This window comes from Emydura macquarii, unplaced genomic scaffold (genome assembly GCF_026122565.2).
Source record: "Emydura macquarii macquarii isolate MOO-44397 ecotype Brisbane River unplaced genomic scaffold, CSIRO-AGI_Emac_v2 contig_968, whole genome shotgun sequence".
Lineage (NCBI taxonomy): Eukaryota > Metazoa > Chordata > Testudines > Chelidae > Emydura > Emydura macquarii.
In genome coordinates, this window is record NW_027131105.1 from 5,631,721 (window position 1) to 5,753,798 (window position 122,078).

Here is a 122,078-nt window from a genome sequence, read left to right on the forward strand (position 1 = left end):
AATGTCCCGACAATTCAGCAAAGCAACCCAATCCCTGAGTAGTTCAAAAAGAACCTTGGATATACAGTGGCAGATGATGGTCCAGACAGTGGCCCGTGAAACCAGAATTACTCCAATGGAGCGCTGCAGGGGATAATCGAGATCACAATCTGGCCCAAGCTGGACTCATTACACAGCAGTAGAAAAAGCAGAATCTGGACCCGATTCAGATGGGATCTGGGGATTTCTGGGAGCAGCAACACCCCCACCATGATCTTTAGTTGGAGGTACTGCGATAACACCACCCATGGCCAACAGCATGTGTTTTTCAGGTGATGCAACTCCAAGGCCCCAGGAAAGTTAGGGTGCAATTGCACCTGCTCCCTTTAGTGCTTTTCACCACCTGCAGCATTATCCCACTGGGCTATCCAGAGGCAAAGAACAAATGCAAGCAAGGAGGCACTATTCTCTCTTGTGAAAGCATGCATGTGTGAGGGGAATCTTCACTTCTTTTAACACAGGCTCCATTAGCCAACTGCAGCTTCCTCTCACTAAAGGGGTGCCGCAGAGACACTAAGTGGTGTGTCCCGGGAAAAAGGATGTTTGTTTGGGTGATGCCTGGGGCCAGGGAAATCGGATGGAGATATTTTGGTACCAACATTTCAGAATACAGGATGGACAAATTCCCATAGCACAGAGCACAGCCTCAGTGAGAGGAACGTGCTGCTGACGGTGGCGGCAGCAGCATCATGGCATCTCTGACTAAATGTGCAAGAGGGTCTGGTTTGTGGCATCAGTCCAGGCCCCTTAAGAACTGGAGCTCCCCTGGCTGGAGCTGATGGAAAGGTGGAGGCTGCGGGTCTGATCAGAGATCTGCAACAAGAGAAATGAGAGTTAAAAGGTGGAGGGAGGGCTGGCAAAAGCAAGGAGCGGGCAACAGCAGGGCAGCCTGGGATAATTACCATGTGGTTACAGTAGCACCTAGAGGCGCCAACCAAAATCAAAGCCCCAGCCAGCATCCACATTTTTAGGGTTAGTATTACTGTTTGCTTCAAAGGTGAATGGTGACCAGCTACTCAACACAAGGGGGAAGTAACACAAGCCAAAATAGGGAGAGAACATGTTAAAGAATATTTAGCTAAGTTAGATGTATTCAAGTATGCAGGGCCTGACAAAATTCACCCTCAGATATGCTTATAAAACTTGTGGAAGACTGGGAGGGGTTGCTAGCGCTTTGGAGGTCAGGGTTAGAATTCAAAATAACCTGGATAAATTGGAGAACTGGGCTGAAATCAGTAAGATGAACTTCAGTAAAGGTAAGTGCAAAGTACTATGCTTAGGAAGAAAAAAATCAAATGCACAAATACCAAATGGGGAAAAACTGGATAGCCGGGTGGTACTGTGGGAAAGGATCTGGGTGATCTAGTGGATCACAACTTGAATATAATTCCACAATGTGATGCAGTTATGAAAAAGGCTAATATTCTGGGTTTATCGACAGCAGTCTCATATGTAAGACACAGGAGCTTATTGTCTCACTCTACATGGCTCTACAAAGGCCTCAGCTGGAGCGCTGTGTCCAGTTCTGGGTGCCACGCTTTACGAAAGACGTAAACAAATTGGAGCGAGTTCAGAGGAGAGCAACAAACATGATAAACGGTTTAGAACACCTGACCGATGAAGAAAGGTTAAAAACGTAAGCACGTTTAGTCTTGAGAAAAGACGACTGGGGTGGAATCTGATCTGCTAAGGGCTGTTATAAAGAGACCGTGATCAATTGTTCTCCACAGAACGTGGAATATGTCCACGGAAGGTAGGAGTAGGAGTGATCGGCTTAATCTGCAGCAAGGGAGAGTTAGGTTAGATATTAGGAAAACTTTCCTAACTGTAAGGGTGGGTATGCTCTGGAATCGCTCTGATTGGGGGTTTTTAAGAACGGGTTGGACAAAGACCTGTCAGGGATGGTCTGGGCTTATTTGGTCCTGCCTCCGTGCAGGGGGGTGGACTAGATGACCTCTCGAGGTCCTTTCCACCTTGACATTTTTATGATTATGGTAGCGTCGAGAGGCCCGCGATGGAGATTGTGGCGTGCACTGTATCAGTAACATTACCATACTCAGCTGAGATGGGGGCTCCATGCAACATACACGTTATTAATAGTATCACCTGGAGGCCCCAATTCAAATCGGGATCCCATTAGGGTGTGGGCGTTATGAACAGTACGAGAGAAGCACCTAGAGGCCCGCCCTGAGATCAGGGCCCCGTCGTGCTGTGCGTTGCTCAGTCTGAGGTGACAAAGGGTCAGAGGAGAACTGAGGCTCCGAGCAAGGAAGGGACTTGCCCAGACAGCAGGTCAGCAGCAGAACCAGGAATACAACCCAGCGGTCCTGACTCCCAGCCCAGTGCTCTAACCACTAAACCAGCTTGAAGCATTAGGGTACACCCCCTTGAGCTCTCAGTAGGGTGACACTGAGGGTATTGGTCAGTTCTGGCTGCTTGGGGTCTCTTACCTCCGTCAGCATGTCAGGGCCTGTGAACAGGCCCTGTGGGGAGGTGAAGGAGTCATCAGAGATGGAGCTGCCCGATTTACGCTTCACTGCAAGGGGACAGAGAGTCATGGTCAAACCTTCCCAGCTACTGCACAGGGAATCTGGGACCACCACCAGCCTGGGTCCTAAATCCTAAGCACAGCCAGGGATAGATCCCAGGAGCCCGACTCCCAGCTGCCTACCCTGCTCTAACCACTAGACCCCATTTCCCACCCAGAGCTGGGAATAGGACCCAGGAGTCCTGGTTCCCCATGCCTCCCACTCCAGCCCCTAGGAATCCTTGTCCTGTTCTAAAAGGCTCAGAGTCCCATTGCAGTTCTGGGTCCTGTATGTGGCCTGAGGGGATTCAGGATGTGTGGAGAGGCAGCAACACCCAATGGTTAGAGCAAAGAAGCACAGATTGTCTTACAGGAGTGACTATCCCCTGAGGGAGTAATTCCACTCTGGACTCAAGAGGTGTTTGCCTCCCTGATTCATTCCCCCTCCAATTGTGGGATCCCTTTACCAGATGCAGAGTCCCCCAGGGCGGTGTCGCTGCCCGAGGATGAGGGGCGCCGGATCTCGGTGAAGCTGCGCCGACGCAGCTTGGCCTGTGACTCCCGTCTCTTCTCCTCCTGGGCCTGCGAGAGACAGTCAGCGTAGAGCTCAACGGCACATAAAGGGCCGAGAGGGAGGGAGCCCGGCTCCGCATGGGGACATCAGCTAGGAGAGCACAAGGAGGGGGGAACCGGTCGCCCCTTCCCCCACACACCCACCCCCTCCCTGTTTATTTATAGATGATCCCTTTAAAGGGCGACACCGTCAAGCCAAGGGCCGTTTGTTACTATAAGGTTACTGTAGGGTCACCCCTGCAAAGGCTAGTTTGTTATTGTAGGGTTGCTCCAGCTCACCCAGACTGGTTTGTTATTGTAGGGTCTCTTGCGACCACGAGGCCTAGATGTGGCTAAACGACACGTCGGCAGAAGATCCCGCCCGCTCTGCAAACCTAGGGCTGGTTGTAGCTTCACCTCCAACCTGGGCGTGGGCAGCAATCTCACTGGCCGTGTCACCACCCCCTCGGGACTCACCGTGGGCAGGTCCTGCAGCCGATGCTGCCCATCGCCCGGCCCCACGTGCACCAGGTGGTTGAAGTTGGTTGGGCCGGAAATGAGCTTCGACCTCACGCTGGGGTCTCGCATCATCTCCCTGCAGGGGGGACAGAGAGGAGCAGGGAATAGCTGGAGAGTGCCCTGACCGTGGGCTCTGCGCCACCAGCAGGGCACAGCCAGACACACGGGGGGGTCCCGCTTGGACAGACAGACATGGGAGGATGTGCTTACATACAGATGTGGACACACAAAAGGACACAAATACAAAAAGGGACACCCATGCACACTTGCAAATGCACGTCCCCCTCTGTGTGTGCATGGGTGTCCCTTTTTTGTACTTGTGTCCTTTTGTGTATATACACACACAAATGCACTCGGCTACACAGGGACACACAGAGGACATGCAGATGTATTCCTTCCCCCTCCCGCCCGCGCGCGCGCGCACAGACAGACACGGAAACACCCAGATTCAGGGAGATCCAGCAGCATAAGCCGCGCTGGAGCCAGGTTTTGCAGGGGGCATTTGGTCGGTGGTGGGGAGCTGGAGAGCGAGGTCAGGCCATGGGGGCTCCAGTCCCATGAGGCTGGGCCCAGCTCCCCATCCTGATCTTGTGTCTCGGCACACGGGGTCACAGCCCCACCTGGGTTTGGCCCAGCCGCCTCTTCAGCGTGGCAGAGGGGCAGCTGGGCCAAATGTGAGCGCATGGTGTTGTGACACGGCACGGCCCTGTGCTCCGATCGCAGGAGCCGGGCATAGCCTCGCTGGACAGGAGCCGGCACCACGGGGTGAGTGTGGGGCAGGGCTCGCTCTTCAGCCGTGTGAAAATTCACGTCGGACTCCTCCGTTTGTCAGCCGCGTAACGCGCTCGGAAAGGCACCACCCAAACACCGGAGGGCTGCCGGGGGGAGCGGGGCAGCCCCTTCCTCCATTAGCTCTGCCACTGGACTTAAGGTGTTGGCCACGGATGCAGAAGACCAAGGTTCAATTCCTGGCTCTGCCACACTATGTGATCGTGCACAAGTCGCTTTCCCCTTTCGGTGCCTCCGTTTCCCCCTCTGTAACATCGCCAGCTTGTCTGCTCAGACAGAGAGCTCTTCAGGGCAGCAACCGTCTGCATCCATGTCCGTGTAAGCGCCCGGCAGGATGGGACCCCCTAACCTGAGCTCTCGGCCTTGGTCTAGGTCTTTAGCAACACGTACACCACGATGGGACCCCCACCGGGGCCGGAGGCTCTAGGCACTACCGTAATCATTCTAACGCCACGCACACCACTCGGGGACCCCCTCTAGGCTGTGGCCTACAGGCTCTACTGCGATACATACAGTACGCCCATGAATACAAATAGCATGTGCAGCACGCTAATTAGGCTGGAATGACAAGCCTCTGTCAACCTCCAGGCATCCGGGTGAGGCCAGGAGGGTAGTTCAGGCCACACACTCGTCCCCCCAGCCCTGGCCTCACCTCCTCTGCTGCTGTCGCTCCTCTGCTGATATACGGAAGGAGAATTTCCGCTTGTTCTTGGTCCTCACCAGCTGTCGCCGGCTGTTGTCTGTGGTCTTGGGAACATTGAACTCGTCCTGGTCTGGAGCAGAGGAGCAAAACGAGAGAGTGCCAAGATGACTCTACTTGCAGTTACACCATTCAGCCACTAGGTGTCTGTCTCCTGGGCCAGTGGCATGGGGCACTGGAGCAGGAGTCAGGCCTCCTGGGTTCTATTCCTGACCCTGCCATTGACCTGGGGCTAGCCCCTCCTGCTCTCTGCACCTCTGTTTCCCCGCCCAGCTGTGTCCATTCAGACCATGAGCCCTTTGGGGCAAGGACGGTCTCTCCCCGTGCAGCGCTCTGCACAACAAGGGGCCCCTGATCTCAGTTGGTGCCACGTAGAACACAAGAACGGCCACACTGGGTCGGACCAATGGTCCATCTAGCTTAGCATCCCGTCTTCCCACAGTGGCCAATGCCAGGCGCTTCAGAGGGAATGAACAGAACAGGGCAATCATCAAGTGATCCATCCTGTCGGCCATTCCCAGCCTCTGGCAAACAGAGGCTAGGGATTCTTCAGAGCCTGGTTTTGCATCCTGGCTACACTAGTTACTAATGAGGCCCCAATCTCAGCTGGCACTGCTAGACGCTACCACAAAGCTACTAATAATAGAAAGCAAATAATGGGGCCCTGGTTCCTCTAGGTGCTACTGTAATACTTTTAATCATGTGCCCACCATATTGGGATCCTAATGGAGCAGCCATAATACTGCTACGATAATGTCACTAATATTTGCTGTTTGGACTTCTAGACGGCAGTAAGATTCTTATCCCAGATGCACTGCCGGAACCAGAACCGAGCCGTGAGCCCACATAGCCTGGTATCCACCTGAGACAGCAGCCAGTGCCTGTAGCTAGTACAATGGTAGCCATCCAGAGTAACTCCATGGACTTCAATGGCTCTAGTCCACATTGAGGTCAGTGTAAAAGAGAGCAGAAGCCGCTCTGGGGTGTTGTCCAGCTGAGCCCCCCCCCACCCCAGCATTTTGACTGCACAACCTGCAGGAGGGAGCAGGGCGGGGCTGGGTGGTTACCTGCAGATTTGTTCCTGAGATAGGTGAGGCGCACCTTCTCACTGCCGTAAGTGCAGAGGGAGCCCTCGGAGTTCAGGGACCGCACCTGAGTAAGAGAGCGAGAGTCATTTGGAGAGAACCGCTGTTCCCAGGGAGCTATTTGTCAGGCCCCTGGGAGGCAGGTCATTGCCAGCCCCCTAAGCTGAGGCCCAGGGAGATTACGGGAAGGGCCCAATTTCAAACAGCGAAGTGGTGGCAGAGCCAAAAAGAGAACCCAGGAGTCCAGGATCCCAGCATGACCTTTCCCAATTGTTGGACCCCACTGGAAATATAATCTAGGAGTCCTGACTCCCAGCCCCATTACAATAAATCGGAATGAACAAAGAAAAGTTCTGCTGCGCTTCATTGGTTGAGCCGTCCCACATTCACCCCTGCCGTGGCTAAACCCTGGGGTGCGGGGCTCGGTTTCTCCTAAATGCCTCGCCTTCTTCAGAGGGATGGTCTGTATCCATTCGGCCTTCCGCACATCAAACACATCCAGGGCATTCTCGCTGAACACGCTCAGGTAGGGGGCGCTGTAGCCTAGGACAGCAGAGAAACCACAGGCACGTTAAACCCGCATGCAAATCCCAGCCAGTGCCGCTGTCGGTTCCCGTGGGTGCCACTAGAGGGCACCAGAGCTCACATAGGCAGTGCTAGATTCGCCTGACCAGATGGCTACGAAAGAATTACGTGTGAAAATAGAGCCAATGTTTTATCCTTCCCTCTCTCACAATGTACGAGGGTCTGGGGACAGCGGGAGAGACAGCCAAGCCAGCCCATTTGAAACTGAGATGGTGTGGTAACCAGTGGGACTCCTTGCCACATGAGGATACCCAGCCAAAAGTGCTTTAAGTAGGTAGATGTCTGTGTGGATGAGCGTGGTGGGCAGGGATCTAGCTGAAGAGCTGCGACGCTTATAGGTGGCATACATCCCCACAGTCCAGGGCATCAGCCAAGTGCTAAGGGGATGCAGGAGACTGGTCTGTGGTGCCCACAGTGGCGTTTCTGGCAGCTTCTTTCGAAGCATCTGGTGCTGGCCAACATCAGAGATGGGATGCTGGGCTAGATGGGCCCACGGATCTGAGCTGGGGCAGCAAGTTCTAGTGACGGGGTGTTTGCTGCTCCCTGCTGGAGAGAATGGAGCTCTTTCAGCCCCCATCTGCCCCTGCCTTCCCCCAACCTCCCGTGACCCGCACAGGCTCCAGGGTGGCGCCACTCACAGCAGCTCAGGGGGGTCGCCGGCCACATCAGCTCCTGTTGCCGTGTCCTCCGGCCTTGCCCGTCCACGTAGAGCCCCAGCCCGCTGAAGCACAGGATCAGCTCGCTCAGGCTGACCTCCACGGCCCGCAGGGCTTCCATCTGGGCCACGGCTGCTCCGCGGGGATCCTCGAGGTGGGGCAGGTGGACAGGCGCCCCCTCGTTCAGCAGGTGATAGAGGGAGAAGCCCGAGGGGTAGCCGACACAGAGCCGGTCTCCCATGATGTCCAAGCACTGCACGTAGCCCTGGGCCTGGATCTCCTTGATGCGCCGGGAGGGGGGCCGAGAAGGGGTGAGCTGGTAGCACAGCACCTGGCGCTTGGAGGCCACACACAGCACGGAGGTGGTGCCCCGGCAGATCAGCCCCGACACCATGGCCTGGCAGTTCTTGGTCTCGGCAATCTTGGTCCCCGGGGACTCCGGCGTTTCCAGCTCGGCCCAGGAGAAGAGGCGCACGCTGTGGTTCCTGCCGCACAGGACAGAGAGCACCTGGGCCTGTGGGGAGACCAGGAGGAGCTGGACCCGCCGGCAGTCGCCCAGCTGGAACACCTCTGCCAAGCGAGACAGACCAGAGATGAGAGTCAGAGATGTACAGTCACAGGTGGGCTGCATTGCCAGAGCGCTACGGAGGCTGCACTGGAGTGGTGGGAAGGGAGATACTTATCTCAGCTACTCACCGGTGTAAATTTGGAGTGACCCCTGATTAAATCCAGAATAGCTCAAGGAGTCACACTGGTTTGTAACCGAGATCAGACTCTGGCTCGGCGGACTTCTGCGGAGTTACAAACAGGTGTAAACCTGGAGTGACCCTGATTAACTCCACGAGCAACTCTGCCTTTACCGTGATTTGTAACCTAGATCAGAATCTGGCTCGGTGGACTTTTGTTGAGTTACAAACTGGTGTAAACTTGGAGTGACTCCATAAGCGACTCTAGATTTACACCAGTTCATAAAAGAGACCAGATCTTTGCTTGGTGGAGTTATTATATTGGGATTATGCGCAATGTCACGGTGTGACCCAATGCTCCAAAATTAAATCAGCGAATAACTGACTTCTGTGCAGTTAATCTTGATTTGTGCCAGCATTTAAGGGAGACCAGCATCTGGTTTAACCAACTAAAATGGATTACTCCAGATTTACTCCAGCGTGTAACTGAAATCAGAATATATACCAGTGACTTCAGTGCAGCTTCTCCAGATTTACACCAGGTTTGTAACCAAGACTGGAACCTGGCTCAATAACTTGACTGCAGCTACTTCAGACAACGTGTAACCTGTGATCAGAATGCAGTTCTGAGTCCGGTGAAGTCAGTGGAGTCACTCCGGATTTATACCAATGATTTCAGTGAAGCCACTCCTGATTTAGACCAATGTGTACCAGAGACCAGAATCTGTTATCTCAAAATGAGCTACTCCAGATTTAAACCATATATAATTGAAATCAGAATATGGTCCCTAAACCCAATTCATTTAGTGGAGTTACTCCAGATTCACACCAGGTTTAACGGAATCTGACTCACACCCAAAATGCACCCTTGTTCATTACAGATTATTTATATATCAGAATGATTTAGTGGACTTACTCCAGTTTGTAACCAACATCAAAATGTGCTCCTAAATCCTCTGACCTCAATGCAGCTACACCAGATTTACTAGCTGTTTATATATCAGATATTATCACTAAAATCCAAAGTCTGCCTCAAGGATTTCTCTGGGGCTGCTCCAGATTTACACCTGGGTGTAACTGAGATCAGAATATGACCCAGAGCCTTAACTAGTGCCAGGTTTGGCAAGCCAGCTCTTCCCTGTGCTGGCCCACGGACCAGCCCAGTTGTAAGCGTGTGTCAATCCCCCCCCTGGCCATATGCCTGTGAACTCATCCCATTACAGCTCTTACCGTTGGTGTGCAGGTGAATCACAAACAACCCCTCTTCGGTTCCCAGCGCGATCCGCTCCCGGTCTGCAAACAGGCCAGGGGCAAGGGTCAGAGTGAGGCAGCCAGGACATGGGAAAGCCTAGGCTGCACAGGCCAGCTGGCTCCTCCCTATGGGCCCTGGCTGCTCTCAGACATTGCTCCAATCACGACACCCCCTGGGAAGCCGGGGAATTTTATTATTCTTCATTTTACAAAAGGGGGAAACTGAGGCACCGACAGGCGCAGGGACTTGTCCAAAGTTATAGAAGTCAGTGAAAGAGCAGGAAATAGAATCCAGGAGTCCTGACTCCTAACCCCCTTCCCCGCTGCTCCAACCTACTAGATCCCACTGCCCCTCCCAGAGCTGGGAGAGAACCCAGGAGTCCTGGCTCCCAACCCCTCCCCCAGCCCGGCAGACTCCACAGCCCTTGCCTCCGGTGCCAGCTCACCAATGACGGCAGCGGAGAGGGCCTGTGGTATGAGCGGCAGGCCGTTGTCATAGGCCTCCTTGAGGATGTAGACGGAGCGGTCGTGGTGCTGGTTCTCCTGTAGGATCCGGTGCAGCTCCATCAGCACCTGCACCCACTGCTTCATCTCCGCCTCACTGTCAGCGAGCAGCAGCAGGGAGCTGGTGGTGGGGGGCACGGCCAGCTGGGAGGAGGTGACCTGAGGAGAGGGAAGGGCAGCTTAGCGTTGTTCAAAAAGATGCAGATGTTTGGGGCTGGATTCCGGGGTCAACTGCAGTGGGGTCAGGGCCTGATTTGGGTCTCAGCTCCCCTGGGGTCAATACAGAGCCACCTGCTGACTGCAGGGGCATCAGAGCTGGATTTTGATGTCAGTCACTCCTGGTGTAAATGCAGTGGAGCTGGCCGAGCTCCTAGGCCCAGTGGGCTGACCGAGGCGCACTAGCTCGCTGTGAGAAGGGTCCAATGCACAAGATGGACCAAGATGGAACTTGCCAAACTTAGTCACTTGACACAGGCTGGAGTGACACAATTCCAGCTCTGGCCCCGAGACACACACACGATTGTACGTCTGGCATCCGCTACCCACCCGGAATATGCAAGGCACGTCCTTGGTGCTGGCGTGGATGACGTCCGAGGCCAGAACCGCCGTCACCGAGAACTGTTCATCCCTTTAAAGAGAAGACGAGAAGTGTCAGCACCAAGCAGTACAGCATCCTCACCACAGAGCCAGCTGCTCTGCCCCCACAAGGCCTGGGAAAGGAGAGGCATGGAGATTTGCTTGCTAGAGTCACAGATTTTAAGGCTAGAAGGGAGCATTAGATCATCTAGTCTGACCGCCTGTGCAGCACAAGCCAGAGAATATCACCCAGTTACCCCGCTATTGAGCCCCGTCACTTGTGGATCTCTTCCAGGAAGGCAGCCAGTCTGGATCAGAAGACATTCGGAGGTGGAGAATCCACCACTTTCCTTGGGAGTTTGTTCTAATGGTTAAGCACCCACACCGTGGGGGGAAAACGTGGCTTTTTTCTAATTCGTCTGGCTATAACTTTCTGCCATTGGTTCTTGTTCTGCCTTTCTTGGTCAGATTAAAGTAACTGGTAGCAGTAGAAGGCTTTTATCCTCAATGGAGATGAGGCACATGCTTTGCCATTGGGTTCTGCTGCTATTTGCTGAAAGTGGAATAATATTGGGGAAAGGAACATGCTCTGTTGGTTATAAAAAAATCTTCAAAAAAAATTTAGTTTAAAAAAATCAAAACGTTTTGATTTTGACTTCTTGTTTTTAGACATTAATTTTTAAACAACTAGTGGTTTCAAAACTAAAGGTTGAAATGTTACGTTCCAAAAATGTCAAAATAGAATGTTCCGACCTTACGGACGTATCATTCCCCCACCCCCACTAACGAGATTGTGTCGACTTCCACACGTCCCCCTGGGAAGTGGCAGCATTTTCCGTTGGACAAACATTCCACTGGAAAATTTTCAACCTGATCCAATTTTTAACCCAGATAAATGACATCGTTTTCACTTGTATTCTTAATGAAAACATTAGGCATGACAAATTAGGTTATCTTGAATTATAATGCGACATAGGAGTGTCATATGAGAGGCTATGTCTAACACGGCACACCACTGGTGGCGGCATATAGGGTATGTATAGCTACACGCCGCAGGGAAAAGCAGGCAGCGTTCACACTGCAGGACACAGCTGTCCGTGTCGGTGAAAGGCTCTGGCAGGGGGGAGCTGCTGGAGCCTTTCCCCACTGCCGGAGCCTTTCCCCGCTGCCTGAGTGTTTCCCTGCAGTGGGGAAGGGCTCCAGGAGTGGGGAGGCAGCAGGACACTACAGTGCTAAAAATAGCAGTGGAGGTGTGGGAGGCACGGCTTGGGTGACTAGACGGCCGTGGAGGGTATATACCCGAGTAGCACCCACAGGGTCCAGCTACGTCTTTACTCACCGAAGCAGGACCTCACCGTCCACACCGCTATTTATACCTGTGCTGGGGGTGCATCGTGCACATACATGCTGCTGTAAGGAGCGTGCAATGTAGACGTGCCTTAAGTGTGCCAGGGCACCATCCTCAAGCACTTCCCCTTGTGGCCTGGCAGGCATGCAGCCCTCAGCTCCCTCACGGTGCTTGCAGTCCCTCACTCAGACGCAGCTACCGAGAACAAGATACGATAACCTCCTCATTCGCCCCTCAAGCCCAGCCCTCCTCCTGCCCCTGGGCCGAACGCTGACTAGCCTCCTATCCCATCTTCGGCAGCCACCAGTTCTCCTCCTGGAGCAGGGTTACAATTCAGGCCAGCTGCAGCCTTCAGTCAGCTTCTCCCCAGCTGGCCCCTTTGTACTCAGCCCTGTTGGCTTGGAGAGATTAGCAGGCAAGCGTCCTCCAACTGCTACATCAGAGCGTAGTCTCAGCTTTCGCTTCAACCTGAACTGATCTGACCCTCCCAAGATGAGCCATTCAACCGGCATACACGTGTGTCAAGTGGCACTGGAACGGGTAAAGCCCTGCCGCTAAGGGGCTGACAGCTAAACGAGCCTGCTGCTCTTCTCATGTATAGGACAATGCTTCTCAAGAATTGCCGGTTTATTTGCAACATGGAAATCTTGACTCGGAGCAGGGAGGCTCTGTTACCTCTGTAGCTGGCACTGGTGCAACCACTGCTGGAATACCCTGCCCAGGTCAGGGGCCCACAACTCAAGCAGGATGTTGATAAACTCAAGAGGGGTCAGAAAAGAGCCATGAGGAGGATTAAAGGGTTGGAAAACCTGCCTTATAGTGAGAGGCTCCAGGAGCTCAAGCTGGTTAGTTTACCAAAGAGAAGGTTGAGGGATGCCTTGATCCCGGTCTATAGGTCCCTACACAGGGAACAGAAATCCGGTAACAGAGGGCTCTTCAGTCTAGCAGAGAAAGGTCTAACAAGATCCAGTGGCTGGAAGTTGAAGCTAGACAAATTCAGACTAGAAAGAAGGTGCACATTTTTCACCGGGAGAGGAATTCACTATTGAAACACTTCACCTATGGGTGTGATGGATTCTCCATCCCTGGCCATTTTAAAATGGAGATGGGATGTTTTTCTACCAGATTTCCTCTAGTTCAAACAGGAATTAGTTGAGGGATGTCCGACGGCCTGAGTTATACTGGAGGTCAGACCAGGGGATCACAATGGTCCCTTCTGGCCTTATTGTCTATGAATATGGTTTAATTAATCTGATACTTCTGTTGATTTTGTATCAACCCACTCGATCCGTTCATGTGTGTTATTTTATTTCGTTGTTTTTGCTTCGTTACTCGGTTTCGTTAATAAAGCTCATACAACTGGAAACCCGGAGGGACCGGAAGTTTCTTGCCCGGATATCAGAATCACAACCTACAACAGCAGGCTCTGGGGAGGAAAACAGACAACGCAACAACCCACTTAACAGTGATCTGTATCCGGACAGGTGGCAAACCCAGTGGGGCACTAGGGGCGTTTTGCTGCAGGAAGGGTGGTTGAGCAAGGGGGCTCGGTCCTGTGGTCTGATGTGGGGGAGCAGAGGCTGAGGGGAGCCCAGGGTGGCTGGGCCCGTGGGTCTGATCTGCGATGATAGAGAGGAAGGATACAAGGCTAGGTGGGCCCAGTGGTCCGACCAATATGGCGCTCCTTGGGTCCCCTTTCCCTGCGTTTCGCAGGGGACCGGTCGTGCCCCTCCCTACCTCATATCCACGACCTGCATGACGTTGACGCCGCACTGGGAGCCCCGGCCTTCTAGTACGTCATACAGGAAGAGTTTGAAGTCGCTGACGATGACGAATGCCCTCTGCCAGCCCTTCTTCACCCCTGCTGGCTTCGGCACCTGCAGGGCAGGAGGAGACAGACATTAGCAGGAGTTACAACCCTGCTGGTCACAGGAAGATTTGGCCTACCACTGCCCTCCCGCCTCCATCCCGGGAGCAAATAGCACCCATCAGGGCTTGACTCTGCCTCAGCTCCCACAGTGCAGGCGAGTTACCCAAGGTCACACAGCGAGTCAGTGGCCCAGCTGGGGATAAAACTCAGGAGTCCCAACTCCCAGCCCTCTTGGTCTAACCCACTAGCCCCCACTCTCCTCCCAGAGCTGGAGATCGGACCCAGGAGTCCTGACTTCTGTGCTCCTGCTTTAACCACATTCGCAACAGCCAAGAAGATCATGGGAAAGGTGCTCCTGGAATTTCCTCTGTCATGTTACGGCACATCAGACAAAAGCCCGGCTGACACTGGGCACCTGCTGAGGGTGGGGGGACTTACCGACAGATACCCCTCAAATGCTGTGCCCGTCCCAGTCACCGGGTTGACCCCCATGGTTTTCCGCAGCTGTTCAGGAGGTGTGGGGCAGATGGCAGTGCCCCCAGCGCAGGACACATGGCAGGCGTAGTTACAAGCTACAAGGAGAAGCCAGGATGTGGGGCATGAGTGAGTGGAGGGGATTGGACTCTGAAAGGCACCTGACACAGGGGGAGGGGCCGGAGACCTAGGTACCAGCCCCAGGGCCCAACAGCCAGCCCTGCCTGATAGGAGACCCAGGTGCCAGTGCCCTGCCCGGTAGACGACCTGGGTACCAGCCCCATGGCCCAGCCCTCAGTGCCCAGCCTGGCTGGCAACCCGGGTTCTAGCTCCAGGGCTTAGTCCCAGTCAGGAATTCGCCTTAGGGAAGCAGTTGCAACGGGGCCCTACCCCAATCCCCCGCAAGGGGCAGAGCCCGCCCCCGGCCCGCACTCACCCTCGCAGGCGTAGCCCTGGCGCAGCAGCCCTACCATCAGCGCGGTGCAGCGCATGCATTTGGTGGGCACAGTGAAGCTCCGCATCTTGAAGCTGTGAGATTTGGGCTGGAAACGGGGGGGGAGAGACAACAAAAAGGGGTTTCCATCTGTTGTGGGGGAGGGATTTCCGGAAGCCAGTGACACTGGGTTTGTCGGGCGTTTGTCTGATGTGTGTACGCACACACCACACCACATACACAGACATACACAATGCACTACACACACACACACAAAGGTAGATACCACACACTAACCACCCACATTCATAGAAAACATCTATACACAGCACATCCATACCCACACTCAGAGCACAGACGCCCACACCACACCCCCATGCTCACAGCAGACGTATGCACACCTAGATACATCCATGCTCACAGCATAGATATATATACACACACATCATACGTGTATACAAGAAGAATACATCATACATACATCAGACGCACACACCACATCACCATGCTCACAGCATACAACTCACAGACATACACATTCTTGCTCACAACATACCAATGCAGAGAACACACCATATGTGCACAGCACACCTGTAAGACATACATACCACACACCCAAGACATACTAAATACACACATTCACCATAACACATGCAGAAAAAAATGCAATATCAGTGAAAAGACGGGGATTTACATGACATGTACACACATGCACATCCCTGCCATGCAACAGGCATTCACACAAAGCAAATGCAACACAATGTGATGTGTGCAGAAAAAAAAACGCACATGACAACTGAATATATAGAGGGTTCATCTGACATGGGCAAGCGTATGCACACTCACCCACAACACAACACATGAAAAAACACACCCACACAATCCACGGCATAAATACATGCCTATAGGAACACAGATTCACAGCACACACGCACTTGCACAAAGCCACTAGGAGAGGGCAAGCGAGGGTTTCTCTGATATCCACATGCACAGACACAAGGGTGCCTAGATACGTGTACAGCAAGTATCTCACACACACCATCACAGACGCCTACCCAAAGCAACGTTCTCCCCGAGCCACTTTGCGCTCATCAGGCTGACGTGGTTAAGGCACGTCAGTTTCCAAAGCCAATGGTACACACCAGAGCAACGCGGCTAACACCACATCCAAACACACGGGGCTCCCCTGACCTGATGGATCAGGTACCCCATTGGAGCTGGGTGGACCAGAGGCAGCCCGTCTGTGTGAGATCGAGCAAGACTGAAACCCACAACTTTCGGGCCTGCACCGAGCCACTCAGCCCCCCGCCACACCAGCCAAACACTGAGAAAGTATCTGGCTAAGTGTGGAAACAAAGACGATTCTGAGCTTACGGAGAAGCACAAACAACCATGTCATGACCACAAACGTGCCTCCGAAACATGGAGAAAACTTGCACACACCAAACCTCCCATGAACAGATAGCAAAAACACACATGCACACAGAACCAACACACTGAAATGCCACCTACACAACGCTGAGTTCTGGCTCCCAGCCACACACACACACACCCCGCCCCCACCAGAGCGGGGGACAGAACACAGTAGCCCTACCTCCAGACATCCTTCCCCCTGCTGTAACACGCACCACTAAAACACCCCCACATACAAACACTCCACGGCCCCCCACAACACACAAACTCCGGGTTACCTTGAGTGCGCCTGGGCCGCTTCCTTCTGCAGCAACAGCCACCACTGCTGGGGGTTTGGACGGAACCAGCTGTGACGATGCAAGGAATTGGGCAGCGAGGGGAGAGAGAGAGAGGGCAGAGTCAGCGCCAAGAGCTGGGAGGGAAAACATCTCAAAAGGAGCCACGAGTAAGTGACTGGGAAGAGCTGGGAACAGAACCCAGGCATCCTGCCTCCGAACCCCATCCTGCTCTAACCTCTAGACCCCCCACTCCCTGCCCACAGCTGGGGACAGACTGCCCAGGGCTGGTCTGTGCCGTGGGGAGCCATCAGCTACCCCCTCCATCAGTGCCCCTCATCGGGGCATCACACAGCAAAGCTGCTTGCATTTACTACTCACATTGGCTTTGAGGCTTCTCCTCCCTTCCGGGCGCAGCTGGGCCTCCTCGGTCAATCTCCGATTCTCCTGCGTGTCTGGGCAGCTCCCGAAACTGATCGCATCCTTCTGCCAAGGAGAAAGCACCGTGCAAACTCAACCAGGCATCTGCGGCATGTCAGGCAATGCAGCAGGGGGAGCTCTCCCCTCTGAGTCACTGCTGGCCCCAGGGGGCAGCAGACTGGAGGGAATGGGGTAGCAGCTCAGTAGTGGTTTCTGATCCCTCGCTGTCAGCGCTGACCCCAGAGCAGCACTAGGGGGCGCTGTGCCCTCACAGGCAGTGCTGACCCCAGAGTCACCCCAGTGCTGACCCCTAGAGGGCACCATATGCATCAAGGGGCTGTTAATCCCCCCGATGGGTGGGACCATCAGTGCACGCAGCTAAAGCACAAAGTCCCCTGTGTCAGTGTCTTGAGAGACCTGAGCCAGGAATAGAACCCAGGAGTCCTGACTTCCAGCCCCTAATCAACAAACACCATTCCCTGCCCAGAACTGGGGATAGACTCCCTAGACTCCCTGAGCCGGATTAGAACCCAGGGTCCCTGCCTCCCAGCCAGCCCTGCTCCAGCCCCAGCCTGATGGACGTACCTCTGCACTCCAGATCGACAGGAAGGGAATCAGTGGCCCCTGGTTTTTTGTGCCTAGAAGAAAGAGAAAGATTCACACACAGCATTGTAACATCTCAGCAGCCACCCGCCGCTGGCCAGGGGAGGACCCCAGCTCCTCCCTCCCAAAAGTCCAGACCCTTCCTATCTGTGTTAAAGGAGAATCCCACATTAGCTGCTAGAAGTACAGGTGATTTGACACATGGTGGAGAAGTTCCCATTGCATCCAGGCGAGGGAAGTGGTGTATGCACGCACACACACAAACACACACAGTAGCCACACTGTGCAGGTCACACAGAACGTGACGTGCTGGTTAGGGCTGGGAACCGGGAGTTTCTGCTTCTAAGTCTGTCCCACCAACACTGAATTATTGCAATAGCATCTGTGGGCCCTAAATGAGACTGGGTTGGGAAGGGGAATCCTCCATGCAGCCCCCCGCCAGTTATCGCAGACACAGAGAGACAGTCCCTGCTGCACAGAGCTGGACAGACAACGGCCGGCTTCTCTCCACTTTACAACTGGGGAAGCTGAGGCCAGAGAGACTCAGCGACTTGCCCAAGGTCTCCCAGGGAGAGCCGTGGCTGAGCGGGGCTGTGCGGCCTATTGAGGCGGGCGCAGGACACCTGGGTTCTATTCCTGGCTCTGCCAGTGACCTTAGACAAGTCCCCTCTCCTCTCTGTCCCTCTGATGACCCCCTCACTCCTTGTTTAGGCCTGGAGCTCTTGGGGGCAAGGACTGTCTCTTACCATGGTCCGTTCTGTGCCCGGCACCACCAAGCCCCTGATCTTGGTCAGGGAGGCCCATGGAACACCTGTCACAATGGGGGGGGGCCTCCTGCCTCATTCAAGGGTGGGCCCGAGAAGCACCAAGAAGGATGGACAGGGACTCCCCCGATCTCAGTCGGGGAGGCCATGGCATCCCTGGCATGGAGGGGAGGGCTCCCTGACCTCATCTGAGGGGGCTGTGTAGCACCCGGCAGGACGGCAGGGCTCCCCTTGATCTCACCTGGGGCTTCTAGGCGCTCCCCTAATATCAACAACAACATGAATTCTCTCAGATCCCCTGAGTCCCAGGCAGAGCTGGAACCACAGCGCCGCGTCCTCACCCCTGGCTGTTCCACGGGTGCTCAGTGAGGCCGGAAATTCAGCCCCGGGGGCCTTACCTTCCAAAGACCTGACCTTCAGCTCCTCCCTCAGCTTCTCCATCTCCAGCTGCAGGGCCTGGTTCTGCATCTCGGCCTCTTGCAATTTCCTTGTAAACATATCCCAACAACAAGGGAGACCCGTGTCTTTACTGCTCCAAAGGTGCCCCAGGTCCTGAGCCAGCCAGTCCGACGCTGGGCCCATGCAGCTGAGGGCAAAGGCGCCAGCCCCTCCCCAGACGGATTTTACCCTGACGAACATTTCATGGGGCGAGAATTGTCTAGCCATGGTGGCAGGGGATTCTGGACTCCTCCATGCTGTGGGAGGGAGTGGAGTCTGGTGGCACCCTGCAGCAAGCAGGAGGGGCCTGGGAGCCAGGACTCCTGGATTCTAATCCCCTTTCAGCCCAAGACTTGGGGCTCCCACCCCTTCCCCGGCTAACAAGAATCCGCTTCCTGCCCGCCTCACCGCTCGGTGGCCAGGTGCGCAGCCTTCATCTCAGTCAGCTCCTCTTGGACGCCCTGCTTGGCCCGGATCTCGGCTTCCAGCGCTGACTGCAGCTCCAGCTTGGCTGAGGCCTCCATCTTCTGCAGGCGCCTGGCCTTCCAGTGATTGTCCTTCAGATGCAGAGAGAGGGAGCACTGAGCCAGGAGCAGCACGGATCCCTGCTGCAGGGAAACCCCAGGGCTGGCTGGATCAGAGGGAGTGGGACCCATGGCTTTTTCCCCTAGGGGGCACCAGCTCCAATCCCAGCCTGAGGGCAGGGCACTGGCTGACTGAGAGGGGTGGGGAATGGGATAAGGGGCTTTTCCCCTCCCAGGGGCGCTGGCTCCGTTCCAGTCCCACCAGACACATGCAACCCCACTGAGCTGGTACCGGGGTCCTGGCGCCTGAGGTCGGTGTGCTGATGTGCTTCAGGGATTCCAGCTCCTCGGTCATGCGGGTGGCCAGAGCCTGGAGATACCCCCTAGACTCCTTTTCGTCACTGACCCTGGGGGTGGAAGAGACAGAGTCAGGAGAAAGCCCTGCCAGGAGCCAGCTAGATCAACCCACGTGGGATGAGGACAGCGGCATCCGTCCCTACAATCTATTCCCCAGCCCAGCATGTTCACATCAACCATGTGTGAGGGGGGTGAGTGATCTGGGGCAAGTTTAACAGCCAGCAGCACTGCTGGAAATAGAACCCAGGAGTCCTGGCTCCCAGCCCACCCTGCTCTAACCACTAAACTCCACTCCATTCCCAGAGCTAGGGAGAGAACCCAGGAGTCCTGGCTCCCAGCCTATACCATTGCTCCCTGCTACGACGGGCTGCTATTTCATTCTAAGACTGGGATAAGCCCATTTGCGCTCTCACACCACTACACAGTGAGCCCCAGGACCATCTGGCTCAGCACGAGAGGTTCATACCACTGCAAGATGTCAGAGATCTGGGCCTCCCAGTTAGTGACTGTTTCTCTCCGGTCCTCCAGTGAGCGCAGCTCCTGCTCCAGCTGCCTGTTGGCTGTATTTAGTCTCTCCACCAGGCCTAGGAGCTGTGAGCAGAAGAGGAAGACAATGATGCAGGGATCTTGGGAGGGAGGAAGAGCTGGGTGAAGAATGGGCTTTAATTCCCTCGCGGTTCCAAAATCTCAGGAAAAAAAGTGTATCAAGTCAATCCAAAAACAAGTTTTCTTTTGGAATTTTCGATTAATCAAAAAGTCCAAGTTTTGTTTCAGGTCAAGTGAAATGTGTCATTTTCGAGCCCCCTCCCTTAATATTTATTTTAAAATAAAATTAAAGCTAATTTCATAATGAGAGTTAATTTCATACCCAAAAATCAATAGGTATCAATTTTTGGCAGTTTTTGTTTGTTCTATTTCGACCGAAACAATTTGCTGAAATTGACCCAAATTTGCAAAATGTTTCAATCTGCCTGTATCCGCATTTTTCACTGAAAAAAAACTTTGGATGGAAAAGTTTCAGCCAGCTCTACCTCCACCCTCCCCTCAAATCCCTCCTCTTCTTTTAATTTAGGGGGCCACTAGCTCTCTGTTTGTGTGGCAGGCCTGTCCATATGTAGATCGCTTGTTAGCTGAGTGTCACGCGAGTGCTCTGTTCACCTATAAAAAACTTGGTTAATGCAGAATTAAGGCCGACCAGGGGGACCTCGTGCTGTTCCAGAATGTCAAATTTAGCAAAACACAACCCCCTGAAAACCAGGAAATCTAGAAGGAAAGTACATGCATCTTCCTAATTATCTGTACTCAGATGCCATCTCCTCAAACACCAGTGCCCCCCCACCCCTTCTTGCCGTGACGGCGGCGGATTGTATCTACGTGCCTGCAGATCTTTCTCAAACTTCTCCCCAGAGCAGGTTTTAAATGCACGTTGCCTAGGTGCAGTTCAGGTTCAGTGCTCACAGAATGTCCCCTTGAGCCATCCAGGTCATGTGAATAGTGACGGACTAGAAAACCCCCTTGGCGACTCTTTCTGCCCACGTCCATTGCGGTGAGTTCAGCATGCGGCACGTGCCTATCCAGAGAGCTTACTTTGTTTTCGAACAACATTTTCAGCTTTGCTTCCCCCAAAAGGCAGTGAGTGCCAGGGATGAGCTGGGATGAATGGCAAGTGATTGACACCATTTGGGGCATGATCAGACCCACAGCTTAAGCCCCAGATCAGAGCAAACAAAGTTGGTAGAAATGTCGGCCTTAAGAAATGCTGGGGGTTGGAGGGCTGTATTGCGGGAACCTCTTCTTCAAAGGACCCCAAATTTGGATCACTAGCCCTACCCTGTGCCCCCCTGAGACAAACCAAATTTCAGTGCAATCCAATTAATCCTGTGGGTTTTACAGCACCTAACAAAGTTGACTCAAACAGAGAGGGCTTCTCAACCGTAACATGGGAGCTGGTGGTGGGCTGTGTAACACATGGGAGAGATCTGTGTACAGCTACGTAGCCAGCTAAAGAGCATCACGAGAGTGTGCTATGCATGGGAGAGGTCTGTGCACGTACAACAGTTATTTAAATTGCCAGTAGAGGATGCACCATTGTTCCTGGTTTTCCAATTCAAGCTGTGGCGCACCCTTGCAAACAGCTGATGTGCAGCTCCGAGCACAGGGCAGAGTTTGCTCTGCTGGCCAATGAGGTGAGACAGACTGGCCCTGAGGTACTGGCTAGGCTCTGTGCCTCCTCCGCATACTGCAGGGACTCCAGTGACACTGTGCTCTGCCTCTGGGGGGCTAAGATCCAATAGCCCCATCCCAGCCTGCATTTCCTGCTCCAGGACCCCTCCCGCTGCTGACTGCAGTGCCCTCCCCTCAGGAGACACCCCCTGTGGCAGCAGGCGGTACTGCACCCTGCAGGGGGACAGCCCCTCCAGCCACCCACTAGCACTTCAGCTATGCAGTCCAGCAGCAGTAGGGTTGCCAGGGGCTGAGCCCCATTAACTCTGGAAGATCCAAATCAACCCCAGCTGGAGAAATGGGGAGATTCAAGTTCCTCTTACCCTCTCCTGTTCCTGGGCGAATTTACTGTTCTCTTCCTTTAGCAAACTCCTCTCCCGTTCGTTCTGGTCCTTCATCTCTTTGTGTTCCCATAAACTAGATCCCAGGGGTCAGAAAAGAACATTATAGAGCCATGACTAGCAGGAATAGTAACATCAGTCCCTAGCTCCTACACAACGCTTTCCACCTGAAGATCTCAAAGTGCGTCACAGAGCTGGTCAGGATCATTCTCCCCGTTTTACAGCTAGGGAAACTGAGGCACAGAGCGGGGCAGTGACTTGCTCAAGGTCACCCAACAGACCAGTGGCAGAGAAGAGACTACAACCCAGTCCGGGGCTGTAACCGCTGGGCCACACAGCAGCAACTGCTGTAGCGAGTGCTGCAAATCCGGCTCGTTAAAATGGTCTGAAGGATATTTTCCCCCCACCTCCTCCCTTGTTAAAGGTGGCCATTTTTCTGGGTTAAAAAATGTGGATTTGGGGGGAAATTTTTTCTTCATAATTGGAAACAAAAAAAGTAACCATTTTACTCTTTCCTCTCCTTTTTGCCACTGAATGGAAATGAATAAATGGTTATTCCCCCTCCTCCCTCCTTCTGACACTAACTATGGAAAACATCCCATATTTTCAAAAAGCAATAGAGCAGGGAAAAGGGAAATAATGCCCAGGATACAAAAATAAAACATCACTGGAAAAAACGGGGTGTCCAGTTCTGTGGGAAAAATGGAGAAATGAAATGAAAGAGGGGGAGAGAGGAAGGAGAAAAAAGGAAACAGAAAAATTAAGAAAAACTCCAAACATTTTCTTGTGGGAAAAATGTCCCCAAGAAAAAAAATAAGAAATTTTCTCACAGGAAAAATCCACCTTCCTCCTCCCCAGAAAAAAAAAATAATTCCCTTCCCTGCCCGCAACCAAGGGAAATTTGTCCAGTGGGAATGCTGAGCCCGGGAGAAGGCTCCGGGTTCGAATCACCTCTCCCCACTCACCTCTCCTTCCTGGCTTTCTCCAGTTTTCCCTGCAGCTGGGCAATCTCACCCTGCAGCATCCCCTGCTGGCTCTCCCTCACCTGCAGTGCCCCACGCAAGCTCCTCAGCTCCCCCTTGTGCTGCGGGTCCCCTCGTCGGAGGTTGGGCTCCTTGGTGTGGTTGGGGCCCGCAATGGGGTCCAGAGAGGCAGTGCAATGCTTCGCCTGCAGGGGGCAGGAGAGTTCAGCCAGAGGCACCCAGTTGCCTATTACCATGGGGAGGAGGCACTCATGCAAACCATGCACTCATGCAAACTCACTAACCATGCAAAAAAGAGTGCTGATGCCTACGCTTGCAAGGGGCCCTTGTGCACTCACCAGCCGCCCCCCCCCCCCGAACCCCACTGACCAGGCAAGGGGCTCTCATGCACTAACCAACCTCCCCCTCCCCCTGTGGCCCTCGCTGAGCGGGGGAGGGGAACACTCTGGGGACAGCGCTCACTGACTGCTCTCTCACCACGCCCTGCTGCCTACGTGTGCAAGGGGCACTAGTGCATTATTCCCCACGTACCCAGCCCCCTTCCTACTCACCTTCAGCCCCTGTAGTTCCTCCCTCATCTTCCTCGCCTGCTGCTCACTTCTCTCCTTCAGTTTCCGTTGTTTGGACACCTCACTGGAGAGACCCTCGATGCGAGACTCCAGCTGGGGGGGGGGCAACCCATCAGCCTCCAGCACCCCCCACAGCCCCAGCTCTGGGAGAACAGTGGGCCTGAGGCGAGAACACTGCGGGGGATGCAGGCCCTTCCCCTGTAGTCAGCACTGGCTCGGCTCCAGCCCCAGGGAAGGAGGAACTGGCTCAGGGGGTGGGGAACAAGACATGAAACCTTTCCTCCGCCCTCCCCCCCGCAGGGTCCCCTCGCTCTAACCCGGCTCCAGGGTGTGGGGGGCCTGGCTGAGGAGTATGATATGGATCTCTGCCTCTCCAGGGGACATAGGCCTCAACCCACTGTCAGGTCATCCCCCTCTGATGCCACCCACGGTAAGATGGGTTTGCAGGGTCTCAGCCAAGTCTGCCCACCCTCAGGGCCCAGGGAGTGTATTCCTGTAGGTGGGGGTCACCCCCGGACAAGGAGGGGAGAACAAACTCTCCCTGCTGGGGCCCCCCAGGCCCATACACAGGAGGCCAGCCCAAAGGCCCCCAGGGACCCTCTTCTCCACCTAGCACATCCCCTATCTCTTCTCAGCCAGTTTGGGATCACCCCGTGGGGACACCAGCCCCTGCCCAGCCTAAAGCAATTAATAAGGGGGCCACATTCTGCCCCCCACAAGCAGCACAGAGGAGCTAGGGTTACTGGGGGACATTCAGCAGCAAAGTCCTTCTGACGGGAAGGATTATTTTTTATTTTCCAGATGCAACCCAACCAGGCCCAGGACGCAGCCCTTTCCAGGCCAGGCCGCTGGGCAGTCCCAGCAGCCTCTGCAGTAGAGGGCCTTGCCCTGCCTGCTCTGAAAAGCCCAACCTTAACGAGGCTCAACTGCCACCGATTGCCAGCTAATTAACCCCTGCCCAGTCCCCCAGCTGCCAGTCAGTGCTGTGCCAGTGGCCAGCAGGGGTCACTGTGCCTTCAGCACAACAGGCACGTGGCTCAGCATCAGGCCAGCAGGGGGTGTCTGGGGGATGCTGCATGATGCCCAGGTGCAGGGAGCCACCTGGGAGAGGCCCCCTCTCAGCAATGCAGAGCGGCAGTGCAACCACCGAGGGGCATGCAGCGGGAGGGGTCATGGCCAGCATGATGCACGGCTGCAAGAGTCTCACTCGGGACCACCCCATGCTTGGTGCAGCCAGGAAGGGGCGGGCGGTGCCCGGTTACCTCCTTGCGCCCACTTTCCACCCGTGCCAGCTCCTTGCGCAGGCCATCCACCCGCCGGGCAGCTGCCTCCGTCTCCTCCTGCCGTTCCCGCAGCTGGCGCACATGCCGGAGTAGCTGGGCCCGCAGGTCCCCGCACTTGGCCTCAGCACAGCGCAGTTCCTCTGCCGTCTGCTTCTGCCGGGCCAGGACCTCCTGCAGCTCCTGGCCCTGGGCCTTCAGCTGCTCCTGGGCCTGCGACAGCTCCTGGGGGAGTGTTAAAGTCAGGGTTAAAGACAACTGCTGTGCTCCACTCCAGAGGAGTGCTCCACTCAGTGCTGGGCGAGGGATCCCAGTTATTCTGTGCAGGAGGAAGGGGCAGAGGCGGGACTCTCAGGGGTATCTCACCTTACAGGCCCCATCCCTCTCCTGTCTCAGCGATTTCAGTTGCTTTTCCAGGATTTTCACCTGCCCAGACGCCTCCCCCTGCAGCCGCTGCTTTAATGTGTCTTCTGCTTCCGCCTGGTTCTCTGAGCATGAGAGACCAGGAAATCTACTAAGATTCTTTACTCTGATGAGACCCCTGGACCCACCCAGCCTTGCATCCTCTCCCACTACCCTGCGACCCCAGATCAGTCCCATCCAGCCAGGCCTCCCATCACACCAGACCCAGGGGCCCATCCAGCCCAGTCTCCTCTCTCACCGCCCTGGATCAGATCCCAGAGCAAACCAATGGCCCAGCTGATCCACGGCCACTATCCCGCAGGCTTCTGTACCTGTCAACTTCCTACACAATGTCTCTATTTCTCTCTTCAGGCTCCCAATTTCCAAGTCCTTGGCGGGGGCTTTGGAAACTGTGTGTGTGGAGGAGGAGGAGGGGAGCTGGAGGGGGGAGGGGCGGGATCCAGGCAGCAAAATGCCAGGCAGAACCAAAACAAGGCAACACCCAGAACTGGGCGAAAGGGACTGAGGCCTCAACCCTCCTCCCAGAGCATCCCTCGTAAACCGCTGCTTGGTTCTATGCCCGGCTCTGGGAGGGGAAAGGGGCGTAGTGGGTTAGGGCAGGGCAAGGTGGGAGTCCAGACCCCTGGGTTCTGGCCTCAGATCTGGGAGTGGAGTGCGGTGCAGTGGTTAACGCATGGGGCTGGGAGGCAGGACTCCTGAATCCTGTCCCCAGCTCGGGTGTGGTCTGAGGTCTAGTGGGTTAGAGCAGGGGGCTGGCAAGCAGGACTCCAGCCTGGTTCTCGTCTCAGACTCATTGTCATTTCCCCTGTCGGATGGGTGGGGACGATGCCCCCGGAAGTAGATACACCCATGAACGTGTATGCGGGGACCATGGGGATAAGGGTGCAAGGGGGGGCAGCTAAGCTACTAGACAGGGCAGCTCTTTGGGATTTAACCCTCCAAGTGCCACCTCCCTCACCTCGAAGTTTCCAGGCCAGCTCCATCTTCTCCCGCTCCAGGATCCGGATCCTCTTCTCCAGCTGGGCCATGGCACGGGATGCGGAGGGTGATGTGGGCTTCGGCCCGGGGAGGGGGCTGCGGCACACGGCGGGGGAGGGGGAAGTGAGCATCCAGCTTGGTCAGTTTAGCTCAGGATGTGGCTCTCTGTCGCCCCCTGGTGACTGCACCAAGTAGCAGAGGCCTTGATAGCCACAGACGGGGTTGGTCCTTCAGCCTGACCCCTAGAGTCTCGTGTCTCCGGATCTCGAGGTGAGGAGTTCAATCCTGGCCAGGGTTCACACGTGGCCCATGAGGGATACCAGGTGGGGTGGGCTCAGTGTGGTGGGAGGGGGAGGGATGCTGGCCTGGATGGCCCAATCGGCCGTGGCAGGGAGGGGGGCATGCTGGGGCGGATGGGCCCTTTGGCAATGCCTCTGTTAAAGTGCCATGGGTGGCCAGAAGCAGGTCACCCGTGGACAACAGCCAGCCTGCACTGGGGTGATAACGGCGTCGGCTGCGCTGCCCCAGGGGGAACAGCTCTGGAGGCGATGGGATGTCCCTGCCAGGGGCTTGTACTCACCAGCCGGAGGTGAAGGAGAACCCCACAAAGGGAAGATGGTGGCCGGTGAATGCGCTGTGAGAAACAGGGGGCAGTGTCTCCTGGGAGAGCAGAGAGGCGACGAGACAAATCACAGAGCGATCATGGCAGCCGCTTATTCCTCAGCCTGGGCGGTTACACCCCACTCCTGGGGTGGGATGCAGGGGCTATTTATACAGAGCCTGGGGAACCTGCCTTCAATGAACCTGTGCGGCCAGGACCTCAGTTCTATGTCCCGTAGGAAAATATGCCCCACCAGCAGCACAGCGCCCCCTAGTGCTGCACTGGGGCCAGTGCTGACTGCGAGGGGAGCGCGCCCCCTACTGAGCCCCCCACCTCCCTCCATGCAGTGCAGCGCCCCCTAGTGCCACACTCACCAACTCCTTGAGTGTGTCGTCATCCACGTCGAAGTTGGAGGTGTCTGCAGGGCTGTTGACCTCGGGCACATAGGGGGGCGAGCTAGCTCGGATGTTGTCCCAGTCGATGCCCTCAAAGAAGGGGTGCCGCTTGAAGTCCTCAATGCCGTTCTGGCCCAGTCGCAGCTCCTGGTGGCACAGTAGGCCCCGGATCAGGTCCTTGGCTTGCTCTGACACATCTGTGATATCCGTGGGGAACTGAAGGTGGTCCTGGGGGGGCACAAGTCAGAGGGGCTCAGAGCAGCAGGTCTGATGGGGGGATTCAGGCTGGTGCTCCTTGCTGGCTTCCTAGCTCGATTCCCCTTTGTCCATCGCAGTCTCTGCACCCCTGGTCAGAGCTATTAGCTCACAAGCCAAATTATTCCAATGTATGCAAATTATCCCAATACATGGCTTATTTATTTAAATGGATGCACAAATCAGTCTCCTGTACGTCTAATTTATTCAAATACATGCAGATGAATTCATATTTATTCCCATCTACCCACCCAGTCATCACCATACACACCCTTTCATCCCCATGTACCCAACCTTTCCCCATCCCATTCATGCAAACATCCTTCTTTCCTCCACTCCATCTATTCACCCACCCACATCCACCCATCCATTCATCCCTTCCTTCAGCCACCCCTTCCCGTCTGCTCATCCCCTGCCATACACCATCCATTCACCTCTCCAGCCATGTTAAGCTATCTATCCCAATCATTCCCAATCCCATACACCCAGCCCCATCCATCCACCTATCTGCCCATATTCATCTACTCATCCATCCATCCACCTGCCTACCTACCCACCCGTATCCATCTATCCATCCCTGACCCCATCCAGCCATCCCCATCCAGCCACCAACTCACCCATATTCATCCATCCACCCACACACACACCCATATTCTTCATCCATCCATCCATCCATCTACCTTCCTACCTATCTACCCTTATTCATCTATCCATCACCATGCCCCATTCATCCGCCCACACCACCTACCCATATTCATCTGTCCATCCATCTATTCACACATATCTATCCACACACCCATTCCCCACCCCCTCCACGCCAACTCTTCTCCCTCTCAGAATCTCCCAATCTCCCTTTTCCAGCACAGCTTGCACCGTAATCCCGTTTCCAAGGCCTCCTCGGCAAACTTGAAGAAGCCTGGCTGGGGGGTGCCCTGCCCTGCCAGGCTCACCTCATGGTTCATGATCTTGCCATAGGTCTCCACCAGGGACTCGGCATAGAAGGGCGTCTCCCCGAAGAGCAGCTCATACATGCAGACGCCCAGGGACCACCAGTCACACTCGGGGCCATACTTCCCTTTCCCATCCTCCATGGCCTGCAGGATCTCAGGGGAGATGTAGTCAGGGGTCCCCACTGCCACCGAGGACTCCACCTGGCCAGAAGCAGAGAGACAAGGTGCCTATCTCCATGTGCAGCAATGGCAGCCCCCATCCCATGGATCCTCATCCTGGAGCAGACAGGAGAATTCTGTTCAATCCATCGCCATTTCCCCAAGGGAAGGGCCAGGAGCCCCACAGCTCAGGAACTGTTACCCTAGACTGGCCGGAGCCCTGGGCAATAGACTGGAGGGGATGATCCCACCCCACAAGGGGGGAATACGCTATAGGGGATGATCCCACCCCACAAGGGGGGAATACGCTATAGGGGATGATCCCACCCCACAAGGGGGGAATACGCTATAGGGGATGATCCCACCCCAGGGAAATAGGCTATAGGGGATGATCCAGGCCTGGGTTTGTGGCAGCTTGTGCCTCTCACCGTCCCGTCTGGTCGCAGTCGAAGACAGGAGCCAAAGTCGGCCAGGCGGATGTGCCCATTCATGTCAATCAGGATGTTATCTGGCTTGATATCCCTGTGGGGAGAGAGGGGAGAAGACAGAGAGGGACCAGCCACTGATAAAGTATATCGGGCTATATGAGTAAAGCCGGGGGGAGCTGGGAGCCAGGACCCCTGGGTTCTACCCCCGCGGTAGGAGGGGAGTGGGGTTCAGTGGGTTAGAGCGGGGGGCGGGAAGCCGTACCTGTGCACGTACTGCAGCTGGTGGATGGAGTGAATGGCCAGCACCATCTCGGCCAGATAGAAGCAGGCCATGTCCTCGGGCAGCCGGTCCTCAAACTTGCTCAGCAAAGTCAGCAGGTCCCCACCCACATAGTAATCCATCACCAGGTACTGCAGACAGGGGGCAGCATTAGTTGGGAAGGGGGGAGGAGGGGTCAAATAACTCACCACAGCTGCAAGCGATGCCCCTCCGGCACCCGTAGCTGCTCGCACCAGTAATGCCAGCCACCCACACAGCACCCTCCGCTGGCAATGCCCAGCTAGCTGCATAGCATCCCCCATTGGCAATGCCCAGACAACCCCACACACCCCCTGTTGGCAACACCCAACACCTGCTGCTTCTCCATCCCAGCCAGCCATACAGCGCCACCTGCTGGCAGCCATCTGCATACAACAGGCCCTGGCAAAAAGATCCTCTGCATGCAGCCGGGGCAGGATTTAAACCAGGCAGGCAGGTTGTGCAGCCGCTTCCTCTGGGGAAGGGTTTCCTAGCCCCTGGAGGGAAGGCGATGATGCTCAAGGGACTGAGGGTCCCCTTGCAATGCAGAGGCACCCCCAACCTCCCAGGGAGAATCTTACCAGGTACTGCTCATCCTGGAAGGCGTAGTGCAGGGCAGTGATCCACTGGCTGTCCCCTTTCACCAGAACGTCCCTCTCCTCCCGGAAGCAGGCTGTCTGCAAGGGGATCACAGGGAGATGGGAAGCTCCGGGGGTGTGCCCCAGAGCAGGCAGCTTGCGGGGCTCTGTCATAGCAAAGCCACCGCAGAAGGTGCTGCAGCATTGGGGCCATGGGCCCATCCAGCCCAACATCCCCTGACTCCCTGCTATTCTGGATCAGATCCATGGGCCCATCCAGCCTAGTGTCCCCCCCACCCCTGGCCATTCTGAATCAGACCCATGGGGCCCATCCAGTCTGAAAATGGGACACCTGCCATTGTTCGCTGTCACTAGGGAATCTGTGCAATGGGAGTGGGGGTGAGCATGGGAAATGAGTGTGGGAGGAGTCTGGGGGAGGGGCAGGGGTAGGGGTAGGTACCTCCGCTCTCTTCAGCATCTCCCATTTGTGCAGTATCTTCATGGCGTAAACCTTCTCGCTGTTCCGCAGCTTCACCACTGCCACCTGGCAGCCAGAGAATGGGATCAAAGAGGGGACCTCCACAAGCCTAGCTGTGGGGGCAGCAGGGAAGGACCATGGCTGCATGGAGCCCCATTCTTGCCCCCTGTGGGAATAGCCTGCTATAGCCCCCAACATGGGTCCCACAGCTCCAGCCCCACCTAGAGACAGCAGGTGGTACTGCACCCTACAGGCATCCAAACTGCTCCAGCCCCACCTAGAGACAGCAGGCGGTACTGCACCTGGCACTATGACCAAAGCTGAGGACCACTAGCCTCGCATGAGTCCAAGCTGGGCTGGCTGGCAGCACTCACCTCACCAAAGGCCCCTCGCCCAATGACCTTCAGAATCTCAAAGTCCTCCCGGCGCAGGCACATCTCCTTCACCTTGGTGACAAATGGGGTGGCTGGACAGGGAGACACAGAGAGAGACCTCAGTTTGGGCAGTGACTGCTGCCCCAGTGCTACCCAGGGGCTCGGCAAATGAGGGCATCTGACTGGAGACACGGGGGGGTGGGGGTTAGTGACTTGGACCCAGGAATGGGAGCCAGGACGCCTGGGTTCTATCCCGGACTCTGGGAGGAGAGTGGGGTCTACTGGGCGAGAATGGGGTGTGTGTGTGTGTCTGAGATTCAGGACTCCTGGCTGAATCAACAGTTTGAAAGAGGAAAGCTGGCATTGTGGTTAAGGCACTAAACTCATTTTAATTCCTGACTCCACCGTTGACACCCCATGTCAAGCCAATGAATTGCTCTGCAGCTGTGCTTCAGCTGGTGTAAATGGTGGTAACTTCACTGATCAGTGGAGTTCTGCCCATCTCCATCAGCTGGAGATATGGCTGTCTGGGACTCGGCTCCTGTATCTGTAAAATGGGGAGTGCAATCCTACCTTTGTCTAGTTAGACTGTGAGCTCTTTGGGCAAGACCTCTCTCTCTCTCGTGTGTCTTTGCAGCTCCCGGCACAACGGGGACCCTGATCTCAGCCAGGAACCGTGCAGCGCTCGGCAAGATGGGAGCCTCAATCTAGGTCGGGGTCTGCGCAGCACCCAGTACAACAGAGCCCAGATCTCTCTTAAAACCTCTGGGCCCTACCAAAACGCAGAGGTACCTGGTTGATTATTTACAGGGAATTAGAGCCCAGCTCCCCTAGCTCAGAGCAGTGGCCCACTCCTTAGCCCCTAGAGGGGGCCGAGAGCCTCACTCTATTGGGGTTACAGCAAGAGGAGTAACAGTCAAAGGCTGCAGAGAGGATGAGTGTGACAGGCTTGTTACTAGCTGTATTATGGTAGGGTGCAGAAGCCCCGAGTAACGCCGGGCGCTGCACAGACCTATGGTGCGGGACAGTCCCTGCCCCAAAGCTCTTACAGCTGAGACAGACCCTGGGTGGCTGCAGAAACAAAGGCCCTGCGAGGGGAAGGCCAACAGCAACCCAGAGCAGCGAGTCTCAGAGCCTCCCCCACCCAGGCTTCAGAGCCCCGAACTCTGAGACTCCCTGCCACAGGTTTCAGCTTGCTGCGCAGATGTACGCTGGGAGTCCTGACTCGCATCCCCCCAGCTCTAACCCACTACACCCCACTCCCTTCCCAGAGCCGGGAATGGAACCCAGGAGTTCTAGCACACCCCTGCTCTAACCCAGTAGACTTCCCCCCTCCCAGAACCAGGAATAGAACCCAGGAGTCCTGACTCCCTGTCCAGGGCCCTACCCACTAGACGCCACTACTTACCTCGCCTTGGCCTTGTTGGATTATTCCGGTACAAACAAATCAAACTAATCCCCCTGGAGGAGGCATTACATGGACCCTGCTAACTGGCTGCTCTCAGGTGTTTTGAAGCCAGATTATTCCTTCCATGGAGCAGGGGGATTTCGCAAGGGGATCCAGTCACGGGCAATGGGGAAGGCGCCCAGATCACCTGGACGGGGACTGTATCAAAGCTGCAAAAGGCTTGCTGGGCTTGGGACTCCTGCGCCAGCTGATGAGCCTGCCACCCATGCCTAGCGACTGCACGGAGCAGGCAAAGAAATTAACCAGCAATTAGCCTCTGTTGCCCATTGCAAGTAGCCCAACCAGAGCCTCCCCAAACATGCTGGTCTGGTACTGCTCCTGCATGGCCCAGGAGGAGGTCTGCAGATGGGCTGGGCTGGCTGCCGGGCAGGGCTGTATAAATCACCTCTGCGACGGCCAGCTGGGACAACCCGAGCAAGCCCGGCGTGCAAAGAGGCCAGCGCTGGGGGGGCACAACAGGCTGCGTTGCGGTGTTACCATCGCTGCCTACTGAGCTGGCTGGCTGGCAGTGGGGAGCACCACGACCCCCAGCCCCACGTTCCTCTTGCCCAAAGAACACAGGAGCCTTCAGTCATGAGACCCCCCTCCCCTCCCAGAGCTGGGAATAGAACCCAAAAGTCCTGACTCCCCGTGCCCCCCCGCTCTAACCACTAGACCCCACACCCCTTCCAGAGCCAGGGACAGAACCCGGCGGTCCGGCCTCCTTGCCCGCTTACAGCAGTGAGCCCAACAAAACAGCAAGTTACGATGTTGCTACTTTTCCAGCTCATCTCCAATTAGGCACTCGTGGTTGCTACGCACCAACTTGTTCACCTGCCTCAGGTGCCCCTTCCCCCCGCCTCCCTGCTGCACCCCAAGGCGTGACCCAGGCATGCCCCGTCATGACCTGCCCCCCTCGGCCTGGGACAGGGACTCGGGTAGCTCTCCTGATGTGGCAAGAGCGTGTCTGACTCTGAGATCATTTCAACCCCCCCAGCTCTCAACGGAGACTGCGGGTGAGGAAAGGAGCCAGTGCCAGTTTCAGGAGGATACCACTGGTTTCACGAGGAATGCAGCTGAGACCTGCCAAACTCGTTTCAGGCGTGGGACACCTAACAGTGGCCAGATGGGAAATCTCGGGGTGTGCACAGACCTTTTGCGGGCAATTCTACAATAACAAACCAAAGCTCGTGAGCCTTGCTCTGGGAGGAGAGTGGGGTCTTGTGATTGGATCAGGGGAGCAGGGATCCCTCCAGGATGCCAGGGTTCTCTCCCATCTGTGGGAGGGGAGTGGGGTCTAGTGGGTTAGAGCAGGCAGGCTGGGAGTCAGGACTCCTGTCCCCAGCTACTGCAGGATCCTGTGAAGGAGTCTTGGGTCTTCACAATTTTCTTTCCCACCTGTGCACAGGGGTGGTAACAGCTTCTAGTTCAAGCAGCGTGGAGGGCGTGGCCTGGCCTGGCCGTGCCTGGAAGAACCTGCATCACTGCATTCCTTCCCCAGAAAGCCTGGCCCGCAGGGACAGTGCCAGTGCTGGGTCTGGAACCACACGCGGAGGCTACTGGGCTGGCACTGGCAGATTTGCCTCCCGCAGCCCTGGCACGGGATCCTGTCCAGCCACCAGGACCCCAGCTAAGCAGTGACAGACCTCACCAGCTGGATGGGCCCCTGGGTTGGACTGGGGTTAGAAAGAGGGTGGGAGGATACCGGCTGGAGGGGGACTGGGGGCACACACAGAGCTGCTGGGGGGGAGGGGAAATAGGGGACCCTCATAATGGAAGGAGTGAGGAGTGGGGGACACAGAGCCCCTGGTGAAAGGGGTGTGGGGTTGCAGGGAGTCCCTGAACTAGAGGGGGCTGGGAGGGTGGCTGCAGGGGATGGAGGGAGGCCAGGAGTTCGGCCTACCCAAGCGGCGACCCGTGTGCCCCTAGCGATAATACACACCCCCCCTTGTGGAGCTTCTGGTTGGGCTTCGAGGCGCGCGCGTCACACCAATATCTAACAGCAATAACGCTCCTGGCATGACGAGGTCACTCATCGCTTCGCAGGAAGCCCAGGAGACAGCTCAGATCCTCCTGCTGCCAGAATCCTGTGTCCTGCGGCTAATGGACAATCGCCGTTAGCTACTAGCAGTACAGGGCTGATGACACACAGCTGAGCAGGCCTAATGCCATCCAGTAGAGGGCAGCAGTGTCTCAGCTAGACGGGCCAGCCTGCTGCAAGGTTTTGCTTCCTCCACCCCAGCCCTCCCTGCTCCTGCCATTGGACACCCTCCTGCCCTTACAGCTGGCAACTGAACCCAGGAGTCCTGACCCACATCCACTCCCAGGCCCCAGCTCTCACAGCTCGACCCCACTCCAGAGCTTCATCGCCAGGTCTGTGAGGGAAGTGGGATTGGGGGGTTAGAGCAGTGGGGAGCAGGGCCCGGGAGCCAGGACTCCTGGGTTCTGTCCACAGCTCTATGAGGGCAGTAGGATCTGGTGGGTTAGAGCAATGGGGGAGCTGGAAGTCGGGTCACCCGGGCTCTACTCCCTCATGTGGTGGAGGAGTATCCAGCACTGGGAGGAGTCCAGCTCCCCAGCAGGGCGATAGGAGAAACGGCCGGTGCCTGGGCACGTTGGGGCAGGTGCCAGCTGAGTCACAGAGGAACAGGCTCCTGCAGCGTAAAGAGAAAACAACCAGCCTCTCTGCTTCCGCCACACACACAGGGACGCTGCCTGGGCCCTTGCAGAGTAGCCTTGGGGGCTGCTGGGAGACTAAGGGGGGTTAGGAGCAGGAGGTGCTGGGAATAGGAGGGACCAGAGACACAGAAGTAGGCGGTTGGGAGGGCAGAGGGGTGGCAGGCGCAGCATTCAGAGGCATGGGGGCAATGGGGAGGGAGCAGAATTAGCATCATAGGTTTCATGGGCAAAAGAGACGATTGTGACCATCTAGTCCGAGCTCCTGGCTAACACAGACCAGCCTCGCATTTGTTCCAGTCTGAACCAGAGCAGATCTGTCAGAAAACATCCCATTGGGAGCTGCAAATTGCCAGTGCTGGAGGATCCATCCCCAGCCTAGGGCAGGGGTCCCGCTAATTAGTTCCTCTCACTGTTACAAATCTGCACGTTACTTCCAGTCGAATTTATCTCGCTTCAACGTCCAGCCACTGGATCTCAACAGACGTTTGTCTGCAGAATTGCACAGCCCGCTATGATCAGATTTTTGTTCCCCTTCTGTTTTTGTTCCTGTGATCTAGTCACCCCTTCGCCTTCTCTTTGATAAGCATCTCTTCCAATCTTTGAATCACGCCCGTGGCTCTCCTCTGACCCTCTTTGATTTACCCACATCCTGCCCCGCTTATAGGCCCCAGAACCGGACACTGTGTTCCAGCAGCAGAGCCAAATACAGAGGCAATAGAACCTCTCCCACGCTACTCCAGACTCCCCTGTTTATACATCCCAGGGTTGTGTTAGTGTCGCACTGAGAACTCATCTTCAGCTGATTCTCCACTGTGACCCCCAAGACTTTTTCAGAGAGGCTGGTGGGGGCAGCATGAGGCAGGGCCCAGTAGCACTGGAAGGGGTGAGGGCTGATGGTAGCGGGAAAGCACCAGGATGGGCAGCGCTAGAGCAGAATAAACCCTGCCTCTGACTCCTCCAGTCACTGGGATGTCTCCTCCTCTCTTCTGTCCATCAAGCCAGCAGCTCCAGCTCTAATCCACAGGCCAAGATCAGGGTTTGGTGTTTATAGACATAGGTTGGAGTGGCAGCAATCAGCACCCCAGGGCAGAGCATGGTGTGGTCTGAGCACAGGACTGGGAGCCAGGGCTCCCGGGTTCTATTCCTGGCTCAGAGATGGTGGGTTAGAAGCGGGGAGAACGGGAGCCAGGACTCCTGGGCTCCATGCCCAGCTCTGCGGCCAATGCTCCTTGTGGCTTATGGCAAGTCCCTTCCTCTCTGAGCCGCGTGTGAGTCATCAGCTGAGGGCTTGTGATGCAATTATAAATGAGACCAATACACTCCACGATGTTTGCGGTTACAGAGCAGGGGAAGCCATAGCCCATTATGGAGCGTGCATGCGTTTGTGTTGTTGGAAGAAACACAAGCACAAGCACGACACAACGACACGGGACGACACACAGAGGCGGCAGAGGCAGAAATAAGAGGCACAAGGGGGCAATGGGAGGGGACAGCATTAGATTCATAGACCCTAAGGCCAGAAGGGACGACTGTAATCATCTAGTCTGACCTCCTGCGTAGCACTAGCCCCAGAACTTCCCTGAAAGAATTCCTATTCAAACTAGAGCAGATCTGTTAGAAATATATCCAATCTGGACTTTAAAATGGTGAGTGACGGCAAATCCATCACAGCTCGTGGGCTGTAGTTCCAATGGTTAGTTACTCTCACAGTTACAAATGTGCACTTTATTTCCTGCCTGAATTTGTCTAGCCTCAACTTCCAGCCACTAGATCTTGCTAGACCTTTGTCTGCTAGATTGATGAGCTCTCTATTGTCTGATTTCTGTTCCCCGGGTAGGTTCTTATAGACTGTGATCAAGTCCCCCTTCAATCTTCTCTTTGGTAAGATGAACAGATTGAGCTCCTCATAGCTCTCGCTATAAGGCAGCTTTTCTAACCCTTTAATCATTCTCCTCGCTCTTCTCTGACTCCTCTCCCATTTCTCCATATCCTTCGGGAACTGCAGATGCTGGAAGGGGAAGCAGGATGGCAGCAGCGGCTGCACCTATGCTGCACACAGAGGTAACGTAACCTCTCTCCACTCCTACTTGAGATGCCTCTGCCTGTGCCGGTATCTTTACCAACCCAAGCATGACGTTGGGTGTAAACCTGCGGTGTATGCAGAAGGTTTGTCGGTATCAAATAAAACATGAATTAAAACCGATATAAGTCTACCAATGTCACCCCTGCTGTGGGCACTCTTATTCCACTATGCGTGACCGTCTACGGTTTAGTTGCTGTCTCTTGGGAAAGGATTTAAGCTAACCCCAAAAAAGCCATTCTGATACCCACAGGAGGCCTGGGCTCCACCCAGATTATGTTCTGGTTCATATAATTATGTCTGCTAGGGTGTGATGCGTTTAGTCAGTATCATTGTGCTGGTACAAGCCTCGGCAGTCATGGCTGCCAGGATTGCGATGCTTTCTCGATGTGGTTTGAAAATCAGCTGACAGCTCTTTGAAAACTATGCAGGCTCGTGATAACCAGATGCATTATGGGATAGCCAGAAAGGCATCATGGGAGATCCAAAGAGCCACCCTGTGAAAACTCCCAGTATGCAGAGAGCCCATCTGGGGAACGTTGCAGCCTGGGATACGTGGGTGCTTATTTACGTACAAGTATAGCTTTGTGATGAGAAAAGATTTACTCGTGGCCTTATCTGATCCCATCACAGTTATATCTGAGCCCCTCATCATCTTTGATGCCTTTATCCTTGCAGCATCCCTGTGTGTAGCACAATGCTGTTAGCCCTATTGTACAGATGGGGAAACTAAGGCACAGAGAGACTAAGGGACTCACCTTAAGTCATGTAGAAAGTGTGTGGCAGGGCAGGCAATTGAACCTGGGTCTTTTAAGTCCCAGGCTAGCATCCTAACCCCAGGTCCATCCTTCTCCATGGGGATTATGCTGGTGTAACTATAGCTGTATAACTGATAAAACTTTCCCTAAGCAAAGTCCCTGCAACTTTCCCCTTTAGAGAAGTCCCACATCTCCTTCACAGCTGAGTTATTGCTGCAGCCACAAGCCTCCTGATCAGTCCTCCTCCTCCAGTCAGGCCGGGAGGTGCCTCTCACTCCCAGCTTGAGACTGCTTTGGTGTCAGTGCCCAGCTGTGGATTTGGGCAGCAGGGGCTGAGAAGATGATAGGACGCTTGGGCGTGGGGCGCCGCTGAGGCACGCCCAGCCCCCTGGCGCCGTGCAGCATGTTACAGAGTGGCTCTCTGAGGGCAGGAGGGGCGGGAAGCTGTTGGCCTGCTGGCACACACACAGCCAACCACAGCCCTGCCTGGGCCTGGGGAACATTGCTAAACGGCAGGTTGGCAGCTGCAGCCCAGGACAGCTGGATGCTTACACAGCTGAGTTAGGATGCAGGACAGGTGCGGTCGCTTAGGGCCCTAGTCTGCGATCAGGGTTTGATTCCCATCTTTACCCCTGACTCCCTGCGTGACCTGAGAGAAGTCACTTCCCATCTGCAAAAAAGGTTGAATAGTCCATCCTTTATCTGTTCAGCCTGCAAGCAATTCAGAGCAAGGACTGTCTCTCCCGGTGGGGCTGTGCAGCGCCCAGCCCACTGGGACCCCCATCTCAGCCGGGGTCTGTGCACTACTCAACCAAAGGGGGAAACTGAGGCAGAAAGAGGCAAAGGGACTTGCCCCAGGTCACAGAGGGCATCAATGGCGGAGTGGGGAACCGAAGCCAGCTTTCTTGCATTTCAGGTCAGAGTGCTTAGGCACTAGGCCACTCTTCCTCTCCCTAATCATTTTCTTGCCCCCACCCCGTGGGGGCTGTGCTCCCTTCTGCTTTTCTCTCTGCAGTGCTGAGGTCCAGATCCTCCTCCCTGGGAGGTAGCTGCCGCAATAGCTCAGAGAACCTGGGCCAGAGACACTTTTTGCATCACTGCTGTTATACAAAAATAAGTTGCATTAGTTTCACAACCAGCTGGCTTTCCCCTCCAATTCCCTTGTGCACTAGAGGACAAATGTTACTAACACACACTCCTCCAGTGGAGAATCAGAGCCCCGTACAGCCCAGCAGTATATCCATTAGAAGAAGGGAAATAATCAGTGTAAACTGAGAGATGGGGCAGGGAAATCTTACATGCCCAACGTCTGTCTGTGAACCTCTCAAAAGTGATTGTTGGTTGCAGCATCTGTGTGTTGTAGCTGAAGATGCAGAATAGAGAGAACGGTGAATAAAACAAGGAATCCTGACTATGACTCTGCCTCCTGTAGCCACTAGACACCACCCAGAGCTGGGACTAGAATTCAAGGGTCCTGCCTCCTCGCACACCCTGCTCTAACCTCTAAACAGCACTTCCTCTCTCTTCACCACCCACACTGTGTTCCTTAGGCCCTGTCTACTCAGGAAAGCTTTACCAGTAACAGTTTATCAGTGCAGTCATATCAGTATAATCCCCAGGGGGACACACTTATTCCAGAACAAGAGTGACATTTCAGGGTTTAGCTTAGACCCTGTCCCAAGTGACATTCACTAACCTGAAAAAAGTCCCTCTTATACTAGAACAAGAGCATCTAGCTTCACACAGTTCAAGTCTAGAAGGGGTCATAAAATCATCCAATCCCAGACTAGGGATTTTCACCCACTTGTTCCCCCTGCATTGAGCCCAATAACTCGTGTCTGGCTAAAGCATCTTCCAGCAAGGCAACCAGACTGGATTCAGAGACATCAAGAGACACACTCCACCACTGCCCTCAGGAGTTTGTTCGAATGGCTAATCATCTTCATTGCTGCCTTATTTCCCAATTACAACATGTCTGGCTGTAACTTCCAGCCATTGGGTCTGGTTCTGCCTTTCTGGTACTTTTTCCCCCGTGAAGATGCTTTACACTGTGTTCAAGTTACCTCTTGATTTTCTTTCTGATAAACTAAACAGGGGGAGCACCTTCAGGCTTGTGTCGGCAGCCGTTTTCTCCAGCCCTTGGATTATTTTTGTGGCTCTCCTCTGCACTCTCTCTGATTTTTCCAACATCTTTTTTAACCGGACAACCCACTTGAGGCTAAACTGGTGTAACTGCATGGGTGAAAATTCACACCTTCACTTACACCCTTTTGGGTGTCAACAAAGCTGTAGCTGGAGACCTGGAACAATTCTCACTTCCTTTAACAGTGATTCAGTGATTGAAAAACTCTCCACCAAGTAGTCAACAAAGCCCCAGCATCATGGTGCTGGAATGTCTGGCTGGACCGGCCAATTCATTCCTGGGTTATCATTATTACTGGGAGGTAGAGAGCTCACGTCTATTCTTCCCCGTGAGTCACAAGATTGAGGCGGCAAGTGGGGGAGTGGGGTTTCCTGCATGATCAGCATTACACTAGCTCGTTGCAAACCCAACCAAGATTGGGTCCCCCGCTCCCATCATGCCAGGCACTGTAGATCCCACCCCCCGACTGAAATTAGGGTCCTGCCATCATGCCAGGCACTGCCCAGACATCCACCCTCTGATCAGGGGCCTCTCAGTCATGCCACATGGAACCATTCCTGCTCCAAAGAATTTACACTCTCCCTAGACAAAAGGATTCTTCTCCATGTTTTACTGAGGGGGAAACAGATGCTGAGAGAAGGATTGAGTAACCCAAGTCACTTAAGAAGCCTGTGACAGAGCAGAGAACTGTACACAGCTCTCCTGAGTCCCAGGTCTGTGTGTCAACCCCAAGACCACCCTTCTTCCTGCTGCTGTGCTTAAACCGCTGTCCCAGCAATGACAATAGAAGCCAGGAGTCCTAGCTGCCAGTCCCCTCTTCTGACCACTCTACCCCAACTCCCCAGGTGCCTAATAGCATGCTTTAGCCACAAATGGCCGCCACCTCCCAAAGCTGGGAATAAAACCCAGGTCAGGAGTCCTGACTCCCTCCCCTAAAGAGCAGGCCCCGCTCGCTGCTCCAACTGCGGGTGGAAAGAACCTAGAATCACCAACGCCCCAGCCGGTGTTTAACCACAACTCCATTTCCCTTCTCCGCACTTGCTCTTCAAGCCACAACACCGTTCAGAACAGCCCAGCGCGTCCTAGGGCAGTGACCAGCTACAGTTGCCATGTTGCCAGTGGTTAATTTCGAGACTTTCCCAGAGCCCTGACTCACCAGAGCGCCCCACTGACCAAGCCCCAAGCCAACATGTTACACAGTGACTCAGAGTTGCCCTGCTCTGTAGTTGATCATTAACAACCTCATTCAATAGACATTTAGCAGCTCAAGGCTTGATGCTGGCATCCAAATGTGCACGCGCAGCAGCCCTGCGAGACGGGGCGTTAATGCAATGAAGTGCACAGAGAAGGATTCCAGATCACAGATATACATCCCCACTTACATCCCCTTTACCCGCCCTCGCCTCTGTGATGGTGACAGTGAAGTACACAAGTGCACGCTTTCACACCCGCCGTATGTATCCATACAGTCACACACACAAGGCATGCTCTCACACCAGCTACACACACACACACACACACACACACACACACACACCCCAGCTAGCCACATGTGTGCTTTCACACTAGCTATTCTCTCTCTCTCTCTCACACACACACACACCCACCCACCCACAACTACTTCAATAGTGAACTTTGGACCCTAAGGAAAACAAAAAAATAGCCATCCCCCCATCTGGGATACACACCATGATGCAAAGGCCTCTCTGCAGTGGAAGGCCGGCCCAGAGGTTAGGACACTAATCTGGGCCTTGGAAGAGCAGGAGTCAAGTCCTACTCTGCTACAGACTCCCTGGGTGACCGAGGGCAAGTCCCTTCTCCCCCTTGTGGCCAAGGTTCCCCTCCCAGCCTGTATTCAGAGTGTGAGCTCTGCAGGGCAGGGATTGTCTCACTGTGTATCTGGGCAGTGCCTGGCCCAATGGGGGTCCCGCAGTGCTACTGTAATACTACTACTAACATGCACCTCATAACAGGCTCCCAGTTCTGGTCTTTTATGTGCTATCGTAATAATACGTCTAGTAAATTGGTCCCTTTTATTAACCTCGCTAAATGGGCCATAAATATAAGTGACAAACAGATGTTCTCAGCACATCACAGGCATGAGCAGTGTGTTATAAACACCTCAGCACAAGGGATTAGCCAGAGCGATAAGCAACTGTAACAATCAATCAGCCATTCATTAAAACAGCTAGTGACTTATTAACCCTCTAAACGCCAGTTTTGAAACAGAACTTCACTGCAAAGTGTTGACAAGGGGCCTCCGATTCCTTTTTCACTGCAAATCCAGGCTTGCTCCAACACATTCAGTGCCAGGCTGAGGCAAACCAGACACTGATGTGGCTGGCGCCGGACGGAGGATGGTTAGAAATTGGTGGCGTCCCTTTTTAACAGCTCAGGGTTTGCAAGAAGCCTCAGTTTTTTCCCAGTCAATCAATCGCTCGACAGCCAGAGCCAGAGCCAGAGCCCTCACAAATCAACAGGCATTGCTGGAGCCGAAAATGACCTGCCAAGATTCCAGCCAGGTTACCCTGGCAACAGGAACAACACACACACACACACACACACCACTCATCTCAGGTAGTTACTCACGGATAACAAATGGTATAAGGAGATATTTGTACTGCAGCAGTGCCCAAGTGTCTGCTTTGAGATTGGCTTCCCACCAGGCCAGGTGCTGCACAGATAAACCTCCCACCCGAGATCTGGGGGACCCTACCTGTGCCATGTGTTGCACAGATACCCCCCCCCCACGCACCAAGGTTTGGGGAATCCCTCTCCATCCAGCTGTGCTGCACAGACACAATGGGAGACAGTCCTCACAGTCCAAGGAGAAGGGGTGAATGATCCTTCCCTACTTTATAGGCAAGGCAAACTGAGGCCCAGATTAAGTGACGTGGCTGAGGGTTCGCTCAGTGGCAGAGCCAGCCCCTGAAGCCAGGTGTCCTAAAGAGCAGCGCTTTAACCACAAAGCCATCATTTCACCCAACCTTGCACTGCAATAGGTCACGCACGGCCTGGCTTTGGGATGGAGCACGGGTTGTTCTCGTCCAGGATAAGGTGTTAAAACAAAACTAGCCTTAAAGAGGATGTGGGGAAACAAGTGGGGGGGGGGCGGGGGAATCGGGTTGGCCTCTTCCATGCTGCTGCTTCCTTGCTGGGGGACCTTGGATGGGTCCTTTCTCCTCTCAGTGCTCTCATTTCTCCTCCCACCTTTTTCCCCTCACGAGGTCATGCGCTCCTCCAGGCAGAGACCGTGTCTCACTCTCAGTCAGGGGATTTCAGGCTGAGGCTGTGCTCCACAGGCCGGGCGCCCTGCTCGAATTCAGGCCCCCTAGGCACCAGCACAGCACTGCTCATAACGCAGATGCCATAAACGAGGAGGGTGCAGCACCTGGCATGATAACAGGGGCCCCAGTCTGAGCTGGGGCACCAAGGCAGTACCATACTACTACTGAAAATGCACACCAGGGAAGGGGCCCCACGCTCCTTGGGGCCCTCTGAGCATTACCATAGTACTATTAATAATATGCACGTCATAAGGGAGCCTTGATCTTGGTCTGCATCTCTTGGCTCTGCCTTACTACTACTACTCATGCACCTGCCATAATAGAGCCCCCAGCTCAATCAGGGTCAGTGCAGTGCCTGGCTCACCAGCCCCGCCCCACCCTTTCCAGGTCACATAAGGCTGCCCAGTCCTTGCTGTCATATCAACAAAGGCCCAATAAAAAGGAGGTTTCAAAAGCTATTTTTAAACAGCCCATCATCTGTGATTTACAGATCATGAATTGAAATAAATTAAGTTTGCTTTCAAGTGAGTCACACCAGAATCTGCTGGGGGCCCAAGGAGAACATGCCCTGCCCCAGAAATGATTTTGTAAAAGTTAATCAAACTAAAAGGGAATTTTCTTGCCAAGTACCAAGCATGGTTTTCTGAAGTTTGGATCCTACAGCAATATCTCCAGCAAGATCAAGTGCTTTACCTAACACAGCCAGCGCCTAAACCTGAAAAACAAGTCCAGTGCAGTTGGGGAGCATGAGTAATCCTATTTCCACGGCCTTGCAAGAAGGAGCCAGCAGAGTTAAGAGTTACATCATAGATGTTTTCTAAAAGGGCTGCTACAGCTGAGAGTTTCAGACAGGAGTGGCAGTGGGCATGCAGCGAGATGCTGCCTTGGATGACTGTGGAAAGAACTGGGATTCTCAGGTTCTTTTCTGATGTATTACTACGGTAGAAAAAACAGCATCTTGTTCTCCACTGGGTGATGCTACGGTCTGCAGGAGATCTTAAGAAGTCTGTCACCTCAGGAGCCAAGGAAGCAATACCTAGATTATTACATGCATCGCAATAGTACCATGGAGCTGCAGTCACGGACCTGACTCTCATTGTGTCTAGCACTGTCCCAAGACAGAACCAGAGATGATCCCTGCCTCAAAGAGTGCACAGATTTTTTTAGATCTATTTAAAACTGTTCTTCCAAATGTAAATTAAACCCCCAGCAACCTGTTTAAGATTGAAACACACACATCCACCCACGAAAAGCTACTATGGCCAGTTGAGTTTCTGCATTAGGAGAGACAACAGTGATTTCCCCGCTTTTTACATCAAGGCGAAAACTCTTGTTTAACTTCGACATCACGTGTACTACTGGAATAGCAGATGTTCTATTAGCACCCAAGCATCTCAATTGCTAGTCCATTGCCCTAGCCCCCAGCTTACAGGGCATTTCTTCTCTTTAAGCCCTTGCCTGCATACAGGAGTTGCATCACTTTAATTCTCTGGCTGTAGTTAAAGCAGCACAATGCACCAGCCGTGGTTGGAATGTTACTGTTATCAACGTACTTGTACTAATTCTGCTATTCCCATATAGGAAGGGGGCTAGATCAGTCCAAGACACGGGGCACCTGCAGAGCTAAGAAGGGTATTTTTCTCCAGTGCACAATTGGCCAGATGGAGCTTGAATTTTTTACCTTCCTCGGCTACATCAAAGCTCAGTCACAGGTGGAGACAGGACGTGAGTGCTGTAAGGTGGCTCAGAGAATTCTCTGGCTTTGGTGCCTAGCTGGTGGACCTTCCTCCCAGGCTCAGGTTCTAGCTGATGGCCGGATTTCAGGTTGTAAAGGAATTTTCCCCCTACATCAGATTGGTAGGGACCGTGGGGGGGAGGATTTCACCTTCCTCTGCAGCTTAGGGTGTGGGGCACCTGCTGGGATCATCTGGCATGATGACTATACACCTCGATTTTATTGGGACAGTCCCAATATTAAGGACTTTGTTAGTTAGGCAACTATTACCCTCCCCTGCAAAAAAGTGGTCTGAGTTTTCATACTTGCTATCCGGTCACTGATTCATCCAGGCACCTCTCCCCTCGTCAATTCCCTGCCCTAATAGGGACCTCAGCACAGGAGAGACCAGCAGTGTGTGTCTAGGGCTCGCAAGAACTCAGAGGAAAATATTTCAGTCCTCAGGAGACTAACATCATTGAGCTAAGTACAGAGGTAGCTGGGTGAAATTTAAGGGCTCATCTCTGCTGCAGGCCAAGATGACCTCAGCTTCCCTTGTGGCCCTGAAGTCTATGAAACAGCATCCAGGCTTGGGGTGGTGGTGGAAAGAGCAGGGTGGCTGGAACAATTTGTACAGTAGGGGCGCTGAGAGCCATTGAACCAAACTCTAAACCCTCTACATGACGGAAACCACTTCAAGGCAAGAGGTGTGGCAGCCCCCCCCCTCCCACCACCACTCAGTATGAGCATTTCTCACATATACCACCCCCCTGCCCCCCCAACCCACAGTACAAAAGCTGTGCGGAGGCCAGGCATGAGCAATAAGATTGTACAACTAAGATTTCTTTAGCTGATTTAACCCTCCCGTCCTGCATGTGTTTAAAAAAAATGCGTGAAGCAGACGCATCATCCCCTTGCTTCCTCAATGACACTGCCCATGGCTTTCGGGGATCAGGCCATCACTCCACCGTGGCTTGGTAGTAGGATTCTCGGGAGGGCAAACAGGCCCCACTTCAACCCTGCCCCAGGGGTTACAGAGCCAGCAGCTGGAAGTGGAATTAAAAGTCACACTAGAAATGCAGAAGCAAATTCTGGTTGTTTGACGCCCAGGGAGGGGGTGGATTCCCCCCTCATTTGCAGAGCTTTTAAATCAAGACTCCATCTCCCCCCCCTCCAAAATAGATCTGGGCTCCTGCCCAGCTTGTTGGCTCAACGCAGGAAGCACCATGTGAAAAGCTGCAGCCACGGAGATGCAGGAGGGCCAATGAGATAATCATAACAGCCCCTTTCTGGGTTTAGGATGAATTAATTGTGAACTCTGGTTTGAGTGTAAGCTCTTTGGGGCAGGAAGTGCTTCTCAGGAGGAAGCTGTACAGAACCTAGCACAACGGGGACATACCACTATTCACAGACAGGGGGTCTGGGCAGCATCTAGCACAACAGGGACAGGCCCTTGCTCTTAGTCAGCTAGACCAAGCATCTCCCCAGATCTCAGCACAGCGGGCTGGGCAGCCACTGGCACACCGCCACTGTCTGGCCTTAGCTGGTACTGGCCTACCAGCTGTTCTTCAGTGTATCAAGTGAGGCTGCTCTAGCTCAGTGGTTCTCAACCCATGGCCTAATCAGCACACAGCTATGGCCCATGTGACATCCTTAGGGCCCTCTGGGTAATATATAGGGTGTGTGGATGCAGCCCACATAACAGAGCTGCATCTGTGGCCCACTGGTGTGGCTCAAAGCCTGGGTTGTGGGCTGATGAAAAAGGGAAGGTTGAGGGGTGACTTGGGCCCAGTCTACAAGTACCTACATGAGGAATCAAGTTTGAAACGTGGCTCTTCAATCTAGCAGACAAAGGTCTAACATGATCCTAAGGCTGGACGCCAAAGCTAGACAAATTCAGGTGCACATTTTAACAGAAAGAATCAGTAAGCGAGGGCTGTGGTGGATTCACCATCATGGGCAATTTTAAAATCAAGATGAGATGCATTTCTAACAGATTTGCTTTACTTCGACCAGAAGTTACTTCAGGGCTGTGGGGTGCAGGAGATCAGACTTGATTATCACAATGATCCCTTCTGGCCTTAAAAAAAACCAAATCAGAAATTAGGCTTTTATTTTGGAATTACATTTTGGGCCAAAAAGTCAATAGCTTGATTATCTCCCTGCTTTGCATTTCCTCCAAGTGCCAAGTTTTAAATGTCTGTTAAAAACAAAGGACCTGGAGCTATCTACTGTTAGTTGCAGCAACAATGCTGCTCATCTGTGGATCTCAAAGCACTTTACAAAGAGTATCACTAGCCCCATTTTACAGAGGTTGAAACAGCAGCAGAGAATGGGGCAATGACTCACCCAAGGGCACCCAGCAGGCTGGGGCAGAGTTGGCACTAGAACCCAAGTCTTTGAGTCCCAGTCCAGTGCTCTATCCACTAGGCCACACTGCCTCTGAAAGCATAAAGAGGTTGCAGCTCTATTTGGCGAAGCACCACACAAACAGAAGATGGCACCTTCCCCAAAGAACTTAGTCCATATACAAACCATCACAATATTGAAATTTTTTGTTTGAGTGCTGAATACCTAGAAACCCCATTGAAGCCAATGGGATCTGAAGGAATTCCAGGATATTTGCATGTTGACAACACTAAGTGTTAAACATGATAGTCAGCCCCCCACAATCATGAGATTATTTTGTTTAAATCCCATGCTTCTTTAAAATAATGAATGTTGGGGTTCTTTTGTAATTTGCCTCCTGTGGGTTTTGACCAGGGAGGCATATTTGCCAGCTCACCCTCTCTGAAAGGATTAGAAACTTGATCCTCCCAAAATCTGCAAAAATTAAGGCTGAGGTATGCACATGACTCCAGGAGCTGGGGCTTTAAGGAAAACACTAAATATCACCAAACTCATAATAGAGTTGTCACTGCTATAATTCACACACTGAGTATAGCAGTGCCTAGCCCCTCTGACCAAGTTCCAAGACCCTGCATAGCGCCTGGCACTGGGCAGACATGCAGCAAGAGACAGTCCCTGCCCCAAAGAGCTCAGTTTAAATAGACAGAAGGTGGAATGGGAAACAGACACTGGGAGGGGAAGGAACTTGTCCATGGTCACACAGCAGGCCAGTGCAAAATTGGGAATAGAACCCGTGTCTTGCCCCTGGCCACATTCCTTATCAGGGTTCCCCTCTTGGGAGTGAGTGTAGGAAAGAGTAATTTTCTCTGCCCCAGGAAACCCTGGATGAAATTCTACACCCTGCGTTATCCAGGGGGCCAGATTCCATAAGAGCTGTCACTGCTGCTGCCTCCTCCCCATCTCGTATGTTTTGATCAGCAGTGAGATAGTTAACAAGGCTGACCTCTGAAGTAGCACTGCCAGCCAATAGAGCTAAAAGACAGTATGGAGAGCTATCATTTCAGGCTCTCTGCCAGCTCCGGCAGCCATCACAGCACCAGACCATATTTTCAAGGTTCTCCCTGCAATCGCAACTAGAGGATCAAGATGACGCCATAGACGATAACCAGGAGATCTGTCCACCCCCTCCGCAGCTAGGCCCAGTACTCCCCCATACAGGTGTAACGTCTTCTTTAGGACACGCCGCTCCCCCGACCTTCATAAATCCATTAAAATCCCCACCAAGCCTTGTCCTAGTGAAAGCTAGCTGGAAATTCTCCAACCAAAGAGAATTTCGTCAAAAAATGCCCAGTGGTGAACTTGGAGCCTTTCGCAAACACACTCTGGGTTCAACTATGTTTGTCAAATCACAGGCAGGTTTTTTGCCAGGTGCCCTGCCAGATCACTTCACAGGCTGCCGGGGAACCAGGCTCCGAGGCAGCCCCACCATGGGGATACCTGGGCTTCCAGGCATCCTACAACAGGGAAAGGAGCCTGAGGACCCCAACTCTAACTGGGACTCAGCTCTCGGCACCACCCTTGCTCTAGCCAGGGCCCTCAGGCCCCCTACTGCTAAGCCAGTCCTGAGACAGCTGGCTCCCCAGGCAGCCCAAGGACCCAACTGACTTGGCAATTTGGGAGTCCTGGAGTCCCCAGGGCCATGGCAGAGAGACCCAGGGGTGACAAGCTCTGGGGTGCTCAGCAGCTGCTAACATGATTAAGGTCAGTTTCACAGTCCTCATTCATTGGAGAGCAGAGTGAAATTGACAAGACTCCTGTCAGGTTGCACTGGGCACCTGCTGGGACAGGCATTACACATTTTGGAAATTGTTGTGGGATTTCTAAAATTAACCTTTGCAGCAAGTCTGGTTTGCAGGACATGCCAAAGTGTCCCGCAAACCCAAAATCTCAAATTTCAGTCAGCTCCAGTCTTAGGGCAAAGGTATTGCAAACAGGTAGAGACACCATCACAGCAAGACATTAGGGCCTTATCTTATCTCTCTCACTTTCACACAGTGGGAGGGGGCACAGAATCATGCCTTCTCATTTTGTATCTCCCCCACATTTTTGCTTCTGAAGGACGGACCCAAAACAAAAACAAAACCACACGGAAGCAAGATCATTCACCCCCCCAATCTTCATGCCTACAGCATAAGTCACTCCCAGCGTGGAGAATACACGTAAGCAGTGGGAGTGGATGCAAACTCACACAGCACAGAGATTCCTGTTTTCCTGCAAACCAGCTATCAGGGAGTGGAAGGAGAGAACACAGCACTTTACAATTAGCTAATTAAGGTCATCAGCCACTGAATTATCAGCCCCAGTTTTACAGGGGAGGGGTAAATGTGGGGGTTAGTATTGGGAACATACCTATTGTCAGATTGGATCAGACCAGAGGGCTGTCAAATTTAGAGCATCATAATTTGGGGGGCAGAAAGAGTTGTTGTTCTGTGTTTGTACTGCACCTGGCACAATGAAACCCTTGTCTGAGACTGGGAGTCATAGGCATTATTGCAATACAAACAAAGTTCCCATCCCCCAACAGCAGCCAGCATCTAATGCTTCAGGGGAAGACGCACCAACGCTGCAGTGAGCAGATGTCAGATAATCTACTCCCAATGAAGGTCTCCTCCTGATCGCAAATAATTAAAAAAACAGTTTAAACCCTGAGGTTTAATATCCCTGCCAAAGTTCATTAACATTAGTTATTACTGGTTATTCTTGTTATCCATATAACCAATCCAATCCCTTTTTGAAGCTTGCTAAATTCTTGACCTCAGTGACTTCCTGTGATAGCAAGTTCCATAGTTTAAAAGAAAAACCATATCCTGTGATCAGTTGGGTGTTTCATAAAATCATGGAAATGTCAGGCTGGAAGGGACCTCGAGAAGACATCAAGTCCAGCCCCCACACTGAGGCAGGACTGAGTAAACCTCGACCATCACTGACAGGTGTTCGTCCAACCTTTTCTTAACCTCCAGGGACGGGGATTCCATAACCTCCCTTGGAAACCTGTTCCAGAGCTTACCTACCCTTGGAGTCAGAAACATTTTTCTAATATTTGACCTAAAGTCTCCATTGCAGCAGTTTAAGCCCATTATTTCTTGTCCTACACCCCTAGTGGTCGTGGAGAGCAATTGATCAAATATGTTCAGGGCTGTTTTAAAGATGGTGAAGATTTATGAGGTCCCCCAGTCAGGTCTTTTCTCAAGACTAAACATGCCCAATTTTTTAACCTTTCCTGACAGGTCAGATTTTCTGAAGACTTTTGCCATTTTTGTTGCTCTCCTCTGGAGGCTGTCCAGGCTGTCCACGTCTTTCCTAAAGCGTGGCACCCAGAACTGGACACGGTACTCCAACTGAGGCCTCCCCACTGCCAAGCAGAGCAGGACAATTACCTCCCAGGTCTAACATGCGAGACTCCTGTTAATACACCCCAGAATGATATTTGCCTTTTTCACAACTGCACCGCACTGTTGGCTTATATTCAATTTGTGATCCACTAGGACCCCACATTCTTTTCAGCAGTACTGTCTAGCCATTTGTTTCCCATTTTACAGGTAGGCATTTGATTTTTCCTCCTTAAAGAGAAGTGCTTTGCAGGACTCTTTATTGCTAACTTGAATTTCATTGTGGCTCCTTGTTCTTATGTTACAAGACCAGGAGATTCCTGATCTCCCCCGTTTATTATTTTATGGGCCTATCAGCTCAAGGAGGCTTGGTCTGTGGTGCTAGAGCATCCATCCTGCATTGGATCGAGCATGTAGTTACAATGCACCCACTCTACTAACACTTACAGGCTGCAGCCAATCTGGGTGCTAGATCCACAGCTGGTGCGAATGAACGCAGCCTTGTAGACTTCAGAGATTGGCAGCAGAGACAGGACATGGAAAGAGCCCCCCCCTCCCACCACAGCGCTACCGCAGCTCACAGGAGGTATACAAGAACAGCCCTCAGAACCCAGCTGCTACATCTGGCAGCGTCCCTTCCTTGTCCTATTTTCCTCTGTGTTTAGACCAAGCTCTTCGGGGCAGGGACCTTTCTTTGCAGACATAACCGCCTCAGATTGCTGCTTCGTTATTTTGGGGCTTCCCAACTTGGACATGCCTTAAACGGACATCTTACAATAGGCCCCTCTAAAGGAGGTCTCCATTTGTGCACCCAGAAACCCTTCCACACTTTTGAAAATTTGAGCCCTTCCATAATGTGTGCTGTATCTGGAGCATGAAAGGGACCAGACTACTGGGAGCAGAATGGGGGCCAAACAGGAAATTTACAAGCTTTTTCTTTTCTTTTTAAAAACCCAACAAAACCCATCCAGGCTCATAGGCATGGGTTTCCTTATGGGAGAGATCCTAGAGCAAAGGGGTACATGAGGACATGGCTGGACAGACAGAAGGCAGGTATTCTGTATTTTTAAATAGAGGCAGCAAGGTGGATTTCTGAGCACGTAGAAGAGCTGGCTGTTAAACAGTGAGAGCATCTCAGCTTGAAGGACAGTGGCGCTACTGATGTGCCATAACAAGGCTATTCATAGACTCAGGCCAGAAGGGACCCTTAGACCATCTAGTCTGACCTCCTGTATCATACAGGCCAGAGAATTTCACAGCAGTTTCTACTGAGCCCAATCACTTGGGTTTTTCTTAGCCGCCTGCTCTAGGAATGATTTGGGGGAAGTTCTCTGGCCCGTGCTATGCAGGGGGTCAGACTAGATGATCACAGTGATCCCTTCTGGTCAGGGAATCTATGAACCCATCTTGGACTAAAGCATCTTCCAGAAAAGCAGCCAGGCTGGAGTTGGTGACATCAAGAGATGGAGAATCCACCACTTCCTTTCAGAGTTTGTTCCCTGGGAAACACTGGAGCCTTAAAGCTGGAAACATTCAAGTTGGAAATAATCTGCAGGTGTTGGTTCTTGTTCTGCCATTTTCCACTAGATTAAAGAGCCCTTTAGTACCTGCTGTTTCCTCTCTGCAAAGATACTTGTACACTGACCAAGCCACCTCTCAATCCATCACTCTCCTCAAAGCAGTGCCGCACATCTGGCATGGATGGGCGTAGGGGTCTGGTTCCAGAGACCTGAGTTCACTCCTCAGCTCTGCCATTGACTCCTTGTTTCGCCATGGGCAAGGTACTACATCTTCTGACTCAGTTGCCCCCGTTTGTACGTGGTTCGCTAGCCCATAGGGGTTTTGAAGATAAAACAGCCACACAGAGGCTCCAATACTACAGTGAAAAGAGCCCTGTGAGGCCTTGTTCACACAGGGAAATTGAGCAGAATTGCTAGCCCAGAGTTAAGAGTGAACTATCCCACAGTAACTGCCGTGCTTTACATTCACACCTTTCCTTACTCCTGAATAACTTCCTTGGAGAAATCTAGCAGTGATCCAGACTCAACCCAAGCAGTTGGCAAACTCATGTCATGCAGGCCACCCCAAGTCCCAGCCTAGTCCCTAGTGGGATGTTTCATCCCCCCCAATAAATAAAAAACAGCATCTTCATGATCAGCGCAGACAGAGGGAGTGGAGTATTGCAGGGAGCAGTGTGTGGATTAGTGCTACACGCTCACACCTCTCTATTCCCTCCTCTGTGTGAACAGGCATGGGGGCATCCAGTGATAAGCACCTGCAGCCCCAGTGCCCAGTAAGGGGGCAGTCAAGCACAGTCACCACTGCCTTGCCCCCACCCACCACAGGGGTCCCAAGGGACACCTATCACACAAGGTAGGGGGCACCCCTAGCCCTCACACATGGTGGGGGGCAAGACCTCTCCCCTTCCCAACCTCCCACTGCATCTTGGGGGGCAGCCCACTGCAATGGAGGGTGGGGCAGAAAGCTGGCTGGCAGCAGATCCTGCAATTCACCCCAAGGCCTGCTCCCCCATTATGCAGGGTTGGGGCCCTTTCCCGCATTGCACCCTGGGGGCAACCCTTCTCCCTACAGCCCTCCCCCAATTGCACAGGGCCGGGGGTCTTACCGGACAGGCTTCTCTCCCTCATTGCAAGGAGAGGTGAGCAGGCAGCCCCCCCCTTTCCTATTTCACGGGGCTCTGGGGGCAGGACTCCCCTTCCTTCCCCCCACTGCACGGAGCTCTGGGGGCAGGAGCTGCCGGCACAGGACCCGGGGGGCAGGACACTCACCCCACTCCAGGAACTGCTGCACGCTGCGCTCCCGCCGCAGGGGGGCGCCGCTGCACTCCCGGTACAGGCACAGCAGCACGTCCAGCAGCGCCTCCAGGCCGGGTCCCTGCAGCAGCTCCCGCAGCCCGGCCAGGCGCCGCTCCACCGGGCTGCACATGCTGCCCCACTCCGGCTGCTCCAGCCTCGCTGCCTGCCTGCCCTTCTCCACTCCCCGCAGCCCGGGCCCCGGCCCCGCCCCTCCCGGCCGGCCCCCAATGGGGAGGGAGCTACTGCCACCTGGGCCAGGTGGAGAAGGGGCGGGGCCAGCTGCGCCAGATGTGCCGTGACAGACCCACACCCCCGCCCAGAACGAAAGGAGAAGGGGGGAGAGAGAACCAGAGGAGGAATGGAGAGAGGGGCCTATATGGACCGGGACGGACAGGAGCCCGTGGGGGACAGAGGGAGGAAGGGTGTGTATGGGGTGGAATGGACAGATGGATGGCAGGACAGCTGGACAGAGGGGTGGAGTGAGGAGGGATGGAGGACAGCCAAGGGACAGAGGGAGCAAGGAAGGGACAGAGGGAGGGGGGCGTGTATGGTGATGGAGGGAGAGCCACAGCCGCAAGCAAGGAGAGCCTCCGGGGAGGATGGATCAAGGGAAGGGGATGGACAGACAGACAGAAGCCAGGGCAGGAAGAACGAACAGACTGAGATTAGAGTTTAAAAATGGAGAGCTGTTTGGCACATGCTTGTTCTTTCCACTCCACTCCGCCACCGAGGGCCCAGGCCCCTCTGTCAGGGCCATAGTGAGATAGGCCCCCACCCCCCCTGGGAACCCAAATGAGACCAGGCAAACTCATCTCACACAGGGTCAGAAGGCACCGAAAGAGATTGTTTGACTGACCAATCTGGAGCTGGGGGGCGAAGCAGAAGGTCTCAGACCCACTCCTCAGCTCCCCATCCCGGGAGGGAACAGGCAGCTGTTAGATATTCAAGCCAATGCAGCCCTCATTAGCCATATCAGGGCAGTAACTAGAGCCCTGCCCGAGGTGCCTTATTACACAGGGTGGGTTACTGCCCACATTACAGTAGTGCCTACAGGCTCCAGCTGGACCCTCATGTCCTACTATGGCTGTGCATTATTAGTATCAGGGGAGCAGCTAAGGAATTCTGCTCAGAGGGTCTAGCCTGCCCACCATTGCCTAGAGCCACCCTGAGACCGTAGCCCAGAGCGTCCCGTGCTGCCTAGACAGAGGGCAAACACCAAGTGGGGGCGGGGGGGAGAAGGTCTCACTGGAGCTCACACAGGGCATCTGTAGCAGAGCCAGGAATAGAACCAGGTGTCCTGAGTCTCCATGCACTACCCAGCCCCTAGGCCATGCTGTCTCCCTTTTCTGTTGTGAAAGTGCCTAGAGGTCCCAAAGAAGACTGGGCCCTCCGTGTGCCAAGTGCTGCATGGCTAGCTCTCCCCACCCGACTGGGCTCCCCCATTGCACCAAGCACTGCCTAGGCCCAACAGCAGTGAGATACTTACACTTTAACCAGTTGCTATTGCACTGGGGCCTACATGAAGCAACACTACCCCCTGCTGGGTGACTGAATTAAAGGCAGGTTATTGGGCTAAGACTATGCTAACCCAAGGAGGCTCAGGCTTCTCTCCAAGTTCAACCTGCCCTAAGGATTTCCACTCTGCATGAAATTCCACCATTACAAAGCTTCTCCCACCCCCACCCTGAGGTGGGCAAAAAGCTGAAGTTAAGGTTTCTCCCCAAAACCAAAGCATTGATTCAGGACCATCAACATGTGTCCTTTCACCTGACCTGAAACTTTCTGCCTATAAGAGGAACACAACACACCTGCTATCCAGCCTCTTGTAATTTTCAGTAGTATCTACTTCAAATATTAAACTCTAAACCCAACCAATTAGAATGAGAAAATGTCACTGACTGTTTTGGAGTCTCTCTCTCTCTCTCTCCTGCCAGTTCTTGAAATTGACCTTCCCAAAGTGTTGCAATTTTGATTCAACAGCACTTGCATGGAAGGCTTGAGAAGGGGTGAACTGGCTGCTGCCCTCATAGATGGCAAAGGGGGCAGGGGGAAGAGATCTGCTTACCCCTCTCTAGGCCTGTCCCCACCCCATAGCCAGACTCCCCATGGATGCAGTACATGGAGGTCCTTTTGTTTTTAATGGAAAGGCCCAGTCCTGGATTCTTTGGTTGAAAAACCTACACCCAGTCAGACTGGGCCTCAACCCTGCCAAGTACGGCACCTCACATGCCTCCAGTTGTTCAGCAACACCCAGCATCAGGCTCTAAAGCCGTAACTGGCTGGAGACAAGTGACAGCTGCATTTTAGCAGCAGGGGACACAGAGACTGTTCCATCTGAACTCCAGCACCCAGCTGAAGACTGGCAGTCCCTGAGCTAGTGGCCAAGGATGGTAGGACTCGGATCCTGCTGTTCTCAAAGGAGCAAACTTTGAAGAGGAGTCTCTGCTCTCTTAAATGCTGGCTATACATGGTTTCTGGCACAGCCCTGCAGTTCCCATTCCGCCCAGCAGAGGGCAGCAGCACCTCCTTTCCTGTACTCCACCCAGCAGAATCCAATCTCATTACATGGACCCACCCATGTTTGTTCCCACATTCCACACAGCAAAGGGCAGCTGTATCAACCCTTCTCCCCCCCACCAGCTGTGCACCCAGAGATCAGCAGTGTCACAGCTAAAGGCAACCACAACCTCACCCCCTCTCCCGTAGTATTGCAGCCAGCACAGGGTAGCACATTCCTCTGAGCAGGGGGTAGCAGTACCCCTGCAGGCAGAAGCTTATCTTCCCCCCTCCCCAGGCATTGCACACAGAATCACACCCCAGTTAGGTAGGAGTTTGGATGATACTTCCCCTCTGACAGAGGCACCCTTTGCTCCCCCTCCAGGAAAAGCCACTCCTAGATTACAGCTTCACGGCACTGCCCCCAGCACAGCACCCTCCACCCCTGTAACCTGGCACCTGCTAGAATGGGGAATTGGTAGCAACAGAAGCCAGGGGTTACACAGGGAACACTCTAGGACTGGCACAGGGAAGCCCACTGATTAGGACAGAGTGGGTCTTATAGGAAAATCCTGTCCCACCAACTGGGAGGGGAGGGACCCTGTGGGACAGGAAAGGTATACGGTTGTGCACAACCATACGACAGGATTAAGCTATGCAGCAGGAGCGTGAAGATGTCCTGGCACAGGCCCTGAAGGTCAGGAGCATCAGCAGCTTCTTCCTACAGCCAGACTCAACAGCTAGTGTTTGGCTGCAAACAGACACTGCCCAAAGTCTCACTGTCCCTCCACAAACAGCCCAGCCTCCCGTGCCCCTACCTGCAGTTGAGAGCATCAGAACATCTTGTTCTTGTCAGATCACATTTCCCCACACTTCAATTCCTCCCTCAGCTCTATGCTGCCTCCTCTTACCCACCTCAGTGGAATCTTCACCCCCAGGCAGCTGGACACACGGTACAACAGCTGCATTCGGGAGCAGTTACCCGTACGTAAAGGGTGATACGCGTTTCCCCACAGGGTACATTGCACTACAGAAAGGTTAACCTTGCGGTTAAAGGCCCTGGTCCAGCATGCCAGAGACCCTGGTTCAAAATCCCAGCTCTCCATCTGTGAAGTGGGTGAGGAGAACAATTATACTTGGTTTGTATTTAGATTGCAAGCAGCATCTCAGCAGCTAGGGCACCAGACACCTGGGTTTATTCCCAGCTCTGCCATCGACCTTTGCCGAATCCCTTTTCCCCTCCCAACCTTTGATAGTAACACTCATTGGAAAACTAAGCCAAGCATAAGTGGAGGCCATTTCTCTTTAGAGGAAGGAACATCCCCCCCCCAACAGGAACAGTATAAAGTTAGGGCCACCTCACACATAGGGATGCAGAGTCAAGTTTGGCCTAATGTTTCAGGGCTACATTGAAGAGAGATTCCCCAGCTCAGGAGATACTCCAGCAGGAGCCCCATGACAGTAGGAGCTCTTACCAGCAGAGGTCTGTCTCCTTGTTAAGCTGTGGCACATTCCCTTTAACAAGGCTCAAGCCACCTCCCCTGGCTTTCCCAGGACAGGACGCAGACTCAGGAGCTGCAGAACTGGTCAATAAACTTTAATGTTTCAAAAAGGTTTGACAGACTTTAACAGAGTGCACTTCCCTCTTCTGAGGCACAGGCCTGGGGTGGCCACCCCCCGAGACAACTGCTTCATTGTACAGGAGGAAAACAATTCATGTACATAGTTAACAGACACTGGAGCACGGCCCTTAAGGCTGACACTCCCTCAGCACAGGAGTCCACAGGGAAAAGCCCAGAAGGCAGATTGGACCCTCACAGCTGACAGCGGGGAACATTCTAGACAGCTTCCTGAAGTATCAGAGCTTTGCTTCTTCACTCTCACATGGACTGTCAGAAATTCTAGACAGACACCCCTGCCGCAACCCGATACCAAAAAAGGGCTTTTGAGTCTCCATCAGTGTGTGGCAGCCACACAGGAACCAAGCTAACATGGAGCAAAGCCAGGCTGGTAAGCAGCTGAGAGGGGACCCTGAGCAAGGCATTTTTGGCTGCTTGCCTTTGAAAGCAGCAGGAAACCCACCTGTCCATGTTGCCTCCACTCCAAACAGGGACAAGAATAAGGCACGTCTCTTACAGAGAGGCCTCTACTTTAACCATCCCCCCACCCCCATGTCAGCCTGGCAGGCGGATGCTGTGACAAGCCCTTTATGCCTTCCCTCACTGCTCTGCTGCCATTGCTTCATAGGAAACTGCCTCTTGATGGTTTGGCAACAGCCTAAATCGGGTGCCCAATTCCAGCAGGATTCAGCAGACCTAACTGTAGGGTGCCCCTGGTCTAGGTCCTCAATCAATTTTGGTACAGAGATGGCAATTGCAACTGCTTGCAGTTTTAAGTTGTTTGAGGGCTGCTGGTAGGGCCCTGAAATTGGACAGAGGCCAATAACCTCACACAACTTAAGGAACTGCAGGCAGTTTGTGCAGCAGTGAATCAGGAATGGGGCCACCCTCTCCACACAAGTTCTGCGCTAGCAGTTCCAGATCTAGGCCTGGAAGTTGACACAGACAGGCTGAGTTTAGACTGTCAGACTGGAGCATGCTGCCAGAGTAACCCTCTAACTCACCTAGAGTTTAATTCTAAGGCTTCTCAGGACAAGTGCGTTTCTAAACAAGAGTTGAGGTGAACATGTGAGCATCTGGTGCAGTGCAACATGCCAGTTATAGGCTCAGATTAGGCCATACCTTGCACCTCACCACTTTAACCATGGCAATGCCAGAGGTAAATGCTACAGCAGAATGCTTTGCACTGGAGCAGCTGATGTGACTAGGCTTGGGACAAGTGAGGAATCAGACATGGGGCATTTTACGGAAGAGGCAATCTCTGGGCTAGATGCATCTTCCTGTTGTAGAAATTCAGGCTTCCCAGCACTGAGAGATGTGGATTGTGAAGTTTACAAGAACCCAGGCCAGTGAAGTGGGTGTCTAGAAGGAAGTGACAGCTCTGAGGGGGGGTTCAAAGCAAGTGTGAAGATTAGCTATGTTCAGGAGTGAAAAGGCACAAAAAGCAGCACCACAGTTCCCCCAACCAAAGAGGTATGTCCATGTTCCTTTAAGAACCCCATCTCCAATTTTAACTAGTCTAAGGCTTGGGTAGGTAAAGCCAAAAGTAATTAACACAGAAATATTCACAAGTGAGTGAGTATGGGGAGATGGGGCCATGGGGAATGAGCCAACATTGCCTTAAAACAGACCACCTGGGTCATTAGCATAAAAACTGCTCTGGAGAGGGAAAGTCAGCTGAGGATCAGACTGATGCATTTAGACCCTGTTCCTAAGGGGGAAAAAAAATCAGATCAGCTGCTCCACCACAAGTTACACAAGCAGATTCCATTGTGAATGGCACTCCCAGGCAGGGCATGGAATTGATGTTTGCAGCTCAGCCATGCTACCCTTGCCACAAGAGGGAGCCATTCAATACCTTAGGAAGACAAACCAGTTGCACCTATAGCTCCTGGAGCAGCACCTCAAATGCTACAGTGAAGGGAAACAAAAATGCGGCCTTGAACATATTAAAAATATTCTTGTGCACAATACTGACATGTCTGAGGGTTCATTCAGCTCTTATCACACTCAGCTGGGGGCATTTGGAAGGAAGGTCTCAGTTCAGTGCCCTGCGAAGCAAAATTCTAATGGTCCACTGGCTCTTGGGGGCTGGGGCTCTTTAGCAGAGTCAGAGGTTGAAATCCATGTGTCTGGCTGCCCCTCTCCCCACCCCCATTCTGAGGGAGCTGGGGAGTCACTCAAGTCTGCGTTTGGAGGGGGGCACTAGATGGGGGGGCAGCTCCGCAGGCAGCTCATGCCCTTCTAGCTTCACCTTGATCAAATGGTTGGCCAGGGCAAACTCCTCATCATCCAAGAGTCCATCTTTGTCCACATCAGCCAGTTTCCAGATCTTGCCCAGGACAGTGTTGGGCAGCTTGGATTTCACCATCTCCTTCTTGGCACTGGCGCCTGTGATCTTACCATTGACAGGCGAGAGAGTGTAGAAGATCTCGTCATAGCTGGGCTTGTCCTTGCCCACCACCCACTCAATGTCGTCAATGCCCTCGCCAGCCCCCTCCCCGTAGCCATGGCCAAATGGCCCATTCATCGTGCCCTCAAAGGCTCCACCCTTCACCGCCTGGGTGGGTATCTGGGACTCTTCCTGCCGCACCATCACCATAAGCCGGGCGATGTCATTGGCCAGCATGTCATCCACTGCGTCCAGCAGCTTGGTCTTCAAGGGCTGGAACTTGCTGAAGTCTTGGCTCAGCAGGAGCTCCTGGGAAAGATGCAGAGATCAGCATTCAGAGTGGCATCTGGACTCAGCACCAGGCTGCTCCCCTACCCTACCCGTTGCCCAGCAGCCCCCCAACTCACCTCCCAGTGCCTACATGTCCCTGCCCAGCTAGCCCCCAATCCCATCCATCTTTGCACCAGGTTGACCCTCCCCCATCCAAAATCCCCCATGCCCAGGTGTCACCAAGTAAGGTCATCCCCAACCCATCCCCACCACCCACCTGAGCTGCACCCACTCAATCCATCTGCCCCCTCCTCCCACCTCCCGGATACAACTCTCATCCCAGTTCTTTGGCTTTATAAATTAGTGCTTCACACACCACTTCATCCCAGAGGTTGCTCCAGACAGGGGGACAACTGCCGAGTGGCACACTGTATTATGGGGAATGGGAAGTCAGGGCATCTGGGGAAAAGAAACCTTATTCTTAAGCAAGAAGCCAGGGACTCTCCACATCTATGGAAGGCTGGCAGCTTTCCATGTGTCTCCCTCAGACCAGCCCATGGTGTAACCTGCATGGAGGCCCTTTTGCCTTCCTCAGGGAGAGGGGTTTAAATCAATCCAGGGGATTAGCCTATAGTTCCAGGAAGTATTTTAGAAGCCTGGGGGCCCAACTCCCAGCACCTCTCTCTCTCTAACACACCAGACCTCTTTTCCCAGCACTGGGACAGAATCCAGGAGTTTTGACTCCCAGCACTCCCTGCTCTTACAAGAATACACTTCCTTTCAGCTTAGCCCTGCTCTCAGGATCCCCAGTCCTGGAGGGCAAGAGCACCTCCCCTCCAGGCTACCATAGAAGTCCAGCCCCTGGCTTCTCTCAGTGCCATGCTGGAGTTAACAGTGGAGTGAGGGGAACCTCTCATCTGGCCTCAAACATGAAGTCTTGGCCCCACTCAGAGGTGGAATGACAAGATCACCCATGCATCAGGAGGGTCAGATAAAACAAATTAGTACCCCCCTTCCCCCACAATCATCCCTAGTGCAGGGCACTAATGGGGTTCGTCCCTTGCCAGAGGCTAGCCAAATAAGGCCAGCAGCAAGCAGGAGTCTCTGGGGCATGCAAGAAGTTTGCCCAGCATCAGGGTGGCAGTGAATGCACCTAGGTGTCTGACCACAGCTCCTATTAGGATGCCTCAAGCCCCTGTGGAAGTTACACTCCATCCTCCCAGGCACAGCTTCACACCTGCATCTTGCCCAGTTTGGGGAAGTCACCAGGTGAGATCTGATGCTCCCGCTCAATCTTCAGGTAGATCTCACCCAAGTTGTTCACCAACTCCTTCTTCTTGCTTTCCTTCCCAAAGACATTGGGCATCTCTTTCTTCAGAGAGCTGATGATGTAGGCATGGACCTAGGGACAAGGAGAGAGTGAGCAAGGATACCTGGTTGACAGCATAATGCTCCCAATCCACCCATCCCCAGTCTAATACACTAAACCCCCAACCCCAGAATCCTTGCTCCCAGCCCCACCAGTGCTGTAACCCACCTGACCACACTCCCCTCAGTGCCAGGGATAGAACCCAGGAGTTCCAGCTCCCAGTCGGATACACAACAGCCCTGGGTCAGTCTCAAGAGTAGTTCCATACAGGGGGCAAGTAGCTTTATCTTCATTTTAGAAAGGGGTGGGGAAGGGTTGCAGAGAAGGGCAGGGCAGGAGTTAGGAACAGAACCCAGGTCTTTGAATCCTCTATCCACCAGGGACCACTGCCTCAGGTCCCAGCCTGGGGGGAAGCTGTGTTAGATTGCTGGTGCCTCTCACTCCTGACCTGCAGGTTTTGCTTCCCAGTCTCTTGGCTCACCATTTCCCATGAAAGTCCTTAGTCTCTACGTAGATATCAGCATTGTGAGCATCTCAATGGATTTTAGCCTCACTACTGAAGTACAGAAGGATTCTCCCCATTTTACAGGTGGGGTACTGGGCAAGTCTCCAACCCCTGGGCCTCAACATCTGAGCCCCACTTGAATCCAGGTGAGCCCTACTAATTCATTCCCTGTGGAACACCTGGAACTAGCCTATGGATCAAGTTTGAGACCATTTAAGTGACTTTGGTTCCTTAAACCCCATTGACTTTTAATGAAACTTCAGTTCTTGAGGCACTCTTGATAGTTTTACCCTAAGACTTTAATCTGAATGGGTAATAATGGGCTATGGAGCAGTCATCCACCCAAAGCCATCAGAAATTAAGGCCAAAAGACCCTTGATCATCTAGCACAGCCTCCTGCATAGAAGGCCAGAGGAAAGGACAGTTTAATCGTTAGAGCACTAGCCTTGGACTTGAGGCCTGTGCGAGTCTGGCCTGCCATTGACTCACTAGGTGACCTTGGGCAAGTCACTTTACTACTGTGACTCAGTTTTCCCATCTGTAAAACAGGGATAAGTCACTGGCTCACAGGGATGCTGTAGGTATATTTAGGATGGTACAGCACTCAAATACTTAGGAGTGAGAATTTCACCTAGCAATTCCCACATGCAGCCCATAATTTGTTTGAGGCTATAGACCCCACTTAATGGAGAATCCACTACATCCCTCGGTCAGTTATTGCAATGGATAGTCACCCCACTGGGAAACACTTGCACTTCCCCTGGTACAATTTGTCTCTCTTCATCTCGTTCTGCCTTTTGCTAGACTGAAGAGCCACCTACTATCAGAAATCTCTTCCCCACGTAGGGCCTTATAGACAGTAATCATGACACCTCTTAGCCCAGGTCTACTGACTTCTGCTAGTGTAGCTATGCCAGCAGATCACACCTGTTGACACAGCTATGCTGATGTGCCATCTGACTGACAGTTATGCCAGAGCCCTTGGCATAGGTGCAGCTTATACCAACCAGCACAGCAGACCAGTGGTCTTTTGCTCAGAAGGGCTGGAATGAGCCATACCAACAAGAGTGCAGTTCTGCCAGTATAGCTGCCTGCACACTAAATGCCTTGCTAGTGCCATAGACTGGTATTCCTGTAGTGCTGAGTGCAGGACCTGCTTTAATCTTTGAAGAGTCCTGCTAAGCCAGCAAGACTGGGGGGTACATTTCCTGGATTCGTTGCAGATCTGTTCAAACTCATCTCCAACTTTAGAGCAGCAGTGATTTCCAATACCTCTTCCATCTGCAAGGCATGTGGGGGCTATGAGGACCTTGGAAGGGTTGGGATGCTTATCAGGCGACATTGGATTCTTGCCCTTTGTGGGCACAGCTCAGCATTTAATAGCAAGAGAGTCACATGCACATGCACGGTGGTGGCTTTTATGCCTGCAGTAGTTATGTGGCAGGACAAGGACAGAACTTCCCACCACCCACTTCTTGGGAGTGCAGAATACTATCCTGCCTGGGGCGGTCTACCTTCATGCCAGTGCTATTTGGATCAGGATTCAGTCAATATATTTTTTCTAACTTTGGGGGGGAAGAGATCATCTTGCAACTTGTGACACTCAAGACAGACAGCCCCCATCTCAAACTGCTTTCAAGTCAAGTTGATTAAGCTAGGCAGTCTTCTCCCTTCCCACAAGCTCAGTGGCAAAGCCAAGCATTTAACCCAAGTCTTCTGGTTCCCAGTTCAGTACCTTAACGACTAGCCCACACCACCTCCCAAAGCAAGACAACTGTGTATTGTTCCGACTGCTAGCATACAGAGACTTGCTTTGAGAGGTGCAGGGTGGGATGACAGGGTTAGATACTTGTGTAAAGCTTATTCCCAACTGGTTACGTCTACTGACAGTACTAAGCAAAATGGCAACTCAGTGAAATGTATGAGTCAGTCAGAGAATAGGTATGTGCTGGGTGTCTGGCCTGGCCACTCAACTAACTCTACAGGGAGAGTTATTACAATCTAGTATTCAAGAAAGATTCATTCAAACTGGTCCTGATACAAAGAAGAGCTCTCAGGCCGACCAGGAGAGTGGAGAGCCGATCTCATGATAGGAGACTGAAAGAACTGGGCTTATTTAGCCTTTGAAAAACAAAAGGCTAAGAAGGAATCTGATTGCTCTCTATAAACAGAGGTAAACCCCAGGGAAGGAAGAGTGCTATGGAAGCTCAAGGACAATGTTGGCACAAGAACAAAACAGATAACCGACCAGGAATCCCCCGAGACTGAAAATAAGAAGAGGGAGATTCTGAAACAGCCTCCCAGTAGGAGTAATGGGGTCAGCCAACCCAACCAGTTTTGATCTGGATCAGTGTAAGCAGGATGTGACTAGGGTCCACAACAGCAGGGACAGAAATTCATGACCCAAGTAGTACCTTCCAGTTACATTCCTATAGATCTCTGCTGACTCACATTCAGTATCAGATCAAAGTCTTGTTCTGTTCATGCAGCACCTAGCCCAATGGAGTTCTGGTCCATGACCAATACTTAAAACATGCTGTAACAGACTGTAAACTGAGTTTGGGCTTGAAACTGCACTGATTTAAGCAGGTCAGGCCCTATTTCTAAATAGATATTTGTTCCTTCTGAAGTGGGTTGTGCTGAAATCAAGCACCTGTTTGGATGTTCTAGAAGCCCGAGGCCAGCTCTGGTTTCAGGCACTATTTCTGACCCATGTCAATGCTGAGCCCTGTGATTTCTCTAAAGCAATAAAGAGATTACAGTTCCTTCCAGTAAGTGCAAAGAGAAACTGAAAGAACAGAGTCATAAAACCTACAGCTGTGTTCCCTTAATGAGTTGCACTTTTCCACACAGGTTTCACTTATCTTTCTAAGGCATCACTTGAGGATAAGAACCCCAGAACAGTGCAGGGTCCATTGCAAGGTTTAAGGCCACTGGAGTTTAAGGTGGAATTTCTCCAGTATGGCTCCGAAATTTCCATCATTTCTTTCCCACACTTGACTCAGTGACAAAGCCTCAATGCTCCAGCCAGGGAAGTTAATCTGAGGGGTTTCCATGCTGCAAGATGCAGCTAATACTAGTCTGTGGCAGAGCCAGAAATAGAACCCAGAAGTTCCCTCTGCTGTCTTACCACACAACCCACACTTCTGCAACTAGCATGCCATTAGTTTGAATGGAGTGGGGAGAATAAGCCACTGCAAGTTAATTGGCAGTGCCAGCTACAGCTCACCTACTCTTGGATTGGAGCCAACAGGGCTGTTATCACACAAGGGGCTTGCACTAATGCCAGACATTAGCTGCACCGGTGCAGCTTGTATAGCATTTACATTAGGGGCTTGAACTGACACAGCTAAAGCAGTGGAAACATGGCTTGGGAGTCAGGACTCCTAGGTTCTTTTCCAGCTCTGGAGGGACTTGGGGTCTACTGAGATAGAGAAGGGAGCTGGAGACAGGATGGGTGGTTTCTATTCTCAGGTCTGCCACTAAACTGCTGTGCAACCTTGGGCCAGTCTCTTCCCCTTTTGGTGCTTGTTTCCCCTCCCACCCGGTGGATATTCAGACTGAGCTCTCAGGGGCAGGTATTGTCTCATTAGGGGCTTTTGAGGTGAATAGAATCTCTCCCTCCCCTCATCTTTGCTGGGGACTCTGATCTCAACTGGGGGGATGGATGCCTGCAGATACCTGGCACAATAGGCACATCCCTGCTCTTAGGTCAGGGGAACTCTGTGTACTGCTACATTAATGCTACAGTCAGCTATTATCCTAGTTCAGAGAAGGTCTCCATGTAGACTGAATCCCAGCCATTTAGCTAGGTCTGCAGCTCACTGGAGAGGGAAGGCTTGGGACACCATACCTTGGCTAGCCTGGCTCTCTTGATGAGGTCATTGAGTTTGCGGAGTGCAGCATTCCTGGGCAGGGATTGGATGTCTTTGAAGAGATCCTGCTCCTCTGCTTCAAAAAGCTTCCTATTATCAGGGATGAGGAGTGGTTGGGACCAGAAGGAGCCAATGTAGACCCGCACCACCTCTGGGGTGTTGATGATCTTGCCCAGTGACCACATGAGGGCGCCGTAGACTCGCATCAGCTGTTGCGTCTCGATCTGGTCAGCTTTGTTCAGCACCACCCTGATCTTGTCCTCATGGTTCTTCAAGGCCTTGATCACCTCCGAAAACTCATCTGAGATGTCCAGCTTGTGAGCATCAAAGAGGAGGATAATGCGGTCCACACGCTCGGCAAACCACTCCAGTACTGCTGCAAAGTCATAGCCTGCAAGAGAGGGATGTTTAGAGAAGAGGGAAGAAGGTTAGAGAGGAGAGCCACAGCCTGGGATTCTGGAGATTTCTGGTCTATTCTCAGCTCTGTCACCAACCTGGACAAATCTTGTGTCTTACTGATTATGTTGGGGTAGAACCTAGGAGCCCTGACCCCAGCCATGGAACAAAAATTGCACTGCTATGCAAACAAAGACTGTCTTGTCCTGGAGACCTTCCATTCCAAGTCATCTATTAGATTGCACACACTCTGGATCAGAGAATGAATTGTGTCCACCACCTAGCACAACAGACCCAGATGAGAGCTACCACCAGCCAGTAAAAACTATATTACATGCCCAGGAAACTGGATGTTCCAGAACACCAGCAAATGTCATAGGATTAGACAGCTGAAGTGTTAATGTCTAGCTCTCCATACAGCATTTTGCAAGCTTAGAACTCAAAGATCTTCAGAAAAATCTATCATTATCCCTCATTTACAGATAAGGTGGAGTTTAAGGCCAGAAAGGACCACCAGATCTAGTCTCACCTTTTGTTTCAGGCCATTCAATTTCAGATACCCCTATACAGAATCAAACAATTTTAGTCCTCCAGAGACTAACCTATTGTGAGCTCCAGTTGGAGAACTGGAGAGATTGAAGAGCGGTCAATGGCCAAGGCCCCCGAGATGGCAGGGAGTTGCTGAGGTGAGACACCTGCCAGGATTGCTAGACAATCCACGCCCCATGCTGCAGAGGAAGGTAACCTCCCCCACCCCAGGTTTCTGCCAATCTGACCTGGAAGGATGAAAGTGTCTTGTCCCAGGATCAGCCAGCAGACCAGTGGCCAAGCTGGGAATAATGCTCTTTAGGACAAGGCCTGTGTGTCTAATATGTTAAGGGCCCAAATCATACACCACCACCATGGAGTCCAAATCCCAGTCCTCTGCGTGTCAGCAGAAATACTGGCTACCACAGGAGTGACTGAGCATTTCCATATTCCCAAGAGATTAAAACCCTCCTTGAACTACAAACCCCATGTAAGTGAGTCTCCACTCAGACTTCCTGCAGGAGCCTAGCCAGCTACCTAAACTTCTAGTAAAGCTGGAGATTGTGCTGTATAGCTGCTACCTGCATCAGCAGATGCACTCCAATCTAAGGCAGCTCTGGTTTCCAGCAGTGCAGGGCCACCTGAACACAGATGACCTAAGCAGATATGCAAGCTACGCTAGAATTCCTTAGCTCAAAGTGCTGTCACCTCTGGATGAAGCCAACTGAACACTATGAAGACATACAAGGGAAGGCTGGTTTTTTTTTGTTTTTTAAAGGCAGAATGTAGTCACTGAAGTTGGATCTCACTGGGACAACAAACCTAATACCCTACAATTGTCTTCACAAGAGCATCTTTTCTCCCCTTTCTGGGCCAGCTAAGCTTTGCTCCCCAGCTCATCTGGGGAACTGCACCTACTGCCACAGAGCTCATTAAGTGCACATCAGGGTGATCTTAACTAGAGCTAGACAAAGGGATTTTTGGTCCATTGGCAATTTAGAAGAGAAACACTGGTTTCGGGTTCAACTAAAGTGTTTTGAATTTGACCATTTTACATGTTTTGAATTTTAATAAGCTTCAAGGAAATTGAGAAAGTCACTTCAAACCAAAGTCACTGAAGTGTTTTGTTCAAACATCAGTGTTTGATTCAGTTTTTTAAACAATGCAGCAAAACAATCATGAAAACTTCTCACCAATAGACGTTGGTCCAATAGAAGATATTACCTCACCCACCCTGTCTTGAATTCACCAAGCGTGTTACTGAATTTGCATTTCACTGAAGAGTTCTGACTGAAGAATTCACCCAGATCTACTTAACTCCAGGAAAGTGCCACCTACCTAGGGTTTCTAGGCCCTAAGCTAGATCACAGTACAGTGAGCCTGCTGGGAGAGCTTATTATCTAGCTAGGCCCAAGTCAGTTTCAGCCTGAGGCATGGCAGCTATGTGTTAGAATACTGTAGTGCAAAATAATCAGATTTCACATGGTCAGTATTGCAGGAAGTTCTATATGCTGACTTCCAACATCTCATTTCTCTTTTCCTTGAGCCCCTATTCATTAATCTGGAGGGATATCAGGATGCCTGCATTTATGCTTTCACTAAAGCTGCAATTGCACACCAGGCAGACTGCATGATCAGTCAGCAGAATCCCCCTATATAGGAGGGAATTGTTGGTTTGAGGGTTAAGGTGTTTGACTGGGACCCTCAGGTTTGATTTCCAGCTCTCCTAGACTCCATGTGACTTTGGCCAAGTCCTTTCCCATGCACCTCAGTTTCCTGCCCCTTCTACCCCCTCCTCCTCCAAAGTGAATAATAATCCTTTGTCTAGATAATCCTTGACTGGGGCAGGGATTTAGCATGCTAGGAGTTGTATACATCAGTGGTTTTTAAACTATTTGCAGACCCTGAAAAGTTTTTAAATGGAGATGGCCCCTTTGGAAATCTGTGTGCGCACACATACAAATTCTGTTCAGTCAGTTTTCAGCCTAAGTCTTCCACAGGCTCCTGAGAATTTGCTGATTTGCAGGAATCTGTGGACCACAGGTTGAAAATCATTGCAGTATACATGTGTAAACAAAGGTTAGATACTCTACACACAGGAGAGAGCTGGCCTTTACCGCCTCATTCAAGAAGAGTCACTTCAGTTCTTTGGCTCCTTTCCCACGTTCAAGGGCCACAAGTTTGAATGAATTTATCCTCTCACCCCTTGACGCAGTGCAGTGCTATTATCCCCGTTGTACAGATAGAGAATGAGGCAGACTCAGGGACTTGCCCAAGGTCCAATGGAAAGTGTCTGAGTTGGGAATTGAACCCAGAACTCCCAAGTCCTAAGATAGCATCCTAACTGCTACACCAGCCATCCTTCATCTCCAGGACGGCACGGAGAAGTGATATTTCCTAGTCTCTTTGCTTCACTCTAAGTCAAGAGACTAACAATCCATCCTGGGAGTTTGTAGCATTCCACTGTTTAAGTGCTTTATCAAGTATGCTAGCATTTAGCAAAGTGATTCAAATTTCTCAGTCTCCCGAGACTGAGGTCTTTAGCCAATGTGATTGTGGCAAAAACAGATGGGAAGTTTCTGGGGCTTTCAAAGAAGACTTGGCAGTATTCCCTGATTAAAGAAAAGTCCCTCAATTGTATTTTAAGCAGCAGCTCTATTTCTATGTTAGCGGGAAAAAAATCAGATAATGCCCCCTTCATCCAGAGATCTCAGAGCACTTTACAAAGGAGCAATATTCCCATTTTACAGATAGGGAAGTTGAAGCACAAAGGGGGGGGGAAGGGACTTTCCCAGGTCTCAGTAGGCTAGGGGCAGCGCTAGGAACAGAACCCAAGTCTGAGTCCCAGTCCAGTGCCCTACCCACTAGGTCAGGGGTGGCCAACCAGTGAGACAGAGCAACAGTTACCTTGCCTTCAGGCAGCAGATCAATTTCATTCCCCCTCCTCTCTCTACCCCCAGACAGTTCCCACTGATCTGTCAATTTCCTAGGCAGCTCATCAGTTTCACTCCCCCTCTTCTCCCTGTCACTGCATTTGTCTGAGCAAAGAGCCGCATGCGGCTCCCGAGCTTCGGGTTGGCCACCCCTGCACTAGGTCATACTACCTGCCCTAAACTCAATTCATCTGACATGAGCAGTCTCTTCAGAGGTGGTACTGGTAAGCAGCCTACAGCATTTTTACACATCATGCTCCCTGTCCTTCCAGAGTACTTCAAATATAAACCCTCCATATCCCTGATATCAAGAAGGGAGTGATGTGATGTACTCCAGAGTCAATTTGTACCGCAATAGTGCCAAGAGGGCCTGTCCCAGCTGAGATCAAGGTCCCACTGTGCCTAGACAGTCCGTGACTCAGAGCTTGCAGTGTAAAGACAATGGGGGGATTGGAGGCACAGAGGGGAAGGGACTTGTCACAGTTCACAGCAGAGATCACTAGAAAAGCTAGGACTAGGACCCAGAAGTTCTGACTCGAAGTTGCTCTGCTCTAGTCACTGGACTATGCTACCTTCCCCAGATCCAAAGATGGGGCTTCCCAAGCTTTTAGGTTTACTGCAGAATGGAATCCCTTATATGTCATGGGAGAATCCCGTTGCCTCCCACTCCTACATCTGGCTGTATACACACGATTAGAGAGTGCTCTTTAAAGTCCATTGCCCCAGCGATGAACTGTTTACTCAGACTAGCCTCATGAGTTCACCGATTTACTGACAATTGAATGAAAACGGGAAGTAATCAACAGTGTAGTTCTGCAGACATTGAAGGGGGAATTCTGTAATTGTTTGCTCATAAGGACAAACAAGCCAATATACCAACAGCAGACAGTTCCTCCGGAGCAGGGGTCCCCAAACTATGGCCTGTGGGCCACATCTGACCCACTGACATTTTCACCAGCCCTCTTCCCTCCTTCGTGGTCCTGCCCCTCCCCCCACTCCTCTCCCACATGGGCCCAGTATGCTGCCCCCAGCCCCAAGCAGTGCTACAAGGCAGCCGCTCCCTCCTCTCCCAGGTGGGCCTAGCGGTGCCCTGGCTGGAGCCATGCCTGGCCCCAAGCAGCACTGCAGAGCAGCTGCTTCCTCCCACCCCCAACCCGGTCACACAGGACCTGGGTCCAGCTGCCCAAAGAGCAAGACTGAGTTGTGTGGCCCTTGCAGCTGGAAGTCTGGGGACCCATGCTCTGGAGGAACCTCAAAAGAAGAGACCCCCTGCATTCTATCAGAACTGCCAACCTCACAGGATTGGTCATTTCTTAAAGCCTCAGCTCTCAGCCATATTATACAACTCTCCTTTAAAAAGTCTTCGTCTTCATGATTAGAAAAGAGTTTGAAAGTGGGACCGCTAAAGCCTCAAGCCACATGACAAAGATCAGTCTTTAAAACCTCTGGACTTTTGAAGCTCCAGCTTACTTTTCCAATGCTTGGGCCTGTCACTTATGTACCAGGAGTTATATTGCAGATGACAATCTGGCTTTTTCCTGACCGCTACAAGCATCCTCTTTTGCATGACCAATTGGTTTTTAGAAGTTAGAGGTAAATAAGATTACATCTAAAGTACAATACAGTAAGGCCAATATAAAAAAACAAGGGTTGCTGAAGTTATGGCTGTGAGACTAGTGGTAAGGACAGGGGAAAGAAGTCAGAACACCTGGGTTCTATGGCCAGCTCAGCCACAGATTTGTTACACTGTGACCTTTGGCAACAAGCTTGAGAGTAAATACACATTTTATGGGACTGAGGTTTAACTAGCACAGGACATGGGAAGGCACTATGCCCCTTTAAAGCAAGGGGGAGAGCATGCTGCCCTTCAGGGGCCTGTTTGCATTTTAGACAGTTGTGACTTCCTTGCTACCCCCAGCAGCTGAACCACACCTGACAGGAGCAGTGCCAAGTGCAGTTGCAATCTCAATCTGCCATCTTTGCCCTCAGAGGAAAGCATTAAGTATCTGTTTTCTGGTGGATATGGGGGTGCATTGTGCAGGTGGGAGAGAAAGCCAACCCATCTGCCTAGATCCACATCACAAGCTGGTATTGGTCAACTGCAGTGACTAATGAAGATAGCATCGAAACAGAGTAGCTGGAGATCAGCACTACTACAGTATGTGAGAAATGTTAGAGACATTCCAATTACACAACTGCTTATGAATCAGCAAGTTCTGATTCCATGGGGGTTTTGTTTTTTTAAAAGTAATGTTTTAAGAAAGTGCCCTTTTAACAACTCCAGGAGGAAGCGGTGGCCTGTTTGGTCAAATGGGGAACTTTCTCAGATGCTCAGTCGCCACTGGGTAGATTACAGCTAGACATTAAGAGAAGTCACCAACACTGCAGATGCATCTTTACACAGCTTTGCTCACAGGAGATGCGGTCTATGGGTAAGGCTGGGTTAGATTATAACAAGGAACACAAGTAAGTTTTGTGCCTTAGCTGGCAAGTTTCGCTAAATAGGGTTGATAGAAAGTCCTTGTCCTCCCACAGAGGAAAGGACAAATGGAGTCAGTGGCCCACAAACTTCCCATGTTTCTGCAGAACTGCTTCAACTGTAAGTTTGCGGTGGTGTATTTGTCCCACACAGGACAGATCTGAAGAGCTCTGTAGAAGTGTGAAAGCTTGCCTTTTTCACCAATAGAAGTTGGTCCAATAAGAGATTACCTCACCCACCTTGTTTCTCAATTGTAAGTGGCCACACTGGATCAGACTCATGGATCCATCTAGTCCAGTATCCATTCCCCCACTCCACCCCCAGTAGCCTGTACCATCGTCACAGAAAGGTGCACAAATCCTTAAGGGGATAATGAGAAAGTCACCTATCCACAGATTTCCCAATCCCCTTCAGAAGTTCTGCCATGAAGCATACACTTATCCCTCACAGGGTTTTAAAGTATATTAATCCAACCACCACCAAGCAGCAGAGATCACAGCTCTTGACCTATCAGCTAGCCAAGAATCCTATCCAGTAATTCTTGCTAGCCAGTCTCCACCACCTAGTTGTAGACTGCAAGCTCTTGTGGGCTGGGTGCAATACACAGGACAGTCCCTGATCCACTGAGTCCTGGTCAAGTTGAGCAATCACCTGTTGTCTCATCCTTTGCTTGTATGCTTTTTGGGGTAGGGGATCATCTTTTTGAGCTGTTTATGAAGCACCTGGCACAACGGGGTCCTGTCTGTGTGGTAGTGTCAAGGAGCCCTGCAAGACAAGCTGATCCTGTAATGTAAGTGAATGTCCCCCCCACCACATAAGTAACCCCTGAAACTCTCCTAGGCTCCTTATGTGACCGCAAATTCATAAGGGAAACTACATCTGTCGAGAAGTTCCTCCCCTTTCATTTTGAAATTTCTTGTTCTTCTCAGTTAGAATCTGTATTTCTGGCTAGTAAAAGCTGTCTTCTCTACTGTTATACAGGACAGTCTACACCATGCTAGTCAACATGCTGCAATGCACTGTGCATTGTAATCAGTTTACTTCGTTGCTACTTGGCAATGTAGTTTAAAGTGTTACAAAGGTAATAGCTATTTTTTGCATCATGCAATTGGTCACTTGGGAGGCTCCTCTCAAGTCACTGGGTGGTTCTGCTGAATTCCTCACATCCAGTGCTCCCCCAAAATGTGTTGCATGTCAGAGTAACTTCAGGCTGAGACAAATGTAACTAATTGCCTTATGGGTGGGCAGGGCCATGAAATTGAAACTGGCAAAGCTAGTTTGTGGTGAATGGAGGAGTTAGTTCTGTGGAATGTTACAAGGAGGAAGATATTCCAAAGGCATGTAGCTATGTTTGTGCAACAGATCCTAGAGCTGCTGGACTCAAGAGCTTGTCAGCAAGTGAATTAGTCATTTAGAGGATGCAGAGACTCCTTTGATTTGCTTTCAAAGACAAAACCAAGCAGAGAGCAACTGGCTGGAGCACCTAGAGCTGACAGCTGTACATCATCATCCCCACACCTGCCCAGCCTATTCAAATTCACTGGTGGTACCTTTACCTCAGGGCCAGCCTACACAAAAGCCTCTCCCCATGTGTGGGGAAGCTCCTGTTCAGCTGATTTTTCTCCTTACAAAGTAGTGCACATTTGAATATTAACCAGCAATCCTTACTCTATTAATGGTGCTGCCAAGTACCATACTAGCGCATCAGAGGTCCCAGAATTCACTGGCACAAGTCAGAGGTAGAGGAATACGATTTATACAGCAAGCCAGAAGAGTTGCAAAAAGCAGTCAAATCTAGGTATTTAAAATGCCATCTTAGGAATTTGTCTAAAATTCCAGCATACCTACCATGCTAACTTCTAAGCTAGTTCATGCAGGGCCAGATTTAGGGGCAGGTGACTCAGGCAACTGCCTGGGTTGCCGAGATTCTTGTTAGAGACAAAAGGGAAAAATGTATCATTTTATATGACAGGGATACATTGTATATGCAAATCATGCACCAAAGTTGTGAAATCGGCTACAAATGCAATAAAAATAAGTTATTCAAAAGTTTAGCAAATGGAGGGGGCACGCAATATGTTCCTTGCCTGGGGTGCCATTTGGTCTAGGGCCAGCTCTAAGGCCACGTACACCAGTGCAGTAGGATCTGCACTGAGGCACTAGTGCAGCTACACCAGCTGCTAAGGCCTCCCAGGGTAAACAACTCTGCCCCTACAAGGAATGCTACAGTTTATTACTGCAAGGTCTTGAGGCCCCAATTCAGTTCAGGGCCCCTTTGTGCAAGGTGCTGGGCAGACACTCAGAATCCATGTCCTGAAGATCTCACTGAGGCTAAGCTCATGTAGCAGCATCTGGGAGCAATGCTTTCCAGCATTCCTGGTTGGCTCAGACTCTTTGCCTCCCCCCACCTCCCCCAGATGACAATGAGCTGGCCCTAGTCAGTCATCTTCTCTGGATGGACTAGAGCAATGCAGTACATCTGGGCATGAAGCCTTTGGCACTTAGGAAACTTCAACTGGACAGAACGTTGCAGTGCATCTCCTCAGCAACTGGTTTGATTTGCTCACAGTAACCCTGTTCCTCTCTACTTTGGCATCCCATAGACCATCAAATGAAGGTAAGTATTGAGATCTTGAACTTTATCATGCACCTTGGCCTGAACCCAGGGTACCAGGAAGCTGTATACAATTCCAGAATGAAGACCCACTTCTGCTCCTCTGGCCCAGTGGAACTCTCCACAATAAGAGAGAAACTCACTTGTGTAGGAGACAGAGCTTTTCAGGGGTTGGCCCAAGACTGCAGAATGAACAGTCTGTGGAGCTAAGGCCCATCTTAAATCTCACCACCTTCCACTCCAAGTCAGAGGTGCATCTCTTTGCCCTGCCTTCTTTAATGAAGATTGTCCTTCAAACCCTTCACTGGGATGCCTACAATAAACTTGATAATGGCTGGGCCACTGGGGTGCTGAGTCCACTGCCTATTATACTGACCAATATCAACCCATTGTTTCCTTTAACTCAGATGCTCATCTCCATCTGTTTATCTTGTCAGCTCTTTGGGGCTAGGACTGTCTTCATTGTGGGTTTGGTACTTTACAATGGAGGCCTGGGCCATTAGGGTTCCTAGATGCTCTAATAAAAATAATGCAGTGTAAATTTTATAAAAAATTCCCAGACACAGCATTCCACAGCACACCACTTCTCCCCCATGGACTAACTGAAACTACTGACAGATGTTAGTCTTGTTACTTAACTACCAGAAGGTGCTCAGATATTGTAGTGATGAGTTTGGTGTAAAACTCTATAGAAGAGCTTACGGTCTAAACAGCAATACATGGCCACAGCCATAGGAAGGTCAGCAGCAGAGATGGGAACAGAACTCACATCTGACTCTGGTGCCTAACCACACCACCTCAAAATTGTTCCAAGTATGCTTATGCTGGAACATTAAACCACACAGAACTTTGTGAATCTTTGCAGCTGCAAAGGACAGCCCACATATGTTCAGCCACTTCCCCAGTTATGGGGACTGGTTTTGGTTTGAGCAATGCTCTTAGAACATAAAATAGTAGGAGTTTGCATGTAGCAGACTCCAGGTTCTCTGACTCAGCGAGACTCATAATGAAGGCAACACTATACACTACACTGTCTGCTTAACTCAGGCACAGAAAGAGTTAAGCTAGCTGTGCTAAAAGCTGTTCCAAACACCAAGTATCCAGATAACCTGTGCATTATTTAGAGATGCTTTGATATGCATTAGCGATGTGGTCAGACACTAGGGAAACCGGAACTCTGGATTTACTCCCAACTCAGCAGGGAAATTTAAACTACAGCTCTCTACAACTTCCAGTCTCAGTTCTGCCACTGACAACTTGGCAGACCTTCACAAGAAAATGTCAGCCAGCATCAGGTAGAAATACGTCAAGCCACCCCCTCTGTAGCAGTCCAGTGCTACTCAAAGCTCTTTACAAGCAGGCCATCCAAGGGCATTCATTTGCTTCAGACTACATTGGGTGTAAGGGATGCAGGGCCGCTCACTCTGGAATGTGGGGTTGATCCACAGCCAAGATTATGGGAAGTCACAAACATGAGGTGACATGAGTTGGCAGGTCTGAGCCCATAAGTAGGATGCGTGTCCATGTCACTACCAGAACTGCTGGTTGTGTCAGCAAGTCCGCCCACATCTGCCCCTCCATCACCTTGGAATCTGATCCCTTCCTACCCCACCTCCTCTGGAAAGTAGAGAGTCTTCTCTCCAGCTTTATAAATGTGGAAATGGAAGGCACAGAAATAAAGCCACTTGCTCCAAGGCCACATGGAGTCGGGGAGGCAAAAGATCTGGCTTTAGTTCCCAATCTAGCACTTTAATCATGAGGCTAGCATAGGGCACAAATGAAGCTACCACTCTGGCTTATAAAGAGACCCTTAAAAACCATTGTGGCAGGCATTTTGGAAATACCTGAGAACAGGACTGAAATCTCAACAGCACCTAATTGGGCACCTTTCATGCAACTAAGTGGGACTTGACACTCCTCCTATAGAAGGAATGCTAATTGGCTAAGACCAGAAGACTGGGGAGGTGGCTCAAGGCTATTTTCCATGTAGCAGATAGTCCTCCAATGCATATTCCTCCAGGGCAACACACCCTGAACAATTCCAATCAGCTGAGAAAACTCAGCATCAACAGTGACTGTTCCTGGGTCCATCCTTAGTCAGGGGACCTTATTTTAAGACCAGAAGGGACCAAGAGATCACACAGTGTGACCTCTTGTGTATCACAGGCCATTAAACTTTAAACTAAACCATTTCAGTCCCTGCATTCTGTGCCTGGGACACAAGTCTGAGAAAAAGGCTACAGCTACACTAGAGTTGAGAGGCACAGCTGCACCCATGCAGCTGTGTCACTGCAGTGCTGTAGTGCAGACGCTCTCCCGCCAACGTAGAACCATCCACACTGGCATTTAGGTCAGTGTAACTTAGGTCGCTCAGGGAAGTGGCTTATTCACACCCAAGTGACAATGTCTACACCATGTAAGCTGTAGTATGTACGCACTGAGGCCCACCTATGGTGGAGGCCCATGGCAGCAAGGCATTTATTTTGAGACATGATTAGGGGACCTCAGCAGGTGACCAAAGTCCCACGCTGCAAAGAAAGGCAAAAAACCTCAATGTCCCTGACAATCTGACTTGGGAAAAACCTTTTCCTACATCCAGTCTGGTGATCGGTTAGACCCTGAGCATGTGAATTCATGAGCCAGGCAACAAAGGATTCTCTGCATCACATGGCAGCACTGGTCCAGTCTATCAGAATTCCATCAAGGGCTAATTGATCTCATGCCTGTGAAGTCCTCAAGTCCCCAGTCATTGCTTGGGCTGGACATGCCCCTTATACAAAAGGTACTCATTTACATCAAGTGCAACTGACTCCACTAAAGGAACAGGTGAAGGTGAATAGGCCACATAGCAGCCTGAGACTAAAAGCCAGTCTTAGAGACTGAAGATGTCAGCTATCAGCTATGAGGCTCAATGGGTGGATATCTATGGCTTGCGTTACACAGCTCAGATGTGGCCTTAGAGTATATACAAACTTAGATACTACCCATCCTGCCCATAAACATCCTGGGTTTGACTTGTCCTTAAAGTGCTAAAGTATCTGTATATCCAGGGAGGTCAATGAAAACTGCTTCCCCCCACCCCCACCCACCCACTTTGCAGTCAAGCCAGTCACCACCTCTGTTGTCCGGCAGTCATTCCAAGGTCCAACTGTGCTAGAGCCCTCAACTGGTTCTGATCAGCCCACAATGAACAGTGTTTCCAGCTACAGAACTTTACAGCACCAACACTGACATGCCAATTTTGGGGTGATGTCTCATTTAAGAACCAAACATCCTTTGACAAGTTGCTTTGACCATTTCCTTGCCTGTTTCATGGTTTAATAGTAGGAGAACAAGGAGGCTAACAGCTTTAAGGACAACACATCCTGCAATAATCAAGAAGTGAACTTAGTAGTTTGAGAGAAGAGTCTCATTTGCTCTGCAGTGGCTGGATTCCTCACACACCTTTCCCTCAAGCAGATAAACTTTGTAACCAGCTCCAAGGTTTATCCAAGACCCAGAAGAACTCTCCCCATTGATGGGTCTCAGGGATATTGTATTCACCTCAATAAATCTCCTGTTGGTACAGCAGAAGTCTTGCATTCAGAACAGCTCTGAAGAGAGGATTGGGGTGATGTAAGCTACATGCCTCCTTCCTTCATTTTGTTATCAATGCTTGGGAATAATTTGTATTACAGTAGTAGCTAGGTCCCACAAATACCAGATCAAGGGCTCTGACAGGCAATAGCCAGACAAAGCAAGACACTTCTGCCTAGAGAACTTGTAGGTGTTATACCCATTTTACACAGAGAAGTGACTTACTCAGGTTCTTATGAAGTTGGTAGTGGGACCAGGATTTGATCCCCTTTCAAGCCTCCGTCAAGTGCCATAACTGGCCTTTGCCATCAATCAATGCAGATTACCTTTGTGTTTTAAGTTTAGAAGGTGAAACTGACTAGAGATTTGCCTACCTGGGAGAGTTATTGGTATAACCTAAGATGTGAATTTAAACTGATTAGTTATACTGGAATTGACCTCACATGGACACTCTCTGGTATAAGGCAGCCTTCTCAGTTTGTCTCTTGGGAAGGAGTTTAAGTTAAAGTCAAGAGGCACTTTATTCTGGGGTAAGAGTGTCCACATGGGGGAGGTCACACTATGTGCCTGCATCACTAGCACAGGCTTTCCCCATGTAACCCACACCTGAGACACTAGCACAATACAAGACACTGCAGGGAATGTGTCACAACAAAAGTTTAGAAATTAAAAAACCAAGAGGCATCTAAGACTTTTTTTCCTACAAGTTGTTCTAGGCTAGGGATTGAAGTGACTTGACTCTTTAAAGTGGCCCATAAATCTCACTACAAGAATGTGAGACAGCAAATTTCTTCCATTACAAATTCCTTGGTTTGTAAGGGGGAGGGGGAGAATTTTTCCACAATTTATGGTGCTTTGTTTAGTTTTATATCCTGGTTTCTTTTGGTCTAGGGGCAGCAAGAGCCTTATCTTTGAAAGCAGTTTCCTGCAGGCATTACTAGTCACTGGAAAAAATATCAGAGGAGGGTTTGGAAAGGCTGTTGTGATTAATAAGCAAGACATTTTCCTTCCCGCCTTTGCCGTAACCAAGAAGCCACAAATACAAGAGGAGCTTCTGGAGCAATGCAATCAAATGCCAGCATTTTGAGACTCAGGAAGAACTAAGCTAAGTTACAACACACTGCACAGAGATCTGAATGAGCCCAGAGATGGACACAGAAGAGGACAGGCAGGGACCAGTTTAGGAGTAACAAGCCCAGTCCTTCTGCTGGGAGCTGCTGTCAGACTGGAGTGCTTTGAAAGTGTGTGGCGTACAGAAGAGGGGTGAAAGGCTACAGCGGAAACACCGAGAAGCCAATACAAAAAGACTGAAACATTAGGTCACGATCAGGCACTTGCTAGAGTCAGAGGTGGATCGCAGCTGCCACTAGGTCAATAGACCAATAAAGAGACCTTTTTAGAGTCAGATGTTGTGACCCAGGGGAGCTAGACAGAGGTAAATATTTATGCTGCTTGGGAGGCAGAAGAGCCAGGTCAATACAGAGCATTTGCCTCTAGAAGGAAAGCTGGTCTTGTGGATGGGGGAAGTGGGCTGGGATTCACAAGATCTGGGCACTATTCCCAACTCTGCCGCCCAGGGCCAGTCACTACTGTGACTCAAATCCCCCCCAAAATGGGGATAAATACCCAGGGCTCACTTTGGGGCCTATTCAGATACTATGATAAAAATAGGAAAAATGAAGGAGCACACTGAGATGACCCCTGACCCAATCTCAGCTGTGGTGGCAAAGGAATTTAGCTGGAACTAATATTTACTTGATTAAGTTCTGCCAAGCCTACTTATAACTAGGGCCAGAAATCTGCCTGTGCACTCCCCCTACACTGGATTCTCAGGTGAAGATTATGATCTTGGTGTTGCTCCTCAAGGATCTGCTTGGAATGCAGACTGTGGGTCAAACTCCCCCAGGAACTAAGGCCCACTCCAAAGGCACAGTATGCTTCTCTGTCCTCCCTAGTCCAATATTGAGAGAGCAATATGGCCATCCAGATCTGTGGAATGCTGCAGAAGGTGTTCCATGCTGTTCTAGGTGCTGCAGGCATGTTTGGCAGGCTGTGGAGGACGCTATTTCAGAGGCAACATCACTGCAGATATCTAGCAGCAAAATCTGGGAAATTGACCACTGAATTAATAGTTTAGCCAGGATAGTAAAAGCATTAAGCTAAATAGCAGAATGGCAGTCTGAGTTGAATGTTGTGAAGTATCACACACAAGTCAGGGGGAAAAAAAAGAGGTTACTCAATGGAGCACAGAATGGGGAGCCAGGACTTCTGGGTTCTCCACTCAAGAGCCAGTAGGTCTAGTGGTTTAGACTAGGGAGTTACTGGAGGATCAGGACACCAGGTTCTTTTCCCCATCCTTGCTGCTCACTTATCTTACACTAGTCAATTCCACTCTATGCCTCAAGTTTTCCATCCATATCTGTAGGACAGGGACAACAGTGACCTACCACCAAGAGGGTGGGCTGATGAACTCATGAGGCCCTACACTCAACTCCATGGTTGGAGTTAGTCTGGGTGCAACATGATCACAGGCCAGCAACCTCATCATGTACAGCCAGCGAGGAGGTTTTACTGGAACAGCTAATCTGCTATGAAGCCTATGTTGCTGCATCTTCACTGCTATTGTTACCCACTCTAGCTAGGTTAAATCTAGTGTGCTTACCACCACCTTCATTTGTGGCATGGACACAGTTACACCAAAGGAACTCAATTAGTCTACAACCTATTGGCCATCTATGGGATTTAGGCTCTCAAGTGCCTACACCACTTTTGCAAATGGGAGTGGAGTGCTTTTGAAATGTTTTCCCTATATCTACTTAGGGTATGTCTCACTGTAGAGTTAGTTGAAGCTCTTACCTATGTGTTGTCCCTACCATCCCACTCATCCGACATAAAACCCTCTCACCCAGGTTTAGTGAGATGTTCAGCTGGCCTGGCTAGGGCTTAGAGTCCAGGTTCTGCTTTCACTTGGTGTTACTAATCCAATGCCTTCCCGCAGTTCTCTTCATGTGTCCAGGAGGGATGAATCCTCACAATTCATTAAGACAAAGCAGCACAGCATACTGCTACACCAAGTACTATGGAATGTGCCATCAGAAATCCTAATGATCTGGGGATTGCAACAGCAGACAGAATAGCAAAAGTATGACTTGCAGTGTGACTGCTGACGTCTAAACTTGGCTATCCTGGATGCTGGTCACGCAAGTTCTCTGCAGTGAAGGCATGCCTCTAAATTACACTGGTGCATCCAAATTAGGGATTTGAACTCAACACTTGCTTTAAATTGGTTCATCTTGCAAGGTGAGTCACAAGATTAGGCAAGGGCTAAACACATCTGAGGTTTACACCAGTTTAATTAGACTTGGTTGAACAGGTGCTGCTCTTCTGATATGAGCAGGGTCTTGCAAACTCAGTCAGCCATTGTCCCTACCTCCAATACAGTGGAGAGAAGGGAAACAGATTATATTACTCATTTACAGAAGTGAGTCAGGTAAGTAACTTATTGAGATGATCTGAAGTTTTGTGTACTCTGCAGCAGGCTTCACAGCTAATTAAGGTGGTGGTGGGGTGTCATCCCTATTGCACAGCTAGAGAGATTGGCATCATTAATGATGCCACTTACCCCTGACAAAGCAGAGCTGGGCCTAAAACGCAGGAGTCCTAACTCCCCACCCATCCCATGCTTTAACCATTACACTGCATTCCTCATCCAGTGTAGAACTAGAACCCAGGAGTCCTGAGTCCCAGCAGCCAGCTCTTAGTTCATTTCTATTAGTAATATTGGCCCCACACACAGCAAGAGAGTTGTCACCCTGAAGGGCTTCTATTCTAAATAGGACAGGGTGGGATGGGAAGTCACTTGCCATGGGTCACACAGCAGAACCAGGAATAGAACCTACATCTCCCAACTCCAAGTCAAATGCCCTAGCCACTAGACCATGCTGCTCTCTCTAAATGGCCTTAAAGCATGGATAACGCAACACATGATTCTCCATGCATCCAGAGGATGCCATGCTAGCCTCCCAAGATAGACTGAATGTGTCCACTCCAGAGCCATTGCATTAGGACAGCACATGCACTTTGGCAGCTTCACAGTTAAGTCTCAGTTCCTTTGGAGGACAGAGCTACTTCAAGTTTGCCTTTGGATAGACTTTCCAAGTGGCCCCATTCACTTCCAAACCCAAAAAGCAGAGAACACTCATAGCTCCCAAAACATCGGACTGCTCCAGAAAGCTTGACCAGCACCAGACTTTTAGCCACCAGCACAATAGGACTTTTTGCACAATTCACTGGTCAATCACTTCTATGCTAGGAGTTGGTATCAGGGGCTAACATCTCAAGCCTTGGCCTACAGAGAACCAGGAAGGCTAGGTGGATGACCTAAGAATCTGTCAAGCTATTTGGCCTTTAAGGTGAAACAAATCCAACTGCCTTTGCTAGGAGCAGTAGCCTGCTGCTGTTATACGAAGCGCTTTGCACACATGTACTCTAGACTAGACCCATTTAAGAGGCCAAAATAAATGGAGGGATAATCACATTTAGCTCAAGCTAGTATAAAGAGACTATGATCTCCAGTGTCATGCTTCAGGGCTCAATGGTCCCAGTGGTCTGTCTGATCCAATATGGAAATTCCCATGTAACATAGGTATTGGAGTGCATTTAAAGCAAGTAGTTACCTCTGCTTATGCGTTGCTTCTCTCCGGAGAGAATACCAGGTGTGTCAATGATACTGATGCTATCCAGGACAGGGTTGGGTAGCTGGGCACACATGAACCTATATGAGAAGAGACACTCAAGTTAAATAGGCAGTCACTTTCCTTCCATAGGACGTAGAAGATCAGAGGCCAGAAAATCCAAGACAGACCAGCCACATGGTCAAGGCTCTAGGCTGGGCCTCAGGAACGCTGGGTTCAATTCCCTATTCTGCCAGACTCCCTGCGTGACCTGAGGCAAGTCTCACAGCAAGTGCCCCCCACTCCCAGCAGACACTCCCTGTTTTGCAGACAGGGGAATTAAGGCAACGTTTTACCTCATGGATATTGTAAGCATAAATCCAGCCTCAGGTATATGGGGGAGTGGTTGTTAAGGTCAACAGCAGGCTTTTTGGCATAGGGGCAGTCATTTATTGGGTTTGTGTCATTTTTAGTTAACCTATTCTTCTATGGTATCTGAAACCTTTAAGCACAATAGTGGAACTGACTTGATTTTTATTGTCCAAGCCACCTAGGTAAATAGTAGCAACAAGTAAATCTGATTGCAAAATTGTCACTTCTAATAATCTGAGCTATTAGTAACCAATGGAGTCATTAAGAACATTAACTGGGAATGTCAGCCAGTACTGCAACTTAGTGTACTTTATACCTTCTTGCTTCTGATAAAGTGGCAAACTTGACACACCACAACTGATTTAAAGGAAAGTGACAGACCTTCGAGTTCCATACCCAGCCTTTCCACTAGTCCAACAATACTATGATCAGTAATTTAATGCTTCCATTCACTGTTTCTTGAAAATAAGGTCTGATCAAAAGTTAAGAGTCAATTAAGAAGAGGGGGGAATTTGCTGGAATTCTTCCCCCTCCCCCCCCACTAGGCAGACCAACTGGCAAGATCTTTAGCTAGTTCTTATTTGAGATGTAGGCCACAGCAATTTTAGTTCCTCAGCAGTCAACATCTGCTTTCTGTTGGGAGATTTCAGCTAGCTCTGTAGAAAGGAAGAGTCCAATGACTACAACAGCAAGGCAATAGTGCTGAGCTAACACTGATTTCATACAGAGGCAGGAAATCTCCCATTGTAAACCTTAATCCCTTGTGTTTGAGAAGAGACTGAGCAGTTTTAGAAGCTGGACATTTCTACATCATCTTTCAGCCACAAAAATCTTAGTTTCTCCTGCATGCCTTGTGGCTGATACACAGGCACCTTTAGAATGGTGAATTACTGCACAACAGTGGGAGACTGCAAAATGCAAATGCAAGGACATCATTCTAAAATCTGCTACTCTTGTATTCATCCTAGAGACCCACAGTGCTCCTTTAAGGACCTTTAGGACGAATGCAAGAGAGACTTTTGTTACATGCCAGTTGAACAATCCACTTGCTAGGATAGTTAGCATGGATTAAAAGGGTGCAGTGTATTAAAGCTGCAGTATTTAAGACCCATTTTTAAGAACACAAGGTTATCAAGAGGAGACAACTGGGGTTAAGCATTAACAGTCTTTGCTTTCTTCCAACGGAGATCAGAGGCCAACATTCCAGAGACCCATTTAACCCTGCAGTTAAAACACCACCTAGGATCAGTTTGATAATACACAAGCCAGCTCACAAACAATGAGTAGCACCTGACCTATAACTGTCCAAGAGGCATCCTTCTGGGAAGCCAGGAAGCAATCAAATAGAGAGGGAGCGGTCATACATTAAAGCTGCATGCTATTCTACTAGTACAGTTTTCAAGTGTTCCATTCATGCCTTGATGCATCATGGCCCCATGATCAGCTATGAAATTACCCTCTATCACCAAGGGCAGGGAACCCATCTCCTGGTGACTGAGTATTAGGAGAACTTGTAGCTGGATCTCTGAATTACCCACTTCCCCAGGGAGTTTCACTTCCAAAGTGAATACAGAATTGTGACACTTTCTCCTCTTTCAACTGCAGAAGCAGCCACAAGCTAGGAAGAGTCCACCACCATCAAGCCTGAGGCAGCCCCTTAGTGGATCACTGTATTTCCATGCCCCCCTTTATTACTGAGGTCACATCTTTGTGCAAGAACAGGGAAGCCCAAGGGGAATCCCACCATGAAACAAGAATTAGTTTAGTTTGAGAGAAGTTAGACTTGGCACCTCATTGCTCATGCTTTTTTTTTCTTTTTTTTTTGGGGTGGGGGGGAGGGGAGGAGGGAAGGACAACACTGAGTCTCTAAAAGTTCAAAGTTACTGTAGGCATCAGGACTCCTGTGTTCTACCCTCAGCTGTGGGCACACTTGGTTAAGTCACTTCAACCCTGGTTTTTACTTATGCCATCTGTAAAACAGGGATGTTACCCTATGGGCTTGGAGCTCGACAAGTGGGTGCTTCAGTTAGTGTAAAGAGGCCTTGACCTAACAGCTTTATAGGTGCCAACAGCACTTTGGCAAGAAGCGATTTTCCAGCTGGTACAGAGGCTTTATACCAGCCCTGGGAGCAAGGGGGACTGGCAGGAGCACCCCGCAATACCACGATCCTGTGCTTACAAGGGGGCTACTGCATCCCCACACAGTCCACCCTAAGTGCAAGACCAGAGAATTGGGCTCTGAATTATGAAGGAATGCTGTCATATTAAGACTTTAAATGAATCAGAGCTCCTTCTTAGAGTTACTAGCCTCTTTGGTTTTGAGCAATGGAATTTTGGAAGCTTACATTAACTTACTTTAATATTAAATTTTTCATCTAAGCTTGGGCAAATTCCCAGTCAGTTTCATGTTTGTTTAGGGTCAGTTCCTAGACAATGTCACAGACAGCCCCCTGCACGCACCAGCCAGATGGGGCCAAGACAACATTGCTATCAAAATCTGAGACACCTTGATGGGAAGGCATCACTCTTAAGTTCTTCAAAACTGAGGCTGGTTTAATGACAGGGAGGGAGTTTTAGAGTATTTAGCTGCAGGGTTTATAGGGTGTAGCATCCAAGAACTATGCCTTAGAGCCACAGTTCTCAATCTTTTTGGGCTCAGGACCCATTGGTAAATGTTTATGGCCTGTCTCAACTCAGTAAATAGTCTAGGAGTGGAGGTTCTTGGGTGGTTTTCAGTCAGGTCTTGCCCAACACTCACCCCACAGTAGCAGCTCCTGCACTGTGAAATTGGTTAGGCTCCACTCTAGGCATTGCAACCTCCACACCGAGGTTTGGCCCCGCTTCCCTGCCTGGACCAAATTTGTGAAAGTGGAGTCCTGACCTGGCTCACCAGGTTACAGTACCACACACTCCAATTTGGCCTACCTGCACTCCAGTCATCATGACAGTTGGGCCAAACCCAAGTAGCACTGGGATCCCAGAGGTTGCAGTGCCTGGAGTAAGGAGGTGAGCCCAGCTAGCCCCATGGGACAGGAGCTGAAACATTCTAGCAATCCAATTTTGGACCCCTACCACAGGTTGAGACACTGCCTTAGAGGGAAGCCAAAATCACCATGTGTCTCACTCAGCAAGGGAATTGCTTCCAAATGGGTGGTGTACAGGGCAGCTAGGGGCCTAGTCAATGAAATTCTACTAGCTGAGAAGGGACAGACATCAATACCGATTTGAGCCTACATGACAAAGATCTCTCCCCTCCCAAGCCCACATTTTGGGAGATAGCAGGTAAGAACAATACCCAGACCCTCAGGTGCTGCTAGAGGTGGGGGGGGAGGATAGGTAGCAGAATTCCTCCATCTCAGGGGTGTCAGCACTAAGGATCGTAGCTCAAGAGATGCAAACGGGGTGGGGCAAAGAGTTGGTTCCTAGCTCATGGAATTACTGCAGGACTTGCTAAAGGCATCAAGCAGTAGGAGACAGCAATTGTTTAGGGCGGGTGGCCTTTGTTCCACCCTTTATGGCAGTGGTTTTCAACTTTTGGTCCACAGACTCTGGGGGGTCCACAGACTAAGTCTAAGATTTCCAAAGGTATCCGCACCTCCATTTGAAATTTTTAAGGGTCTGCAAATGGAAAAAAAAAAGTTGAAAACCACTGCTCCAGGGCACCCCAACTGCAGAGCCCTTATACAGCTGCAGCCAGAGGGCATGCTCTCAAAACTACAGGTCAGGGGTGGGGAGCTTAACATGAACCCAGGCTTGGCATGAGTTTGAGAGGCTCCCCATCCCCACCAACCCAAGTACCAGCCAGTGACCTCCTTCCTCAACAGGAGACAGCCCCAGGCTCAGGGCTTTGGAGGGGCGCTGTGATGTAGGAGTTGGCACACCCAGCAACATGAAGAACATTGACCTAAGTCTGGGGGTTTCCCAGAGTATAGTTGGCAAATTCCACCAGCCCCGCCCACCCCGGGCCCTCCACACCAGCATCTCGGCTCTCGCAGAACATGCTATGGTCCAGGCTGGGGGTACCCGGTTGTGCCACCCATGCCCACTCCCCAGCCCAGACTCCCCTGTGGAGGAAGGCACTCAGGGGAGGCTGAGCTCAGGGCATCAGTGCAGGTCCCCAGCCCCCTACCCACCCTCCGTGCCCGACGGACCTATTGAGGACGGTGCTAGGCGGGGGGTGCCATGAACATCAGTGCAGGCCCCCAGCCTCCCCCCCCCACACACCTCCTGTGGGTGAAGTTGCTGAGGGGGCAGCTAGGGGGTGTGAGTGGCCCCCTCCCCGCCCAGCCCCCCACCTGTGACGGAAGGCGCTGCGGGGGATGGGGGTGTCACCTGTTGAGGAAAGCGTTGCCGAAGGCGTTGAGCTTGCGGAAGGGCCGCCGCGGGTCGACCACCAGAGCGTTGCCAGGGACGACGCCCTCGCTCTCGCCGCCCATGACGGCGATGAAGGAGTCGGTGGTGGGCTCGGGCCCGATGCGCATGCCCGGGAAGTCCTGCTCGATGAGGTGCCGGATGAAGGTGGTCTTGCCCGTGCTGTACTGCCCCACCAGCAGCACCATGGGCTTGTTCTCCCAGTCGGCCGGCTCCAGCGCCGGCGAGTGGAAGTCGTGGAAGCGGTAGTACTCCTCCAGGGGCAGCAGCTTGCTGGCGTAGAGCTGCTTCAGCCCCTCCGAGACCGTGCGGAACAGCTCCGGCTCCTTGCGCCGCCGCGCGTCCTTGCTCACCCAGCTGAACATGGCTACGGAGGGGGGCGGGGAAGGCCGCGTTACCAGCCGAGACTCGGCTTCGCGATTGACCCGCTCAGCCGCCTGCCACGGAATGAACCAGTCCACCGCCTCAGAGCCAGCTTTTATACGCCTCCCCGCCCCTCGGCCACGCCCCCGCGAAGCTGATTGGTGCTCGCCAGGAAGGCCGTTTCCGTCTCGCTCTCTCGTCTCGTCCCGCCCGCCTCGTTCCACAATCGCGATGATGTCCCTTCCGCCCCTCTCTACCGCCTTTGCCTTTCCCCACCCTCCATGACAGCTACCGAGGCGGAAGTAGCTCCAGAGTAGTCGCTCACATCTCCAACAGCCGCCATGACAGTTAGCGAGGCAAAAGTCGCCTCAACCGTCGGCTGTTCTAGGCTCATCGCGCGGTGTTTAGGGGCCGTAGGGGTCACCCCACCTGACCGTCTGACCAAACCCACACTAACAATGAGGGGGTTGCTATCTCCACCCTCTGGCTCCTCACCACCACCCAGCTCCCTTCACGTTGGGGTCTCTGATCCCATTATCACTTAATCAAAATCTCCTCACGCCATCCCCCAAGCCCTGACACTGCCCACCGAGATCAACCCTCACCGATAGCGAGGTGCCAGCCCTCCAGGATTGTCCTGCAGTTTTCAGGAATTAAAAATTCCTCTTTAATTAAAGATTATGTCATGCCATGAAACCACCAGAACCCTACATCCAACCAAAACTGGCACCCCTACGTGACCAAAATCAATGTCACCCCTGACACTGCCCTTTGAAATTAACCCCAACCCCCTGACACTATCCCTCTAAACACCATCCCCCAACCCCTGAATACCATTCCCCCAACATCAGACCCCCCAGCCACTGTCATCCAAATCCACCCAACATATCCCCCAAACCCTCCAGACACTGTCCCCTCAAATCCCCACTGAAACTGTCCCCCCAACCTTTTGACACCATTATCCCAATTGCCCTCTAACTCTATTCTGTTGGACACTGCTGCCCCAAACCACTTGACATCATCCCATCAAATCCCCTGACATCCTCTTCTTGACACCAGGCTAAATCATTCTGGCTAGATTGATGCATGGGTCTGATCTGGGGCTGCTGGGAAAAGGGGTGGGTGAATACTGGGCTAGTTTATCCCCAGTGAGGTGATCTTGGGTGGCAAGAAGGAGAGATACCAGGCTAGACTGGTTTGATACAGTGGGGTGGGGAAAGGAATAATAGTGGACTGATCTGTTCTGATGTTTCTAGGAAAGAGGGAAGGGAAACAGAGGGTGGAGAGAAAGAGATGAGGAGAAATAGAGGGAGGATCACACTCAAGTTTCTGTACTAACTTTTGAGGAGGTTCCCGGCCTGTGAGTGAATCACGCCCTCCCCTCAGTTGCTGCCATTTTTTCTCCTGGAGAATCTCAGTGCTGGACAAACACATTTTCCCCTTTCAATCACTGCCTCTGTATATAGATATAGATATATACACACACAGAGAGATGGTTCGAGCCTCACCCAAGCTGCCCTCATCCATTTCAGCCGCTTTGGCCGCTCCTTTCACCTCTCTCTGCATCATTTAACAGCCCAGCTGGAACCTTGCTTTGTCAATGGGCTCTTGCATCACAGATGACCTCAGCAAAGTTCTGGAATGAGTCACTTATTAGGTAAAGGCTTGGTCCTATACCCCATCACCCAGCTCCTTTCAGATCCTCCCCCCGGACAATTCTACTCATGTTGGAAGGTGTCAATGGCAGCCTGGTTAAAGCCACTGGCTGTGCGAACCACCCTTCTTTCAGGAAAAATGCAAGGAGCAATGAAGTCTCTTCATGGAGTGGGAGAGCTGGAGACAACAGAAACCACCCAAGACAATTAGCTGCATGGCAAAGCCTGAGCACTGTTGAGCCATGTTGGCTGCAGGGTTTCCCTGGAACTGATTGCATTTGCAAATGCAAGGGCTGGGGATTGCTTGGCAAGCTGGGCATGTGATCATGTGCGAGAGACAGAGAGCCAGCAGACAGCGAGGGGAGCAGTGTTGAGCGTGGCCCTAGGAGGAAGCAGAGAGACAGAGCTTCTAGGACTAGCTGGAGAGGCAGGCTTGGAAACTGAACTGCTGGTTGTTTGTTCCTGCTGCAATTAGGGGCACCAGATGAAGTTCTTTGCAAATAAACAGGATTGCACCAGAGAACATACCCCCCTCACATCCTCCTCCTCCTCCATCTCTCAGAAACAGCCTGGCAAAGCCCTCAGTATTGGCGAACTGCTTGGGCCAAAGGGGCATCAGTTCACTTAGGGTCTGATCCAATGCCTGTTGAAGCCAATGGAAAGAGTCCCATCAAGTCGCTGGGAATCAACAGTCAGCATGTGTTGGCTCAAGCCTTTAGTTCATCTTCTGAGGACCATCTACATGGTTATACCACACTAGCATTTAACTTCATAAAGGGCAGCTACACAAAAACGAGGAAGCTAGTTAAATGGAAATTAAAAGGTACAGTCACAAAAGTGAAATGCCTGCAAACTGCATGGAAACTTTAAAAAAATACCACAACAGAGACTCAAATTAAATGTATAACCCCAAATTAAAAAGCTCAGTAAGAGGACCAAAAAAGTGTCACCATGGCTAACCAACAAAGTAAAAGAAGCAAAATGGCATCCTTTAAAAATTGGAAGTTAAAACCTACTGAGGAAAATAGAAAGGAGCATAAATGCTGGGAAGTCAAGATTTAAAGTATAATTAGGCAGACCAAAAAGGAATTTGAAGAGCCACTAGCAAAAGTCTCAAAAACTAACAGCAAAAAATGTGTAAGTACATCAGAATCAGGATGCCTGGCAAACAATCAGTCGGGCCACTGAATGATCGAGATGTTAAAGGAGCATTCAAGAAAGATAAGGCCATTGCGGAGAAGCTAAATGAATTCTTTACATCAGTCTTCACTGCAGAGGTTGTGAGGGAGAGTCCCACACCTGAGCCATTCTTTTTAAATGACAAATCTGAGGAACAGTCCCAGATTGAGGTGTCACTAGAGACAAAATTGATAAATTAAACAGCAATAAGTCACCTGGACCAGATAGTAATATTCACTCAAGAATTCTGAAGGAACTAAAATATGAAATTGTAACCTACCACTTTAATCAGCTTCTGTACCAGACAACTGGAGAATAGCTTATGTCCATTTTTTTAAAAAGACTCCAGAGGTGATCCCGGCAATTTACAGACTGGTAAGTAACTTCGTTTTCAGTACCAGGAAAATTGGTTGAAACTATAGTAAAGAACAGAATTATCAGACATAGATGAACATGAATTGTGGGGGAAGAGTCAACACAGCTTTTGTAAAGGGAAATCATGCCTCACCAATCTATTATAATGTTTTGAGGGGGTCAACAAACATATGGAATAGGGTGATACAATGGACATAGCGTACTTGGATTTTCAGTAAACCTTTAACAAGGTCCCTCACCAAAGGCTCTTAAAGCAAAGTAAGCAGTCATGGGATAAGAAAGAAGGTCCTCTCCTGGATTAATAACTGCTTAAAAGACAGGAAAGAAAGGGTAGGACTAAATGGTCAGTTTTCAGAATGGAGAGAGGTAAATAGTGCTGTCCTCCAAGGATCTGTAATGGGACCTGTGCTGTTCAACATATTCATAAATGATCTGGGAAAAGGGATAAACGGTGAGGTGGCAAAATTTGCAGATGATACAAAACTACTCAAGATAGTTAAGTCCAAAACAGATTGCAAAGAGATCTCATTAAACTGGCTGATTGGGCAACAAAATGGTTGATGAAATCCAGTGTTGGTAAATGCAAAGTAATGCACAATAGAAAACATAATCCCAATTATACATACAAAATGATGGGATCTAAATTAGCTGTTACCACTCAAGAAATAGTTCTTGGAGTCATTGTGGATAGTTCTCTGAAAACATCTGCTCAATGTGCAGTGGCAGTCAAAAAAAGCTAATGGAAAGTTAGGAACCATAATAAGGCAGAAAATCACTAATGTCGCTATATAAATCCATGGTATGCCCACACCTTGAATACTGAGTGTAGTTCTGATCAATGCATCTCAAAAAAAGATATATTAGAATTGGAAAAGGTACAGCAAAGGGCAACAAAAATGAAGGGTATGGAACAGCTTTTGGATGAGGAGAGAGTAAAAGACTGGCACTTTTCAACTTGGAAAGAGGCAAGTAAGAAGGGATATGATAGAGATCTATAAAATCATGAATGATGTAGAAAAAGTGAATAAGGAAGTGTTATTTACCCCTTCGCATAACACAAGAAAATTACAAATTACACCCAATTAAACTAACAGGCAGAAGTTTACAACAAACAAAAGGAAGCACTTCTTCACACAATGCACAGTCAAATTGAGGAACTTGTTGTCAGGGAATGTTGTGAAAGTCAAAACTATAATGGGGTTCAAAAAAGAACCAACTAAGTTCATGGAGGACAGATCCATCAATGGCTATTAGCGAAGATGATCAGGAATGCAACCCCATGCTCTGGGTGTCCCTAGCTTCTGATTGCCAGAAGCTAGGATTGGATGACAGGGGATGGATCACTCGATAATTGACTGTTCTGTTCATTCCCTCTGAAGCATTTGGCACTGGCCACTGTTGGAAGACAGGATGCTGTGCTAGATGGACCATTGGTCTGACCCGTATGGCCATTCTTATGTACTTACATGGATCTGTGACTGTAGTATAGAACCATCTTGCCATTGTTAGTGTATTTATCCTTCCACTCTCCCCTGTGAGGTAGGGATCAGTGCTTAATTTGTGCCAGGGCTTGCCAGGCGTGAGCCTGGGGACTTGAAGACTTGGCAGTTCATAGCCCTGGGACCTCTGGGCTGGCTACATCAGTTTTGAATGTAAAAAATTGTTTGAACCCTGGCACCTAATTGCTTGAGCCCTGGCACCTCTTTCATTACAAATTAAGCACTGGTCAGGATGTACCATTGTCCCCGTTTTGCAGAGAGGGAAAACTGAGGCACAGATTTTCCATAAAGATCAGAGCTGAGGGGTCCCACACTCTTGAAACCCTGGCCTGAAATAGGCATCTGTGCCAGGAACTGAACCCAGGTGTCCTGAGCATGACGGGGGGATCCCATTGTGAAGTCTGTTTTGTTAAATGACTTCCATTTTTGTAGCCTGGCTCCTGTTTTACATCCTAGCTGCCATTTTGTGTTCTGGGTTGAAAAGCCAGAGTGACGTTGACAAGGTCAATCTATTCCAGATGGAGAGGTATGGAGCCTCTGGAAGAGGCCTATCAATGAGAAATCCTTAGCCAACAAGAGCCATCAACTCTGAATGACTCTCATCAACTGGCCCCACCTCAGGAGACAATACTTTGGAGAGCCAATGTGATCTGATACAAAATGCAGGGGTGGGGAAATTGATTTGATTGCAGCTGTGTCACGTGTCCATGTGCCATCCACTGCCAGCAGAAGCAGTGCTAGCTCATTGCGGGCCCTATGTAGGAATATTTTTGCCTCCCCCAACAACACATTAAAAAAGTGAATAGAGGCCCATGTGCTGCTCAGGGCCTTATGCAATCGCTTAGTCTGTTTCTGCCTAGCACCAGCACTGGCAGGAATCAGAAGACCATGTTGGAAAGAAAAGAAGGTGGGAGGAACTCCATCTTGCCTGGAACCAGACCTTGTACTCACAGAAGGGGTGAAATCAGACTCGGGGCATGAAGGCAGACTGTTATCGTGCAAAGATCTGTAAATCTTGAGTGCTTGAGGATGTGGGCTTAGCTGTTCAAGCCTTGTGGAAATTCCCTGGTCTGGTGCTAGAAAGGCGGTACATGGTAATTACATTGCTATTATTGTTTGTATCACAGTAGTAACTAGAAGTCTCAGTGGAGATTGGGGTGGTGTCAGGCCAGGTACTGCACATACTCTGGCTGAGATTGGGGCTCCCCTTATGCCAGGCACTATACACACCAACACAGTGAGAGACAGCCCCTGCCCCAAAGAGTTTACAATATTCAACAGCCCACAGGCAGGAGGGGACACAAAAGGGTGTTACCGGATTTGCCCATCACCTGGGGGTGCGCTCATTTCTTAGGGTTACGTTCCGGGGTCTCTAATTTTATCAATGCCCTCATATGCCAAGGACTCAGCACAGAACTTAGTTCAGCAGGGCAACAATCAAATGCAGTTCGACACACGCACACAGGTTAACAGAGCATCTGAGCAGGCAGGGTCAGTCTGCTGACCCCCTCATATTCCACAGACTCAGCACCCTCCCCGCAATCTTATGTCACACTTGTCCTAGTGGTAACTCCTCTGATGAGCAGACCCCCACAGGACTTTCCGGCGTACAGAGCTCTTTGACTTAGATAAGAGGAGCGTTGCTGCAGAGCAAACAGGGAAGCCGAGAACACAAAAGAGTAAACGAAGTTCAGAGAGAGCCTGGCAACCAGCTTGACCATAAAAGTTATTTTATTGCCAGATATATAACACTTATGCTAGTAGTAGTAATAGCCATACAAGGAGAGACAAACAAACCAAACAGTTACAATATTACAAGGTTTCAATTGGGGTATTGGGGAAATCTAGCCCAAGTTTGATTACAAAAGTCAGGTTTAGAAAGTTATACCTGGAGTAAGAGAAAGCGAGAGAGATCAAATGAAGTCTGAGGGGTAAAAGTGGGCTCAACCAGAGAGCGGGAGAGAGAGTTGGGGTCTCACCACTCCGTGCAGCTTGACCCGGTCAAAGGTTCCCAGGTAGACAGGCTTTTCAGCTTAGGATCCGGAGTGCTTGAGACAGGCAAGCGCCCCACGATCAGTCAGAAACAGGTGAAGTCTCAGTGGACCTGGTGCAGCGTTTGGATCCAAGGACCAGAACAGAATTTTGAACTTGGGCAGAGGGTTTTGTAGGGAAACAACATTGGTTCAAGGGAGAACACTAGATTTGTTCATAAGTAAATGATGACTCAAGGGAGCAAAACACAATTGTTTTGTTTAGACTGGACAATAGGAACTGATCATTCCTGGCTATGCGCGATGCTGCTTTGAGGGAGCTCACAATGTATTCAGGCAGTATTTTGGATACCCAAGAAGGATTCATACCTAGAACTGGTCTGATAGACGTTGAGCTGGGTGTGTTCAGGCCTGGGTCGATTAGCATCTGGAGCAGAGATTCGCCCATCATGCAGTGCTCCCCTGCTTTTCTGGTCCCAGAGTTCAGTGTGGTCCCTGCCTAGGAACCTCTGTTCTCCGCTCTGTATGCTAATGGAGGAGTCTCCCTGTCCCATCTGTGATGCAAATGAGACTAGGGGAATTGCCTTAATCCTGTCACCCTTGTCCAGAGGGATTTAGGTGTGTCATTGCTTATTGAAAGTCTTTCTTCTGATCAGTTCTGGGTCAGGCAGAGGTGTGGGGGAGAGTCCTCCGCGAGTCAGACACCTGGGTACTGTGCCACAGTTTCCCAGGAACAGAGCTGACAGGTACCAAGGGACATTGCTCAAGGTCACATGGCAGCGCCAGGAATAGAAACCAGGTGTCCCAAATCTCAGCCCTCCCCACCAGCCCACACTGCCCTTCTCAGAAGGGATGAGCTAGAGAGCAATCCTGTGCTGCGCCTGCTCACTCCACTGGCCCCCTGCGATTCCATTTATTACTGTCTCTTGGAATGGAAAGAGAATTGTTCTACCCGGAGCAGAATCCTGACAGTGTTTTGTCTGCCTCTCTTTTAGACCCTGCCTGCTGGCCCATGGGGCAGGCTGCTCCATGCCTGTCCATTAGAGAGTTTTCTTGCACCTTTCCTCCAAGCATCTGATGAGGGCTAATGTTGGAGACAGGATCTGGGCTGAATGGGCCCATTGGTCTGCTCCTACACAGCCATTCCCATGTCTCTAACCAAATTAGCTCTCTGCAAACCCCTGCTTCAAAAAGATCTCATTGCACCAGCCTTCATCCCAGCTGACTGTGGGAATGCCAATGAGGCTGCTTGGGGATGAAATGCCAATGGTTAAAAATGCTTCCAAGAACCCAAGCCAAGAAAACAGAACAAAATCAGCCCAACTTTCCTCCCAAATAAGGGAGAACAGGAGGGGACATGCTGCGTGGATTCCCCTTAAAGGGCCAGCGCCTCATTTTTTCCACTGTTAAAAGTTTGCTGGCCCAGCTCCCAAGCAAAGGAAAACTGTAGCTCATGCCTGGGGAGGGAGGGGGCAGGGGGATGCAGGCAATAAAAAGCAAGGACTCAGTCAGGCAGAGGATCATGGAAGAGATTTCCTCAAGCCCTCCGCACTCCTCTTCATGGCCTGCCTCCTGGGCGTGGGGCGTTCACATTCCAGTCAGGCAGCCAAAGAATTCAGGCTTGTTGACCCTGAGTCCAGAGCACTCGTTCCACTCCCTCTTTGTGCTTCTCACTGACCCCTCGGGAACTGCAAAAGACTTTTGCAGTTCTCATGCCCCCCCCCCCCCCAGGTCATTCCCCTCCACACACACCCCCAGTGAAGGATCCAGCTGAACTTTGTTGAGGTTAAGACACAGCCACCACTGGGGCATTATTTATAAAGGGATCCCTCTGGGATGGAGCACTGGGGCTATATAGGCATTCCCTTACCCAGTGCTGAGATGCAGCCACCCTGGAGGTGGGCCTTGGGGGCTGTTTAGACAGTGAGCCATCACCTGGTGCCGAGATGCAGCAGCCTCTGCGGTGGAGCAGGGGGGCGATGTGTGCAGAGCTCTCTTGTCCAGTGCTGTCATACAGCCACTTCTGGGGTGGGGGGGCAGGGGCTGCATGCAGCATCGGATTGAGACAGGATGTGAAGGATGACCCTGTGTCCAACTGAAGGGAGGCAGCACGGAATTGAGCGTGTTAGGATTTGGCCTGGACCTTGGGGGTTAATGCCCCCCACCCATGCGGACAAGCACCAGCGGAGAGACCAGGGGAGACGGGCGACAAAAGCCTTCATCTGGTTAGGAAATGGAACACAGAGCGGTGTTCAGACAATAGGGTCTTAGGCAGAGTCCCAACCCCCACAACACCTGCTCAGGCTCCTGCCTCTAGGCAGAGTCAGATCTCTCCCACCCTCCATCTGCCCTCACCACAGCCCCACCCTCTCTTCCTGCACAGCTCCCTCTTGCTGCCAAGCTGGGAATCAGCTGTGATGCCGGCCCCTCTGCTCACCTCCTTGGCAGCCTGTGAGCTGCCTCAAGAAACAACCACAGTGGGCACCCAGCAGAGGGTGAACACCCTTCTCCCTGAACTGGGAATAGAACCCAGGAGTCCTGACACCTCCCTCCTAGTCCATTAGCCCCCACCCCGAGGCTGGGGCCAGAACCCAGACTCCCGAACAAGCTCTGAAAACCAGGAAACTTCCCTGCCTGCAGCAAAAATGTTCCCCTGTTCATGTAATGAGCTAATGTTTCCTCTCTGGGGGAAGGGATGGGCCCAGCTCTAACCCTTAGTATGAGGCAGGCAGAGCCCCAAACTCACTGCTGCTCTCGGGGTTAAATATTCCAGATCCTAGAGAAAAAGAGGGTGGGGGCTGTAGAGAAAGAGGGTCTTCCCATCCTCCTCTCCCTGCATGGAGTGCTCCTAACAGCAAGAACTTCAGAGAGGGAGCTCTTGTGCCTGCTGCGGAGGGAGAAAATGGAGAGCATTGCTATACAATCAGAGGGAGATCAAGGGTTGCAGGGCAAGCGGGGACACTACAGTGAATGCAGTGGGGTCTGAGGAGGGGTATTAGCACCGAGCACGGTGCAAGAGCCTTCTCCCCTGCAGCACCTACCCCCTCCTCAGCTGCTTCCCTGGCTCTGCTCCTGCTCCCCCCACCTCAGCTGTTGGAATAGCAAATCTGGCCCGGCACACCTTCTAAAGAAGGCTGGGATGTTTGCCCAGCAGAATGGCTGCTTCCTCCAGGAACTCCTGGCTGGATGATCTCTCAGGACAGCTTTCATCCCATGGTCCGTAAGCACCGGCATAGGACAGTAGGTGGGAACAATTAGCCATGTGTGCAGGCTGTTGAGTACAAGCTTGTGGTTATGGTGTTTGACTAGGAGCTAAGCAAGCTGCGTTCTAGTCCCAGCTCTGCCAAGAACTGCCTGGGTGACCTTGGGCCAGACACTGTGCCTCTATTTCCCCATATGTAAAATGGGGGCATAAAGCTGCTTAGACTGTGAGCTCGTCATGGCAGAGATTGCATTTCTGGGTAACGCCTGGCCTGATGGGGGGCCCTGATCTCAGCTGGGGTGTGTGAAGTGCCTGGCTTGGTTGGGGTGTGTGCAATGGGGGTGCTGATCTTGGTCGGGGCTTCTAGATACTGCCATGGGCTCCGATCTTGCAAATCTCCCTGATCTTGCAAACCTTGCCACAAGAGAGTATCTTTACTCACCCAGTCATGGGGCTACTCACGTGAGTAAAATTACTCATGTGCCTAAGGGGAACCCCAATCCCTTTACAGAGCCTGGCAAGAGAACCCCGCAATCCCTACCAGGGTTGCAATTTTGCTTGGTTTCATCACATGCCATAACCTTTAATTCAAGACTCGGCTTTAATTCCTGAGGGAAATCCTGGAGGATTGGCAACCCTACTTCCTCGCACACAGCTCCCTCCCCGCTCTAACCATTAGCCCACACTCCTCTGCAAGAGCTTGGGCCAGAACCCAGGCGCTGACTCATAGCCCCTAGCAAGGTCTCTAGACTGCTCTAGCAAGGTGAGGCTGCAACCCAAGGAGCAAGTCACTTATATGAACCTCTGAGCAGTTGCAGCCCCAGCCTCTTCTTCCTCTCGTGCGGGACCGCCCCCTTCCCGCCTGGGGCGCTGAGCTGTCACAGCCCAGCGCTGCCGAGCTCATCGCAGAGCAGCTGGCGGAGGAGAGCCGCCAACGCCCCATGAGCTCACATCCTCCTCCCCATGCCCGGCCCAGCCAGCCTCCGCCGGCCACGGGCAGGGGCGCTGGTCGGGGAACCCGGTTAGCCCAGGGAGCCCCAGCTGGGCCTGGGGGGCAAGTGCACTCCAGCAGGGGCGGGGGCCACGTGTCCCCTTTGGTGTCACTTCGGAGGGAGCCTTCCCCACTGCTTCGAGCAGGTCGCCGGGTTCTAGCCCAGCGCAGGGAGAAGCCTGATGGGTGAGCGGGGGGGAGGGGCTGGGAAGCAGGATTCCTGGGTTCTAGTCCCAGCTCTGTGAAGGGGGTGGAGGCTCGTGGGGGGCACCTGAGAGTCAGGACTCCTGGGTTCTAACCTCAGGTCTGCCCCGGTGGCGTCTTGTGAGACTTCGGACGAAGGCGGGTTTGGTGCGCCCCCTGGTGGATACAGACGGCTACTGCAGGGAGGACGTGGTGCATTCACTAGCAGGGGGAGCAGGATTATCATGTTGGTGGGACTGGATGGAAACCGCCAGCCCGGCCTGACCCGCACCGCCTGGGATCCCCCCTCCAGCCCGGCCTGACCCGCGCCGCCTGGGATCCCCCCTCCAGCCCGGCCTGACCTGACCTGTAACTCCTGGCCTACCCCCCTCCCTTGCAGCCTGTCCTGACCCACACCTCTTGGTATACCTACCTCACCCTCGCCAGCCTGGCCTAGCCTGCCCCCCCCCCCCCCAATCCTGGCCTCAGGATGGAGGGGTCCCCAGGCTGAGGAGGATATTCACAGTCCTGGAAAGAGGGTTGATGTTGGTGTTCTGTCCCTCAGGGGCTCAGAGCCCCGCCCCGTGGGCGACTGATCCGGTATCAAGGACTCCTGCTATATCATGAACCTGTTGTGCCTGGAAGACTGTGGTGAAAAGCTCCATATTCTTTCTCCCCCGCGCCCCCCCCCCCACACTCCCCCCGCAAGGATTATAGAGCCAATAAGGACAAGGAGCCTCATGCATCTTTTCTGGGAATCCAGTTTATTTCCCCTCCTCAGTCTTCTCCGTACACTCAGTTACCCCCCCACCCCCCCCCCCCCAAACGCCACTTAACCCCTCACTCTCTGGCACACACGTGGCTCCCAGCCCGTCGCTATCCGAAGTCATGGAGGTGTACATACCTGTGCCCTACAGAACTGACAGCCAGGGCGTGGCAGAGAGACTGGCTGTCAATTCATAGGTCATAGTCCTGTGCACTGGCTCTTGGGGGGCTGCCAGCTGGCTGGATATTCCCTGGCTGCCCTGTCCCCCGATGGTCTAGAAGCCACTGTGCCCAGAGCTGCCTTCCAGCCCCGCTGCAGGGGTGTGTGTGAAAAGTGACTTTATAAACAGTCTCCTTAGCCCCCCTCCTGTCTTTACTCACCCTCCGCCCCGATCCGAACACACAGCTCAGCCCAGCTACGGGAAAGCTGGCTGGATTCTGGGCTGAATCTCCAGCTTGACTCCCAGCGTGGGACTGTCTGTTGTCATCATGCGCTGGGTCTATTACCGAAGCGCCTGCTTGGGGCCCCTTCATAGTAGTGCATTATTAGCAGTATTATGGTACCCTTTGGTGGGGGAACAAATTCTGTCATGCTCACTATTAGTAATATTATGGTAACTCTTAGAGGCCCCAACTGTGATCGGGGCCCCCATTATGGGGGGCACATTAGTCGTAACATAAAAGTTGTATCTAGAGGCCCCAACCCCATTGTGGGGTGGACAATATTAGTAGTATTATGGTAACCAAGTTTAGGGTCTCCTTGTGGAGTGCACACGATTAGTGATAGAATGGTGGTGCCTGGAGAGCAGGAGTGAGACTGGGGCTCTATTATGTGTGCACTATTCATAGTATTATGGTAGCTCCTGGAGGCCCCAACTGAGTTCAGGGTCCCCATTATGGTGTGTGCATTATTCTTAGTATTACGGTAATACCCAGAGACCCCAGCCGGTATACACCCTTTATGGGAGGTGGAGGATGGGTCTCGATCCAGCATCTCCTACCCCGCCTGTTCCCTCCTGCTGTCCCCTGCGACGCTCCTGACAGCCTATCAAAAATAACAGCAGCCCCACTGGAAATGGGATGAAACCTTCCACATGGAGTTGCTGTTACATCCAAGAGGTGTCACCTTCCAGCAGGGGACAATCTCCCACCAGGTGAGGGGGGTGATGTCACTTCCAGTCTCTGGGGATCACATGCAGTGGGGATCCGAGTACGAGGGCGGTGCATGGACAATCCATCACTGGCTGGTGGTGGGAGCTGTGTTCCGGATTCAGGTGGGGACGGGGATATTCACCTGCAGGGGACAGGGGATCCTGATTTGGGCACCTGAAGGAATAAGGAAGCCAATAGTTATTAGTATTATTTGTTGATTTATTCTTCATGTTTATTAGGGAAGTGCCTCGGGACTAATGAGGAATTGCCCCTAAGGTGCTAGGTGCTGTACAAATACAGTACCAGACATGGCTTTATCTTTTCTCCCTTCCCAGTTCGTTTCTCCCTCTTTCTGATATTAGCCTAATCATAATAATATTTCTAGAGCATCCCAAAGCATATCACTGAGTGCTCCAGCCATCTCTGGGCTAAATTACTAGGAGTAATTTAAATCATGACATTGAGACTTGATAGTGAGATACACGGTCACAAGCCTTGATCATGCCTGCACTACATATGTACCTACACAGTGCTACAGAATCCTGTCCCAGCATGCATTGGACTCAAGGCAAAACCAGGGATTGGTTCAAGGTAGGGTAGTCTTTTCTTTGGTGGTTTCACACTTTTGGTCAGAAATGTGGAAGATGTAACATCAGGTAAAGTGAAAACTATTTATTCGGGGATCCTTTGTACGGTGCTGAGATGCAGCTGCCTTTGTGGGGGGATTGCAAAGGCTGAGTATACTGGGATCCCTCACTTGGTGCTGAGATGCAGCCGCCTCTGGAGTGGAGTGCAGGGGCTGTTTAACAGCCACACATAACAGTGCTGCACAAAAGTTTAGGACAAGAAGAGAAGCAGATTTTCTGGAAAATTATTACAGGATACAGAATGGACTTGCCCAAATTAGAATATGCACAGACTATCCTTGTTAAATCAGTACTGACTACAAGGGGAGAGCACCCCCTACTAAGCTCTCCACCCCGTTCACTGCCGCCCAGCACCCCCTAGTGCTGCACTGGGGCATTGGGGTCAGCATTGACAGCAAGAGGAGATATCCCCTTACTGAACTACCAATTCTCGGAAACTGGCAGCGTCACAAGTTCACCATCACGGGATCGTTAGCCCAGATCCCCAGCAATAAGGAAGCTGAGGCGATAAGGCATGCGGGGCAATAAAGCAATGAAGCCTGCTTGCTTTATGATCTGCACTGCATGCAGCACCAGGGCAGGAGCTGAACTTCGCCCCTTGGCATCTGGGGTGCCAAGTGCTATTAAAGGGCCCTTGATAAGGAGCGCAATAAAAGGACTCTGATCCTGTGGGACCCAAGGACCCAAGGTCTCTGGCTGATTGTGGGCATGATGCCTGAAGATTCAGGGTTTTGAGAAAATGTACAAGGGGGGGGGGATGGGAGACACTGAAAAAGATTTAAGGATTTAGTTAATTGCTCCAGGCCCCCAATGATCTATTTGGCTCTCAGCAGGGGCCAGGATAGAAAAAGCTCTTAGTGCTGCAGGGAGCAGGGTGGGGGCTCTGTAGGGGGCGCTCTTCCTTGCAGTCAGTGCCCCAATGCCCAGTGTAGTGCTAGGGGGTGCATGCTGCAGGCAGTGGTGTGGGGGGCTTCCATGCCCAGTTCATCTCTAGAGATGCGTTCCCAGCGGATGGGTGGTTTACCCTTATTCCTCCCTAAACCAATAACTCCAGGGCTGGAAGTGTGGAAAGGAACAAAGACCCAAACCAGACCTTTCTCCTTCATAAATCATGCCTGGATTCCACACCCTGGGGCGAAGGCCGGGATGGGACCCAGCGCCAGGGAGGGGACACAGGGGCACATGGGAACATTGGCCAGGCTGGGTAGGGAAATGGAGAAGAAACACAGAGAGATGCTGGAAAGGCAAATTAATTTACACGGATATGTGCAGAGAGGAGACGATGAAGCCCAGGATTCCTGACGTTCCAACCCCGCTCCAGCCCACTAGACCCCACTCCCTTCCCAGAGCTGGGGCTAGAACCCAGGAGTCCTGACTCCCAGCATTGCAGACTGAAAGCCATACGTGTTTCCTGTTCAGACACCTAGGAGAGTCCTCACTCCAACGTGGCGTTATGTCCCTCCCTGTTGCTGTGCCATTGGGGGTTGCAATGACATCACAAGACCAAGTGCCTGGAAGCCTGTGGGGCTCTTAGAGACCCCGCGCTACTTTACACCAGGACTTTGTACTGCACACGTTCCAGCTCAGCTAATTCCAGCCTGCCTTCCTCTATCCCTCATGCCATGTCAATGAGAGACCGATTCCCCTTCACTTCCCATCCCAAACCATCGTGCAGTTACTTATGTGTTGCTGTGCACTGTTACACAGCAGCCGGGCTCCCCCCTAGAGGTGGCTGCATCTCAGTGTCAGGTGAGGGATCCCTTTATGAGCAGACCCCACATGCCACAGCAGAGATAGCTGCAACTCAGTGCTGGGCATGAGGCCCCTGTAGTAAACGGCCCCTGTATCCCACCCCATAGGTGGCTGCATCTCTGTACCAGATAAGTCGCTCTGGGAAACCTTCCAGGGTGCCACGAAGCTGGCCACTGAGTCCCTTCAAGGGGGTCTGGGAAAAGACATGGCAGGTGGAAATCCTGCCCTCTCTGGGCACATCAGACTGTCTGGAGAAGAAGGGCTTAAAAGATCAATGGGGGGGAACCAGGTAGATTGGAAAAAGATCTTACCTTGGCATCTCCCTGTGGGTCGATCTGTCTGTCTGTCTGTCTGTCTCCCCTTTGCTGCTCCCCTGCCAGCCAGACCTCGCATGTATGGGACTGGAGGGAATGATGGGCCGGGGTGAGGCTGGGCTATCTTTTCACCAGGAGGCCAGGCCCATAAAGCACCAGGAGGTTAATGATTAGCCTGGCTGTAAATATTTGATAAGCACCTTGGGATTCAAAGTACAGCCAGCCACAACCCTCCCCCCCCACTCCCACTCCCAGCAGGGAGGGGCTGCTCCGAAGGCCCCCTCTGGAGGAATCAAAGGGTTTGGCCTGTCCTGGAAGGACCCCATCTAGGGGCTGAATGTCAATAAATTAACTTAATCTTGGCCTCCTGGCTCCAATCCACTAGACCCCCTGCACCTGCCAGAGTTGGGGCAAGAACCCAGGCATTCTGGCTCCCAGAGCCTGCCCTGGTCTAGCACCCACTCCCCTGCCAGAGCTGGGGACAGCGCCCAGGAGCCCTGGGTCCCAATGCCCCCAGCTCGAACGCCCCCCACTGCCATCCTGCCCCACCCTCCTGCATTGCCTTTGACTCTTGCAAGATTCCCAGGATTAATCCTTATCCCCATTTCCATCAACCCTCTTCTCACATTCCCTGCCTCTTATCGGGGTGCAATCAGGACCCGGGCAAAGGCAACAAGCACTGCCTTCCCCCCTCTCCCTCACTTGGTGGGGCAATTAAGCTCAGAGCTCGTGTTTGGCAAAGGTTAAAGCTAGACACTGGTGTGCTGAAGGGACATGCCCCAGAAGGAGCCAGGACTCCGGGGTTCCATCCCCAGCTCTGGGAGGGAAGTGGAGTCTAGTGGTTAGGATGGGTGGGTGCAGGCTGGGAGCCATTCTGTGAATAACATCTGGGCCCAAACCGAGCAGCGTGATCAAAGAGCCCCTCTCCGAACCCTGGTTGTGTGCACACCCCCACCCCCATTGAGGGGATTCCTCTCCCATAGAGGGGCGCACACAAACCCCAACTCGCCTGCGGTAGGGCACTACGTGGGAACTGACTTTTGGCTCCCCTGCCTTGGCATCTTGCAGCTCAGACCCTGCACAGGGAAGTGGGGGGGGGTCCCCCATGCCTCTGGGATGTGTCCCCGTAGTGGGGAGGTCAAGGCTGTGGAGGCTTATCCCACCTTATCTCCAGCAGGCAGCCAGGCAGTTCCCTGAATGGGCAGGGCACTGCAGGGTGGGTCCCAGGGGCACAGAGGAGATCGCTTTCGGTTTGGGTGGCGTGTGGAGGCCAAGGGCAGTGCATAGGGTGTGTACTTCCTGGAGACGCAATGGGGAGGGGCTGGGGAAGTGCGTGATGAACCCATCCCAGCCAGGAGTCCCCGCCTATCCCACAAACCTCAGCCCCCCACGGAGAGTCAGGGCCTGTTGGAAATAACCTTGTCCCAATCCCAGGTGAAGGATGGCTGGCGGAAATGTGTCGGGATGGCTGGTGGGGATAGAGACCAACAGGTAGCCCAGTGGGTGGGGGACGGGTGGGGAGGGAAGTGTACAGCAATAGATGTGCAGGTGCCCTGGCTGTTTGTATTCTCTCCATGAGACCCTTCCAAAGGGTCAGTCACTTTCATTGCTCAGCACTTCGCTCTTACATGCTGGTTGCTGGAGTGGGCGCAGCCCAGCCGAGGAGATGGGGTGTCTCTGCCAGACAAAGGTTTCTTCCAAATGCATCCTGCAGGACTTCCTAGCAACAGGAGACCACCTCAGCCAGAGCCCTGGGGTCAGAGCCCTTTGCTGTAGTGGAAACCACAGTCCTTTAACCCTCAAGGGCCATAGCCCCCAACGGTGACATTCAGCTCCTGGCCAACTCTTATCATTAATGATATTATATGTCATGTGTCCAGGGCAAATGCTAATTCAGGGACACCCCATGCTGTCTCCCAAAATCCCCCCTGCAGGTTCAGTGGGCTACAGGATTCTTCTGCACTCAACTATTGGGCAGTATTGTTAAACATTCCCCACACCCCACCCCAGAGGTGGCTGCATCTCAGCACCAGGTGAGGGATCCCTGTTTAACCAGCCCCTGCGCCCCACCCCACAGGCGGCTGCATCTCAGCGCTGGGCAAACCAGCCCTTCAAGGGATGAGTGGAAGCAGGGCGCCACTTAGTGGTCAGATGCCAGAAGTGCAGCTTCTTAACCCTTTTACCCTGGGAGCCCTGGCCTTCCTCCTGCGGCCCCATGTTGCTGTGGGAGGGATTGGGAATGTATGCTGTGCACACCGGTGCGCCATCGCCTGCTCCTGCCACCCGGAACAAAGGGGCTAAGACACTCCTCCCACAGGCCACTTTCGGATAGTGCAATGTACATAGCCCTTCAGCTCCATGCCCTAACCCATCTTGCCCTCAAGACAGATCCACTGTCCCCCAGCCTTTTGGGGCACAAGTCTGATTCCTCTCCCCTATGCCTGTCCCTTCTGCTATTCATCTTTGGCCAGCAGAGGCTGCTCTGCCTTCAGCTCAGCCCATGGAGCTACTGGTGACAGAGCAGAAGAGCATGCCCGACAGAAGAGCAAAAGGCCCCGTGGTAGCCAAAGTGCATCCTTGAACCATGAATCTAATGCCCCCTCCCCATTTGGCAGGAGAAGACGTGCCTTTAACCAATTCAGGGAGCTACTCACACTGGGCTGTTGGGCAAAGAGGTTTTATTGACACCAGTGTAATGTCCCATTCAATTGTGTCCCCACCCCCAACGGCTTTGCCCCCCCCCCCCTCCACCAATCTGGCATTTAATTCCTTTTATTGGGGGTATGTTGGTTGCTGCATTTGGGCTACAGTCCTCAGAGTCGTCCCTATGGGAAGACACCCACACTGCAATGCACACGGGCTGCAGTACCTGATGCTGCCCCTAGGGGAAGATACCCATACAGCAGTGTGTATGGGCTGCAGTGCCCAGAGGTGGGGAAAGAGAAACACATGCGCACACACACACAGAGCAATGTGCATGGGTTGCACTGCCTGGAGGTGGGGAAAGAGAAACACACGCACACACACACACACGCACATACGCACACAGAGCAATGTGCATGGGCTGCAGTGCCTGGAGGCAGGGAGAGAGAGAGAGAGACACACACACACACAACAACGTGCATGGGCTGTAATGCCTTGCTCAGGCCCTGGGTGGGTACATACACACACTGCAGTGAGCACGGGCTGCCCCTAGGGGAAGACAGGCACACATGACAATGCACATGAGCTACATTGGCTGGGGAGATATGTGCAGACCGGGAGGCAGAGGGGGTCACTCCCCTGCTTGAAACTCCCACCCTTCTTGAGGGCCCCTTCGAAATCCTCCAGTCCCTGAGAGCCCCCTTGAAACTCTCACGGCCCTGAGGGCTCCCTTGAAATTCCCGTCATTCCATAAAGTCTCCCTCAAAAATCCCTTGAGCCCAGCCCAGAAAGGTCCCTTGAAATTTCCATCATTCAGTGGCACAGGGGCTCCCATTCACTCTCCACGATGGCATCCCTGTGCCCCCAGGAACCCCCAGTAAGTGCCACACCCCGACATGTCTGCTGGGCCCCCCACCCTGCCAGAGCGCCCCCCACACTCTGCAGCGTCAGCCCTCCTGGCCCCAGTAGCGGGCGTAGGCGTGGCGGAAGATGGGCCGGCAGGGGATGCAGGCACCAAGCCGGGCACAGATGAGGAAGGAGCCAGCCATCTTGCGGTGCAGGGAGTAGGTCTCCTCGGGGGGTGGGGTCAGGCGGTGGTGCAGCATGATGGGCAGGAGGGCATGGATCCGGCGCGTGGTGTTCTGGGCCCCAAAGTCAAAGGGGCCGTCAGCAGCAAAGGCCTCGCCCAAGATCATCACGGCGTCTACGTGGGCGTCCTTCATCGTCTGGGGGAGAGGCGCATAGGACAAGCTCAGGGCGTGGAGGGGAGGGCAAGCTGAGAGTACGGAGGGCTGGAGGGGGGGCAGCGCCTGAGGGGCACAGAGTGGGCTGAGGGGGTGGGCAGGGCCTGGGGGAAAACATGATGGAGGGGACAGAGTTGGGCACTGGGGGGTTAGGGTGGTGGGCGAGGGGGCGTAAAAGGGACCGAGGCAGTGAGCAGGGCCTAGGAGACATAGGGTGGGATCAGGGTATCAGGGGGGAGAGAGGGAGCTGGGGGGGCAGAGGCATGGGGAGGTGGGCAGGGCTGGGGGGCACAGAGGTGACCAAGGGGTGGCTATGGGGGGGAGCACACAGGGGTGGGTGCAGGAAACTGGCTGGAAGAGCCAGGTTGGTTGGGCAGAGGTCGGAGGCGTGGAGATGGCTGGGGGAGCCGGGTTTTGCCCCCCAACACCTGGGCACCAGCCCCTCCCCCCCACAGCCCCCATGCTGTGGCCAGGGAGGGGCCCAAGGGTCTCACCTGGGTCTCGTAGCCTGTGAGGAAGCGAAGCGCAATGGATCCCTGCAGCACCCCAGCCCGGTCACCCTCAGCTGCCGCCTTAATGATCTGGAACCAGAGCAGCCCAGAGGACATGTGAGATGGGCACCGGGCTCAAAATGCCTCCATAGGCAACAATGTGCCCCGCTCCCTACAGCGCCCCCTGCTGGGAAAAGCCAGGGTGGCAGCCGCAATCTCACCTCAATGTACTGATCCGTAAAGGCCTTGTCAAAACTGCGGCTGGCGCCGAAATCCAGCAGCGCCACCTGGTGTCCAACAGAGGGAGGAGCGGCTCAGAATCAGCTGGGAAGCCCAGGTCTGGGATGGGGTGTGGGGGCAGGGGAGGGATCAGGGCCGCCCCCCGCCCCCAAACTGCATTGTTAGTGCTTGCAGGGGGGAGGGGCTGGGCTGCCTGGACCCCAAACTGAGTGACATTATTAGGGGAGGGGAGTGCAGCTGCCCGTGGTCAGGGGGAGCACATGAGCCCCCCAAGCTGTGCCCTAGGGACAGTACCATGGGGCACATTACATTTGTGGGGCAGGTTGGCACTGGGCATCAGCCCATATCTCCCACACGGGGCAGAGGGTCTAGGCCCGTAGCAGGGTGGCAGGACATGGTTGAGGGGTTCATGGTGAGGGGGTGGATCTGATGGGAGGGAGAGAGTGGGGGTGTCAGCCATATCCCAGCCATGCAGGCTGGGCCTCAGTCTATTCAGGCATAGTTAGCAGGCTCTGGCATGGGGACAGGAGCATAGTGGGGGACGTGGGGTGGGAGAGGTAGCAGGTCACTCCCTGTACAAGGAAGGAAGGATGCAATGGGAAGGTCCCCCCATGCTGAGCAAAGGGTCGCAGCAACACAGGGGACAGTTGGGGGTTCCCTCCATTCAGGGAAGGGGATCGTGGTCAGCCGGCTCCAACATGGGGGACTGTAGGAGGTTCACCCCATTCAGGGAAAGGGGTCACGGTTGGCCGGCTCTGACACGGGGGGCAGTAGGAGTTTCCTCCCATTCAGGGAAAGGAGTGGTGGTGACACAGAGGGCAGTATGTGGGGAAGGGGTCACAGCTGGCCGGCTCAGATATGGGGGGAGGTAGCAGGGGGTGTCCATACCTTGCCGCTGTGCGGGTCATAGAAGAAGTTGGACCAGTTGGGGTCAGTCTGCATGTAGCGGAAGTGGAAGAGCTCACGCACACACAGATCCAGGATATTGGAGCAGATCTGCGGAGGGGCAAGACAGAGCCTGGCACTGAGCACTCTGGCCCCAGCCCCGCTGTGCCCCCTCCCATGACACGCTCTCTCCCCTGCTAGCTCCAACTGCAGCGGCACCGTCTCCACAAGTGGGGTTCCACGTCCCCGAGTTACAGTGACAAGGGATGGGCATCGAGGGGTTTTGGGGGCGCAGGATCCTGCGGGCAGTGTGAGCAGAGTGCAGCCAGTGGGGATATCCCAGGGGGTGCTGAGAGAGAGATTAGGAGTGTGTCCAAGCACGGGGGATCTCGTGTGTGCACGAGTGTCATTTCCCCCCTCACCTTGTTGCGTATCTCCTGGTCCAGCCCCTGGGCCTGGTCGAGGGGAAAGCCGGGCACCAACTCTGTGGTCAGCACTCGCTGGGTGCTCAGCTCGCCGATCACCGATGGCACGTAAAACACTGGGTCGCCCTGCAACAGCTGCCTGTGCAGGAGGATAACCGGAGATGCTGTATCAGTGTGGGTTGCTGTACCGGCTTCACCGACCCCTCCCCCACAGGAGACTGTGCCAGACCGGTCGCCTGTACCATCTCCATGGCAACTGTGCCAGACCAGCTGCCTGTACCATCCCCAGGGCAACTGTGCCAGACCAGCTGCCTGCAGCATCCCCTAGGCAACTGTGCCAGACCGGCTGCCTGCACCATATCTCCACAAGGTGGCTGTGCCAGAGTGGCCAACTGTACCACCCCCACCAGTGATTGCGCCAGCGTGGCTGACAATACCAGCCCCCAGGAGACTGTGCTAGAACGGCTGGCTGTACCATCTCTCGGAAGACTGTGCCAGTGTGGCTGTAACACAGATACAGGCACTCACTGAAACCTCCTGGCACAGGCAGCCTCCCGCGTGTAGTCGCACTCCAGGGCCAGCTCACGGCTCATCACCTCGATGGCGTGTTCAGGGAAAAGCCCTGCAGGGAAGGGATATCAGTGCCGGCGCCCAGCTCAGCCCTTCACCTGGGACCTCAGAGTAAGTCACACCCTCTGTCACGATCCCCCTTCCAGAGATAGGGAAACTGAGGCACAGGGCAGGGACTTGCCCAAAGTCACATATGATCAAGCTGGAAACCCAGGAGTCCTGGCTCCCAGCCCCCTCCCGAGACACACCGCGCTCGCAGAATGGCATTAGAAGAGTTGGGATTTGGGTCCTGACTCTTCGGGGAAGGCCTGGGGCTCTCTTGTGAGCATGAGGGGGTGAGGCGTTATAGCACCGGGGAGAGAGTTGGGCCTCGGGGCGGGGACCCTGGTACCTTCAGGCAGCGCCTTGCTCAGACTCAGCAGGGATATGAGGTTGCGGACGTCACTGTCGATGCTCTGGGCAATGCCTGGGTACTAGGGGAGAGGGAAACGGGGTTAGACCCAGTGGCCATGGGGCCTGCCCATGGCACAGATGTTATGAACTAAAGGGGGTCACGGGGGACAGCAAGGTCCTCAGAGGAGCAGGGCGGGCGGTTAAATGGCGGGTGGGTGTGAGCAGCTCCTTTGCTCCAGTCACACAGATGCCAAGACCTTTCCCATCTGCCCCTTGGGCAAACTGGCATCAGCTCCGGAGGACAGGCTGGGACATGGTGACCAATCGGGCAGGGTGAAATCAGGGCACCCCAAAGGGGGGGTCGTTACCACTTGCCAAGGCGGCCACTCCCTCGGGTGAGGGTATCTGGACTTGCTTGCCAAGATGGCAGCCATATTGGCACAAGGGCCCCTGGCCATGCCGGCTACCGCCTGGCATGACAGAGCGTGACGCCACCATGGCATTGGGTCTCTGACATGGCTGCCACCCAGCGCCCAGGGAAGCCGGCCTCCAACATGGCCGCCAGCACCCCCGCGGCGACCAGCCTCCACCGTGGCTGCCGCCCTGCTGCCTAGAAGCCGGGGTTCCCTTGCCAGGATGGAGGCTGCCGGCTGCAGGTGCACCTGGGCTCGCCTCGGCCCCGCTGATACCTGGATCTTCATGGCCACGTTGCGCCCATCCAGCAGCTGCGCCAGATGCACTTGTCCAATGGAAGCTGCAGCAAAGGGGCGCGCCTCAAACCAGGCCAGCTGCCTGTGCCAGTCTGGGCCCAGCTCGCTGTTCAGCACCCCCTGCATGGAGAGGGGAGAACAGCGGGGTCTGTGCCAGGCAATGTTACTCCCCCGCCCCGCCTCTTGCACCCACACACCTCAGGCTTGCCACTCCCACCTCCCCATGCCCCCCCCCCTTCTGAGTCTGTCCCCACCCCTGCTCACCATCATTTGCTTAGTGGGCATGAAGTCAGCACTGTGCCTGACCCTCTCAAAGATCTTCTGCAGCGTGGGGTTCATAAGGGCATCATCTGGGGGGTGCAAAGCAGGGGGGAGCATCAGAGACTGGGTTGGGGGGATGTGACATCGGGGAATCCCCTCCCACTCCCCCGCAGTGCCCATGCTGCAAGGAAGGAGCAGTGGGGTGACACTGGGCAGGAGCAAAGGGGGGTCTGGCTGGAGAACTGAGCCCCCAGCCAGCAGAGGGGTCTGAGCCCCACACCTGGAGCTGGCCCCCCGATTCTCCCACCTCCTCACCTTGGATGCTCAGCATCTGGCCGAGCTTCAGGGCTGCCCCCCGCACCTTGCACAGAGTCCGGACGATCCGCTCCGCGTTGGCTTCAGACAGGAAGGTGCCTGGGCTTGCGGGTGATGGCTCACCTGGGGGTGGGGGGAAACAAAAGAGGGGTCAGGTCAGAGCTCACCCTATAGCCCCTCTGGGGAGACGCCTTTGCCCCAGGGCTGATTCCTGACTCCCAAACACAGCATCACAGATCCGGCAGCCAAGGACCCCTCCCAGGAGCTGGGGGAAGGACACAGACCAGCACCCACAGGGTTAATACCAGAAAGTCCCCTCAGCCCCACCCCCATGGGCACAATCTGACATATGAGGAGTTAAATGAGGTCTCTGCTGGGGGAGCAGAGGGGGGGATTTCAGGTCAGAGTGTGTGTGTGTGTGTGTGTCTGCTGCCCCCTGCTGGAGAGGATGAGCCCTGATCTGTCTGTGCGTGTGTGCGTGCACACACGCATGTGCACGCCACCCCTCAGGGAAAGGCTGAGCATTGCCTGGACAAACAGCCCCTGCTGCCCCCCGCCCCCCCTCCGGCATCCAGTCCCCGCTTACTGGAGCTGAGTGGCCCTTTTCACCCAAAATATGATGTTGGTGACAAACGGCCTTTCTACAGCACCGAAACATTTCACAAAGCCCTGTGGATTTTGCCAACTTTTTCCACATCCAATTTTTTAAAAAATATCTTTCATCACCATTCGGAAGACATCGCAGGGGTTGGCTGGGACGCCCGTGAAACACAAGGTTGCGGTTTTGCGCCTTGAAGTGACGGTTTGATTCAACGCGTCCACCTTCCGTTCAAAATGACAGATCGTTTCAAGAGCCTCAGAAGCCCAAACCAAACGATTTGTTCGCCCCCCGGTGAATTTGTTTTGTCCTTTCCAAACTGCCAATGACCCCCGCCCCTACCCCCCCACATCATCGCAAGGAGCCCTGCCCGGCTGCCACATCCAAATCACTTGCCAGCTGATCGCAGTCTTGGTGCTATGATCACACCAGTCATTTGGCCCAGCCGGCGTCCTGCCCTCCAGCTCAAGCCACATGTTCAGGCCCTTGCCTGTGACCTGCTTTTCTCCCCGCAATCCCCACAGGAGACAGTGAGGTCATGGGAAAGATGGGGTCTCCTTCCGTTGCACGCACACAGAGCAGGGGTGTCCAGGAAGCCTCGGTGCACCATGGAAATGGGCGTCCAACAGTGCAAGGTTCTGTGTGTGTATGTGAGCTGGGGAGTGTGTGATTCTGAGTGGGCGAGATTCGAACTGTGCATATCAGTGTGAGGGCCGGGGAGCGGGCCCACTGTGCGCCCCAGCCATCTGAGCCAGGGAGTCTAAGTGTGCCGGTGCCCAAGTGTGATTTCCTCTGCACTGAGCCCCTGCCCCCAGGGCAGCATCCAACCCTGCTACTGTTGGAGGTGAGTTAATGTAAAAGGGCCCCAGGTGTGTTCACAAGTGCACGTGTGTCCACGTGTGTACATGTGACTGAGTGCACGAGGGGGATTCCCTGACCTCCGGGACCAGCTCTGAACACACGAGAGGGATTCGGACTGTGTCCATCTCTGACACAAGCACATCTGAGTGTGCGAAGGAGATTCTGATTGTGCCTCTGTGTGAACAGCTCTGCCTCCAGTGTCCTTCACTTACCTTTCACAACCCTTTCAGCCCAGAAGGATTTTTTGGCAGCTTCCACCAAGACCCCGATGCCGACGCTCATGGCTAAGCCTAGGGGGCAGAGCGGAGGAATAACACACCAGGCCAACCAGCCCTGCCCCCTTCCCCTGATCTCCAGAGCCACCCGCCCCACAAAGCATCCAAGTCACCCCATTAACGCCATGGAAATGCTGACACAGCCCCTGGGGTGCACTTTCCTTCCTGACCTACTGTCTCCTGCTGCCCTGAAGACCACCAGCCTCTGTGTGTGTGTGTGTGTGTGTGTGTGTGTGAAACATGATTTCACTAATGTGTCCACACCAATTGCAACAAGGCTAATGTTATACACACATACAGCGCCCCCTGCTGACATGCCTCTCCAGACCCCACAGGGACCCATCCCCCGCCAGCTCAGCCTCTGTGACCTGTTCAACCCTGGACCCCTCTGACAATGAACACTGAAAGCAAGGCCTCATGTCCCATCCCCTGGGTCAGCTGGGGCCTTCGGGCAGGGAAGACCTTCCCTCATCGGGGCGTGTGGCGGACGGAGCTCTTACCCCCGAAGTTAGCCAGCCTGCCGAGCCGAGTCGCTGGCACCTTCCGCTCACAGGATTTGTCACTGAGCTGCAAAACAGAGCGGGGGTGACTCTCCTGGACAGCGCCCCTCGCACCCCATGGCAGCACGGGAGCAGGACGCCCTGTGTGCTGGTCAGCCCAGATCCATAAAACAGCTACCCACTGCCTGGTCATTGACAGAAACACAACCCAGGGGTCCTGTCTCCCAGCCCCCTTCTTTAACTCGCTACACCCCACTCTCCTCCCACAGCTGGGGAGAGCATCCAGAAGTCCTGACTCCCTGTTCTAACCACTACACTCCTCCCCCCCCCGAATTGGGAACAGAGCCCAGGGACCCTGACTCCCAGAGCCCTGCTCTAACCACTAGACCCCCCCAGCCTCTTACCATATGTCTATAGGGCCGGATGGGTGACACCTTGGCATCTCTGGCCTTTTGCACATCTTCAGCTGTCAGCCTGCCCACTGCAGCAGAGTTCTGGTGGTACAAGCGCCGGGGGCCCAGGGAGCGGAGGGACAGGACAGGGCCCAGCTGTGGTGTCCAGAGCAGAGAGCTAGCCTCTTGCCCCAGCGCTGGAGACCAGCAAGCTGGTCTGCGACTGGCAAAGGATTTGGGGGTAACAGCAGGCATAATGGTCCCATCAGAGCTGCAAGTCTGGGAAAGAGGAGAAACATCATCCCTCCATGAGGGGGCTGGGATACTGTCTAGTACCCCATGTCCCATTCTCCTCCCCCCACATGCCAGCTTGGCCCCCCTCCCTGCAGCCAGATCGGAGACAGTGACCCCGAGAGAGGAAAGACTCTATACCCCATTCCTAGCTCCCTTGAGTCATCCAGTCCTCCCATCCTGGGGACTGATTGGAGCTGGTGCCCCCTATAGGGGAAAGGCCCCCATCCCATTCCCCCTGTGCACACTCCTGTCAGAGAATCGGCTGTGATACCAGACTTTGACTATGCCAAGGGCTGTTATAAGGAGGACAGGGCTCAATTGTTCTCCATGTCCACTGGAGACAGAACAAGAAGAAATGGGCTTAGTCTGCACAAAGGAGATTTAGGTCAGATATTAGAGAAAACTTTCTCATTCAAAGGGTTGTTAAGCTCTGGGACAGGCTTCCAAGGGAGGCTGTGAACTCCCCATCACTGGAGGGTTTTAAGAACAGGTTGGACCTGTCAGGGACGGTCTAGGTTTACTTGGTCCTGCCTCAGAGCAGGGGGCTGGACTTGATGACCCCTCAAGATCTCTGCCAGCCCCACATTGCCATGATTCTAATCTTCTGGCCAGGCCTGTTTGTACCTTTGCTCCTCTATCGACACAGGCCAGGTTCCTCTGGTGGCCCCCCGATGCCGATGCAAAGCGAAGAGAGGGTACTGGGATCTTACCCAGGGTCCGGCCAGTCAGGGGGAACCCCTTCTTCATCAGGATCTCAGCCATGGAAGGTCTGCAGAGAGGGAACCACTAAGAGCTCCAGGCAAGCAGCCTGCAGCACAGAGACACACATGGCCTGGCCCGGGGACAAGTCCTGAGACCACCAGTGGGACATAGACACCCAGAATGTGACAGAATGACCTAGAGCGGTCCTAGAGTGTACAGGCAGTGTGGTTGGGTGGTTAGAGCAGTGGGCGGGGTGTTAGGATTCCTGGATTCTAGTAATAAAAATCACAAAACCTAATATTAAATTATCCAGGATTATTTACAAATCCTGACTGGTTCACCAGCCTCATACACTTTGCCCCAGAGCCAGCAAAAGAACCCAGGCATCCTGACTCCTATTCCCTGCCAAGAGCTGAGGATTGAACTCAGCAGTCCTGGCTCCCAGCGCCCCGACTCTAATCACGAGATCCCCTCTGAAGGAGCAAGGATGCTCTATCCCCAGCCCGGGACAGCCCCAACCAACTGATCTTGCATAGCCCTTAAAAAGGCTGGACACTGAGGCTAGCCCCCTTCTAAACTCAGATACTCCAGCCCCTCCCACCCTGCCCTACAGCCCCTCCTCCCCCAGACAGCTCTGGGGTTAACCCTGCCGTTAATCCCCTGGGGACCTGCAGACAAGGCAGCATGGACAGCTGCCAGTTGCTCTCCCGCCGCCGTTGTGCCCCAGGCTACAGACACTGTTAATCCATTAGCAAAAGGCTACGTGCAGGGCGGCCAGTGTACCCTGGCAAAAAGGCCTAGCCCATCTGGGTGCCCCTGGCTGGCCAATCCCCTGGAAGCAAGCCATGTTAACCCTAAACACACTGCCTCCTCTAGCTGAGCAACCCCGCCATACAAAGCGTTCACAGGACAGAACACAGGAATCCTGACACCCAGCTCTGACCACAGCAGACCATTCTCCTCTCATCGCTGAGGAGAGAACGAGGAATCCTGACTCCCAGACCTTCCTCCCTGCTCTAACCACTAGAACACACCCCCTGCCAGGAACAGAGTCCAAGACTCCTCCTGCCTTCCAGCTTCCCCTTCTCTAATCCACCAGACCTCTTTCCTCTCTCACAGCCACAAATAGAACCCAGGAGTCCTGGTGCCCAGCCTCTGCTGCTCTACCCACTAGACCCACTCCCACAGGGCTCCTGTGGGATAAAACCCAGGAGTCCTGACTCCCAATTCCCCTGTGTTCTAACCACTACATCCCATTTCCCTCCCAGAGCTTGCAACAGAACCCAGGAGTCCTAACTCACCACTTTAAACCCTAGACCCTATTCCCTGGAACCCCAAAGTTCTGCCGCCCAGCTCTAACCACTAGTCCCCACTCCCCTTCCAGAGCTGGGACTGGAACCCAGAAGTTCTGCCTCGCAGTCCCCCCTGCTCTAACCACTGTCCTTCTAGAGCCAGAACTAGAACCCAGGAGTCCTGACTCCCAGTCTCCTGCTTCCTCACCATCTCTCTCCAACAGAGCGGCTAGCGACTTGAACAGGCCAGAGACCAATTCCCTTCTACCACCAGAGGGGTTATACCTGGACAGGGGGAGACCCATTGCTATGGGTAGAGTGGTGGCTTTGTGGGGAGGGCTGGCTGTCTCTTCTGCAGCCCTCCCCCCCCCAACTTGGAGCAGCCTCAGACAGAGCATGTCCCCAGAGGCCACTGAGTCAGCACCTTCCCTTGGCACTGTAGATGCAACTGTGGTCAGGAAAAAGGCAGGGCCGTTCCTCTGAGTCACCCCATCCTGCCGGGCAGAAGCGCGTTCAAAACGTGCTGGGGGTCAGGGAATTTGAGATGCACATGCACGCCCTGTCTCACCCGTGCCCCTCCACTCATTTGTTCTCTCACCTCGGGGACACCCACAGAGCACCAGGCACAGAGCAGAGAGGGGAAATGAGCAATGGAAGAACCCAGGAGTCTGGACTCCCAGCTCTGACCATTAGACCCCACTCCCTTCCCACAACCAGAAACAGAACCCAGGAGTCCTGACCCCCAGCTCCCCCCCTGTTCTAATCATTAAAACACATTCTCCTCCCAGAGTCAGGCATACAACCCAGGAGCTTACAGTATAAGGCATTCTGGATTCAATTCCCCACCTCCCTCACATGCAGTTTTGGGGAATTCACATGAACCTGCTATTTAATTTTTCTCAGGGGCACATAGGCAAGAGGCAGCATGCTAGTGATGAGAGCACGGGGGACTAGAAGTCAGGACTCCTGGGTTCTATTCCTAGCTCTGGGAAGGGTGTGGGGTCTAGTGGTTAGAGCAAGGGTGGCTGGCAGCCAGGACTCCTGCATTCTTCTATACCCAGCTCAGCCACTGGCCTACTGGGTAACCTTGGACAAGGCATTTACCTCCCCGTGCCTTAGTTTCCTCAACTGTAAAATACGACTAATGATACTGACCTCCTTTGTAAAGTGCTTTGAGAACTAAAGATGAAAAGTGCTATATTAGAGCTAGGTATTATTAACAGCAATGTTGCACAGGGATTGCTCACTTGGCGCTGAAATGTGGCCGCCTCTAGGGTGGGGCATAGGGGCTATTTAAACAGGGATCATTTGCCCATTGCTGAGACGCAGCCATCTGTGAGCTGGGATCGCGTCGGCTATTTATACGGTGATCCCTCATCCAGTGCTGAAATGCAGCCACGTCTGGGATGGAACAGGGCATGTGTTTAACAGTGCATAGCAACGCCATACAAAACAGTTTAGGATTGTATCCATTCTGATTTTAGAGAGTTTGCTTTACAGTCATATTTGGCTCTAAACCAGTGTTTCTTAACCTGGAGTTTTAGAGGGGTCGCAAGTGCAGAGCTGGTATTGGGGGTGGCAAGAAAGGTAATTGCCTGGAGCCACAGGGCGCCATGAAACTAAGTTACATGCCTCAGCCCTGTGGGGGTGGGACTCAGGCTTCAGGGGTACAGTAGTTTGGAAAGGTTAAGAACCACTGCTCTAAACATTGTGATTTTACTGTGTTCACAAAACCTGAGACCAGCTGAAAGGGTTTGGGAATTTTTAAAATTCCAGTGGAGATCATTTTTATTTAAAAGCAAAGCAAAGCAAAGCAAAACCTATTTCTTTCCTTGAGGTATTTGCAATCAAACATTGCAGCTCTGGGCTGGGACATAAGACCCCCCAGGATGAAATGGTCTAGAAACTGACTCCATAATCAGAAGTGAAAATTGACAGATAAATTTTCAGTGTCTGAGCTGAGAGGAATGAAGGGTGCCACCTGGCCTTAAAATCTATGAATCTAGGAAAAATACACAGAGCTCCATGTAAATTTGATTTGTAAAATGATTTCCATTTAAACAATTCTTGAGGTTATCAAGGGAAATTCGGGGGGGTGATGGGGGAAGTGCATACAGTCTCTTTCCCACCACACCCCATCTGGAAAAAAAGTTACTAACCTTCCGTAACTGTTGTTCTTTGAGATGTGTTGTCCACGTCCATGCCAGTGTAGGTGTGTGCTTGCCCTGAGGACCGCCACTGGAAAGTTTTTCCCTCAGTGGTGTCCATCGGGTTGACTCTGGTGCCCCGTGGATTGCACCCTCATTGTGCCGCTATATAGGGCCCCGCTGCCCCCTCAGTTCCTTCTTGCCGGCCAACTCCGACAGAGGGGCTTTGGAATGGACAGGAGCAACACATCTTGAAGAACAACAGTTGCGGAAGATTAGTCACCGTTTTTTCTTCTTTGAGTGCTTGCTCATGTCCACTCCAATGAAAGGTGACACCCAAGCAGGTGTAGAAGGAGGGTTCAGAGTTCACTGACAAGCAGACTGTAGCATCGGGCTGCCAAATCCAGCATCGTCTCTGGCCTGCTGGGTGAGGGCACAGCGAGATGCAAAAATGTGGACCGAAAACCACGTTGCCGCTCTACAGATGTCTGGGATGGGGCCCTGTGCCCCAAAAGCAGCTGAAGATGCTTGGGCCTTTGTGGAATGTGCTGTCAGGGCCGGAGCAGGGGCCTTTGCCTGGTCGTAGCACATGTGGATACAGGATGTGAGCCGCAATAATATTCTCTGGGCTGCGACTAGACGGCCTTTCATCTTGTCTGCCACCACCATGAAAAGTTGCGTAACTTTCCGATGCTGGGGCAGGGTTAACCCCACTAAGCGGGGCTCTCTAATCTAACTAACTACTAAACTAAAAACTAAAACGTAACCACTACAAATAACTATAGACAGGTAGACAAAACAAAAGGCCATGAAGGGAAGGCTGAGCTGAAGTTCCAGCAACCGTCACGGGCGGTAAGAAGGAACTGAGGGGGCGGCGGGGCTCTATATACCAGTGCTATGAGGTGGTGACTTCACAGGGCACCAGAGCCAACCCAATGGACACCACTGAGGGAAAAACTTTTCCTAGCAATACTCAGGACAAATACACACCTACTTTGGAATGGACATGAGCAAGCACTTGAAAAAGAACCTTTAACACACCCGCAGTGGGTTCCACATCTAGATTGGAAGTTCTTTGGGGCAGGGACCATCTCTTTGTTCTTTGTTTGTACAGTGTGCCGCACAAGAAAACTTACCTAGTTTACCATCCAAGAAAGAGATGCTGGAGCCACTGTGGATATTTCTCTGAAAACTTCCGCTCAATGCGCAGTAGCAGTCAAAAAGTGTACTGGGAACTATTAGGAAAGGAATAGGAAATAAGAAAGAAAATATGATAATGCCATTATATAAATCCATGGTGCACCCGCATCTTAAATACTGTGTCTGGTTCTGGTTGCCCCATCTCAAAAAGGGTATTGTGGAACTGGAAAAAGTTCAGAGAAGAGGAACAAAGACAATCAAGGAACAGCTTCATACAAGGAGAGATTAAAAAGATTAGGGCTGTTCGGCTTAGAAAAGAGATGACCAAGGTCTATATAAAATCATGAAAGGTGCAGAAAAAGTGACTAGAGAAGTGTAATTTACCCTTTCACACAACACAAAAAAACAAGGGTCGCCTGATGAAATGAATAGGCAGCAGGTTTAATGCAAACACGAGGAAGTGCTTTTTCAGACCACACACAACTGACCTGTGGAACTCATTGCCATGGCATGTTGTGATGGCCAAAAGCATAATGGGATTTAAAAAAGAACTGGGTAAGTTCCTGGAGGATAGTCCTTCAGTGGTTTAGCCAAGATGGTCAGGGATATAACCCCATGCTTGGGAAGACCCTAAACCTCTGATTACCAGATGCCTGGAGTGGAAGCAAGTGAATCACTCCATAATTGGCCTGTTCTCTACACACACACACCCGAAGCTCTGGTATGGGCCACTGGGCAGGACAGACCATGGTCTGACCTAGTACAGCAGCTTTTATGTTCTTACAATGGGGTCCCGATCTATGAAGAAATATCTTTGTGAGGCTAGTTGACAATGCTACAGCTCTTGCTGTATGAGATATTTGTTGACCTAATTAGTCCAGGCACTTGAACTGGTGGCCTAGGCAAAGGCCCAGCCCAGAGGCTGGATCTGTCCGCACCCCCTACAGGGGAAAAGCCCTGGGTCCCAATCATTAATACATTGTACGGTTATTCCACTTACGATAAGCCAAAACAACCCCTTCCTATCCAGCAATCAGGGTCGTTGTTGATGCCCCTCACCTGTAGCCATGGCGATAGGAAACTGACCAGGCTAGGGACATAGGGGTCAGGGCAGCTTAGTCTGGGGAACTAGCTGAATTGAGATGCCGTGCAGAATCGGGGCACTGGGCTAGATCCCAGGGCTATGGCTGGCTCAGATTTCCTCCCCACTGTCTGTAGCCCTGTCTTCGCCCCTGCCCCTTCCCCTCTCACCCCACTGCTAGGGATATGTGCATTACAGCACCCTCCCGGCTTTCCAGTGCTGCAGCCAACAAACCCCATGCGCTCCCACTAGCCCAGCCCAGCCCAGGCGTTGCAACAACACAAGCCCGGGGCTTGTGTGCAGGAATGCACGTAGGTTCGCATGGGCATCCACCACGTCCTTTGGCACCCATCGTCGGGCCCACCCAGAGGAGGGGAGGGGGCGGGGCTTGGCTCATGCTCTGGCTGCTTTAGGAACATCCTCTGCAAACCCCGCTCCCCCCTCCCAGCCGGGGCAACCCCCTCCAGCCCCGCTCCTCATCCCAGCCTGGGCACCCCGCGTCAGCCCCGCTCCCCGCAACCCAACCCGCCCAGGCATCTCCCCTTCACCCCCGCTCCCCCAACCCCGGCCCGGATACCCCCCTCCAACTTCCTGCGAGTCCCGATCCTCTCTTCCCAGTCGGAGCCACCCCTACCAGATCCGCTCCCCCGCATCCCCGCCAGGGCAACCCCTTGCAAGCCCCGCTCTCCCCCCCATCCCCGCCCGGCCCCCCCTGAGATC

The 122,078-nt window shown here is 52.4% G+C and overlaps 3 protein-coding genes and 1 long non-coding RNA gene across 6 annotated transcripts; all 4 read right to left on the minus strand.

The window, feature by feature from the left end:
• Positions 1 to 786: 786 nt before the first annotated feature.
• On the minus strand, positions 787 to 53,493 carry CDC42BPG (CDC42 binding protein kinase gamma). The gene is made up of 36 exons (XM_067543929.1): positions 53,337 to 53,493; positions 30,702 to 30,793; positions 30,310 to 30,393; positions 29,853 to 29,948; positions 29,236 to 29,384; positions 28,974 to 29,067; positions 28,387 to 28,587; positions 27,161 to 27,409; positions 26,766 to 26,845; positions 26,166 to 26,281; positions 25,151 to 25,272; positions 24,767 to 25,009; positions 23,487 to 23,597; positions 22,918 to 23,120; positions 21,935 to 22,028; positions 19,855 to 19,979; positions 19,324 to 19,438; positions 18,916 to 19,064; positions 18,468 to 18,556; positions 17,288 to 17,340; positions 16,664 to 16,768; positions 16,286 to 16,354; positions 14,598 to 14,703; positions 14,126 to 14,259; positions 13,555 to 13,694; positions 10,440 to 10,521; positions 9,836 to 10,052; positions 9,369 to 9,431; positions 7,435 to 8,022; positions 6,657 to 6,754; positions 6,194 to 6,278; positions 5,079 to 5,199; positions 3,596 to 3,713; positions 3,034 to 3,148; positions 2,490 to 2,575; positions 787 to 852 (listed from the first exon to the last, which is right to left on the minus strand). The coding sequence occupies exons 1-36, from the start codon at positions 53,491 to 53,493 to the stop codon at positions 787 to 789; spliced, it is 4,815 nt and encodes a 1,604-aa protein (XP_067400030.1).
• A 3,948-nt stretch (positions 53,494 to 57,441) lies between these two features.
• Positions 57,442 to 88,272, minus strand: EHD1 (EH domain containing 1). The gene is made up of 5 exons (XM_067543939.1): positions 87,793 to 88,272; positions 83,092 to 83,189; positions 65,868 to 66,280; positions 61,378 to 61,542; positions 57,442 to 60,179 (listed from the first exon to the last, which is right to left on the minus strand). Exons 1-5 carry the CDS (start codon positions 88,194 to 88,196, stop codon positions 59,655 to 59,657), a joined length of 1,605 nt encoding a protein of 534 aa, XP_067400040.1. The 5' UTR covers positions 88,197 to 88,272; the 3' UTR covers positions 57,442 to 59,654.
• Positions 88,273 to 97,658: 9,386 nt separating this feature from the next.
• LOC137150192 (uncharacterized) lies at positions 97,659 to 98,145 on the minus strand. The gene is made up of 2 exons (XR_010918930.1): positions 98,015 to 98,145; positions 97,659 to 97,780 (listed from the first exon to the last, which is right to left on the minus strand). It is a non-coding gene; the product is annotated as an uncharacterized lncRNA (long non-coding RNA).
• Positions 98,146 to 106,653: 8,508 nt separating this feature from the next.
• On the minus strand, positions 106,654 to 120,327 carry LOC137150185 (atypical kinase COQ8A, mitochondrial-like). Of its 3 annotated transcripts, none has more exons than XM_067543935.1 (15): positions 120,274 to 120,327; positions 115,621 to 115,765; positions 114,715 to 114,981; positions 114,311 to 114,377; positions 113,748 to 113,825; positions 112,077 to 112,199; positions 111,765 to 111,850; positions 111,480 to 111,620; positions 110,789 to 110,870; positions 110,356 to 110,449; positions 109,825 to 109,966; positions 109,406 to 109,513; positions 108,499 to 108,564; positions 108,281 to 108,367; positions 106,654 to 107,768 (listed from the first exon to the last, which is right to left on the minus strand). In XM_067543935.1, the coding sequence occupies exons 2-15, from the start codon at positions 115,756 to 115,758 to the stop codon at positions 107,490 to 107,492; spliced, it is 1,758 nt and encodes a 585-aa protein (XP_067400036.1). In that variant the 5' UTR covers positions 115,759 to 115,765; positions 120,274 to 120,327; the 3' UTR covers positions 106,654 to 107,489. The 3 variants fall into 3 exon arrangements, with proteins under 3 accessions (XP_067400036.1, XP_067400035.1, XP_067400037.1); XM_067543934.1 differs by lacking the exon at positions 120,274 to 120,327 and adding an exon at positions 119,150 to 119,207; XM_067543936.1 differs by lacking the exons at positions 113,748 to 113,825; positions 114,311 to 114,377; positions 114,715 to 114,981; positions 115,621 to 115,765 and having other exon boundaries at positions 120,274 to 120,312.
• Between the last annotated feature and the right edge of the window lie 1,751 nt (positions 120,328 to 122,078).

Coding starts and splice junctions, on each gene's coding strand:
- EHD1 (XM_067543939.1), bottom strand. CDS start 88,196: ATGTTCAGCTGGGTGAGCAAGGACGCGCGGCGGCGCAAGGAGCCGGAG. Junction 61,543..65,867: donor AGAGAGCCAGGCTAGCCAAG/GTATGGTGTCCC, acceptor CCTTGTCCCTAG/GTCCATGCCTACATCATCAG. Junction 60,180..61,377: donor CCAAACTGGGCAAGATGCAG/GTGTGAAGCTGT, acceptor CATCTTTCCCAG/GAGCTCCTGCTGAGCCAAGA.
- LOC137150185 (XM_067543935.1), bottom strand. CDS start 115,758: ATGGCTGAGATCCTGATGAAGAAGGGGTTCCCCCTGACTGGCCGGACC. Junction 111,621..111,764: donor TGCCCACTAAGCAAATGATG/GTGAGCAGGGGT, acceptor CTCTCCATGCAG/GGGGTGCTGAACAGCGAGCT. Junction 109,967..110,355: donor GCCTGTGCCAGGAGGTTTCA/GTGAGTGCCTGT, acceptor CCTCCTGCACAG/GCAGCTGTTGCAGGGCGACC.
- CDC42BPG (XM_067543929.1), bottom strand. CDS start 53,493: ATGTGCAGCCCGGTGGAGCGGCGCCTGGCCGGGCTGCGGGAGCTGCTG. Junction 22,029..22,917: donor GAGAAAGCCAGGAAGGAGAG/GTGAGTGGGGAG, acceptor CCTGGGATCTAG/TTTATGGGAACACAAAGAGA. Junction 6,279..6,656: donor AGACCATCCCTCTGAAGAAG/GCGAGGCATTTA, acceptor TCTCTTACTCAG/GTGCGGTCCCTGAACTCCGA.